The following is a 144,179-nucleotide window of genomic DNA, read 5'->3' on the forward strand; positions in this document are numbered from 1 at the left end:
TATTATTGGACTGCAAATCCCTTTGACTTCAATCTACTCCTATGAAGATCTGGATTACCTTTTCATCTTCATTTGATGTGTTGGTTTTATTCTTCAACACCTATGGTTGTCTTTCAATCACACACTTAGACCAGTGGCAAAATGCTCCCATTACAATAACCTTCAACATACAAATCATCCTTGTTTTATTTTCAATCTTCCTATCACTTCAAACATGGTAGAAAATATTCATCTTTAAAATGGTGATCTTCTCATCTCATTGACCTTCCTTCTTACTAGCTGGATCTCCTTGGATCTTTCCACATCTTCAATAATTTAACCTAGATAATTTATAGAACATGGCTTTGATACCAAATTAAGAAAATAAAAAATAGACACAAATTGAATTACTTAAAAAAGAAGATAAAACTTTATATTCATTCAAAACTCAATAAAAAAACTTCTTGATCACTCGATCAAGTATCAATGATCAAATGATCCAAGACAAAGATTTCATTACAAATTACCTTTTTATATTGAGGTCTTTGGAACATGAATGCTAGATAAAAATAAAAAAGCCAACGTGCAATTAGCTTTTTATAAAAATTATATTTTTAGATAAATATACCCTTAACTACAATTAACAATTTGGTGCAAATTAACTGATCACATCTATGTGGATAAATTAGAATGCCAATAGATATTCAAGATTCAAAACTTACATGTACCTCTAAATAAGTTGAATCCATCGTAGAAATTTGGTTTGTATGTTGATGTTGAGAAAAGGATGGCAAAGTGGATATTGTCTTACTCTACACCTTAGAAAGAACATGTAAATACTTTGTCCATCATATACAATACTATTTGGAGTCAAGAAATGACAGAAGGTATAAATCAATAGCTACAAAAAATAGAAACAAATACAATTTATTTCAGGAGCAATTTTAGAACTAGTTTTGTTAAGAAAAATATACTTTCATTGTTTAGATTATTATCCAATTCTTTTCTGAAATGATTGAGATGCATTAGTGAAGAATACTGATGAATAGTAAATTATGATGGAAAACTAAAGAAAGAGTCATAACAAGCATAAGTCATATACGTTAAGAAGATAGCACCATAACAAATGGTATGCCTCTTAAAAATAAAAGAATGAGTACATGCCCATCATGCTAATAATAATTAGAGTTGGCTTAATAATAAAGGTGAAGATTCTTTTTGAGGATGGATAGTCCATAGAGATAGTGAAAGAGTCATGGTAAAATTATGGATAGTCAACCAAAAGCATAGGCGACTCTCTATGACGGTGAGTCGGGGTTGAATTTCTATTTTCATCCTTATTTCTTGGATCTTATATTAAAAAAATATAGTAAAGACATGTAAGCATCCCAAAACTATCTATAACATCCTAAGCTATTGATGGATCATAAAAATCGATCCTCTTCACCACACTACTCGGCTCTGAAGGATCCTGCACAAGAAAAAACAAACCACGATTAAGATTAGTTATATTATATAACTCACATTTCAAAAGTTAACATAAAAAGGAACTATAATTGAACTATTATTGTTTACCACATGTCCATGTTTTCTCTTCAGCTTTGGAGGACTCTTGATGTATGTCTTCTATAGAGGAGGTATGTTTTCAATATTTTCATACACAACCTACATATGTTCACAAACATGACATTGATAGAAGTTAGCATATAATTGTCACTGATAATAACGAATTATATCTACTAAACACAAAATAAAATAAAATAAACACACATGTACTTGAGGCATCTCTTCTTCTTCTGCTTCTTCTTCATCTTTAGGTATAGTGGGTGTAGTCAACAAGGGTATGAAGCCAAGAATTTTATGTACATATACACAAGTATATGAAACTATCAATCTGTGTCTAGACGTGTATAATCATTATAAGTTATTTAAACTATTGATTCAATCATATTTGCATTCAATTATTGCTTGTCTCCAACTCCACTACCAGATCCTGAATCACATAGCACGACACTCGTGCTACTTGTGCCCTACAATAGTAAAATAAGATATACATGCAAGTTACTACATAATCTAATTAATACCAATATAAATGATGAGCATGCATGTACAATAAAATACAAATGACTAGGTGCAATCATATATGTACTGTAAAGCTATCAAGGCTAAATGAAATGGCCATCAAGGTGCCCTCCTGGATCCGTGTCAACTCCTCTTTCATCAACTGTTAAATAGACCATGTAAATAAAAATTAGTATTTAATATTATCTAGATTATAAATATTCATTTAAAATATAGAATGAACTATGAAAATATAAATCTTGCCTCTACATCATCAATGTATGATGAAGGTGCCTCCTCACCTCTACCATGCGAGGAATCTCTAGGGTATCCTCCAGTCTCTGTCATAACATTTGGTGCATTATACATCTCATGCACCTCATAATTTGGAGTGTGTGTAGGAGCATCAACAAGTTGTCCAATTGGACCCAAGCATACATGCCCACACATGACACAACTATGGGGCACAAAAATGTGTAGAGCTGAGGAGGATGTGTCAGTGGCCCTAGATGCACCACTACCATCAAAAGTAGGCTAAGGCCCCATCCTGAGAAACCAAAAGGCTACTCAAAGAGTGAATAACCTATATGGTCCATGATGTCACCTCACAGATGATATTTGGATGCTGCACTGGAGGTGGGGGATCAAGAGGAGGAGGGGGGACATATGGGCCCTGGACTACTCTGGCTGCTCCAGATCTATTTTGGGGAATACCTAAACCCACACCCTCGAAAGGTTGGATGTCAAAGGAGTTCACACATTTTCCTAAAACAAACTCAGGATACAATTTTTTTATGAAGTGGAGGGGGACATCAAGATTGTTGTTGGGTGGTTTATCGAAAACTATCCACCAATTATCCCAAAAAATTTTCACAATACCATCATTTGTGCACCATTTAATAGAAAGTTTTTTTATTTTGGTCTATGGGTTGACCAATGTGGGGATTCACAAACAATGTGTGTTGGCAATATTGCATTATAACAGACAATGAAAGATTGTTGGCATTTCATAAGGATATTGAGAAGATTGTTGATGATTATGGATATAACTGATTAAGGATGTTTATTGTCTTGATATTATTATTTTGTCATTGATGTCAAGAAATTGATTTTCTAATTCAGTATGATGTTGGCATATCTTGAGAAGTATGATTTAAAGAATATAAAGATGTTGGTAAAAGACACAAGAAAGATTATGATGAATAAGGGGATGAATTAAGGTATTCAATGGGCAACTATTACTGAGTCAGACAATGATGAGATCATGATGTTTAGATTGTTTTAACATCATACATATGTTGTAAATTGTAAGGATAATACTATACTATGTTACCAAGCAAAGAACCTAGTTGGTAAACCCTAAGGAACCTAGTCGGTAAACCCTAAGGTTATCACTATTGGTTAATGAAGGTGGAATGTCTACCGAGTGAAGTTTAGTATTTACCAAGTTGTTACCGAGTTGTAACAGAATGCATTAAATGTTTGCATGCATTATTTAATGAAGGAAGCTGATGAGCTAGAACTGATTGAATGATTGGTATGCCGTTAATATAGTTTGTTAATGAATCTATGGTAAAGGAAAGTCGGCATGAAGATCTACAGCATAGATTGAACCACAATACCTTGGCACAAGTTCCAAGAAATGTATGCAAGTTCCAAGACATGGTAAAATGTTTTTAGATCGAAAGATGCATTGAACCTGGACAAGATTGAAGATTTGATGGCTATGATTGATAATGGGAAATGTGATCAAGGAGATTAAGGGGTTACCTAATTGTTTATAAATAGGAAACTATTGATAAAGAATGTATGCGGGCAAGTGTATGCATAGGGATGCTACATAGTGATTACCGAGCACAGAAGATTGAAGACATATTTGAATAACAGAGTATAGAAGCCCAACAAATAGACAAGATTAGTTCTATGTCTAGATTGTATTGAACAAATAGGAATCTGCTTTAGCATTTTAGATGTGAAGTTGCAGATATATTTTTATTACTGTTATTTTGTGAAAGTGACAGAAAATCTTTTAACTGAGTGGACTTAACAGTCTTATTTGTAAAACCCTCTAGCAAGGTGACATTCTGATTGAGTGTTTGAAATCCTTTAACAAGGTCACTTCTAACAAGGTGAAGATCCTAACAGATCTAAGGGAAATCCCTTAACCGGGTCACATCTAGCAATGTGTTTGTAATCTTTAACAAGATTTTCTTTTAACCGAGCATACTCTAGAAGAGTATATTTCTTAGTGGGCCCAAAATCCCATAGTGGTTTTTCCCTATTTGGGTTTCCACGTTAAATCTAGTGTTATGAGGTTCATGATGTTTATATGCTTTTGAGTTTGCATGTTTAATAGTTGTGGCTATATTACTGATATATATGTTACCGAGGTTGAATATGATGTTTTAATGGAAGATTAAGTTTGTATGATTCACCCCCCCCTCTCATCTTGTTGGCTATTGGATCTGTACTTATATTAAGCATCAGAACTATCAATTGGTACCAGAGCTTTGGACTCTGGAAGAAAAGTTTAAAGGCACTTGAGTTAAAGATCCAAAGATGTATAAGAGGGATGCATCGAAGCTGAACAAGTCAAGTTTCTCTACATGACAGAAAAGGATGAAGTTGTATCTATCAGGAGTTGGAGAATATACTGTATACTATCTGGAGAATGATTTTGTTACACCGAGCACCTATCCATTGACTATGGAAGAGATAAAGGCAAAGCAAGAACATATTCAAGCAATGATTGAAATAACATCTGCATTGACCGATTCAGAGTTTAATGATCTAGAAGGCTGCAATGATGCAAAGGCTATGTGGGATAAGCTCATATCAGTGTATGGAAGTGATGAACATGTTCAAAGAGCAAAAGTAGATAGTCCAAGAGGACAACTTGAATCTACAAGGATGCATGAAGGTGAGAACATAACTCAGTACAGTACAAGACTAAAGGAGATTGTCAATCAAATCAAAGGAGCAGGTGGAACTATTGAAGAAAAGGATATAACAAGTAAGTTTTTAAGAACCCTTCTACCAGCTTATGCAATCCAAGTCTCTGCAATCAATGAATTGAGGTCTATACCTAATATGCCAGTTTCTTTAGATGCTACTATTGGTAAGCTACATGCATTTGAGTTAAGTAATTTTGATATCAGTGGTTCTTCGGTAAATAAAGTTGAATCTGCATTTAGTTCTTTTCATCTTGATGAATCTAATGATTACAATGAAAGAAAGTATAAGTACTCTGAAGGAGATCACAGTGGAGCAAGTGAAAGATTTTGTAAGAACATGGAAGAAGTACACAAACTGTATGAGGAAATCAGAAAGCAAGAAGAGTTTGAAGCAATATTAGCCAAAAGGTTATCGAGAGGCAAAGGTAAGTATAAAGGAAAACTACCTTTGAAATGTTTCAATTGTGATAAAATAGGACATATGGCTTCTAACTGTCCTGACAAAGATTTTACTAAAAAGAGAGATTACTGAGATGACAGACAGAAAGATAATCATTACAGAGGACATCGAGACTTCAGAAGAAGAGATAGAAAGACATTCTTAATAGCTGAAGAGGAATCTAATGATGATAAATCAGATGAGACTGATTCAGAGGAAGTAGTTTATGTGGCTATCAAAGATGGATCAGATGAAGAAAGGTATGAAGAAAAAGCCCTAATATCTTACATAAACACTAATGATTCTTGGATCATAGATAGTGGATGCTCACATCATATGACAGGAGATAAACACAAGTTTGTTATATTAAAAGATTATGATGGAGGCTATGTTAGATTTGGTAATGATGCACCACATCCAGTGAAAGGTAAAGGATCTATAACACTTCTTGACAATGCAAGATGCAATGATGTTTATTAGGTTGAAGGTTTGAAATACAATTTGTTGAGTGTAGCACAACTAAACAACACAGGTTACCGAATAGAATTTCAGAAAGGAACAAATAGTAGATATCTTCACCAAGCCACTACCAAGGGACATTTTTGAATATCTCAGAAGTAAGTTAGGGGTCCTACCCCTATCTTCTACTCACTGACTGAGTTCAGTGAAAGCATCAATCCGATGACTCTATCACATATCTTTTAGGAGTTGATGCTGCATTACACACTTTAGGATGTTTTCTAAAGGTGTACAAGAATTATCACAGGACATTATATAGGGAATAGGAATTAAAGACAAAATGCTCTGACCGAGACTTAGTTGATACACAACAACAAGAAATCACTTCGTACAGAAAGAAATTATGTTTTAGTTCTTTACTTTTTGGCATTGTTGTCAAAGGGGGAGAAGACTAACATCAGGGGAGAAGACTAAAAGAAAATTGAGTAGACTACAGATTGGAAAGAAGATTGAAGAAAAGAGTGAAGTCTAATGTATGGGGGAGAGCATTTCAGCATTTCAGAATCATAGCAATCTGAATCTTTTAAGGTCAAATCAATTGGTTTTTCCATCAATGCCAAAGGGGGAGATTGTTGGCAATATTGCATTATAATAGACAATGAAAGATTGTTGGCATTTCATAAGGATATTGAGAAGATTGTTGATGATTATGGATATAACTGATTAAGGATGTTTACTATCTTGATATTATTATTTTGTCATTGATGTCAAGAAATTGATTTTCTAATTCAATATGATGTTGCCATATCTTGAGAAGTATGATTTAAAGAATATAAAGATGTTGGTAAAAGACACAGGAAAGCTTATGATGAATAAGGGGATGAATTAAGGTATTCAATGGGCAACTATTACCAAGTCAGACAATGATGAGATCATGATGTTTAGATTGTTTTAACATCATACATATGTTGTAAATTGTAAGGATAATACTATACTATGTTACCAAGCAAAGAACCTAGTCGGTAAACCCTAAGGAACCTAGTCGGTAAACCCTAAGGTTATCGCTATCGGTTAATGAAGGCAAAATGTCTACCGAGTGAAGTTTAGTATTTACCGAGTTGTTACCGAGCTATAACAGAATGCATTAAATGTTTGCATGCATTATTTAATGAAGGAAGCTGATGAGCTGGAATTGATTGAATGATTGGTATGCCGTTAATATAGTTTGTTAATGAATCTATGGCAAAGGAAAATCGGCATGAAGATCTATAGTGCAGATTGAACTGCAATACCTTGGCACAAGTTCCAAGAAATGTATGCAAGTTCCAAGGTAGGGTAAAATGTTTTCAGATCGAAAGATGCATTGAACCTGGACAAGATTGAAGATCTGATGGCTATGATTGATAATGGGAAATGTGATCAAGGAGATTAAGCAGTTACCTAATTGTTTATAAATAGGAAACTATTGATAAACAATGTATGCGGGCAAGTGTATGCACAAGGATGCTACATAGTGATTATCGAGCATAGAAGCTTGAAGACTTGTTTGAATAACAAAGTATAGAAGCCTAGCAGATAGACAAGATTAGTTCTATGTCTAGATTGTATTGAACAAATAGGAATCTGCTTTAGCATTTTAGATGTGAAGTTGCAGATAGATTTTTATTACTGTTATTTTGTGAAAGTGACATAAAATCTCTTAACCGAGTGGAATTAACAGTCTTATTTGTAAAACCCTCTAGCAAGGTGACATTCTGATTGAGTGTTTGAAGTCCTTTAACAAGGTCTAATAAGGTGAAGATCCTAATAGATATGAGGGAAATCCCTTAACTAGGTCACATCTAGCAATGTGTTTGTAATCTTTAACAGGATTTGCTTTTAACCGAGCATACTCTAGAAGAGTATATTTCTTAGTGGGTCTGAAATCCCATAGTGGTTTTTCCCTATTTAGGTTTCCACGTTAAATCTGGTGTTATGAGGTTTATGATGTTTATATGCTTTTGAGTTTGTATGTTTAACAATTGTGGTTATATTACTGATACATATGTTACCGAGATTGAATCTGATGTTTTAATGGAAGATTAAGTTTGTATGATTCACCCCCCTGTCTCATCTTGTTGGCTATTGGATCTATACTTATTTTAAGTATCAGAACTATCAATGTGGTGATAGAGGACAAGTCATCCACATATTTTTCCCTCGTAGAGTCTCGCCATAAAAGAGAAACATTGTTCTCCTTAGTGATGGTTTCTATACTCTTTATGATCGACATGAGGGGATCAAACATTGGGTTTAGACGAGGGATTCTATGATAGACAAATGCAATCCCCCTCAATTAGTTCAAGTTTTGTGCAATTAAATCTTGAATTGAGGGGGGGTTTAGAAAAGGAGGGTTTTGTGCAGGAGGGTTTGGTTGTTGCAGTTGTGGTTGATCAATGTTTTCACTGTTATCCCCCATTTTTAACCTAATTGAATGCAAACAATTGAATTTAGTTTTAACAAATTTGAAATTTTTTGTATTTGATTTAGAAAAACCCACTTTTCATGATTTTTTTTTTTTTTGAATGAAAAAACAAATAAACATTAAAAAAATACAAAAAATAATAAAAATCCTACCTTTTAATGGTTTTTTTTGCAAATTTGGGTCACAAAATTGGATATCGACTCCAACCGGATATCGGATTTTAAAAAATCGCGCAGCTCGTGGGTGAAAAATAACTCATGGGCTATCAAAGTCGACTTGTATTGTCTCATAAAATCAAATATCAAATTTTGATAGTTAAATTATTTTAAAATAACATTATATTATATAATATAATAGTATATTATATATTATATTATATAATACGTATTATATAATATATAATATATAATATTATATTATATATTATATAATATTAAATATATAATATATTATGTATTATATATTTAATATAATATATAATCTAATATAATAATATATTATATATTATATAATATAATATAATATAATATATTATGTATTATATAAAATATATAATATTTTAATATATTATATATTTAATATTATATAATATATAATATAATATAATAATATATTATATACTACGTATTATATGTTATATAATATATAATGTAATATAATAATATATTATATATTTTATATTATATAATATATAATTTATTTTTTAATTTAAAATTACCTATAAAAATCAGATATCCGATTTTCTTAGGTGTTTACCATGCCAAGGTGTCCTGACACCCAGGCCAAGCAAAAAGTGAGCACGAATTTTTTCGCATTTTTAGGTGAGTGGAAAAGGCTATTTTTTTCACATCACTACTTTTTGGCCCCCCATGATCCTGCACTAACCCACATATAGAACATACAAACTAAATGCACATCCTTTGTTATTTCTATGAAATTATACAATTTCAAGAACTCTTTTGTACAAAGTGTAAACATAAATGTCATCAATCTATTTCTTTGAGAATTTCTCCACAGTCTTCCCTTGTAAGAGTCTCCGCTATTATTTAATTACCAAGAAGTATATATAAGTGAGGCTAGTAACCACTTAAGGTAACTACCTTAACCACTTTTATAACTACTTAGAATAACTAACTCTTTAAGTGCACTAACTTGAAACAACTAACTTTCTTTTTACAAAAATAGTTACTTAAAGTAACTACTCAACTTTGGCACTTAAAATAACTACCTGGAAACTATTTAGTCTAATCACTTAGGATAACTACCTGGAAACTATTTAGTCTAATCACTTAGGATAACTACCTAAATAAACACTCAGAATAACTACCCTTTACAAAGATAAGATGGGATTAACCTAACTTTCACAAAAGAAAAGTCCAAATTCCAACTTTAATTACATGAGTGAGATAAGTCACTTTAACATAAAGGTAAGTGGAACACTTGTTGAAAGAAAGTGAAGGTCGTCAATTTCATCAAAGTGAGCACCATGTCACCTTGCAATCACATTTTTCTTGCATCCTCATGAGGGCATTTCTAACTAAAAAATCTGACAAAAATTTCCTCTCTCCAAAGCTTGAATGGATGTTATGACACTGTTTCAAAGCTTCCATGACCTCTTTGAATCTTTCTAAAAAACAATTTTGGTGTATTTGTGTACACAAATGAGGAATCGGACAAAGGATGAAGAGAGAAAGTTCAAGTTATCGAGAATCTCTGTAAAAAATTCATGTGTATTGACAATAAATTGATATTTTGCGAGCATTTCCTTACAATGAAAAGAATTTGGTTGTACGCATTCGAACTGCATATTCTTGAAAGTATGAAAAGCCTTGTCAACAAATCGATTTTTTGCATGTTGTGCAATCATGACATACCATGAGATGACATTGCTTTGAACCATTTTGGAAAACCGTTTGTATATGTTTGCCTCTTCCCTTCCATAAGCCGCACATAGAAAAGGTGGAACTTCGCTTTACATCAACCCGTGCAATCTCTCGAAGGTTTTCCAAACTTTTTCAATATATTTATTATGTATATATGTTGCAATTATAACATTTCACAAAATGCCTCTATACTTGATACTTTGATGGATATCCATAACCTTGCTACCATTACATTCACCAAGGCAACATCTCCTTAACGACAACCTGTGAAACAATATGGGTATGTTCTCTATGAAAAAGATGAGGCAAAACATTGATCTTAACACCATAGAGATTCATAACGATATCGATTTAGCTATGATAACTAACTTTTTCTCAAATGCATTGGTACTTTCACAAACTTTGCCAACTTTTTTAAATCACTTATGCATGGATTATTCCATAAGAATATATCGACTCTTTTAAACTTTACCAAGTTGGTCAATTTGATGATGATGTTAACTGATGTAGCCTTACGGTAAATTTTATGCATTGAATAACTTACCGATGAGTTAATGCATGAAGCTCTTTATAAACTAGAATAATTGTCGACCTCTTTCAAAAGTAAACCAACTTATGGATGGTGATTTTTGAGTGTTGATGACAATAATAACTCACACTAAAAACTCTTCCTCCTTCAACAAGTTTCACAAGTTCAACAACTTGTGGTACCATACAAACTTGTCGATGAAGCCCTCCTCTTGCTAGTGTCAACTGTTCGAGTAATTGGGTCTTTACTTGATTAATTAAACAATATTTGTTTAATTCTTTAAGTTCCCTATTATCCTTTTACAGTTAAGCTAACATTAGGTGCATAATAATTAATTCTTTTATTAATTATTATGTGCAATCCTAAAGTTTTCCCTTTTAGGGTTTCTTGACCTATTAAAGGTTAATTTTCTTTTCTTTGTATCATTATATCATTACACTTTTGGTGAATATTGAGCTCTCTTTTGAGCATATTTTCCTATGTTTTTGTTCTTAAGATTATTTTGCTTCCTTGCTTCTCCTTGTAAAAGATTGTTTTTAGCTTGCAGAAGATCTTTAGGCTCCTATGGTGTTGTATTTCTCAAATCTCACATGGTATCAGAGCTTTAGATCTGCAGCTATCTGTTCTTGTTTTGAGAATTTTTGCATTGGAAGCAGATCTGGGGTTTTAGGAAGTTTTTTTTTTGTACTTAGGGATAGGCCTCTTTTTTTGAGAACTTTGGGCCTAAACAGACATCATCATCAGGCTCAGAAGGCCCAAAAACCCCTATAGTCATATAAAACTTTCCTAGTTTTGACTCTTGAGCATCTGGGGGTGATTTTTTCTCGAACACTAGGCTGTACAGCTTTGGCACACAAATTGAGAAAAAAATTTCGATTTTTTTTTTTTTCCTTTTACGGCATGCACTCTAGATTTTGATTTTTTTTTTTAAATCTTCAAAAAAAAAAAAAAATCAACAAAAGGGCACTAAAAAAAATAATTTTTTTTTGCAATTTTTGGGGTTGCGTTTTTCCACGGGGTACTACAGCACTAACAGTCTGACCGACATACGACGACCAGACCTATCACTCTAGCCCCCTGCCAGCCCCGACCCTTGCTGGCCCTGCCTTTTGGCTCCTGCCGGCACTCTGGCCTCTCGCCGACCGTCTTTTGCCCAGCCAGCAGCGCCGCCAGCCGTCGCACCACCCCACCAAGCCAGTAGCGCAACCAATAGTCGGACTACCCTGCCCCCGCCAGTAGTGTCGTCGCTGCCACCACCCCTGCCAGACCTCCTCCTCCACTGCCCACTGCTCTACCGCTCCTCCTCAGAGCACTGCTGGAGCACCACCGGAGTGCCGCTTGTGCACCACCTCCTCTTGGCTCCTCCACTAGACCACAACCCTCTAGCCTTTTTGAGGGGGGGTTCATTTTTTGGTCATATCTTGGGCATCTGGAGTCATTTTTTGGAAAATGAATAGGCGTCAGAAAGAGTATTCCGATTCAGACCTCATGGTGTTGGATTTTTTTGCTCAATCTTCTGTTTGACTATACTTTTCCAGTCAAAGTCGGGTCTCATTTCTGTACTTCCGAGGCCGTAGAATGGGCAAACAGACTCTATTTTTTGAAAATGAATAGGCGCTCAAAAGATCTCAGCATGCTTTATTCAGATTTGTGATATTTTTTTATCAAAATTTTCATCAAGTACATGAGATATTAGTTTGAAGTTTGTTTGCTTATGCACTACTTCCTTCTCATTAGTATGTACTAGGGTTTGGGTTTATCTATTATGGGGGGTATTTTTTCTCACTTTCTGTTGTTTATATCAAAAATCAAGATCACCAAAACTCTCAAAACAAACAAACCCTTATGCATCTTTTGTCTATTATGAAAGATCACATAATTAAAAAAACCAACAAGCAGGTGTAGGTGTAGAGTTTTGTTCTCATGGAAGATCCTTCAATTGAGTTGTTGACTTCACACAACTATCACACCTAGAAGCCCCGCATCATGAGGATTCTCCAGGAATGAGGGTTGTGGTCTTGTTCGGATGAGGTTCATCCTGTATTGCAATGTCCTTATGAGGTTCTTCAGCATAGGAAGGAGATGGATGAGGCCATGGGTTTTCTCTCCTTGCATTTCTCTGATAGTCTTCTATTTCACCTTGATGAGTTTCTTACTCCTCGGGCTATGTGGTTGAAGTTTGAGACTCTCTTCGGGAGGGTTAATGAGATTCAGACATTACAGATTGAGGAAGAGTTGGTTTCTTTGTCACCTAATTCCTTTTCCACCATTGAGAATTTTTTGAACAAGTTCAAGACTACCAAATCTGTTCTTCAGGGATGTGGTAAGATCAAGACAGACATAGAGTGCATTCACTTGATTCTTTTGAAGCTTCAAGGTCATTTTCTAGTTTTTTACCTCTGCTTTCTACTCCACCATGGATGGCTTGGATGCTCATTTCAACATGTCTACCTTTTTTTATGTCTTTTGTGAGCATTTGTATCATAAGTAGTCTCATCTTTCTTAGCTGGATAAGCTCTCAGGGTCTAAGAATAAAGCATTGGTTGCTTAGTCCTCTAAGGAGAAGCAAAAGCAGAAATCGAAGCCCAAGAAGAATTCTGCCGGCAGTGAGTCTTCCTCCAAGCCACCCTCGAGTCTAATTCTAAACCTCCATTTCTTCCAAAACAAGGGAAATCTTCGTAGTTTGGTGAGTCTTCCTCCAGACTAAGAAGAAATCAGGAGACACTTGCAGTTTTTGTGGCAAGGAAGGACATCTCATTTCCAGGTGTTGGAAATGTTTAGAGGCTTTAGAGGAAGCCATGCAACAACATCACATCTCCTCACCTCAGTCATCTTATCCTTCCATAGGGAAAGGTCATGCTCTCACTTCTCTAGCTTTGACCTATGGTTCCACATGGATACTAGATTTTGGTGCTTCTCACCATATGACACACACTCAATAGTTGGTTACTTCTCTTTCCTCTTGTGGTATTTCACAAATTGTAGTGGGTGACTCAGTTCAGCTTTCAGTCTTGGGTTCAGGTTCTGTCTCTTTGGATGGGGGTACTCTACAGGATGTTCTGGTTGTCCCTGACATCTCGACGAACCTCTTGTCTATTTATCAGATTTGCCACTCTAGCTTTGGTAAGATAGTTGAGTTCTTACCACATGATGTGGTTATTCGGGACCTCCATGACCCTGATTTAGTTGTGGCTACTGGGAGTGTTGATACTGCATCTCATCTCTACAAATTTGATGAATTTGAGCCCCCCTTCGGGTACAGGTTCATCTCTTATAGCACATGCAGATTCAGTGAGTCAGCTTTGGTATGAGCGCTTGGGCCATGTGAATTACAGATATCTTCAGCAAATGAGTACATAGGCACTTGTTCTTGGGATCCCATAGATCTACCATACTGATGGTGTTTTTCATGGTTGTGTGCTTGGAAAGCATCACAAAGATCCCTTTCCGAATGGATGATCCTCTCGTGCTTTATCACCCTTGGAGTTGATTCACAGTGATCTCATGTCATTTCCCACTCCTTTTTTGGGGGCCAAGTATGTACTCACTTTTATTGATAACTTCTCCAGACGCACATGGGTGTACTTTCTTAAGTACAAGTCTGATGTCTTTGATTCATTTCAAATCTTTAAGACATTTGTAGAGAAATAGTCCGACTGTTCTATTCAGCGGATACATACAGATAATGGGGGGGAGTATGTGAATCAGGATTTCAGAGATTTTTACACCGAACATGGTTTGCAGCATCAGTTTACTGTTCATGGCAAATTGTATGATTCAGTCCAGGTCTATGGATATGTCTTTTTGGGTTGAGGCTATCAATTGTGCCAACTATATTCAGAATCAGATGCCTCACAAGGCGATTCAACATATGACTTCTAAGGAGGCTTGGTCTTAGGACAAGCCCGATGTTTCTTTTTTCTGAGTGTTTAGCAGTCAGGCATGGGCTTTTATTCTTGATGCTCACAAGAAATCCATGGAGTGGAAGAGCCAACCACTCATTTTTGTTGGCTACTATGAGGATGTTAAGGCGTATAGGTTATTTGATCATAAGTCTAGAGAGGTCTTGTTTGGACAGGATGTTCAGTTTGATGAGCGCCTTCCAATAGTGGATACCTCGACTCGAGTGTCTATTCCTCTGCCTACTCCTTCTACTGCATCTCTTTAGGATCTTTTTGAGGATGATTCTGATGATGGTGTTGATGATCCACCATCCCCACCTCCAACAGGAGATGGCAAATTATATGGTTCAGTCTAGGTCCATGGATTCATCGTTTTGGGCTAAGGCTGTCAATTGTGCCAACTATATTCAGAATCGGATGCCTCACAAGGCGATTCAACATATGACTCCTGAGGAGACTTGGTCTTATGACAAGCCCGATGTTTCTTTTTTCTGAGTGTTTGGCAGTTAGGCATGGGCTTTTATTCCTGATGCTCACAAGAAATCCGTGGAGTGGAAGAGCCAACCACTCATTTTTGTTGGCTACTGTGAGGATGTTAAGGCATATAGGATGTTTGATCCTAATTCCAGAGAGGTCCTGTTTTGACAGGATGTTTAGTTTGATGAGAGCCTTCCCATAGTGGATACCCCGACTCCAGTGTCTACTCCTCTGCCTACTCCTTCTATTGCATCTCTTCAAGATATTTTTGAGGATGATTCTGATGATGGTGTTGATGATCCACCATCCCCACCTCCAACTGCTCCACCTCAGATGCCCAAGTGGGCTCGCCTTACTTTTGAGGTGGCAGGTCCTATGGCTGGTGATTCTTCCAATACTCATCACACCCGTTCGCCTACTGTTGGTTCTAGTCTTTTGAGGCATGCTATTTCAAATGATCCTCAGAAGTTTTCAGAGGCTACATGACACCCTGAGTGGGAGTGTGCTATGGAGGAGGAGTATTTTTCTTTGATGAGGAATCATACTTGGGATCTCTATCCTCTTCCTAAGGGAAGAAAGATGGTTAGATGTCGCTGGTTGTATCACACTAAGTATGTTGCTGATGGTTCCATTGATAAGTACAAGGCACATCTTGTTGCGAAGGGTTTCTCATAGGTTGAGGTTATTGATTACTCTGAGACTTTTTCCCCTGTCGCCAAGATGAACTCTATTCACTATGTACTATCTCTTGCTGCTTCTAGGGGATGACCCATTTTTTAGATGGATGTGAAGAGCACCTTCTTGCATGGGGACCTACAAGAGGAAATCTACATGGAGTAGAATCAGGGATTTGTGCAGGATAGTTCTTTGGTTTGTAGACTTCGGCATTCATTGTATGGTCTCAAACAGGCCCCTCGGGCTTGGTATGAGAAGATGGATTCTTTCTTGCTCTCCATTGGGTTCACCCACAGTCATTCTGATCACACAGTGTACATTCAGCTTCTTGAGGGTGCGATCCTGATTCTTGTGCTATATGTTTATGATCTCCTCATCACAAGTAGCTCATCTTCTATGGTTCAACAAATTTAGCAAGCCTTGATGGACCAGTTTGAGATGACAGATCTTGGTCTTCTGCACTATTTCCTTGGTCTTTAGGTGATTCAGTCTTCTAATGGGCTCTCCATTTAGCAATAGAAGTATGCTCTTGACTTGCTTCAGAGCTTTGGCATGCTTGATTGCAAGCCTACTCCCACTCCTTTTCAGTCAGGGGTTGTTTTGATTACTGCTTGTCCCACTCCTTTAGTAGATTCTACACTTTACAAGCAATTGATTGAGAGTTTGTTCTACCTGACTCACACCTGTCCTGATATTTCCTTTGTGGTTGGCCTTGTCTCTTGATTCTCCCATGATCCTCATGAGAGTCATTAGCAAGCTGCCAAACATATTTTGAGGTATATTCAGGGCTCTAGCTCTCATGGTATTTACTACACATCAGGGGAACCTCATATTGTTGGCTACACTGACTCAGATTGGGCTTCTGATGTCATTGATCGGAGGTCTACTTCTGGCTTTGTTTTTTGTCTTGACTTTGGTCCTATTACATTTTCTTGCAAGAAGCAGACTGCTCATGCATTATCATCTACAGAGGCTGCGTATCATGCTACTGTGCTCGCTAGTCAGGTTATCTTATGGCTACGATAGTTGTTGACTGAGTTTGGTTTTCCTCCTGATAGTCCCACTTTTCTTTGGTGTGACAATCAGAGTGATATTCATATTTCCCGCAACTCGGTAGAGCATCAGCAGATGAAGCACATTGAGCTTCACATGCATTTCATCCGCCAGTTGATTCAAGATGGTGTTCTCATTCTGGAGTACTTTCCCACTTCTGAGCAGGTTGTAGATATCTTCACGAAATCTTTTGCATCACTGCGCTATCTTCAGTTGATCTCTATGCTTGGGGTGAAGGAAGTTGTCCTTGGGGGGTCTTTATGAGGCCTTCCTTCCTTCTTCTTCTTCTTTTAGCATGTTCTTTTATCTCTTTTTGGAGAGGAGTTTTTTCCCACTGGGTTTTGTACTGTCTCTGTCTCATAGAGATTTCATTGTATTTGGGTACCTGATCAGGCCTTGTTGCCGGGACCCATCTTTCTTGCTTTCAATAGTTGTTCTAGGTTTAAGCTTCTCCCTAAGTCTAGCTTAAGAGGGGGTGTTAGAGTAATTGGGTCTTTAATTGATTAATTAAACAATATTTGTTTAATTCTTTAAGTTCCCTATTATCTTTTTACACTCAAGCTAACATTAGGTGCATAATAATTAATTTTTTTATTAATTATTATGTGCAAGCCTAGGGTTTTCCCTTTTAGGGTTTCTTGACCTATTAAAGGTTAATTTTCTTTTCTTTGTATTGTTATCGCATTACACTTTTGGTGAATATTGAGCTCTCCTCTTTTGAGCATATTTTCTCGTGTTTTTGTTCTTCAGATTATTTTGTTTCCTTGCTTCTCCTTGTAACAAATTATTTTTAGCTTGCAGAAGATCTTTAGGCTCCTATGTTGTTGTGTTTCTCAACTCTTACAGCTATAAAATGTTTGGATAATCATTTCCTTTTCAGTAAGTTGTGAGTCTCGGGATGGTGATTTTTGAGTGTTGATGACAATAATAACTTACACTAAAAACTCCTCCTCCTTCAGCGAGTTTCACAAGTTTGCCAACTTGTGGTACCACACAAACTTGCCGATGAAGCCCTCCTCTTGCTAGTGTCAACAACTACAAAATGTTTGGATCATCATTTCCTTTTTGGTAAGTTGTGAGTCTCGGGAAAGACACCAATTTATTTCACTTCAAAACCCTTTTCTCATTGTTCTCCTTGTCGGCAATTTGTAATATTTAGGCAACTTGTACAATTTATGCAACAACTCGATCCAATAATGTCTTCACCAACTTTTTTGAATGGTTCTCTCTTCATTGGTGATTTTAATGGCTTTGAAATCTATGTGAAAATTAGGTCAATGTATTTTTATCAACATTAAAAGAAAATTCTCCAACCATTTCGACACATTGGACTACTTTAGTGGTCATGTGGTGTGGCTAATCAATGCACTTTCATCAACGTTTGAAAAGCTTCATAACTCCACACTAAAATGGCAACCTTACCTTGAACACAAAGTTTATGATAGAGTTTTATTCACAGAGAGATTACATAATTGGAAATGTCTAACATGGATACACTTCAATATGACCAACAAGACATGCACCCTTTCGTGTCCTCCTATGAGTGTATTATGAATCTTGAACTTTCCTTGATCAAGTTCACACCTCTTCGTTCAATCTCTGACTTTATTTTTCTTGGTTCCTTAACAAATAAGGGAAATTTGAATTTGGACCTCCTTAATTAAATTTTGTGTCAAAATGATGAAAACATGTCTTCTATGTTGCTTTTATACAAAGGTATCTGAGATAGTACAAATCTGACTTGTTATAAGGTTATAATGTCTGACAACACTCATTGTTTTGATACTAAAAATTTAAATTTTGTTGTGTCAAAACTAGGCTAACAAGTTGATAACATGCATGTGGGGAAATTAAATTGTCAACATTCTCCCCCTTAATTTTAACCGCTAATCTATTTAACACAAAGAACAAATGTATCTTCATCTAGCTTCAACAGGCTCAACTCCTACTATGATCCATCATGTGTAGATCTCTAGTTAGACTGCATATTGTTGACTTTTATCTTATTGCATATCAGCGGCTTTTAAAACAACTTCTCTAGTTTTCACAAAACTTGGGATCTTCTCTCCTCTCACAGAAGGCTTCTCTCCTTTTCTTGAGAAAAAACACTATGGCTTGTTCAAAGACCATGATTGGGCTTCCTCATAAATTGAAGGCTTCACCATTCATAGGTGATTTCAAACTTTACTATGTGCACTAGATCTTCTCAGACATGAGGTTATTCAAAATCGTGCTTCTTTCTATTGTTGGACTGCAAATCCCCTTGACTTTGATCTCCTCCTATGAAGATTTGGATTACCTTTTCATCTTCATTTTATGTGTTGGTTTCATGCTTCAACACCTATGGTTGTCTTCAAATTGCACACTTAGACTGGTGGTCAAAGAATCCCATTACAATAACCTTCAATAGACAAATCATCATTGTTTGATTTGCGATCTTCCTACGACTTCAAACGTGGCATAAATGCTTCATCTTGAAAATAGAAATCTTCTCATCTCATTGAATTTCCTTCTTACTAGTTGGATCTCCTTGGATATTTCCACATCTTCAACAATTTAACCTAGATAATTTCTAGAACATGGCTCTTATACCAAATGAAAAAAAAAAAATAGACACAAATTGAATTGCTTCAAAAAGAAGATAGAAATTTATATTCATTCAAAACTCAATAAAAAACACTTCTTGATCACTTGATCAAGTATCAATTATCGAATGATCAAAGGAAAAGATTCCATTATAATTTACCTCTTTATATAGAGGTCTTTGGAACATGAATGCTATATGAAAATAAAAAGCCAAATTTGTAGTTAGCTTTTTATACAAATTATGTTTTTAGAAAAACATATCCTTAACTGCAATTAACGATTTGATGCAAATTTAATTTTTAGAGCTCTTATTTTAGCTTATTATCCAATTCTTTTGTGAAATTACTGAGATGCATTAGTGAAGAATACTGAAGAATACTGAAGAATAGTGAATTATGATGGAAAACTAAACAAAAGAGTCATAACAAGCACAAGTCGTATACCTTAAGAAGATAGTGCCATAATGAATGGCAAGCCTCTTAAAAATAAAGGAATCAGTGCATGCCCTCATACTAATAATAATTAGAGTTGGCTTAATAATAAAGGTGAATATTCTTGTTGAGGATGGATAGTCCATAGAGATGGTAGTAAAATTATGGATACTCAACAAGAAGCATAGGTGACTCTCTATGACGGCGAGTCGGGTTTTTTTTTTTCAAGAAGAAATATGACATAGTAGTAAACAAATATAGTAAACACTTTGACACTATTTGAATGTTGATATATGCATATCAAATTCATAGAAGACAATCTTGTATCAAACCACAATTTAGACAATCATATAATAGAATGAAAGGGTCTCGATAAAGCAGACAGTTAAGGATAGATTTAGATCTTACAAAAAGGATAGAAATCCTATAAATAAGCACACATAGTAGACTTTAAAGATTTGTGAAAAAGTGATATTAAAAGTGATATTAAGAGTGAAGATGTTAGAATACGCTTAAAATACAAGCATAAAGGTGGTCTTAATGATGATGAGATGTGTCATTTCCTAACATAGAACTTCTCATACGCCTTCTATGATATTTTTTTTTTATCTTCAAGCCTTCTTGAAATGTCGTATAAGCATATAACTAAGGTTATGTAGAGATATTTGGAGGAGTAATTGAAATTTATGAGCAAGAGAGAATTTTAGAATTGTTATGAGAAGTTTTAGAAGTCGGCAAGTATATAGGGGATGGAAATTATGATTTGAGTAGATATAGGAGCCAAGAAATAGGGATGAAAATAGAAATTCAGAACCCATTACCTCCAATGCCATTAGGAGATCTTCCAACATTCAAGCAAGCACAAACCTTATTCTAAAGTTAAAGAGGTGGTTGACGAGTTCACATGCTATTACACTTGTCTTTTACCACTATTTCCATGTTGTAAAGTTCTAGGAAGTCTATGCTATGCTTAAATCAATTCCTAGCTATAATTATTCACTACATCTTTCCAATTTGAAAAAACAATAGCTTTGTGGAGAACTCTTTGAGAAAACATTGTTTGTAAATCAAAATTAATCGCTTGTCTTGAATCAATTGTTTCTCATGCCAAGCCATTAGCACCCTGAGTCCCATTAAAGTTGAGCTTCTAGTGACTTAGTATTTGCCAAAATTTATGGTGAAGTTGTGTCCCAAGTGCTCAAGCTTCCTAAATGGGAGCAAAATTTGTGATTATGTCCATTGAATTTGAGTGGGATTATTTTTGTGACCAAAGAGAGTGGTGCTTGAGTCAAATTGCAAGTAGCTAGCTGAAATTTAAGAGGAAAGCCAAGTCTAGACTCCCTTCACTTCTCAAAAGGGACCATTTCAAAAATGAAATTGTTTATGCAATTACCCTTTTGCACTATGTTGTTGGAAGTGTCTAATTGAAATAATTTGCAATCTTGATTTTTCAATTCGTGATATTTATCTATGGTGATTATGAATACATTGACTAGGCGAGGCTAATAAGATAGCATTTATATGAACATATAGCTAGTTATAGTTGGAGTGTGTCTTTCCATATGTGCTCATTATTGATATATATCTTTTCTAGCAGAGAAATATCCTAAACCAACTTACAAACCCTAGAGTCTCTAATGGTAGATGCACCTATGTATGAATACTTCCTATAGTTATAGAAAAGGGCAGGGATGAAAGATTATCTTTGTGTAAATGATACAAGTTTCTGGATAGTAATTAAGAGAATTGAAGGGTTGCCAGAAAATAGGTTTTCTATATAAGTTGTAGCCTTAGTGACTAAGTATAATAATTATTCATTCAATTGGATATTTTTGCCTACTTGATAATTGGGGATTTTGAAGATGCCCCTGGTAAATTCCTTAAATATGTTTCTAATTATTTTGTGTTGATGGAACTATGCCACTAGATGGTGAGGGTAAATGTGAAATATAAAGATCATATGAAGAAAAAGGGTATTCATTTACCATTTCCTTGATAGATGTTTTCTTTCAAGAGCAATGAGGCTGCCAACACGTCGAGGAATTTTTTTTATTGAAATTCAATTTTTCAATTTCTATCATAGAGGCCTTACTATGAGAGTAAGGACTATATTTGAGCTTATTTTCATGGAGGGAAGTCTTACTTGCATCATCCATGATTATAATACTACTAAGAAGATTTCCTAGATACCGGGGAGGTATAAAAAAGAGACTATATATGGTTGACACTAGATCAAGTCAGGGCCTGTGAGTTACATCTTTCTATTCCTAAAAATCAGGTTGATGAAATCGCTTAGAATATTGGTCTTGGGCTCTCATTGCTAGACTTCACTATTGGATTTTTGTAGGTTAATCAAAATATAAAGCTGGATTTTCTCTATTTTTTGTTCATGGTCTGTACGAGACTACAATGATCTTTACAAACATCTATGTGTCGCGCTGATGTCCTTGACTGAGATTATTAGATTTAGATCAAATACTCTCTATCATCTGATTTTACCATTTCTCTAATTAGATATATTTACCAGTTCCACTAGTTGCGTATATCTAGATGTATGTTGGGAAATTAGCTCTCCAGGGAACATAGTTCTTCCCTTTGCAAGGCCACTTTTGCACCCTTACATTTTGGTGAATCTAATGTGAATTCTTCTTTTGTATTAGTTTGTAAAGAATTCTTTATCATTCCTTTAGTCATTCAATACCCCCCTTAAAAAAATGACAATTTATAATATTCCCTTTCTTCCAAAAAACAATTTGAGGTGCTGCCCCGAATCCCATTCCATGTCATCAAATTTTAAATGATATGTTGGCCTTCCGCTGACTCATTTATGCATTTCTTATTTAAATCAATTAACTATTTTTAAAATACATTTATTATCTTCTTTCATTAGTTCTATTTCTAATTTTATTCAAAGTACTAATAATGTTCATTTTCATGCATCTAATGGTGACTTGGATTTGCCTATGTCACTCTATGTCTTTGATCCCTCTTGTAACATTTTTTTCTATCTCAGAGGATATTTTGTTGCTAAAGTATGAAATCATTGATAAATTTTGTAATTTTACTCTACCTTCTCTTCATTCCAGTGCACTCTCTTCTAGAAATGATGCATTAGTGGATGATGAATCTCATCTCACATTTGATCTCCCATAGGTCGATGTTAAGAAAGTTCCTTCAACTAATTATTCCACAAGTTTTATTGAGTCTATAAATGTTAAATTATTGTCTTTGTTGCTCCTAGTACACCCAAGAGACCAATCATTTGTGTGACTACAACTAGTCCTTCTCCAAAGAAGGTAATTTCTATTCGTGGTGTTTTTTTTTTACAACTAGTCCTTCTCCAAAGAAGGTAATTTCTATTCATGGTGTGTTTTTTTAAAGTGAAGCACCAAATATTTTAATGAGATACACATAGTGATGCAGAGAGTCTTGGAGCCTTGTTTGTTTCACCTTCTTGAGTGACTTGTCCTACTCAACCTTACAACTACTCAAGTCCTTCCTATGGAACTTGGCAGGGGTTATGTTCATGAGACCTCCAAGGTCTGAACCTTCTTGACTTTCCTCCTAGGTATAGCCAATGGTTTTTGAACAATCAACTCCACCACTTGAGGTTGCCACCTCAGTTACTCACACACTCCTCTCCTGGGCTCCAACCACTCCTGCAAAACTCTTAACACAATCTCTTCCTATGGTTTCCCAATGTTTCAATAAGGTGTCTTCAATATGTTTTTAAGTTTAAGACTCACCAAATCCATCACCTTGGCTACTTAAGCCTTCTAGGTCTCTACCAATAACTAAATAGGCCTAATTGCATTAGCCCTCCCTAAGAGGTTTTTGGGGTTTAATTTACAAAAGTCCCAAGCAAGCCTAGAAATAAATCATAGATTTGAGTACCCTTTTGGAATTTATAGACAATACTAGACAAGTGCATTTGGCTTATCCGTACAAAGGTTTCTAATGCTGCACTATTTTGGGGGGTTTTAGGCCTAACCGGTGAATTGACAAAATCAGTCTATAACACTTCACCATGTTGGGACTCATTAAATCTGAGTAATTTGAGAGGCCCATTTCAAATTTTGCGTCTGCACTTTCAATTGAGCACCTAATCTCATTTAGATAGGCCTACTTTGTAGGGCATGTAAAATGGAGTCAATTAATCATCAAGAGGTAAAGCTTTGAAATGTGTCCCACACCTTTCATTTATCTTATGAAGTGTGTTACAGATTTTAGAATTCAGTTTGAATCAATTTATCTAGTACCCATTTCAAGGGGTGAGTTGAAAGTCCATGTTAGGTACAAATGCAGATTTTATTAAGCAACCTACTTTGAGCGCCTATAACTTTTGACTGGTTGATTGTCATTGTGAAATTCAAGGTGTGTTGAATTGTATGCATAAATGTGAGTCAACATGCAAAATTTCAAGTCCCTGTGAATCCATTTACTCAGTTTGGTAAGCTCAATCCATTTGCAGTTTGTATTGTTTGCATAAGTCCATGTTTCAAGAGGTAGTTAGAGCCTCGCTTTGCACATTTGTAAAAGATGCCCCCGTGAATTTCATGTCAGAACGTTTTTTCTGGGCTATTGCTGGTATAAAAGGCAAGCTAAGTTTCAAATTTCAGGCTCCTACCAATCCATTTGATCAATTTTCAAAAGGGTTTCTTGAGCCACCTTATTCAGTGTTCCGTATTTTCATTGCTACATCAGTTAAAGTGGCTATTTTCATGAGCGCACTATTTGTAACCTATCATCTTTTCAGTCAAACTAAGCATTCTAAGTTTTGATCTGTACCTCAAGGTACCTATGCCTCTGATTTGAGGGTCAACAAAGATCATTTGATATTTTTAAGAAAGGCATCATGAGTTCCCTGTGCATTGACTTTATCAGGTTCGTAGTGCTGACAAAGCCAGTTGGTCATCTTTGATCATTAATATTTCTTCACTCAGGATTCATCCTAAGAAACGGCTTGGCAGAGTTTATGTGTGTATATCAGAGTACACACCTATCAGTTTGCAAAGTCAAGAAAGGTGTTTTGACCACTTTGAAAATTACATATTTGTAATTAAATGCGAAAATGTGGTGCAGGCACTGAAAAGTCGCAAAACTCTGTTTAATGGTCAAAAAATGGTGCCAATGGATTCCAGAGGAATGTTCAAGGTTCCTGAGGTGTTTTCAAAGGTCAGTTGCATGAAAACAATTTTTTTTTTTAGTCGAGCCCACTTTGGGGCCCAATCTGGCTTATATCGGTGTATTAATTTTATGGTGAAATGGTCTTAATTCATGGTAATGCATATCAATACTAGTAATTGCCAGTGGTGGGTTTAAAGCCCAATTTCCATAGCCTTTATCAGTCCCCTACACAAAACATGGTGGTGAAGGCAATTTAAAACGTTTTCAAACAATTCAATTGGCAGGTGTAATGCCAAATCCCCTGCTGGAATTTCAACGCCATAGTAATTTGCAGGCAAATTCAAATGGTAAGTGCATTGCCCTCCTTTGTGTGGTAGATGGAAAAGGTAATAAAATTTTAAGTCAATGCAAACTGGCAGCCTCCTCCCTACGTGGACTTTGAATTGGGGCTACGTGGAGTGAAGTTTGGGAAAAACTTCAAGCAAGTAAATTTGTCATGGTGTAATCCAAAGCCCAGGTTCCCCTTTGCGTGGTGTTTGGAGGGGCATTTAGAAACTGTTTCAAGCAAATGTAATGATGGTAGGATTAAAACTTATTTTCCCCCCTCTCCACATGAAAAATGTTGAAAAAGGTTTTGAAGCTTTAAAGAAAATGCAATGATGGCAGGTTTAAAACTGACTTCCCCCCCTAACGTAGCTACAAATGTAAAAGGCATAGAAGGTATAAAAACAAATGCAATCTGAAGGTCAAAGTCCTCTGCATGGTGTTTGGGAGGCAATAGAAACTTTCAATGCAAATGCAAGTAGCAGGTAGAAAAAACATCCTCTCCTCCTGCATGGAATGACAAGGATTAAAATGAAGTTCCAAACCAATGCAATTTGCAGGTGTAGCATGGAATGGGTAGAGAAGGCCACGTAAAACCTCAAACAAAATGTAATAAAGATTTGTAATGTTGGTAAAGGTTTAAAAACTTTCAAGTAAATGATTTCCCTGCCATGGGTTCTGGTGTAGCAGATAAAAGACATCAAAATTTTCAAACCAAGGCAATTGATAGGTGCAGACCCAAATCCACGACCATAACCAACATCCTCCCTTGTGTGGAAATAGAGGAAGGCACATTCATTTTTCAGCAGATGCATTTGGCAGCCATTAAAGGTCTTAGGAAAACTCATAAAATGCATTCCCAGGCATAAAGAATTATCCCATATTGGTTGGGCATGGGAAAATTTATGTATTTCAAACCAAAGGCCCACATAACCATAGTGTCAAAGCCTTGAAGACTTTTGACACAAGTGTAAGCTTGACGCCCATTAGATCCCACACATGCGTGCATGAACCTTGAGGTGGCAATGAGCTAGTTGGCGACCAGGTGGACCCCATGTGTGCACAATTCCCGAGGCAAATTTTGTAGTGGAAGGGCAACTTAACTAGTGAGCAAGTTCAGAGATGATCGGTGATGGTGACTGGCACTGTTTCACGAAGCAAAGATGCACACCAGTTACCCCAGTGGACCCCACGCTTGTGTGCATGAACCTCAAGGTGGCAATGAGCTAGTTGGTGACCAGGTGGACCCCATGTGTGCATGGTTTCCGAGGCAAATTTTGCAGTGAAAGGGTGACTTAACTAGTGAGCAAGTTCAGAGATGATCGACGACTGGCACCGTTTCGCAAAGTGAAGATGCACACCAGTTACCTCAGTGGACCCCACGCATGTGTTGATGAACCTCAAGGTGGCAATGAGATAGCTGGTGACCAGGTGGACCCCATGTGTGCACTGTTCCTGAGGAAAATTTTGCAGTGATTAGGCACCTTAACTGGTGAGCAAGTTCAGAGATGATCGAAGACTGGTGTTGTTTCATGAAGCAAAGATGCACACCAGTTACCCTTCGGGAAATGGTGACAGATTAATGAGTGAGGAAGTTCGATGGTGATCTACGACTGGTGTTGTTTCGTGAAGCGAAGATGAACACTAGTTACCCTTAACGAAATGGTGAAGCAAAAGATGATGTGACATGTCTGAATGGCAGTCCAGCTGGCGGGTCTGAGTGAAGTGGTAGGTAGGTGGAGGTCCACGAGGTGGTAACATGTTAGACAAGTGGCAGATCAGTGAGGTTTCATCCCAATAGACCCCATGAGTGAATCGTAGGTTGCCACGTGGCAGGGCGCAGGCCAAAAATCATGCAAAAAATTAAAATTAAATGTAAAGTTTGAACTATAGTGTAAAATCAAAAATTTAAGTGATGGTGGCCTGTATAAAAGATTAATTCGCTCAGGGGTTTTTTTTTTCCTGAAATGCCAAGTATTATATACCATTGGAAATCCCTCGGAATGGGGAATTCAGTTCTGCAATCAATTTCAACATATCTTAGACATTTTGTGAGGATTTTCTATGGGAAGAAAATGAAATATTTTCAATTAGGGAAGAAGGGACACATGGCAATTTCTAATATAATCTCATCTTTTCCTCTTTCCTTCATATTCCCATTTCTTCTTAATTGTAAGGGTTCCCAGTTTTTGGAATTTTTCTCCAAGGGAGAAATCCAAAATTGTAGGTTCTAGTGATGGCATTTTTCATTTTTTGCAAATGATAACGTGTTAATTTGGGTTTCTAGTTTTTTCTTTGTTGTAGGATTTATTTTAGTTTTCAAGTTTACACATATGCAAGGCATGTGTGAGTTTCCACAAAATTGTCTCGAAGATATCATTTGAATTTATACAATTTCATTTTATTAAGGGTAATTTAGATTTGTCTCTTTCAGTCTTCTCTGAGAGTGTAATGTTTGTCTTTTGGGTATTCTTCTAGGAAAGATTTAAATCTTGAAACCCAACATTAATGATTTTGAGTCTGTATACTGGATATATATATGAGTATGATTTTGTGATAGAGCAGAGGATTGTTTTAATGTAAGGCATTAATACATGAGAATTTAATGTGGAAAGTAACTTGTAATTGGGATCTCTCTTCCAATTTTTATGCATGACTCTGTGGCAGTATTAGGCATTGGTCTTTTACAATGTTGAAGGATTGTCAGAACAACAAAAAGTCCAAAATCAAAATATCTTTTGTTTTATGTTCTATGGTTGTGTCCATCCATCTCATGATTCAAACATTGTTGAGTTGTAAGTGTAGATCTAGCCCATGTACATACCCTCCTTGGTTTTGAACCTTTTTGAGATCCATCCGCTTTTGTTGATGATGTCTTGTGTGTAATGGGTCTAATTCAATGCATCATAGGTAAACTTGCCTAAGCCTTGCATAGCCTGAAGAGAAGAAGGATTAAATATCCTTGTTAAGTTGGTCCAGTTAGTCCTTTGAAATCATAGTTGAGGTTGGCTACCTTTCAAAATTTGGTTATAGATTATACTAGTTGTTGATTTTTTTGTTCAGCATAAAAAGGAGTTAGCAAAATGGCGACTTTGTTGGGGAAGTGTTGTAATAACTCATGTTGAATCGAATCTTAGAGTTGTGCCTATTTAATTTGAGGAAAGAGTCATAAAAGTCTTGTAAATCTTAAAGTATTTTCATATCTGTTGTTATCAGCTTGGTAGTGCTGTGTAAAAATCATGATTTTCTTCTTTTTGTCATAAGAGTCAATTCCCATCCAAGTGTTGAAAGTCTGTTATCCTTTTATCTTTGTATAAGTTCAGATCTATTCATGTTCTATGAATGATTTTAGAAATTCTCACAGCAGTGAGTGGCGACTCTGAAAGATCTCTGCACCAGTGTGCATTATTGTAAAACTTTTAAAGGATTTGGTGAGCTTGCAACAAAGAGGTAACATAGGCTTGGACTTTTGAGATTGAATACCTCTCAGTCAAGGACAAATAAGAAGTGAACATCAGTAGCATTGATTTTACCAAGTATTCCTCAAAGTATCTATGAAATTATATGTTCCTTATAAGGTGAAACAATCACCATTGAAAGGAAAAGAAATCTGCCCTTTACATACTTCATGCTTTGAAAAAATTTCAGTCATAAGTTATGGGAGAAGTGTGTATGATTCTTAAAATTAATGACTACACGTATCTTGAAAGGAGTTTATAAAGCAGTAGGATGCATTGTCCAAATAATGGTTCGGTAGATGCTATAAACCCGATGGATCTAGATGTAGTTCCTAGATCTGAAAATCCCTTGTCAAATCTAAAAGAAATTGATAAAGAGATTGCAATATGTCTTCAAGAGATCCAAGATAAAAATTTTTGGTTTTTAAGAAGGAACGTAGGAAAAAGAAAAGAAGAGTCGTCATATGTTATCTATGAAAGATTTATAGCTGCATTGAATGAGCTTTCAGTTGATGCTAGACCCCATGAGTCTGTTTGGATTGAGTTATTTTAGAGCTTGATGAGCTTGACTCAATTAATTGGTCTACAACCTTGAGAGAAGAAAGTGTTGCATGTATCAAAGAATGGATAGATGAGATTGAGCTAAATAAATCTGAAAATTCACATAATATTGAGTATACTAATGCTGACAGCGAAATTGGTGAATACCAAAGTAATGGAGATGAATCTATGAGTAGGGATATCTCCTGTGGTTTTTAAAATGATTCTTATGATCAGCATGATAGTACAAAATTTTGTTCTCAGTATGAGGAGGATGAAAATATAAATTGTTGTTCTAGTGTGTATGATTGTAACTCTTTAGAATTTTCAGATTTGAATAGTATGAATGACAGTATTGTTAAGTTCAGTCCACAAAATGTTTGCAATTAGAGTTATGAAACTATGTTGCAACATATAGTAGCACTTTATGACCAACATGATAAAGGTTATGATGCGGATGCAAGTTGTTGTAATGATGAGATAAATGTGTATAAAGACATGAGCACTGCTGATTTAATACCTTTATCAGATTGGGACAATGTTTACAACACAGAGGATGAAGCCAAGGAAAATGAAAATGAAGAAGAAGGTTCACTAAGTAGTGAATGAATCTCAGAGCTCTTAGCTGCTGATCTTCTAAGGTATTCATCCAAAAATGTGCCCATTCTCTTATAACCAACCAGTACCTGTTTAGATACTGATAATGTTTTATAGGGTGTGAAATATGATACATATGTTGTTGATTCTCTCCCTATTTTTTATTTGAATGACGGACAAGATGAAAATGCATATATGGTTGATAGGTGTGAAGATGTAGATTCATATGTTGATATGAAATCATGATTTAATATGCATTGTGTGGATCTTGCTTTTAAAAGGCATGACAAATTTGAAGTAGTTTTCCCAAATTTGCAAGTGGGAAACGAACCATTGACAAGTGATGATTATGTGTTTTTACTTATGCAAAGTGCTGATAAAAATTGTGATCAACAAGATGAGGTGTAGTCATTTTATGAGGAAGTTTTCCTCTCTAGTTTGCAAGACAGTATTAAGGATGAGTTTTTCTCATTTGAGAAAACTAGCAATAAAGATGTGCCTGATGTTCTCAACTTTCAAAATGAGCAGGGTTACTTCTCTCTTCAGCTGGGAAGTAATGGTAAAGAGTATGGCACTCTTATGTCACCTAGTGACCAACACTTTCAACATTTGTTTGGTTTTCCAAGATTGTATGATTATTAACATGTTGATGATTATGTTTTATGTGATCAGCTGATTAGAAATGGAAGTGTGATTGATCAGGCGAATAACAATGAAACTCCCAACTTACCTCCAGTTTATGGAAATGAAAATCATGTGTTTGATAGAGGTAAGAATTGTTTCCATTTTTGATGGCCCGAGGCCATTTATAAGTTGTATATTTTGTGTAGTTGTTTTGCTTCAGTTGTGTGGTTTTCAATAAAGTACCCTACTCTTTGGGTAGAATAAGGAACTCTTTGCTTTTGAGAAGAGAAGAGAAGAGAAGTATTCCATTTTTGGGTGGTCTACTCTACCATAGATTCTGAATTCTTGTGTTGATCTTGCAATCAACCATCGATAGTTAGAGCCACTATTGGGACTCATTAAATTTGAGTAATTTGAGAGGCCCATTTCAAAATTTTGCATCTACACTTTCAATTGACCACGTAATCTCATTTAGATAGGCCTACTTTGTAGGGCATGTAAAATGGAGCCAATTAATCATCAAGAGGTAAAGCTTTGAAATGTGTCCCACACCTTTCATTTAGGTTATGCAGTGTGTTACAACTTTCATAATTTAGTTTGGATCAATTTATCTATTACCCATTTCAAGGGGTGAGCTGAAAGTCCATGTTAGGTACAAATGCAAATTTTATTAAGTAGCCTACTTTGAGGGCCTATAACTTTTTCTGGTTGATTGTCATGGTCAAATTCAAGGTGTATTGAATTGTATGCATAAATGTGAGTCAACATGCAAAATTTCAAGTCCTTGTGAATCTATTTGCTCAATTTGGTAAGCTCAATTTGTTTACAGTTTGTGCTGTTTGCATAAGTCCCTGTTTCAGGAGGTAGTCAGAGGCTTGCTTTGTACATTTGTAAAAGATGCCCCAGTGAATGTCATGTTAGAATTTTTTTTCTCAGCTATTGCTGGTATAAAATAAAAGCTATGTTTCAAATTTCAAGCCTCTGCCAATCGGTTTGATCAGTTTTCAAAAGGGTTTCTTGAGCCACCTTATTCAGTGTTCCGTATTTTCATTGCTACATCAGTTAAAGTGGTTATTTTCATGAGTGTACTATTTGTACCCTATCATCTTTTCGGTCAAACTGAGCATTCTAAGTTTGGATCTGTACCTCAAGGTACCTATGCCTCTAATTTGAGGGTCAACGAAGATCATTTGATATTTTTAAGAAAGCCATCATGAGTTGCTTGTGAATTGACTTTATCAGGTTCGCAGTGCTGACAAAGCCAGTTGGTCATCTCTGACCATTAATATTTCTTCACTCGGGATTCATCCTGAGAAATGACTTGGCAAAATTTATGTTTGTATGTCAGAGTACACACCTATCAGTTTGCAAAGTCAAGAAAGGTGTTTTGACCACTTTGAAAATTACATCTTTGCGATTAAATGCAAAAATGTGACACAAGCACTTGAAAGTTGAAAAACTCTGTTTAATGGTAAAAAAATGGTGTCGATCGATTCCAGAGGCATGCTTAAGGTTCCTAAGGTGTTTTCAAAGGCCAATTGCATTAAAACAATTTTTTTTTAGTCGAGCCCACTTTGGGGCTCGATTTGGCTTATACCGGTGTATTAATTTTATGGTGAAATGGTCTTAATTCATGGCGATGCATATCAATACCAGTGATTTCTAGTGGTGGGTGTAAAGCCCAATTTCAACAGCCTTGATCAGTTCCCTACACAAAACATGGTGGTGAAGGCAATTTAAAAGGTTTTCAAACAATTCAATTGGCAGGTGTAATGTCGAATCCCCTATTGGAATTTCAACGCCATAGTAATTTGCAAGCAAATTCAATTGGTAAGTGTATTGCCCTCCTTTGTGTGGCAGATGGAGAAGGTAATAAACTTTTAAGTCAATGCAAACTAGCAGCCTCCTCCCTCTGTGGACTTTGAATTGGGGCTATGTGGAGAGAAGTTTGGGAAAAACTTTAAGCAAGTAAATCTACCATGGTGTAATCCAAAGCCCAGGTTCCCCTCTGCGTGGTGCTTGGAGGGGCATTTAGAAACTGTTTCAAGAAAATGCAATGATGGCAGGATTAAAACTAATTTTCCCCACTCTCCACATGAAAAATGTTGAAAAAGGTTTTGAAGCTTTAAAGCAAATGCAATGATGGCAGGTTTAAAACTGACTTCCCCCCTAGCACAACTGCAAATGTAAAAGGCATAGAAGGTTTCAAACAAATGCAATCTATAGATTAAAGTCCTCTGCATGGTGTTTGGGAGGCAGTAGAAAATTTCAATGCAGATTCAAGTAGCAGGTGGAAAAAACATCCTCTCCGCCTGCGTGGAATGGCAAGGATTAAAATGAAGTTCCAAACCAATGCAATCTGTAGGTGTAGCATGGAATGGGTGGAGCAGGCCACGTAAAACCTCAAGAAAAATGTAATAAATATGTTTAACGTTAGTGAAGGTTTAAAAAATTTCAAGTAAATGATTTCCCTGCTATGGGTTCTAGTGTAGCGGATAAAAGACATCAAAATTTTTAATCCAAGGCAATTGATAGGTGCAGACCCAAATCCACCACCATAACCAACATCCTCCCTTGCATGGAAATAGAGGAAGGCACATTCAATTTTCAGCAGATGCATTTGGTAGCCATTAAAGGTCTCAAGAACACTCAAAAAATGCTTTCCGAGGCATAAACCATTATCCCATATTGGCTGGGCATGGGAAAATTGAATTACTTAAAACCAAAGGCCCACATAACCATAGTGTCGAAGCCTTGAAGGTTGTCACAAGTGCAAGCTTGATGCCTAGTGGACCCCACACGTGTGTGGATGAACCTCGAGGTGGTAATGAGCTAGTTATTGACTAGGTGGACCCCATGTGTACACAGTTCCCAAGGCAAATTTTGTAGTGAAAGGGCGACTTAACTAGTGAGCAAGTTTAGAGATGATCGATGACTGGCGTTGTTTTGTGAAGAAAAGATGCACACTAGTTACCCTACTAGACCCCACGCATGCATGCATGAACCTCGAGGTGGCAATGATCTAGTTGGCGACCAGGTGGACCCCATGTGTGCACGGTTCCCAAGGCTAATTTTGTAGTGAAACGGTGACTTAACAGGTGAGCAAGTTAAGAGATGATCAACGACTGGCGTTGTTTTGTGAAGTGAAGATGCACACCAGTTACCCTAGTGGACCCGATGAGTACATGCACAAACCTTGAGGTGGCAATGAGTTGGCTAGGGACCAGGTGGACCCCATGTGTGCACGGTTCTTGAGGCAAATTTTGCAATGAAAAGGCGACTAAACTAGTGAGCAAGTTCACAGATGATCGATGACTGGTGTCGTTTCACAAAGCAAAGATTTACACCAGTTACCCCATTGGACCCCAAGTGTGCATGCACGAACCTCGAGGTGGCAATGAGCTAGCTGTGGCAAATTTTGCAGTGAAAGGGCAACTTAACTAGTGAGCAAGTTCAGAGATGATCGTTGACTTGCATTGTTTCACAAATCGAAGAAGTACACTAGTTACCCTTCGCAAAATGGCAAAAAATTAAGGAGTGAGCAAGTTCCATGGTGATCTACGATTGGCATTGTTTCGCAAAGCGATGATGAACGCTAGTTACCGTTCACAAAATGGTGAAAGACTTCACGAAATGGCGAAGTGAAAGATGATGTGGTAGGTACGAGTGGTAGTCCAATGGGCAGGTTTGAGTGAAGTGGTAGGCAAGTGGCAGTCCATGAGGTGGTGATGTGGCGGATCAGTGAGGTGTCATACTAGTAGACCCCATGAGCGAATGTTAAGTTTGAACTATAGTGTAAAATAAAAAATTTAAATGATGGTGTCCTGCATAAAAGATTAATTCGCTCAGGGGTTGTTTTTTTTTTCAAAATGGCAAGTATTATATACCTTTGGAAAGCCCTCAGAATGGGGAATTCAGTTCTACAATTAGTTTCTACAAATCTTAGATATTTTGAGAGAATTTTCTACTGGAAGAAAATGAAATATTTTTCAATTAGGGAAGAAGGGACACATGGCAATTTCTGATACAATTTGGTCTTTTCCCCCTTCTTCATATTCCCTTTTCTTCTCAATTGTAAGGGTTCCTAGTTTTTGGAATTTTTCTCCAAGGGAGAAATCCAAAATTGCAGGTTCCAGTGATGACATTTTTCATTTTTTTGCAAATGGCAGTGTGTTATTTTGGGTTTCCAGTTTTGACTTTGTTGTAGGATTTGTTTCAGTTTGCAAGTTTACACATATGCAAGGCATGTGTGAGTTTCCACAAAATTGTCTACAACATATCATTTGAATTTATACAATTTAATTTTATCAAGGGTAATTTGGATTTGTCTCTTTTAGTCTTCTCTGAGAGTGTAATGTTTGTCTTTTGTGTATTCTTCTAGGAAAGATTTAAATCCTGAAACCTAGCATTAATGATTTTGAGTGTGTATATTGGATATATATATGAGTATGATTTTGTGATAGAGAAGAGGATTGTATTAATGTAAGGCATTAATACATGAGAATTTAATGTGGAAAGTAACTTGTAATTGGGATCTCTCTTCCAGTTTTTATGCATGACTATGTGGCCAGGATTAGGAACTGGTCTTTTACAATATTGAAGGATTGTCATAACAACAAAAAATACAAAATCAAAATACCTTTTCTTTTATGTTCTATGGTTGTGTCCATCCATCTCATGATTCAAACATTGTTGAGTCGTAAGTGTAGATTTAGCCCATCTACAGTACCCTCCTTGTTTTTGAACTTTTTTGAGATCCATCTGCTTTTGTTGATGTTGTCTTGTGTGTAATGGGTTTGATTCAATGCATCACAGGTAAACTCGCCTAGGCCTTGCAGAGCCTGAAGAGAAGAAGGATTAAATATCCTTGTTAAGTTGGTCCAATTAGCCCTTTGAAATCATATTTGAGGTTGGATACCTTTCAAAATTTGGTTATAGGTTATACTGGTTGTTGATTTTGTTGTTCGACATATAAAAGAGCCAACACACCAGTCAAATTTCCTGCTCTAAACACCTTGGGAACTTTCAAGGTCACTCGAAGGGCTTTCCATTCATATGTCACTTGGGCCTACACCAATCTCCATGTGCTCACAAATCACACTTTACTTGTTGTCCTAACTCACCTACTCCTAGCAGTGAGCCTAGGGCTTCATTGTTTCCCCTCCTCCTGGACCTGGAACATCACACACCCTATTCCAAAGCTATGTACAAAACCTAACCTATCATTCTTAGTTATTTCAATAGGTTCCATCAAAGAATGCCTAGGCTAGAACCATTTCTTGCTCTTAAACCGTACTTGCAAGGGTTTTGCTCCTAGTTGCAAAGAATGAGGGAAATCTCTACAACCTGGAACAATCAAACCGAAAAACCAACCTTATTGAAATAAAATACAATGAACATACAAAGATGGAAATAATTTTACACCATCTAGTCCGTATTGGACCGTACAAGCAAAGGAAAACAAGACAAAACTGTCAAAAACCAGTGGAAACAAGATTGCTTCAAAAACCAAAAACTTGCTCTTGCATTTCCAATCCTCCAACCCATACAATGAAGTGAAATTTGGCTTATATCCACTTGTTTCAATTGGTTCAACCAAATTCCTAATGCCTATAACGAAAAATGCAACTTTTGCAAGAAATTACAAAACTTTGCTCAGCAACCTTTGACAAGTTTTGCTCCAGGATACAATTTTGCATTCTAAGACTCTTCAAGGTCCTCAAACACCCTAGAATGCCAAAACACAACTCAATTTACTCCTAATAAATGAATACATTCATCTGGAGTATTTATCCTGTGAACTACCTAAGCATCTCACTTCTCAGGCTAACAACATCCTGAGCATAATTGACTCAACCCAAAATTTGGACAATACAACCATGGCTCTACTGAGTCCTCAATGGTTGGTCCATTATTACATCACAAATTAACACACAAACTAAAAATAAATAAAATCTTTCATTCTTGGAGTGCTAGGTGCCCTGCACCATACTCCCTTGGGTCAAAAAACTCAAGTCCCTTGAGTTATAAGATCTGAAATCTCCACTCCATGCTGAAGTATATCTACCTCTGACATCCACATGGCATCTAAATCAGGTAACCCTTTCCACTTAACCAGATAGTTCTTGTAGACTCCTTTCCTTGTCTTTTTTAGTATCTTGGTATCCAAGATACTCTCCAACTCAACCAGTTGAGTAGGTGGCAAATCCATTACCCAATCTTCATGAACCGATGATGGCATGTCTATCTAATTTATTGGTGACTCTCCCTTGTATGGATAGAGATCATATATATTAAAGATAGGAGATATCTCCAAGGTAGGTGGAAGTTCAACCTCATAGGCATTCTACCCATACTTGTGCACCACCTTGAGAGGATTCCCTTTTGGAAGTCTCTCCTTCCTAAGGTATGCCAACACTAAGTGTTCTACCTAAAAGTGTACCTTCCTCATTTTATAAGCTTGAACCTTATACTACTCGGACTTTTGTTGTAAGGACTGCCTTACCTTATCATGCACCTCTTTAATGCCTTCTACAAAGTTATCCCCTTGTGCACTCTTGGGTGCCATTGAACTAAGATCTATGAGCTATAATATGACCCTAGGATGGAACCCATACACTATCTCAAAAGGACTTTTAGCGGTTCTATGGTTCATTGAGTCATTATATGCATATTCTGCATGTCCACGTACTAGATTCCAAGTTTGCCCGTGTTGCTTGGTAAGACATCTTAGCAAGTTGCCCAATGACCGGTTGAATACTTCTGTCTAACCATTTGATTGAGGATGATAGGTAGATGAGAAAGAAAATTTAGTGCCCAACTTCCTCCAAGGTGTCCTCCAAAAGTGGCTCAAAAACTTCACATCTCTGTCACTAACAATGCTAATTGGAAGACCATGAATTCTAACCATTTCCTTGAAGAAGAGGCCTACAATATAGGTGGCATCATTGGTACTCTTGCAAGGTATGAAATGAGCCATTTTTCTGAACCTATCTACTACCACATACACACTATCAAATCCTCTTGGTGTCCTAGGCAAGCCTAACACAAAATCCATGCTCAAACATTCCCAAGGCCTTTGAGGTATGACCAAGGACTGATATAGACCTGCATTACTTGAGGTTCCTTTTTCTCTTTGGTAGATGGTACATTTCTCTACAAACCTTCTCACTTCTGATTGCAACTTGTTCCAATAATAAAACCTACCAACCTGCTCCAAAGTTGTATCAATGCTAAAATGACCTCCTAGACCTCCTTGATGCTTCTCTTGAATAATATTTTGTCTCATAGAACATTGAGGTATGCAAAGAAGATGACCTTTGAACACCAAACCCTCTTGTATCATGTATTCTGAATAAGAGACATGTGAGGTATTAGAAAAATCAGAAGAAACATTATATATCTCTGCAAAATCCTTATCATCCTTGTAGAGGTCTTTTAACTCACTCAAACCCACACTTTGCAATTGAATCTCCTGCATGGTCACGATTCTCCTACTTAGTGCATCAACAACTTTGTTGCCTATCCCTTTCTTGTGTTTAATAGTGAAGGTATAAGATTGTAGGTACTCAACCCACTTTAGGTGCCTTTGGTTTAACTTATCTTTCCCATTGAGAAAACTAAGTGCATGGTTGTCAGTGAAGACTACAAATTCTTTGGGCAGTAGGTAGTGACACCATTTTTTCCAACTCCAAGTCATATGTGGAGTACCTTTTCTTAGATTCATTTAACTTTTCTAAGAATAAAGATATAGGATGTCCCTCTTGGCTTAAAACTACCCCTATTTCCCTTTGGCATGCATCACATTATACTGCAAACAACTGATTGAAATCAGACAATCTAAGGGTTGGCAACTCTGCTATCTTGGTTTTCAACATCTCAAACCTCTTATTGAATTCCTCTGTCCACTTAAAGTGACATTTAATTCCTCGTTTAATAGTATTGAGAATAGGAGCACAAACATGGCTAAAGTTTCTCACAAATTTCCTATAAAAATATGTCATTCCATGAAAGCTTCTAACTTCACTTATACCCCTAGGGATAGGCCAATTGAGTATTGCTTCTACCTTACTTGGATCCATTTTTAAACATCCTTGAGAAATAACAAAATGAAGGTATACAAGCTATATTTTCAAAAACTCACATTTTTCAAGGTTAATCTTGAGTTGAGCCTCCTTCAACTTCTTCACAACCATATCCAAATGCTTCAGGTGTTTCTCCTTCAACCTGTCATAGATCAAAATTTCATCAAGATATACAATTACAAATCTACCAATAAACTCAACTAAGACTTTATTCATGAGCCTTTGGAATGTACTAGGTACATTGGTGAGGCCAAATGGCATCAAAAACCACTCATATAGGCTTGCATTGGTTCTAAAGGTTGTCTTCCATTCATCTCCACCTTTGTGAAGTAGCTTTCACCTCCAAGGTTGTCTAATAGGTCTTCAATCCTAGGCATGGGAAACCGGTACCTTATAGTAATCTTGTTGATTGCTCTAGAGTCTATGCACATTATCCATTTGCCTCCCTTTTCAGGTACTAACAAAGTAGGAACAAAACATGGAGTCAAACTCTTTTTGATAAACCCTTTGTCTAAGAGTTCTTGCACTTGTTTGGTGATTTCTTCATTTTAACTAGGTGGCATTTTGTAGTCAGATTTTTTTGGCAGATTGGCCCCTGGTATTAAGTTTATTTGATGATTTACATCTCTCATTGGAGGCAAAGAATTAGGTAAGTCATCCCCTATCAGTTTTGTAAATTATTTGAGTAGACCTTGCACCTCTTGAGGCACTTCACTCATTGGATCTGCCTTAGATTCTTCTCTAAGTTTCAACACTATAGCATGACGTTTCTGTCCTTCTTGCTTCAACACTTTGAGAAACTCTTTTCCTCTCATCAACATCACACTTGAGCCTATTTTATTTTCTTCCTTTGGTTTAGGTAGTGGATCCATTTGATACTTCTTCCCATTCTTGGTGATAAGATAGCTGTTCTTCTCCCCATCATGAGTAGCTCTCACATCATATTGCCATGGACAGCCCGACAACAAATGACAAGCATCCATAAGCAATCTGTCACATAATAATCTGTCCTTGTACTCACCAATTTCAAAAAATACCCATTCTTGTTCATCAACCAATACATGTTGTCCCCAGTTGAGCCATGTTCCCTTATAGGGAGTGAGTTGAGGCAATCTTTTCCATTTGAGTTTGTCAACCATTTCAACTGAGACAATGTTCTCAGTAGAACCTGAATCTACAATTAGTTTACAAATCTTCCCATGTGACCTACAAGTATTTCTAAACAATCTTTTCCTTTGTGGTGGCTCTTGAGCTTGGGGTATCTTGAGAATTGTTCTCCTCATCATCAAGTTTTCTCCATCTATCATTGGCCCTACCTTGCTGATTGAAGAAGTTACACTTTGAGTGTCCTCCTCTTGCAACAATGGATTTCTTCTTTCCCCAATGTATGAGCTTGAGGATTTTCCCAGACACTTACTCATGGTATGCCCAACTTGATTGCAATGATAACACCTACCATTGAAGAATGTATATCCTTTTCCTGAGTTCCCAAACCTGCCCCTAAAATTGCTCCTTCCTCTATAGAATCCTCTAAATGCTTCTCTCTGAGAGTCTCCACTACCTTCTTGGCCTTGCTGCTCTTCACTTCTTGGTGATTTCTGTCCTCTACCAAAGTTTCCTCTACCTCTGAAATTCTTACCTCCCCTATGTTTCTAATTTTTTTCACTCCTCCTTTTGTTCTTCTCTTCTACTCTTAGGGCCAACTAAAAACACTTATGGATGGTGTCTAGTGTGAGGATACGTATCTCATCTTGTATATTCTATCTAAGGCCATTCATCTACCAGGCCAACTTCTCAACCTCATTCTTATGCTTCCTAGCCCTCAAACTGAGCTTATGGAACTCTTCAATGTATGCATTGACATCTAACTCCCTTTGTTTCAAATTTTGCAGTCTCTCATGGATTTGAACTTCGTAATCTCCTAGAAGGAATTGTGCCCTAAGTCTGATCTTCATACATTCCCATGAAGTTATCTTCTTTTTGTGTTCTTGTATCCTTTCTTCTTGCATCATATTCCACCAAACCAATATTGATCCTCTCATTCTTGATTTGGCCACATTGACTCTTTTCTCTTTTTCTACCTCTTTGTAATCAAAGTTATTATTGAGAGCTTCTATCCAAAACAACAATTCTTCTCCATTGAAGTTTCCTCCATATGTGGGTAATCCATCCAAGTTGTCTTTAGAAATTGATTTGACTATATCTAAGAATAAATTTTGGTCTGGAGGCATAGCTACTATTGTTGGTTCTTCTCCATCTTCTACTTATTCATCAATCTCATCACCCCATTACATCTTAACCTTCCCCTTCTCCTTCTTTACCTCTCTGGTTCGTCTACTTCCTTCTGTATCCTTCAATCCTTCTATCATCTCTGCCACCATCTGACAGATGGCTTCTATAGTCATTGCCTTTGGAGGCATGGAAATTCCTTTTGAATCCTCACAATCTGACATACACCAATCTTTCAAAGATTGACTCTAGTACCACTTTGATGCAAAGAGTCTTAGATCCTTGTTTGTTTCACCTACTTGAGTGACTTGTCCTACTCAAGTCCTTCCTATGGCACTTGGTAGGGGTTATGTTCATGAGACCTCCAAGGTATGAACCTTATTGAATTGCCTCCTAGGTATAGCTAGTGGTTTTTGAACAATTAACTCCACCTCTTGAGGTTGCCACCTCAGTTACTCACACACTCCTCTCTTGGGCTCCAACCACTCCTGCAAGAATCTTAACACACAATCTCTTCCTATGGTTTTCGAATGTTTCAACAAGGTGTCTTCAATGAATTTTGAAGTTTAAGACTCACCAAATCTACCACCTTGGTTACTCAAGCTTTGTAGGTCTCTACCGGTACCTAAATAGGCCTAATTGCATCAGCCCTCCCTAAGCGGTTTTTGGGGTTAATTTTAAAAATTCCCAAACAAGCCTAGGAATAAATCATGGATTTGAGTACCCTTTTGGAAGTTATAGACAATACTAGACAAGTGCATCTGGGTTATCCATACAAGTGGGGTTTCCAATGTTGCACTATTTTGGGGGGTTTTAGGCCTAACTAGTGAATTGACAAAATTGGCCTAGAACTCTTCACCAGTCAAATATCCTTCCCTAAACACCTTGGGAACCTTCAAGGGCACTTGAAGGGATTTCCATTCATAGGCCACTTGGGCCTGCACCAATCTCCATGTGCTCGCAAATCGCACTTTACTTGTTGTCGTAACTCCTAGACCTCCAACATCACACACCCTATTCCAAAGTTATGTACAGAACCTAACCTAGCATTCTTAGTGATTTCAATAGGTGTGATCAAAGAATGCCTAGGCTAGATCCATTTCTTGCTCTTAAACCCTACTTGCAAGGGTTTTGCTCCTAGTTGCAAAGAATGAGAGAAATCTCTACAACCTAGAACAATCAAACCTGCAAACCAACCTTATTGAAAGAAAATACAATGAACATACAAAGATGGCAATAAGTGTATACCATCTAGTCTATACTGGATTGTACAAGCAAGGAAAACAAGACAAAACTTCAAAAACCAGTGGAAACAAGATTGCTTCAAAAACCAAAAACTTGCTCTTGCATTCCCAATCCTCCAACCCGTACAATGAAGTAAAATTTGGCTTATATCCACTTGTTTGAGTTGGTTCAACCAACTTCCTAATGCCTATAATGAAAAATGCAACTTTTGCAAGAAATTGCAAAATGTTGCTCAACAACTTTTGACAGCTTTTGCTCCAGGATGTAATTTTGTATTCTATTGCATTCTAAGACTCTTCAAGGTCCTCAAATACCCTAGAAGACCTAAACACAACTCAATTGACTCCTAATGCATGAATACATTCATCTGGAGTATTTTCCTGTGAACTACCAAACCATCTCACTTCTCAAGCTAACAACATCCTGATCATAATTGACTCAAACCAAAATTTGGACAATACAACCATGGCTCTATTGAGTCCTCAATGGTTGGTCCATTATTACACTACAAACTAACACACAAACTAAAAAGAAATCTTGGAGTGCTAGGTGCCCTGCACCACATAGTCTAAGACTCCTTCCTGTAAAATGGTAGCCCATACTTATAACACTCATAGAAATAAGAAAAATGTTGATAACTCAAATACTTATTTACCGTCTTCTCAACCAAATCTTCCTCAAGAAAAGCAACCTAGGGATTATGATCTTATTGAGCAACTTCATGCTACTTCTGCTAAGATTTAACTTTGGGATTTGCTTCAACTTACTTTATTTTATCAAGGTATGCTTCAGGAAGCTCTTCAAAACATCTCACTTCCATCTTCTAGTGTGCCTTCAAACGTAAATGTGTTGATGGACCATATTCATGTAAATTCGTCGAATATTATATTCTATCCACAAGAACTCCCACCTCTAGAAGTAAGAAATCAAGCAGATCCATTAGTGATAATTGTTTATGTTAATGGTGTTAGCATTAAATGGACCCTTATTTCTACACTTCACCTTTGGATTTTTTAGGCTAATCAAAACATAAAATTGGGTTTTCTCTATGTTTTGTCTGTGGTCCTTACGAGACTACAGTGAGTGTGAAAACATCTATGTGCCACATTGATGTCTTTGGGTAAGATGATTAGATTTAGATTGAAGACTCCCTATCATCTTCTTTTACCATTTCTCTAATTAGATATCTTCACCAATTTCACTTGCTAGAGGTATCTAAATGTATGTTGGAAAATTGGCTCTCAAGGGAACATAGTTTTTCCTTTTGTAGGGTCACTTTTGCACCTTTACATTTTGGTGAATCCAATGTGAACACTTCAAAAGCACCAATGAATAAAATAAAAACAGTAATGAGCTCATTCTTTTAAAAGGAAGGCAGCGTTAATATTAGAAAAAGCAAACCGCTCAACCAAGAAATGATTGTTTTCTTTTTTACTTAGCACAACTATGAAGCACTCAATGTTATATGACTTTGCTTGTAGGATTTTATTTAAAAGAATAAGAGAGTCTTACTTTTACATTTCCACTCAATGTTATATGACTCTGCTTGTTTATTAGTTAGAGCCCTCTTGGTGACACATTTTCAAGCATTGGTGTCTTTTGACACTGCATTCTCTATGAATCTACATTCTAAAGAAATACTATCTTTTCAAGATTATAATGCTATTATGAGTTGCATTGTCATGATGTCATGTGTGACTTTACAATGCACTCCTTGGCTGCTATTGATCTCAGATTCCACTGTGTTTTGATTGTGTATGACTTCCTTGTCACTTAAGTAACATGTTTGTTGTCAAGAGGAAGTGTGTGATCATGAAGATAGGTGTAGAACTCATCGTACCATAGGGATTTGGAACCAACAAGGTGGCATATCATCTCAGATTTAGAGATATCATAAGTGGGAATCCAAAGTTGTTCTACCAAGAACTCATAGCTTGTTGAATTCTATGAAATATCAAGGAGAGATACAATGGTAGCCATGGCGTCAGTAGCTCGATTCTGATCTCTGGGTATCTACTCAAAGGTGATATTAGTAAATGATGCTTTTAAAATTTCCACCATTTTTTTGTACAACATGAGTTTATCATCCTTGGTCTGATATTCATTTATGACTTGTTAGATGACCAGTTGGGAGTCACCATATATCTATAACTCTTTTAATTTCCATTCTATGGCTAGTCTGAGTCCTATGATCAAGGCCTCATATTTTGCTATGTTGTTTCTACATGGAAAATTTAGCTTTTAAGACTTCAGGATGTTGTCATCTTGGGGTGTGATAAACATAATGCCTGCCCTCGAGCCATGCTTAGTATATGAACCATCAAAGTATTGTTTCCATGGTTGTGCTACTGTGATCATGAATATCTCTTCATCTAGAAAATTGGAAATAAGAGGATGGTCACCTATGAGGGGTGCACCGACCAACTAATCTGCAATAACTTGGCCCTTGATAGCCTTATAGTCCACATACTCTATGTCAAATTCACTTAGAATCATCACCCATTTGGCGAAGTAGCCTATCAATGCTTCTTTGCTGAGTAAGTACTTTAGTGGATCGATGTTTGCAATGAGGTGTACTTTATGTTTTAACAAGTAGTGCCTTAGTTTAGTGGCTACCAAGATTACTGCTAGGCAAGCTTGCTCAATAAGTGTGCAATTAAGTTCATAGTCGACCAGTGTGCAAGAGATATAGTATACAACACACTCTTTCCCTTCTGCATTGTGTTGTGTCAGTAGTACTCCCAATGCTATATTAGTTGTGGAAATATAGAGAAATAGAGGTCTACTTGGATCTGGTGGGATTAGCAATGGTATACTCATAACATAGTCCTTAAGCATTTGGAATGCTTGCTGGAAGTTGGCATCCCATTGAAAGCGGATGTTTTTGTGTAACGGATGTGTAAAGCAATGACACTTATCTGCTAGTTGTGCAATGAATCTTCAAATGGATAGTAGCCGCCCTTGTAATGTCCTTAGCTAACTGATGTTATTTGGAGGTGGCATGTCCATGATTGCTTTGACCTTTGCAGGATCAACCTCAATGCCTTTGCTTGAGACAATGTATCCTAGAAGCTTCCCTGAGGTTACTCCAAAGACACATTTCTTTGGGTTGAGTCGAACATGATATTGTTTCGGTCTGTCAAAGATTTTCTCTAATATTTCTAGATGACCTTCTCTTGTTAATGACTTTGCCAGTAAGTCATCAACATAATCCTCCATTATGGTATGCATCATATCATGAAATATGGTTTTCATTGCTCTTTGATAGGTCACCCCTTCATTATTTAGACCAAAAGGCATTACATTCCAATAGTATGTTCCCCATGGACATGTGAAGGTTGTCTTATGTTGATCCTCTGGTGCAATCTTTATCTGGTTGTACCTTGAAAAGCCATCCATGAGAGTAAGCATGGCATATCCTACTGTTAGGTCCATGATCATGTCAATGTTTGGTAGGGGGAAGTCATCTTTAGGACATGCCTTATTTATATCTCTAAAGTCAGTACAGATATGGATTCCCCCATTTGGTTTGCTGATAGGCACAATGTTTGATATCCAATCTACATAATCAATTGGTCTAATAAAACCAACATCCACAAGTTTCTTAAGTTCTTCTTTGACTAGTACTGCAATCTGGGGGTGCATCTTGTGAATCTTTTGTTTCAAAGGCTTAGCTCCTTCGGCTACGGTGAGGTGATGCATGACCATATCAAGATTCTAGACTAGACATGTTTGCATATGACCGTGCAAAGTTGATCTGACACTTCTGGAAGAATTATACAAACTTAGGTTGTTCCTCTGGAGTTAAAAGAGATGCCAGATGTATGTGGTGAGGAGTTTAAGGAGTCCCCATTTTGAATTCTTTTGTTTCCTCGACAAGGATTGTTGATCATTTTTGATTCACACTAGAGGGGAGAATGTCAAACCTTTCATCCATAGGCACCTCAGAGAGGTTTTCACTATTGGATATGCTCATTCTTTTTACTTTTTTGAGATCAAATAGTGCCATGGTGTGGTTTGCACTGGAAGATCCATGTTTTATTGTAATATTTTTTCAGCTGAAAGGTTTGGCATCTGCCCTGAAGTATGCTGTGCTATTAAGTTCAATGACGAATCCAACTTTATGATCCCTGCTTGGTATGTTATCCCGTAGTTCCAAAAAGTCAATTATCACCTCATCATTTTGGAATTGGTCAAGGCATGGGGATTTGGTTGGTTCCATTCGATGAGTTTGGGATGGATAATGGGAATTATCTCATCAATCAGGTTAAGTTCATAAGATGTGTCACTGAGGGTTAATACGTTATGGTGTAGGTTGTTGATGGTACTCTCCATGTCTAAATCAGGCGTAGGATGTGACGTAGGGTCTATGGAAGGTGTTTCAAGTTTAGGAACCCAAGAGGTTTTAATCTATGCTTCTCTGTAAATAGGGATTTCTTTGTGAGGTGGAGGTGGTGATGCATCTTCCTCATCTAAAGTATTGAGATGTACTGAATCAAATTCCCACTCATGTGAGTCAGACTCTGAGTCACTTTCCAGTATCTGATTACTATACCATACCAGGATATCCTTTGAGTTAAATACCGTAGGTGTGATCGGTTGATGTACCTTTGGAGATGGAATGGTTAGTGCTGTAGGAAGGGTTATTGGGATTAGTGAATTTGATACTAGGAGTATCGGTGTTGTTGAATCTACTGCTTCTGATGGAATCATTGGTGTTGTCGATACTACTAGGGGTTTTGATACTACTAATGGTGCTATTGATGTAGTTGCTATTGTTGATGGGGTTGCTAGTTTGGTTGGTGGGATGATTGGTGTTGTGGATGGTATTGCTGGGATGCTCACCCACATTGGGGCAATTGGTGTGGCTTTTGGTGTTACTGATATAATCAAGGGTGGCCTCTTTAGAGTATTAGGCTGATATAGAGGTTTGTTGGGTTTCCCTTTGAATCTGAGCTTAGGGAGAATCACCTTTTGAAAGCCTAATCCAGTGTTATCTTTAGGCTTTAATTCTGGCTGCAGCGACTCATGTCATCCTTGCTTGCAAGGTCCCAAAGAACTCTGACCATCATAGCCCATTCTTTGCATAATGAGAAGGCCTTTTCCATATTGATCTGTGGGAAGCTTAGCTTGAGGGATTTTTCATGATGATTGGATCTTTATAGATCCATTCTCCTAATTCCTCATCTCTGGTCTCTTTTTCTTGACACTTTCCAAGGATAAAAGGCGCCACAGTGCATGCTAGCTTGAACAATGGTGCTTTAAGTAACCCTTGAGGCTTATCATGAGCTCTAGGAGAAATGACTAGTTCCCCAACACAAAAGAGTTGGCTTAGATTGTACTCCCCAAGACCTTCTTCTGCCATTTTCATTTTTAGCTTCTCTTGCTTGGGTATAGTGGTGTTTGAACTGGAAAGAGAGGATGGACTAGCATATGATGTGGATGGGATTGTTGAAATGTGGTGACTGATCAACAAAGTACTATACACTTAGCATGTATCCTCGCTGGGGTTCAGGGGTAGTAGCTCCCAAGAAAAGCGGGTGTTCGGGGGCGAGAGTTGTCAAGAAATTTTTTTTTTGGGGTATTTTTTTGATGAAAACTGACATTGTAATAAAACCCTAAAAAGGCCGACTTTGTTTGTTGCCCTAAAAACACATGTTATAAGCGGCTGGGATGCTTAAGGCATTGTAAGGTTGATGTATTATTTTTGCTGGATAATAAAAAAGATTGGACGACTGTGTATGGTGGACGTAACCCTTTCTGGGTGAACCACCTTAAATCTCTGTGTTATCTGTGTCCTGTTTTATTTCTTTACCTTTTGTATTTAAATCTGCATATAATTGTTAGTTCATATTTGCTTCGGATCTTCTTGAAACCCTAACAATTGGTATCAGAGCGAGGTTTTCTATAAATTGGTAGGACTTTCAGATTTGAGTGGGAGCAATGGAGGATTCCAAATTCAAGCTCGAAAAGTTTAACGGCCAAAATTATCAGTTATGGAAAATGCAGATGGAGGATTACCTGTATCAAAAGGATTTGTGGCGGCCATTGGAAGGAAAGGCAAAGAAAGCGACCATAATGTCAGATGAAGAGTGGGACATTTTAGATAGAAAGGCATTGGGATCCATTCGATTGTGCCTTGCGCCGTCTGTAGCATTCAATATAACAGAAGCAAAAACGGTTGTAGATTTGATGGCAACATTGGCTAAGTTGTATGAGAAACCCTTGGCTTCGAATAAGGTATTTCTTATGAAGCGTTTGTTTAATTTGAAAATGAGTGAGGGAGGATTTGTAGCAGAGCACTTAAATGAATTTAATACAATTATTAGTCAATTGTCTTCGGTAAAAATTACCTTTGCAAAAGAGGTTAGGGCTCTCTTGATTTTATGTTCTTTGCCAGAAAGCTGGAATAGCTTGGTTATGGCTGTAAGTAACTCTGTCTCTGGTAAAAATACTTTGGTATTTGATGATATTGTTGGTGTTATCCTAAGTGAGGAAATGTGAAGGAAAAGCACAGGTGAGACTCCAACATCATCAATTAGTGTTTTGAATGTGGAGAACAGAGGAAGATCAAAGGAAAGAGGAAAAGGCCCTGGGAATGAGAAGTTACGAGGGAAGTTAAAGAAAGGACACTCTCAATCTAGAGGAAAGAAAGATTGCTGGTACTACAGAAAGCCTGGTCATCTAAAGAAACACTGTTGGTCTCAGAAAAACAAAGAAGGAGACAAAAATGAAAATGACAGTAAGGAAGCTAATATTGCAAGTAATACTTTACAAGATGCTTTAATCTTATGTTTGGATAATGTTAATGATTCCTGGGTAATAGATTCTGGGGCTTCATTTCATGCTACATCCCATAGAAAATATTTTTTAGATTATGTTCAAGGTGATTTTGGATAGGTATATTTGGGTGATGATGAGCCTTGTCAAATTATTGGAAAAGGAAAGATAAAGATCAAGTTGTAGAATGGTAATGACTGGTTTCTGTAGGAGGTAAGACATGTTCCTAATTTAAGAAGAAATTTAATTTCTGCAGGGCAACTAGGTAGTGAAGGTTGCATAGTTACCTTCTCAGATAGTATGTGGAAGGTCACTAAAGGATCATTAGGAGTAGCTAAAGGTGCGAAGGTAGGCACATTATATCTGTGTACTGGTAACACTTACTCTACCTTAGCTTCTACAGATAAAGTTACTTCAGCGACAACAAAATAAATGTTGCAAGAACAGATTCGATAATGTGGCACCATAGGCTTGGGCACATGAGTGAGAAAGGGATGAAAACCCTTCACTCCAAAAATCTATTGCCAGGACTAAAGAAGATTGATTTAGAGTTCTGTGAAAACTGTGTTTATGGTAAACAGAAAAGAGTCAGATTTCTCAAGGTTGGGAAAGAGAAGAAGAGTGAGAAGTTAGAGCTTGTACATTCAGATGTATGGGGACCGGCTCAGGTATCATCTCTTGGTGGCTCTTTTTATTATGTTATTTTTATTGACGACTCAACCAGAAAAACATGGGTATATTTCCTAAAACAAAAATCAGATGTTTTTGAAACTTTTAAGAAAGGGAAAGCTTTGGTTGAGAATGAGACAGGAAAAAAGTTGAAGTGTCTCAGATCAGATAATGGAGGTGAGTATTGCAGAAAAGCATTTGAAGATTACTACTCCTTAAATGGGATTCGAAAGCAGAAGATAGTTCTAGGAACTCCACAAGAAAATGGTGTGTCAGAGAGAATGAATAGGACTATCATGGAACACGCGAGGAGCATGAGATTGCATGCTGGATTGCCCTTACATTTTTGGGCAGATGCTGTACATACTGCTGTCTATTTGATAAATAGAGGACCTTCAACCCCTTTGGATGGTGGTATTCCAGGGGAGGCATGGACTGGTAAAAAGGTAAATTATTCTTTTCTAAAAACTTTTGGTTGTGAAGCTTTTGTCCATGTTGATAAAGAAAACAGAACCAAGCTTGATGCTAAATCTCAGAAATGTACCTTCATTGGATATGGGATAGATGAATATGGCTATCGGTTATGGGATTTTGAAAATAAAAAAATAATTAGAAGTAGAGATGTTATATTCAATGAGAAGGTTATGTATAAAGAATAGATGCAAGAAAAGAAGCATGAATAGGACAAACAAGAATATGTGGTGTTGGATGAGATTCCTGAAAATGAAATGCCACAGGTACCTAATGCTCTGCAACAACAGATTGTCCCACAAACTCCTGCAAGTGTTAGACATTCTATGAGGACAAGTAGACCCCTGAAAGATTTTCTCCTTCTTTGTATTCTATTTTATTAATGGCTTCTGGTGAACCAGAAGAATATGAAGAAGCAATGCAGGTGGATGCCAAACAACAGTGGGAGCTAGGCATGAAAGAGGAGATGGACTCCTTGATGAAAAATAAGACTTGGGACTTAGTCCCTTTACTTGTAGAAAAAAGAGCCTTGCCTAACAAATGGGTTTATCGGCTGAAGGAGGAGGAAGGAGGTCAAAAAAGATATAAGGCCAGACTTGTGGTAAAAGGTTTTGCATAGAAAAAGGGTATAGATTATGATGAAATATTTTCTCCAGTTGTAAAAATGTCTTCAATTAGAACTGTACTTAGTCTTGTGGCTGCAGATGATTTACATCTTGAACAATTAGATGTCAAAATAGCTTTTCTCCATGGAGATTTGGAGGAGGAAATTTACATGTTGCAACCACAGGGATATGGGGTCAAAGATAAGGAGAACTTGGTGTGTAGGTTGAAGAAAAGTCTGTATGGCCTAAAGCAAGCACCTCGACAATGGTATTTAAAATTTGATAGTTTCATGGCTGAACACGGTTATTATAGATGTCATTCTGATCATTGTGTATATTTTAAGAGATTTGATAATGGCAGTTATATTATCCTGTTGCTTTATGTTGATGACATACTTGTTGCTGGGTCTAACATGCAACATATAAATGATCTTAAACAAAAATTAGCCAAGTCATTTTCTATGAAGAATTTGGGTGCAGCTAAGCAAATTCTTGGTATGAGGATTACATGGGATAGGAAAAATAGAACCTTGAATTTGTCCCAAAGTGAGTATATAAAGAAGGTGTTGAAAAGATTTAACATGCAGGATACAAAAGCAGTTAGTACACCTTTGGCTAGTCATTTCAAATTGACCAAGGAGATGTGCCCAAAGACACAGGAAGAGGTTAATAAAATGTCTAACATCCTGTATTCATTAGCTGTTGGTAGTCTGATGTATGCAATGGTATGCACAAGGCCAGATATTGCACATGCAGTGGGAGTTGTGAGTAGGTTTATAAGTAATCCGGGTATGGAACATTGGAATGCTGTGAAATGGATTCTTCGGTATTTGAAAGGAACTACTGCGAAGGTATTATGTTTCAAAGGATATAATGTTGCTCTAAGTGGATTTGTTGACTCTGATCTGGCAGGTGATATTGATTCATAGAGGAGTACTACAGGGCATGTTTTTACTATAGGGGAAATTGTAGTCAGTTGGATTTCTAGGCTGCAAAAGGTTGTTGCACTTTCAACCACTGAAGCTGAGTATGTTGCTGCTACAGAAGCCAGCAAGGAGATGATTTGGTTACAATGTTTTCTAGAGGAATTGGGTCAGACACAAGAGGATAGCCCATTGTATACTGATAGCTAGAGTGCCATTCATCTTGCAAAGAACTCTGCTTTTCATTCAAGGACAAAGCACATTCAGGTCAGGTACCACTTCATCCAGACTATTTTGGAGGAGGGTCAGTTATGGCTTGAGAAGATTCACACAAGTGAGAATCCTGCTGATATGTTCACAAAGATAGTTCCACAGGAGAAGCTAATTTCTTCATTAGTTTCTGTTGGTCTTCTTGATTGATAATTATGGAATTTATACCAGTCTCCAAGTGGGAGATTGTTCGGTGTGGAGCCTGATTAGTCTCCAAGTGGGAGATTGTTGAAATGTGGTGACTGATCAATAAAGTACTATACACTTAGCATGTATCCTTTCTGGGGTTTGGGGGTGGGAGCCCCTGAGAAAAAAAAAATTTGGGGTATTTTTTTGATGAAAACCGACATTGTAATAAAACCCTAAAAAGGCTAACTTTGTTTGTTGCCCTAAAAATGCATGTTATAAGTGGCTGGGATGCTTAAGGCATTGTAAGGTTGATGTACTATTTTTGCTAGATAATAAGAAAGATTGGATGACTGTGTATGGTGGACATAACCCTTTCTGGGTGAACCACGTTAAATCTCTGTGTTATCTGTGTCCTGTTTATTTCTTTTTCTTTTGTATTTAAATCTGCATATAATTGTTAGTTCATATTTACTTCAGATCTTCTTGAAACCCTAACAGGGATAGCTTCTTTGTTGTTGGGAATGGTAATCTCTTGTTGATGGTTGATATTGTTACAATATGCAAATGGATTTGCATCGCCCAGGATTGTAATTTGTACACCGTTATGAGGAAACTTGATACACTAGTGGTAGATGGATGGAACGGCTTGCATAGAGTGTATCCAAGGTCTTCCTAACAAAAAATTATATGATAGAGGAAGGTCCAATACTTGGCATATAATGTGTTTCATCACTGGGCCCACTCAGATTGGTAACACAACTGCTCCTTTTGAAGAATGCTCTACATCATCATAGGCTTTTATGGTTATCTTTTTGCGAGGGTCCACTGATTCAACTGCATATCCCAATGTTATGACCAATTGTAATGTACAGATATTAAGGCCTGCTCCATTGTGGATCAAGACTCGCTTGATCCTATGTTGGTTGATAAATCCTTCAATATGGAGCGAGGCGTTATGAGGTTGCTGGAAGGATGTATTGTCACTTTCAGAGAAAATGAGACATGGTGATGACCTCAGACTAACAACCATAGCTTGAAATTGATCTGTATTTAGATTGGCAAGGGCTGATGCCTCTTGGAGAGCTTGATCTAGGATTGTTTTATGAGATGGGGATAGGCACAAAATCTCTAAGATGGATATAAGTGCAGGCTTCTGATCTAACTATTCCACAAGGTTATACTGCTTTGGGATGGATGTTGTGCCTTGTGGATCTTCTTTAATGGTGATCTTGCTATAGTGTGTAACAACATTGCAGGTAGATCTTGGATCTTTGATGGTAATGGTTGCAATTTGTTTATTGGCATCATATAGGTGATTCATAGTGTAATTATAGGTGGCTCGTGTATAATCAGTTGTATCTGTGTTTCGTCTTGAAATGGAAGGACCCCTTTGATCTTGTGATGGAAGTGGATTCTTAAACATAAGATGATCATTATTTGTAGTTTTTGGGTCATGTCCTTCAATTTCAATCTCTCCTCGGTCAATAAGATCCTGAACAAGATCTTTCAATCTATGACAATTACTTGTTTTATGCCTTTTCCCTTGATGGAATTCGCAATGTTCATTATCCCTCCACCATGGAGGTTTGACCCGAGGTTCATAATTAGATGTCTTTGGTAAAGTCACCATATTTGAAGAAACCAATTGACATAACACTATTTCAATAGGTTCCCCTAAGGGAGTATATGTACGTTTTGGTTTATAATTTTGCTATCATTGCCTTGGTTCCTCTTGAGGTACATTGCGTCCTTGATTTGGTGGGGGAGCAATCGTGCTATTCTTAGGAGGGGGATTTTGCCCCAGAAATCAGACCATGGGTTGTGCACTCTTGATAGTCCTTGCATCTACAACCTCGTCATTGACAATTTTTTTGTTTTTATTCCAGAAGTTGAGTTTATCATTATTGAAGCGTGGGCAAGGGCCATGTTTTGGTTCATTGTATATCTTGATAAACCCATTTTTTATGAGGGTCCATTCACATTTTAAACCTTGGGTGATCATGTCATTAAAAGACTCTATGCCTTTCATGTCTAGATGGAATTACATTTCTTCATTCAAGTTGGATATAAATATTTCCACTAGTTCTCTTTCAGGTAATTGAAGAGAACAACTACTCGACAGTTGTCGCCATCATTGCAGGAAAGTTGAAAATAGCTCCCTTGGTTTTTTCTTAGTGTTACATAGATTTGCCATGGTGACATCACGTTCGATGTTGTGTGAATAATGTGCAATGAATTTCTAGACCAATTCTTCGAATGTACTAATGGCGCCTGTTAGTCGGGAAAACCATTGTGTGGTTGTCCCTCCCAAACTCTAAGGAAAGAGGCGCATTAGGTATGTGTCTTCATATGCCACTTCTAGGCAAGCTGAATGAAATTCCCTAACATGATCTCGAGGGTCTCATTTTCCTTGATACTTTTCAAACATAGGTGTTTCCAACCCTCATGGAAAAGGTGGCATATGTAGATTCCTATCGAGGGGATAGGGACAAATATCATTAAGTGAAAACTGGGTAGTTTTCACACCACTATGCAGTTATTGGGCTAGATTATCGACTTGTTCTCTCAACATATCAATGTCATTAGGAGGAGGAGGAGGTGGGGGATTTCCTTGATGAAGGTCATATCTTAAGTTATCTTGACCTCTTCCATGCTTATTATGACTATGGTGTTCTAATTCTTGTTGTAATTGTGTAGTATCAAAATCAGAGGGTAGTTTGGCTCCCTCTTGGGCAAGTCTTAAAATGTGAGCATCGACGTTGTTCTTGAGGATTTCATCAAAAAGTCAATTGAAGAGGGGGCTGTGTTGTTCCCTTTCTATTGCTTCAAGAGTGGGAGTACTAGGATTTTCATCATTTGCATTTCCTCCAAGGGCTTCTTGGAATTCACTGAGATTTTCCTCCTCTTCCTCTTTGATTTTGAGTTGTCTAGTCCTTGATCTAGTTTGAGCCATTTTGTTTAAAAGTTGTTGTTGAAGTTTGGTGAAAATGATTATGAGTTGGTGATGGAATGAGAGATAAATCTCTGGTGAGGTGTTTTGCATATGGATCTCTGGCACTAAAGGTTTGATGTAACCAAAGTGCTTTTGTGAATTGCTTGTTGTGTTTGTTGACATTGTTTGATATGATAAGGTATAGAGAGGCATGAGATGTGTTATAGACCAAGCTATCTAGTAATGAGAGGATGCACTCATAGACTAGTTTTAACCTGCGTAGAAATGCCTCTTAGGATAAGTTTCTCCTAGATGTAGAGACACTCTAAAAAGTGATGTGTTATTTTTTATTTAAGCAATATCAAAAAAGAACTTAGGACAAGACCTCTTTATGTTTCGAGAGTTGGAATGGATTGATGATGTATGAATGTGAGAATAGATGAAATGTTAACTTCAATAAAAACTTTGTGTTACAAATGGGTCAAATTCTTCCTCTTCTCTTTTGGGGGTTGGTGGTTCTTCCCTAGCTATGTTATATGTGATGCAAATTTCTGGAAATAAGGTAGGGTTGATTTTTCCTCCCTTACTTTTATGATAACTCAAAGCTCTATATTGAGTAAAAGCTCCATTGTTCAAATATTCTTGATCAAACTCATTGGATTTTCCTTGAAGATATAGACGCATATGACGTAAGAAGGCTCTATGTGAGACAAAGATTTGTCTATTAAGATAGAAAAATTTCCTTCTTTTGATGAAAGCCTTTGAGCTCAATGGTCTTTTCTTCAAATTGGTATGTTGATGAAGATTCTTCCTTCTCAAAATGTGAAGGATGGTCATATAGTTTGATACTTTGTTTTGATTTTTGCCAAATGTTGGTGTTGGATGAATAATTATTTTTGAATTGGTTTTGATTTTCTTTGACAAGAAAAAAAAGCAAGAACACAAACACAATAATGTTGCCTCAAAAAGGCACAAATAAGTGTGGGTCTAAATCAACCCAATCTTTGAACTTTTTGATCCTTTTTCCAAAATGTTTTTGAGTATGTTTTTTCAAAAAAAACATGAAATCGAATCAATTTATCAGTGTTCTTGATAAAAAATGAAGACACTTAAAACACACTTTATCCCTAAGGTCAAATGGCCAGTTGCGATAATTTTAGCCCACATCTTGATATTTCTTCAACTTTGGTACTACATACCTTATGAATTCCGTTGTGGTAGGTAAGGATGTGATATACTAAATCTTACACAAGAATAACAAATAGATGATCCCTATGATGGGGGAGTCACCACTTTTATCAAGCTACAAGTAGCCTTTCAAAAAGCTATGTTTCTACTCAAGGAAATATGTATGGTGAGTATCTTGGGAAAAAAACCATCTATGCTCTTGCACTGAATTTATCACAAATATTCTCAATCAATAGAATGGGTGGGTTTCTACATAAAAAGGTGTCTAGTAATTTTTGAGATTTTTGGACATAAGTTCATATTGCAATGACTCAATTAAGAGCCTTGTAACTTGTGGTGGGGCCCATTTGTCCTTTCCACAAGTTACACTGTAGGAGCAACTATATCCAAGGCTACAAATTTCGCTCATACCTGATTTCTATAGCAGCTCGAAAGATATACCAGGCGAGGTAATTCCTAGGAGTGATGTGTCTCTTGGCAGACCTCTCTTAAAAAGTTAAACTTTGAGTGTTACTAACACTTTTCTCTTGTGCCTAGGACCATAAAAGCCAAGGGAGAGGATAGTGTGTGCTAGAAGTAGGACCACTTGACAAACTTTGCACAAGTGTGCCAATCACCAAAACCACTTGTTCTTTTTAACTGATTTTAATTGGAATGTGACCTAACTATTTGGAGATGTTGCTCCAACAATCATGATGTTCTTTTTAAGTTTCAAAGGCAAAATGTTTTGTAAACTAGGAACTTGAAATCCTAGTCAACTAAATTGAAAACACGTCTTTCTTGAAGTAAAATCATTTTTGAACTTGAAGGAAAATGGCTTGTTCTTTTTAGTTTGCCCAAAATGAAGTGTTGACTGTGAATTTCTTTAAGTTGATGCAAGAAAATAAAATTTCCTTTGTTGATTTTTAAGCACCAAAAATGAAGTTTGAAGTTGATTTTAAGCACCAAAATGAAGTTTTTTTCCTAACTTGCAAGAAAAGCAAAGTTTGTCTTGTTTATTTTGAGCACCAAAAATGAAGTTTGAAGTTGATTTTAAGCACCAAAATGAAGTTTTGTTTTCCTAACTTGCAAGAAAAGAAAAGTTTGTCTTGTTGATTTTAAGCACCAACAATGAAGTTTGAAGTTTGATTTTAACTTTAAGAAAAGAAAGTGAATTTATTTATCCTAACTTAAAAGACAAAGTTAGCAACATAAATTAATTGACTTCCTAAGCTTAATTTTTAAAATCCTAAAAAAATGGGGATAGTCAAAACCTGCACAAAAGATAATAAGTTAGTAAAATCCGCATATTTGGTGGGCTTCTACAACCCTAATTTTTTTGGTTTTTTGGTTGCAAATTATTTTTTTACTCTCTGTTAAAATAGTGCTACTCTATGTGGAAACAAAAGCATATTTAACATGAAAGCGCTAAATAACACACGAAGGTGCTAAAAGAAACACAAACGCGCTAAAAGAAATGCAAACGTGCTAAAAGAAGAACCAATAACGCTAAAAGAACTCTGCTAGACAAAATTAATCCTGTCGAACAGAGAGCTGAAAGCGCTAAAATGAAGAATGATAGTGCTATTCAATGGTCAATAGCAGTAAAAGACTAACAATAGCGCCAGTTGAGAGACAATAGCACTATTATTAGGAACAATAGCACTAACGTACCAACTTTTGAAGGTGATTGAGTGTGAACGAAAGTGCTAAAGTGTGACCTGTGTGTCAATTCAAATCATGAAAAAGTTAGTGGTGCAGGAGCACCTAGTTTTGCTCATACTCTCCATTTTTTGAGTATTTTCTTTATTAAGTCCTGTAATAGGTTTATAATTTTATCTTACATTGTTATGAGTCTTTTCATGAGTGTTTTATCTCATTTTGTGCTTGAGAGATCAATTTTTGCTTTATAAGGTTTGAGTTGTCAGTTTTGTGCTCCTAGGCCCAATAAGGCTAAAAAGTGGAAATTTGCCTTATAAGCTTAGTTATGCTTTAGAAACTATTGAAACATGTTTAGGAAGTGTTATTTATCATTTATAAATGTCTTAGGGAGGTTGGATATGTTTGGTTGTTCACTTTTCTACTTGGAGCAACAAAAGTTGTCATGTTTGCTTGTGCAAAGTTGTCATTTTGGACATTTTCTTGTAAAAACAAGACAAACATGCTATGTGTACATACAGGACTTGGTAACTAATTAAAAATGATATTTAAATTCCTTCATCTTCATTGAAATTGTTGGCTTTTGTACTTTAAAAATAAATCAATTGAAAGAGCAATTTTTTTGGATTTTAATATGGGTTTTTCTCCTCAGGAATAACAATCCGTACAGAATCTTGCCATATCTATAATGTTCTTTTTGAATAGAGATATTATTTTATAGTTCATTCTCTCCATGTAATTGGTTTGACAATTTCACATTTGGGAGATGTTTGTAAATAATCTTTTTAGTTTTGTAAATTAGCTGCCCAGTCAAGGGTTTTGGGATCCAAACAATGCATACACTTGACTAGTTCTAGGTCTAGGCTCCCAAAATGGACTTAGTCAAGTTGATTTTCACATTAAATTTTTTTATATGTTCTACATTTTCTAGGGGTGTTGTTTGGAAGGTAGATGAAAGCTTTTACTAGGCAAGTTTACCTAACTTGGCTAGTATGCCCTTAAAGCTCATGGTTTGGACTCAAAACATAATTTGAGTAATGCAAACAAAGCAACGATGTTTTCTCACTTCCTTGTAATGGTTTTAAGATAATTGGTGTTCCAAAATAGTGACAAATTTCCTTAAGTAATCAATTTTTTTGTTCATGGCAGTGAGTACCCTATTTTTGGGATTTTTAATGGTTTTGAGGCAAAGTCACCTTGTGGTTGAGTTAATGTTCGATGGAACTGCCATAAGTGTTTGTTTTCTAGTATTGAAAATGTGTTTGGATGATTAGAAAACAAAGTTGAAAGTTGTTTTTGAAGTTCCAAACACTCCAAATACTGAATTCATAGTGCACTACTGTTACAAGGGTTTTGACAGTCATATTGTTGGTTTTTAGATTGTATGCCATCCGTTTGACATTATGCTTGCAGGGAAGGGTTGATGGACATGTTAAAATGATGTTAGAGAGGTTTGTATTGGGAAGGGAGACAAGGTTCAAGGCTATGGAGTGGTTTACCAAACTCTAAGTTCCCAAACCCTCACAAAACCTTTGTTTTGAGGCTACAAAATAGGACAATCATAAATTGACCTTCCCAAGACCTCTCTTAGCACCAATTCATGACTTTGGCCAAAAGGGTACTCAAAAAAATTGATCTTTTTCAGAGATTCCAAAATGGGAGTAAGTAATGAGCAAAATGGTGTTTCTGGAGGGCTAAAAGGGGCTCCTCCTTTGTAGCCCTGTTTTGGAAAAAACTAAGAACCTGATTGAAGTAAGGTTTGTTGATCTTGCAAAAAATTTTGAAATCAATCCAAAACAACTTTGGAAACCTTGTGAAGCCCTCAAAATTCTAGTTAAGACATTTGGGGGTTTGGACCTAGTATGGTGGATGTGAGCAACGTTGATAAGCTAACTCCAAACAAGGGGTTTTAACGAAGATAAAGGGGTAAACTTGCAATTCTTCCTTATAACATGTTTGAAAGCTTAAAAAATCCCAAAGAATAGTAAGTTGACATGCAAAGTGACCAGAAGTGAAAGATTGGGAAAATAATCTATTTGAGCAAGGTGGAAAATGCTTGAGTAAAGGAAGTGAACTAAAATGATAGGGTGATTGTTTGAGAATAGAAGTGAAGTGATGAATAACTAACAATAAAAGTTGATATAGAAAACACACATTGAACACAAAAACTAACCAATTGGTCGACTTTAGAAAGTTTTAGACTCACTGGCAACTTCTCACTCAATTTCCCTATCATAGTGGTATTAGAGCCCGAGTAAGATTCAGGTGAAAAGAGAAAAAAAATTGTCTTAGGATCAGTAGAATCCTTAGAAGAAAAAATGGTGACTAATGCTGAGTTAGCCAAGAAGGTTGAAGACAAAGAAGAAGAAAATAGAGCACTCAAAGAGAGGGTGGAGCAACTAGCAATGAAACTAGTTGAAGTGGAAGTCAAAATAGAAGAAGTCCATGATAAGGTTGGAGATAAGGGAAAAACGGTGAAAATAAAATATGACATTCCCATACCTAACCCTATTATTTAACAAGAACCATTCTCAAATTCTTTGAGAGCTAGGAGTTGTAAAACCTTAGAGGGAGTGGCTCTTTTTAGTGGAAAGATGGATCCAGATGCTCTTATAGAATGGATTCAAGGCCTAGAAAACCATTTTGAATGTGATGGAATAACTAAAGCACAAAAGGTTAAAGTAGAAAAATCAAGGTTGAGAGGGGCAGCCTTAACTTGGTGGAAGTTCATCCAAGAGGAAAGGGTGAAAGAAGGTAAGCAACCAATAGCCACCTGGAAAGCAATGGTATCCAAAATTCGATAAACCTATCTTCTTGAAGACTATGAGATCCAACTACATAGGAAAAGACAAAATTTGAGACAATAAGACTTAGATCCAGTAGCTACACTGAGGAGTTTCAAAAAATATGCATGAGATCCAAGGTAGTAGAGGATGAGCTTATAAAAGTTGCAAGGTATTTGAATGGATTGAGATGGAACATATAAGAAAAGATGAGTTTGTTATGTCCACAAACACTACACAAGTGTTATCAACTAGCACTTAAAGTGGAAGAGAAGATAAGGAAAAAGAAAGAACAAAGCAATAGAGGTAGAGGTAGGGGAAGAGAGGGTAGAGGCCATAGAGGTAATTTTTGGGGAAGAAGCATAGATCAACGGTCTCAAGGAGAGTCTAAACTTATAGAGCAAAGTGGGGATTCTTAGAGCAAACCCAACTATAGGGGTAGGGGATTAAGCAACCCAAGTAGGGGTAGATCTAATGGACCAGGGAGAGAGGGTCCTACTTCTCAACCATGAAGTGTTATAGTTGTCAAAAGTTGGGCCACCCTGCCTATAGATTCCCAGAGAAGCCTAGTTCATCCCATGGTGGTGAAAAGAGGGTAAACTATGTTTAGGAAGATGGAAGTAATACCAAAATGTTAGCATTGAACCTAGCTTCAGAAGATGGTGAGAGTTTGATGATGAAGAGAGTGTTAATGAAGAAGCCACACAGTAATGAGGTCTCACAGAGAAGAGCATTGTTCAGGATTAAGTGTAAAATCATGGGAAAGGTGTGTAAGGTGATCATAGATTCAGAATCCACATATAACATCATATCAGAGGAAGCATTAAGCAAATTGAAACTACCTAGGATACAACACAAGGAGCCATACAAAGTAACATGGTTGAACAAGGGTCAACATGTGTTAGTAAATAAGCAAGTCTAGGTAGATTTCAACATAGGTGAATACACGGATAGGAGTCTGTGTGATATCCTTCCTATGGATGCTTGCCATCTACTATTGGGTAGACCATGACAGTTTGACAGGAAAGCACAACATGATGGGGAAAGAAACTCCTACTCATTTCACAAAGATGGAGAAAATGATGAGATTCAATCTCTTAATGAAGAAGGAGAGAGTAGCGGCAACAAAGTGCCTAAAATCTTGTTAGTGGGTGAGAAAGAATTCATAAACACACTAGAAGAGAGTGAGGGAATTGGCTATGCACTCATAGTGACGCCAAGAGAGGAAAAGAAGGACAAACAAATTGAAATCCCACAAGAAGTGCATCAACTTCTTGACAATTTTATAGACATCATAAGTGATGGTACACCAGCAACTTTGCCACCTCGTAGAGCCATAAGTCATCAGATTGACTTCATACCAAGAGCTTCTTTGCCAAACAAAGTAGCCTATAAGATGACTCCTGAACAAAACAAAGAAGTAGCAAGACAAATTCAAGAATTGTTAGACCAAGGGTTGATAAGAAAGAGTATAAGTCATTCTAGTGTACCTACATTGTTAGCACCAAAGAAATGGGGTACATGGAGACTATGCACAGATTCCAGAGCTATAAACAAAATCACTATAAGATATAGGTTTCCCATTCCTAGAATAGAAGACTTGATGGATTGTTTAGGGGGTGCAAAGTATTTCACAAAAATAGACTTGAAGAGTGGTTACCATCAGATTAGAGTAAAGGAGGGTGATGAGTGGAAAACCGCCTTCAAGACGAATGAGGATCTCTATGGGTGGCTAGTTATGCCATTTGGTCTTTCTAATGCTCCAAGCAAATTCATGAGATTATTGAATGAATTCTTGCATGATTTTATTAGAAAGTTTGTTGTAGTCTACTTAGATGATATTCTCATTTTTAGTAGGACTAAAGAAGAGCACTTGAATCATTTAGCTATTGTATTGGAAAAGTTATCTGATGAACAACTAACCATAAATCTTGAAAAATGTGATTTTATGAAGCAAGAATTGGTCTATCTCGGTTTTGTTGTATCAGGTGGAGATCTGAAAATGGATCAATCTAAAGTTGCTGCCATAACAAGTTGGCCAACTCCATGATCAGCAAGTGATGTCAGATTTTTTCATGGCCTAGCACAATTTTATAGAAAGTTCATCAAGGGTGTTGGGACTCATTAAATTTGAGTCAAGATTAGAGGCCCATTTAAAATTTTTGCTTTGCATGTCAGAAAGACACCTAAATGAGTTAGTTTGAATGGCCTAGTTAGAGAGAGGGTAAAATGGAGCCGGTTGATTTTCAAAGGGTAAGGCTCAGGAAATATGTCCTACACCTTTCATTTGGCCTATTCAATGTTGTGCAATTTTCAAAATTCAGTTTGGATAAGTTTATGAGGTACCCATTCTGAGGGGTGAGCTAAAAGTGCATTTTAGGCACAAATGCAGATTTTATTGAGTAGCCTACTTTGAGCATTTATATATTTTTCCTTGTTGATCATCATGAAGAAATTGAAAATGGATTGAATTATAAGCACAAAAGTGTGCCTCCATGCAAAATTTCAAGTCTTCATGAATCCATTTGCTCAGTTTACCAAGCTTGAACTGTTTGTAGTTTGTGTGGTTTACACAAGTGTAAAAATGCCCTGGTGAATGTCATATCAAAATGTTTATTTCGGGCTATTGTTGTGTAAAGCGAAAAATCGATCAAACCCTAGTTGCTCTCCCCTCTTCCAACTCCAAGGAGAGAGAAGGGAGGTTGCTAGGGTTGATGGTTTTCACTTAAGGAGACTTTACATTCAAAAGAGGGGTTGAAACCCACAAGATCCAATCCCACACAATGCAAGATTGGATGCTAAATGAGTTTCAAGGGTTAAGACAGCAAGGCTACCCTCTTTTGTAAAGAATGTGGATAAGAGAATTAAGCTAGGAATGCATAGAAAGTGACAAAGATTCACTTATAAACTAAGATAGGGATATAGGATGAAGCTGCGGACCTGGAATTAGCAGTAAAATGTCGATACGGCGCTGTCCTGCAAATTTGAGCAAAAGTTGATGGGACGATGGCACCCGGTGTGCACACGGTCCTCCGAAAAATCCGCGAAATGAAGGGGGATCTGTTCGTTTCTACACAAGGATTCCAGATCTTCAATTTCAGCCGCGTACCTGCAACCTACACATAGAAAAGCGAAGACGATTGGGGGGTTAGGGATTAGGGGTTTGCCTTTAGGTCAAACCCCGGTTTTGGAATTAACCAAGAAATGAGAAATGCTGTAAATGTAAATGTCTATAATGTAAAACAAGTACTAATACCTTGTTGTAAGGATGTTTGTATCCTTATGTGCGAAGGTATAGATGTTGTTTGTTTGTTGTATTGTTGTATGTAGTAAGTGATCTCCTCTTCAATGGTTGAATCCTTGTCTTGAATGCAACACTTAGCCTTGAATGGAGACTTAGAATGATCAATTGCTTGAAAGAATGCTTGAATGCTTGAATGCTTGAGTATAGTTTCCACGCCTTTTTCCATCCATCTATCTTACCAAATGAGAGAGGAAAATGTAGTTTATATACTTGTTAATTAGGGCTGATAGATTGATTTTCCCGACCTTAGGCCGACCAGGAAATAATAATTTCCAATTTGCAAACAAAAGGACCTGAAGCCCCATAGGAGACCGGGCCCAAAATAGGGCCAGGGACCAGGGCGCTGGGCGCTCTGGTCCCACCTCCCGGGACAACAGGGTGCAAAGGAGGTTCAGGCCAGGGTGCTTGAAAAATGCAGTTTTTGGTGTCGTGGACAAGTTTCGGGGTCTCCATTCAGGTTCCGTGTTGCGTCGCCATCGTGAAGACCGAAATGCAGTCGAAATTGCAAGTGTCGCAATTTTAGGATGCTACATTTAGCCCCCACATTAGCGGGAGTATGTATGCTCATACTTCCGGTAAAGTACAAGGAAACAACATTGAAAGACTTTCACCACGTCAAGGAGGCAAGACACACCAAGCCCCTAGTGGACTAAGGATCTTACGACTTCGATTGACAAAGTAAAAGGGAAGATCATGAGGGAGAACCATGACTGTCAGTAGTAAGGTTCCCTCACTATGAGTCATGCAAGAAAAATGCCAAAAATTTTCAAGGCAAAGCTAAGTTCACCAAGAAATTTTCAAGTATCTTGAAAGGATAGACGGGGTGTATGCCCCCCTACGTTAAAGCGATCGCACACGCCTCAACGGGGGTGATTGTTTTAACGTAGTGATACACATAAGAAATGAGAAAGGAAAGGAGCACGTTATCACAAAGATTTAGCCCCCAAGTGTGAGATAAACCCAAGGATAATAGACACAAACACAAAGCACGAGGTGACTTCGCTTTCCTCGGGGTCAGTATGCTGTATGATAAGTCATGTATATATATCATATGTATGTATGCATAATTGTTCTTCATTCCCCAATCAAGGAAGGTCACCTAGAAGAAGGGAACACATGTGTCTTTTGAGTCAACATGAGAGAGACCAAAAGAGATCTCAATGCTTTGCATCGTCCTCAAGTAGACAACACTAAGGACAACAAATAGAAGAATGAGAATAACACATAGAAGAAGTAACAAAAGAGAGGAGGAGAGAATCTGCTATGCTAATGTAACTAGTCTAGCACGTCATCTACCCCCCGATCTTGCTGATCAATGTTTCGGGAAGGCAGGGAACACGCTAGAGGAGGAACATCCAACACAGCAGATGGAGCTATCACAAGATCCAAACAAGGGCTATGTTCATGTTCCACGCCACGTTGTTCTTGTCTAGGAGCTAGGATAAGTGCTTTAGAAAATTCGTTAGATAAATGGTTATCGATATCAACAAGTTCATATTCACTATCAGAAGCAAGAGGAGTAACATGTTCATCATGAATAACATTTTCATCTATATCATCATCAAGATTTATAAAAATAGGGTCTTTAACTCGCACAGGATCAAGACCATCATGCATCTTATGTTTAGGAGATTTTGGAGAAAATGGAATAATGCTTGTTGAAGGTGTTTTTGGAGACTGCGAAGTTTGAGAAGCAGCTGATTGAGCTCTAAGATGACGCTTTCATCGACGTTCACGTGCAAAACGATTTCGTCTAGTCTTAGTAGGAAGTGGAGAAGATTGAGGAGGAGGAATGTTCTCATCCTTATCACTTGGGTGTTTAGGTTGTGGTCTCTTAGGCTGGATAATAGGAGAAGAAGAAGGTCTCTTCTCTCTATAGAAGGAAGGAGGAGGAACTGCTCCATATAAAGGAGGAATTTTTGGTTTAGGAAGCAGACCAAGTCCATCATGACGAGGAGGTATAGGTCTACTTTTAGAAGGTTTATTAGGCATAGACATAGTCACATCCATAGGGATGGGTTGGGAATCTTCTTGAGGAAAGACATTAATTTTATCTTTCAAAGGAAGAACTTCCTTCTCAAGAACGATAGGAATGTCAAGTTTAGGTGTTCTAGGTTCACTTAAAGATAGGATCATATCTGTTTTCCACTTTTGATAAGATTTGAAAAGATGATCACTTCGCGGAGGAAGAGATTGGAATTGTTTAGGCCAAAAATAATCAATAGGAACACTAGAAGTTCTTTCAGCTGGTTTAAAGAGACTATGATTGATAGTAACAACTTCACCATTATGGGGAAATTTTAAACACTTATGAATAGGAGAAGCAATAGCTTTCATGGAAGATAGCCAAGGATAGCCAAGCTTCACACGAAATTGTTTGGATGAAGGAATAATAGAAAAGTTCACATCAAGGGATTTGTTATGGACCTCAATAGGTAATGTAATAGAACCAATTGCAGGACAAGAAAATGCATCAAATAATTTCACAACCACATCTGTTTTGTCATAGATCACTTGATTCAATTGCAAAGTAAAAAGAAATTCTTTAGTAATAACATTAACCATGCACGAAGGATCAATAAGCACTCCACGGCAAGGTGTATTCTTGACTTTTGCAACTATGTATAAAGGACCATCAGGTGCCCTAATGGTTTCACTAGAATCAAATGTGATGGAAGGTTCTTTAGGGTTTTCTTGCTGCTCTACAAAGTTAATCACATTCGGAGTCATAGACACAAGACCATCAGATGAGAAAGAGGAATCATTAGTCTCAATCGCATTAGAGGTATGGGAAGGTAATGGATCAGTAAAAATCTGAAGATTTTGGTTAGGAGGAGCTACAGATGTGTTGCCTTTATCATTCACTCTAGAAACAGAGATAGTATTATTATCAATCAAATCTTGAATTTTACCCTTTAAAGAAAAACATTTTTCAGTATCATGCCCAGGTTGACGATGGAATTGACAAAAAGATTTGTTATCAAAATAAGGTGAAGTAATCTTTGCAGGATCAATTTGCCTTATAGGAGGAAGAGTAAGCACATTTTGTTCCAATAACTTATTCATAATACTATGCAATGATTCATTCAAAGGAGTATACTTTCTTTCTTTCTTGAAAAATTTAGAAATAGGAGGCACACCTGATGCTGCATTCACATTGTTGTTGATGATGTTTTCATTGAATTTGATGGAATCTCTGTTCGGTTTAAACTTTCCAAATGGTTGTTGACTGCTATCACCCTTATCACTCGGAGCCATAGGATGTGATTGTTCCATTTGACTCACAGTCAGTTGATAATTGTGAAGAGTTGCACACAACTGTTGGAAAGAAGTAAACTCAGAAAACAGAAGTTTGTCTCGGATATCTTTTTGTAAATTAGAAATAAAGATTCTTTGAATATCATTGTCAAGCACTAGAAAAGAAATTTGAGCATACAAATGCTTATATCTACCAATGAAATCAGTCACTTTTTCTTTAACACCTTGTTTACAATGCATTAAATCAATCAAAGTAACCTTAGGACTTATATTGTTTTGAAATTGTTGAATGAAAGCATTTGCAAGTTGTTCGAAAGAAGTAATAGAATAAGAAGGCAATGAGCAATACCATTGTAGGGCTTTGTCTCTTAATGTTCTAGTAAACAGTTTTGCAAGCAACCTTTGGTCATAAGCAAAATTGGTACATATTGTTTGAAAAGTCTTAACATGTGTTACAGGATCACCTTTACCATTATAAAGCTCCAAATGCGGGATTTCAACATGTTTAGGAGGGATAGCTCGGACAATGTCAAGAGAAAGTGGGCTCGCAACATCAAATGTGGGCACACTAAACTTAGATTGATTCATAGAGGCAATTTGTTGCTGTAAAGAAGAGACAGTTTGTGCAAGATTGTTAATGGTCGCTTTAGTTGAAGAGTTCATATTAGATGTGTTAGATTGAGATGGAGGTGTTATGTTATTGAAAGAAGGTAAAGAGTAAGGTGGTGGGACACTATGATAGTTAGTCATAGGAGATGATTGGACAGGAGGAACACTACAAGGAGGAATGGAATGGTTAAATGAATTGCCCCCTTGCGTCATGTTCATTTGTGAAGATGTAATAGGAACACTCATTGAAGGAATGAATGAAGAAGTCAGATTAAATGAAGGAAGAGGGTTAATTGAAAAAGAAGGATTGCCGCCATGACTTGTGATCACAAGAGGAATGTCTTGTATAGAAGTGGTCATTATGTTTGATGTAAAGGTAGGTATGCTAGCAATAGAAGTTGTCGAGGGAATAGAATGATTGACTTGAGTAGGAGGTTGTGCATAACCTAAAGTTTCGGCACAACTCTTCATAGGCATCACATTCGAATCCACAATGTGTGCAATACCATGCAAGATATCAATTCCATTCTTATCACTTTGAAGCATATGTTTTAGACCCTCAATTAAAGGAAGAGCTTGACTATCGGGGTATTCTTGAGACATCCATTGTCGAAAATCGTCAAATTGATTATCCAATTTCGCAAGTTGTTCTACAGAAACCTCATGGAGAGCTTCTTCATCATTAGGAGGATTAGAGGAATTACCCATGTCCTCGTTAAAAAGGCTATTCAAATTAGGTTCCATCTCCTCGGTGGTTAAACCTCGGAAAGACTTAATTCTACGGCTTCGTCTAACGGGAATAGTGTAAGTCGGGCTTATTGTTGTAAAACTCATGCACTAGAGAGGGAGAGAAAATTTTGAATTTTAGAGGTAGCAATTTTCAGTGAAATCAGCCAATCTTCTAGATTTAAGCTGTTAAATACAATCAGGACAGTCTCCCGAAATTTCGGAAAAAATGTCAGGGACTGTGGCGCTCGGAGTGCACACGGTCCCGACAACTTTTTTCGAAATTTGCAGGGATGAAAGTTATGATGATTTTAAAGCTAATCTGAAAAAATTGAGTGATTTTACGATCTGTAGATAGGCCAAATTAAAGTTGCAATCTCAAAATTGAACCCTACCAAGATTGTCGAAAAATGCAAAATTTGAATTTTTAAAAAAGAGAGGGAAACTGAAATTTTGAATTTTATGATTTTAGAGGGAATACCAAAAGCAATGCAAATTTTGAAATTTAAAAATTGACTCAATTTCACGCAAAATTCAATTTTGAAAGCGGAAATTAAAGTTGTTGTAATTAAGCACTTAATTTCAAAAGTCACAAATTGCAAGAATTTGAATAGAGCACTGAAATTTTTAATGAATGCTAATACACTTTTCAGATTTAGGACAGTAAGAACACAATTTTGACACAAAATTTCAATTTCAATGATTTTTGAATGATTAGGAGCCCTAAACCAAGCAATCACAAGACCAACTTTGACTGTAATTTTGAAAGTGTTAGAATTGATAAAATCAGCCAAAATTCTGGATTTTAGCAGGAAAATACAGTAAGATCTTGCTCCCGAAATTTTGGAAAAAATGTCGGGGACGATGGCGCTCGGAGTGCACACGGTCCTCGCAACTTTTTTTCAAATTTTCAGGGATGAAAGATATTGTGATTTTATTGCGGAATCCAAAGTTACAGCTGATTTGGAGATGTTTTGATCAGTGAAATTGTCGGACAAAGGTTGAATCAAGAGGGTTTCAAAAATTAGGGTTTTAACACTTAACCACTTAATTTTCAAAATTAAAGCACAAATATGAATTGATAATTTGTAATAGAAGAGCAGATCTGAAATAAGCATTAACAGTTAAATATTTCACAAGCTCAATTACCAAAAAGAAAATTTAGGGTTTTTATGCAATTATCCTCTAAAATTTGCAAAAGATCAAACATGGAAATATAATTAAGGAAGCCAATTTTTAGATCTAATCATGAATAATCAGAAAGGATGTTCACGTCGGGTTCACCAAAATGTAAAGCAGAAAATCAATCGAACCCTAGTTGCTCTCCCCTCTTCCAACTCCAAGGAGAGAGAAGGGAGGTTGCTAGGGTTGATGGTTTTCACTTAAGGAGACTTTACATTCAAAAGAGGGGTTGAAACCCACAAGATCCAATCCCACACAATGCAAGATTGGATGCTAAATGAGTTTCAAGGGTTAAGACAGCAAGGCTACCCTCTTTTGTAAAGAATGTGGATAAGAGAATTAAGCTAGGAATGCATAGAAAGTGACAAAGATTCGCTTATAAACTGAGATAGGGATATAGGATGAAGCTGCGGACCTGGAATTAGCAGTAAAATGTCGATACGGCACTGTCCTGCAAATTTGAGCAAAAGTTGACAGGACGATGGTGCCCGGCGTGCACACGGTCCTCCGAAAAATCCGCGAAATGAAGGGGGATCTGTTCATCTCTGCACAAGGATTCCAGATCTTCAATTTTAGCCGCGTACCTGCAACCTACACACAGAAAAGCGAAGACGATTGGGGGGTTAGGGATTAGGGGTTTGCCTTTAGGTCAAACCCCGGTTTTGGAATTAACCAAGAAATGAGAAATGCTGTAAATGTAAATGTCTGTAATGTAAAACAAGTACTAATACCTTGTTGTAAGGATGTTTGTATCCTTATGTGCGAAGGTATAGATGTTGTTTGTTTGTTGTATTGTTGTATGTAGTAAGTGATCTCCTCTTCAATGGTTGAATCCTTGTCTTGAATGCAACACTTAGCCTTGAATGGAGACTTAGAATGATCAATTGCTTGAAAGAATGCTTGAATGCTTGAATGCTTGAGTATAGTTTCCACGCCTTTTTCCATCCATCTATCTTACCAAATGAGAGAGGAAAATGTAGTTTATATACTTGTCAATTAGGGCTGATAGACTGATTTTCCCGACCTTAGGCTGACAAGGAAATAATAATTTCCAATTTGCAAACAAAAGGACCCGAAGCCCCATAGGAGACCGGGCCCAAAATAGGGCCAGGGACCAGGGCGGTGGGCACCATGGTCCTGGGGGACCAAGGCGCTGGGCGCCCTGGTCTTGAAGGACCAGGGCGCTGGGTGCTTTGGTCCCACCTCCCGGGACAGCAGGGTGCAAAGGAGGTTCAGGCCAGGGTGCTTGAAAAATGCAGTTTTTGGTGTCGTGGACAAGTTTCGGGGTCTCCATTCAGGTTCCGTGTTGCGTCGCCATCATGAAGACCGAAATGCAGTCGAAATTACAAGTGTCGCAATTTTAGGACGCTACATGTTGATATAAAAATCAAGCTATGTTTCAAGTTTCAAGCCTTTGCCAATCCGTTTACTCAGTTTTCAAAAGGGTTCTTTGGGCATCTTTTTCAATCTTTCGTACTTTATTTGCTGTATTAGTTAAAGTAGCCATTTTCATGAGCGCGCCATTTGCACCCAGTCAGACTTTTGGTCGAATTGAGAATTCAAAGATTTAATATGTACTTCAAGGTACTTGTGTTTCAAATTTGAGGGTCTACGGAGGTCATTTGGTATTTTTGAGAAAGGCATCATGTGTTGCCAAAACATTGACTTCATCACGTCCGCAGTGTCGACAAAGCTAGTTGGGCATTTTTGAAAATTAATATCTCTTCACTCGGGACTTGTCTTGAAAAACCATTTGGTAGAGGTCATTCTTGTATATCAGAGTACAGGCCTGTCAGATGGTGAGGTCCAGAAAGGTGTTTTGACCACTTTTAAAATTACGTCTTCGTGATTAAATGCAAAAATGTTGCGTAAGTGCTTGAAAGTTGTAAAATTCAATTTTATGATCCGAAAACGGTGCCGATTGATTCCAGAGGTAAGTTTAATGTTCCTGAGATATTCCGAAGGTCAATTGCATGAAAATGAAATGTTTTTTAGTCGGACCCACTTTGGGGCCCGACCTGGCTCATGCTTGTGCATTATTTTATGCCGAAATGGTCTTAATTCATGGTGATGCATATCAATACTAGTAAGCGTATTTGGCAATTTGGTTTATTGAGAGCTCAATGGACTACTGTAGATTTGATCCTTGATCCTCGAGATGGAATATTGTAATGTAACTGGCTTGTGTAATGCATTTTTTTTTTACTTCAGCGACAAAGAAGAGCATTAAAAAATGTGAATGCACTTGGCAGCCATTGTGTGAGAAGACCATTTAAACTTTCAAATTAAACGTATTGGTATGTGAAAAGCCATTAAACCTTTCAACCAGATGTAATTTGGGAGGTTGAAAGCCAAATTCCACAACCTTCCCAGCATTCTCTTTGCTGTGTGTGATGGCTGGGAGGGCAATTTAAAACTCCCAAACAAATGCAATTAATAGCAAATGCAAACAACAAGTTTATTGCAGTCCTCTCCTTGTTTCACGTGACATGTTTGAAGCCACATCAATTTTAAAGAAATTCAATCAGCCAATGGATACCAGTGAGGGTAGTGTTGAAGTTTCCAGCAGACATAGACATTTCTTATCAAATGCAAATTGGGAGCTGTAAGGTGTAGTTGCCATGACCCTTGCCTAATTCCTCTGTGTGACATGGAGATAAGGGAGCAGCAAGTAAAACCATTCAAGCAAATACAAGCTGCAGTATTGTTTTCCCCCCTCTCACGTGCTGGAGCATAAACAAAAAAAATCCCAGCATGCTTACTATTTGTTGTAGTGTGGAACGTGGTTTTGGAAGAGGGTTTTGAGGAAAGCAAAACCAAGAAAATGCAATCTTTGGGTGTATTTCCAGAGTCAACGTAGCAGAGTGTGGAGAGGGTGTTGAAGGCTTTAGAACCCCCCATAGCCTATGCAAATAGCAGTCTGTCCATTTGTGTGGAGTTTTTGGTGGGCAACATTTAACCAAATCAAAGGCAATGACAACATTCTCCTTGTGTGCAAGCTTGAGGATAGAGTATGGTGTGGGAAAAGACAAATAAATCCCAAACAAATGTGTTGCCAGCCATTAAAACTCAGAAAAATGAAGTTCCAGGCAAAATGACATTATCCCACATTCACTGTGGAAAGGAACTTTTTGATATTTAAATGCAAATCTCCACCCATCTAATATGTCAAAGCCATCAATACTTTTGACAGACGGTGCCCATTAGGTGCCCAAGCGGACCCCACACACGTGGGCATGGATCCCAAGGCAATCAAAGGAGGTGATAGACGGCAGCAAGTGGACCCCACGTAGGCATGCTTCCCGAGACAAATGGGCGAATTTTGCAGAGAAGGGTTGGCTTAACCACGAATGTTAGAGGCCATGAAATGGCGGAAGGCGAAATCTGAAATGGCGAAAGCTAGGTGGCGATGACGTGGTAGGTACAGTCAGATGTCCAGCAGGTAGGTCCCGTTCAGGTGGCGATGATGTGGCACCTAGGTGGATAACAAACAAGAGGACATGTGGCAGGGTGATGAGATGTCATCCCAGGTGGTGCCTAGTAGACCCCATCGACCAATCAGAGGCTGCCACATGGCAAAGTGTCAGAGCACAACAAGAGCCAAAAATTTAAATGATATGCACACATAAATGATTAATTCACCCAGGGCTGTATTTTTGGCCAAAATATGAAGTATTATATGTTTCCGGAAAGCTCTCGGAATGAGAAATCCAATTATGGAGTTTGTTTCAACAAAGATAAGATTTTTCAAGAGTAGTTTCCATGGGAGTGAAATTCAGTTAGAGAGGAGACACTTGGCAATTTTAGTTGCAAATTTGATTTTCTTCCCTCTCCTTCTTATTCTAAATTCTTCTCATTTGTAAGGGTTCCAGAATTTTGAGAGAGTGGCTCCAGTTTTCATGGCTTCCAATTCTGAGTTCTTTTCAAAATTGCACAGGGCAATGTCCTTTTCCATAGAATAGAGTTTGTTTCATGCTATAGGTGTTATTTGTTGCAGGCTCTTGTGTATGTAAGGCATACATAAATTCACACAAGATTGTCTGTAGATTTGTATTTCCATTTTATCAAATCAGATCCTCAAGGAGGATGAAATTTGTTATCTCAAGGAGATAGTTGTGATTGTTTGCAGAGATTCTTCAAGGAAGGATTTAAATTCTGTAATAAATCATGAATAATGGAATATAGTTTCAAGATCTGATGATTTTGTGAATGATCTTAGTAATGCATTTATGCAAGGTATTAATGTATGAATATTTAATAATGAAGATGGATTTGCAATCGAAGCTTCCATTTATAGTTTGATGTATGACTTTGTTGCCCTTGGATAAGGCACTGATCTTGCAATTAAGGGGGTTCTCAAACTAATTTAAAATCCAATCAGAATATCTTTAGTGTATGTTATGTTTTGAAATGTTTCATCTATCTCATGCTCAAGCATAGTTGAGTTTTATGTGTAGATCTAGCCCATCTGCAATAAACTACTTGTTTTGGAGCCCTGGTGAGATCTATCTGTTTATGTTGATGCTGTCATAGGTCTGTAATAGGTTTAATTCTAAGCATCAAAGGTATACCTGCCTAGGTTTTGCAGAGCCTGAAGAGTAGAAGGATTCATATCCTTGTCATGTTGTTCAAGCCCTGAGGTTCTTCATAGATTGAATTGGCTACTTCATAGATCAATTGCAGGTGTTCTTGGGTTATCACTTTTGGTGAACAACAAATGGGTTCAGTGAGATTTGTGCTCCAATGTTGGATACCGTCAAAGGGGGTGTTAAGGTGAAATTTCAATGGACAGATGCAGCTCATAAGGGGTTTGAAATGTTGAAAACTAAGGTTGCTTCACAACCAGTACTCATACTTCCTAGTTTTGATAAGCTTTTTACTATTGAATGTGATGCTAGTAATATTGTTGTAGGTGCAGTTTTGAGTTAAGAAAATAGACCAGTTGCATTCTTTAGTGAAAAGTTAAATGATGCTAAGAAAAAGTACTCATCTTATGATTTGGAGCTTTATGAATTAGTACAGACACTTAGGAAATGGAGACACTATCTCCTTCCTAAATAATTTATTGTTTACACAGATAATCAGGCATTACGTTTCTTTAATTCATAGGATAAACTCAGTCATAGGCATGTTAAGTGGGTTGAATACTTACAGTATTGTACTTTTACTCTTAAGAATAAGAAATGACAATGTAACAAGGTAGAAAATTCTTTCAGTAAAAGGCTTCTCACAGTACAGGAGGTACAGGTACAAACTATTGGTATTGATTGCTTTAAGACTATGTATTCTGATGATGATGACTTTGCTGATATATATAAAGTTTGTTCAGATTTTGCAAACCATTTCCATCATGAGTATGCTGATTATACTTTGCAAAATGGTTTGTTGTTTAAAGGTGGACAGTTGTGTGTACCAAAGAGCTCCATGAGGGAGAATTTGATTCAAGAAAAACACAATGTACTCAAATATTTTGGTCTCAACAAGACCTTAGAGTTGGTGCAGTGTTTCTACTATTGGCCAAAAATGCAGAGTGATATCAAGAGGTATGTGGAGTAGTGTATGGTTTGTTAGAAAGCCAAAGGTACCTCTTCCAATGCTAGTTTATATCAGCCTCTTCCTATTCCTACTAGACCTTGGGATTGCATCAGTATGGATTTTGTAGTAGGATTGCCTAGAACTAAAGCAGTTTTTGATAGCATCTTTGTTATTGCTCATAGATTTAGTAAAATGGAAGACTTTGTTCCTTGTAAGACTACACATGATGCAATCCATATTGCTTATCTTTTCTTTAAGGAAGTAGTTAGAATCTGTGGTTTACCTACAAGCATTATTTCAGATAGGGATGTCAAATTTCTTGGTCATTTCTAGAAAACATTGTGGAAGAGATTGGGCACTAATATTTATTTTGGTTCAGCTTATCACCCTTAGACTGATGGCCGAACTAAGGTGGTTAATAGGACTCTTGGAAATATTTTAAGGTGCTTGACAAAGGAGTATGGACGGAGTTGAGATCAACTCATTCCACAGGCAACATTTTCTTACAATGATAGTGCGAACAGGTCAACTGGTAAGAGTCCTTTTCAGGTGGTTTATGGTATGCACCCAAGGGGTGTTATGGAGTTGAGAGATCTTGGTGATTTTTAGTAGAAGAGTAGAACAACAGATGACATGGCACAGTCCAAGAAGGAAGTTCATGACCAAGTAAGGAAGTCTCTTCAAGAAGCTACTCAGAAGGTTAAGGACCGAGTGGATGCAACGAAGAGGAACATTCAGTTTTCAGTTGGTGATTATGTCATGATTCATTTGAAAAAGTCCAGATTGCAAAAAGGAGTTCCCAACAAACTCCAAATGCAAAGGATAGGTCCTTGCAAAATATTGGCTAAGTATGGCTCTAATGCTTACAAATTGATTTACCTACTGATCTTTCTTTGTCTCCAATTTTTAATGTTTTAGATTTGGTAGCATTCAAGGGTCAACTTCCTCAAGAGAATGAAAGAGTTTCAGATTTGTACCAATCACTTTCAGACTTTCCTTTACCTCCTCCATCCATCCCTCAAGTAGAACAGGTGTTAGACTCCAGAGTTTACAAGAAGACTTGCCATCAAGTGTATATGGAACATCTCATCAAGTGGAGAGACAAACCACTTTCAAAAGCTACTCCGATACTTGAGTCTGAGTTTTCTAAAGTTGGAATTTCTTCTTCTTTGCTACCTCCAGGAGGCACTTGACTTCTTTGTCTTTGGGGGAGTATAATGCACGAGCACCTAGTTTTGCTCATACTCTCCATTTTTTGAATTTTTTCTTGATGAAGTCTTGTAATAGGTTTCTAATGTTGCCTTAGGTTGTTATGAGTCTTTTCATGAGTGTTTTATCTCATTTTGTGCTTGAGAGATCAAATTTTATTTTGTAAGGTTTGAGTTGTTAGTTTTGTGCTCCTAGGCCCAATAAGGCTAAAAAGTGGACATTTGCCTTATAAGGTTAGTTATGCTTTGGAAAGTATTGTAAAATTTTTAGGAAGTCTTTTTGATCATTTCTAAATTTCTTAGGGAGGTTGGATATGTTTTGTTGTTCACTTTTCTACTTGGAGCAACAAAAGTTGTCATGTTTGTTTGTGCAAAGTTGTCATTTTGGACATTTTCTTGTAAAAAAAAGACAAACATGTTATGCGTCTATACAAGAATTGGTAACTACTTCAAAATTATATTTAAATTCCTTCCTCTTCTTTGAAATGGTTGGGTTTTGTACTTCGAAAAAAAAAATCAATTGAAAGAGCAATTTTTCTGGTTTTTAATATGGTTTTTTCTCCTTGGGAATAACAGTCTGTACAGAATCTTGCCATTTCTGTATTGTTATTTTTGAATAGAGATCTTCTTGTATATTTCATTCTCTCCATGTAATCGGTTAGACAATTTGACATTTGGGAGTTGTTTGTAAATCATCTTTTCAGTTTTGTAAATTGGCTGCCCTGTCAAGGGTTTTGGGATCCAAAAAATGCATACACTTGACTAGTTCCAGGTCTGGGCTCACAAAATGGACTTATTCAAGTTTATTTGCACATGTAAAGTGTATATATATTCTACATTTTCCAGGGGTGTTGTTTGGAAGGTAGATGAAAGCTTTTACTAGGCAAGTTTTCCTAACTTGGCTAGTGTGCCCTTAAAGCTCGTGGTTTGGACTCAAAACACAATTTGAGTAATTCAAACAAAGAAAAAATGTTTGCACACTTCCTTTTAATGGTTTTAAGATAATTGGTGTTCAAAAACAGTGACAAAGTTCCTTAAGTAATCAATTTCTTGTTCATGGTAGCGAGTACCTTGTTTTTGGGATTTTTAATGGATGTGAGGCAAAGTCATCTTGTGGTTGAGTTAATGTTCGATGGAACTTCCACAAGTGTTTGTTTTCTATTATTGGCAATGTGTTTGGATAATTAGAAAACAAGGTTTGAAAGTTGTTTTTGAAGTTCCAAATACTCAAAATACTGAAATCACAGTGCATTGCTATTACAAGGGTTTTGATAGTCATATTGTTGGTTTTCCAGATTGTATGCCATTCGTTTGATATTATTCTTGCCGGGAAGGGTTGATGGACAGGTTAAAATGATGTTGCAAAGGTGTGTATTGGGCAGGGTGATAAGGTTCAAGGCTATGGATTGGTTTACCAAACTCTAAGTTCCCAAATCCTCACAAAACCCTTGTTTTGAGGCTACAAAATAGGATAGTCATAAATTGACCTTCCCAAGACCTCTCCTAGCACCAATTCATGACTTTGGCCAAAAGGGTACTGAAAAAAATTTACCTTTTTCAGAGATTCCAAAATGGGAGTAAGCAATGAGCAAAATGGTGTTTCAGGAGGGCTAAAAGGGGCTCCTCCCTTGTAGCTCTATTTTGGAAAAAACTAAGAAACCGATTGAAGTAAGGTTTGTTGATCTTGCAAAACCTTTTGAAATCAATCAAAAACAACTTTAGAAACCTTGTGAAGCCCTCAGATTTCTAGTTAAGACATTTGGGGGTTTGGACCTAGTATGGTGGATGTGAGCAATGTTGATAAGCTAACTCCAAACAAGGGGTTTTAACCAAGATAAAAGGGTAAACTTGCAATTCTTCCTCAAAACATGTTTGAAAGCTTAAAAAATCCCAAAGAACAGTAAATTCACATGCAAAATGAGCAAAAGTCAAAGATTGGGAAAAAAAATCTATTTGAGCAAGGTGGAAAATGCTTGAGTAAAGGAACTGAACTAAAACGATAAGTTGATTGCCTGAGAAGAGAAGTGAAGTGATGAATAGCTAACAATCAAAGTTGATATAGAAAACACACATTGAACACAAAAACTATCCAATTGGTTGATTTTAGCAAGTTTTAGACTCATTGGCAACTTCTCACTCAATCTCCCTATCAGTTTGTAGGTTTCAAAATGGTTGATCTTGGATTCACGTTGAGTTCACCAAATGATGCTCTATAAAAAGGATTAGAAAATCTGTTTGATAACAACACAAACAAGAACACAAGAAGTAAATGCTAGTGTTAGCAACCAAACATTATTCTAAATAGACATATCAAGAGAGATATTGAGCATGAAATAAAAAACATACAAACATAGAATAAATAACTATGTTCCTCCAAATGTTAACCAAGATGCTCATAGTTTCTCCTCCCTTGTTCCTCTCCTCTCCAAGTTCCACATGAGTGTAGCTCTTAGGTGTGCAGTGCTATGAAAGTCTTATGGAGATTCAAGATTGTGATATGGTTGTGAAAGTATGCAAACGTGAACAAGCTAGAAATGAAACTATAATCTAATCTAGTGTTGATTTTAGTCCAAAAGAGTAAATGTAAATGCTTATGCTAAATGCTCTCTAAATTTCACTATAGGTTAAGTGCATACAAGTTTTTCAGGATCTGGATTATGAAGAAATGATCTCTATTTATAGAGAAAATGAAGTAATGGAGGTTTGAGATTGAGTAATCTCAACAAGGGTAAGGATTGAAGGGCTTATTATCCATGTGAGGGCTATCAACCAAATCCCATGATGGAAAATGTAAACAAGAGATGGGTTGAGAGGAGAGGGAAGAAGCATTAAATGCTTGACATGACTTGAGGATTAACTTGGGAGGTAAGGTTAATGTTGAGTTGAGTGAATAAATTCATTATTCAAGGAATAATGCCTTTATCTAATGGATAAATTCTTGTGCAAGAGTTAGTGAGGATAACCATGGTCAAAGCAATAAATGCTTGAGGACACAGATGAGTTGCATGAGGGTTGAGTTAGAGGTAAAGTCTCTAACCATGTGAGCAAGTGGATTTAGCCATAAATGGTTATGTAAGAGCCATTAATGGTCATGTAAGAGCCATTAGTGGTTTGAAAGACTTTAGAGGTTAGCTTGTTGAACACATAAAGCATTAAATGTTTTTTAGAGACTTTGGAGTCTTTGAGAAGTGACTTCAAGTTGCTTAGGAATGTGACAATATTTAGGGGATGGATTAGGCTAATTAGGAATGATTAGAAAGTGGTTCGAAGGGTCTAGAAGGGGATTTAGGATTGCAAGTGGGTTTGGTGGGTGGGGGAAAATAGGATTTAAATTAAAATAAAATTAATTTATCTCAACTTGTGGTTGCAACTTGCATTTGTAGGAGAATGCAAGTGGGGGGATTTAATGATTTAAATAAATGTTTTATTTATTTATTTAAAAGAGGAAAGGGGGTTAAATTAAATAAATAGGATTTATTCATTTAATTGATTATGAATTTGATTTAATGAATTAATTAAAATAAATGGAAAAATTTATTTAATTAATAGGAGAATGATTTGAAGATGAAATAATTAAATGTTAATTTAATTAATTGATTGTGGATGGTTTTATTAATCAAATAAATAGTAAATATTCATTTAATTAAATGGACAGATTTATGTGACTATAATATCAATTAACCTATGCAAGCTAGAAGGACTTAGCAGTTTAGAAATTTGATCCTTAATAGCAATTTTTAGATTGGGATATAGTGCTTATTGCTTTCTATCTCTGGTAGGGTAAAAAATGCAAGAAAATAAAATGCACTCACATTTATGATTGTGGGTTTAGGTTGGGGTCCCATGGAGAGGGGCTTCCTAAAAAATAGAGTGGGTGTTGCTGAGATTTTTTAGGAATATTTTTTAAAGCGAGCGGTCAGCTGAAATGTGTAGCACAATTCTGCTTAGAAATTTAAGCCCCTAAATTGAAAGGAAGCTAGTGGTCCCATGAGCAATAGTGAAAAAGGAAATAATTTTTTTTTTCTATTTTCCCTCTAAAATGTTTGGTGAAACTCATCTCAACTCTTTTCTGATTTCCAAGTGGCAAATACAATTCCTAAGTTGGTGGGGTAATTTTTAGGCCAACCCCATTTTCACCCGCTTAAAAATGGAAGCTTAAAAAGTAGGAGCCTCTATATTTTAGGAGCAGATTCCAAATAATCTTGTAGCCCCCAAAAAAATCTCCATGGGACCGCCTCTTCCTTAAAAATAGAGATTAAGCCCCTCCCATGGGACCCCTGCCTTAGTCCACTAAAGAAAACATTTGTAAAGACCTAAAGTTTAGAATTTTGTTTGGATAAAAAACATGAATAAAATAACTTGATGATAAAGAGCCCTCTCTTATTGGTGATGCATTAGTTGCTTTGGTGTGTTATGTTTGGGCTTGGTCATTTGAACTCTTTCTTTAGTAAAGAGTTGGTTTCACTTAATCTTTAAGGGTGTGATCCCATAGTATTTTATTAATATTGTAGTAGAATATTTTTAATTAAAAATTTGTGTAGCCTTATTTATTAAAAAAATGAATAAAATGGATTGAGGTAAGAAAGTATATCCTAGTGATAACAAACCTTAAGTCTAATAATAAGAAAGAAAGATTTTAGATATACAATAATTATTAGGAGATGTGAAGCATTCATCAAAATATATAACAAGTTAAACTTTCATAGTCCATCAAATGATCTACATTTATGATAATAACTAGATTATTTGCTTCTCTAAAAGAAATATAAAAAGGCAAGATGATTTCTAGGATGTATTAGAAGGGTAAGATGGAATCATGTATGTTAGATTAGACATGAGACCATGAAGATGACTAGGAGATACTACTAAATAAAAAAATAACACATGCTACAAAAAATATAATACATGTTAAATTGAAGTCTAGGTAGAATGAGAAATAGTCATGAGAGATACAAAGTTCTCATGAATTTCAATATAAAATCTATCATGATTCTAATTATGAACACCTATATGCAAGATATGTTGGCATTATGTGAATCGGTATGAGGACATGATAACATTGTATATTGTCATTGATGACAATATGCTGCAGTTAAGAGAACCGGCATATTACCAAGAACCGGTATATGTGAGAATTGGTATAACATTGTGAACTTGCATGTGTGCCAAAATGAAGCAGTGTGTCAATTCAAGGTGAACCGACATGTTGATATGAGAACCGACACATGGAAGTTTTGTATGACTACCGGTTGGTAGTCTCAGGGTTTTCGGTTGATGAGTTTCAAGCCTGTGTAGCTCAACTGGTGACTTTGTGTGATGAGTTAGCATTGCAAAGAAGAACAAATTGTGTTGCCATGTTAGTCTTGTGCACGTGAAGAATCCTGCATGAAGGAGATTGCTCCTATCTACCTCAGGAATGTGTGAAGTCTGTAAATGGTGAAAATGCATGATGGGTTATCAGCCACCATGAAAGCGATGGAAAATGAATGATGGAGAATGTCTTGAGATCGGTTCAAGACTCTTGTATTTAATGCAATGCACTCAATGGTCAGGATTGAACCATCTGAATTCCTTAACCTAACAGGTTTAGGGTTTAGGGTTTATGCTATCGACTGGTCTATTTCCTAGAAGGTCGATGTTGATTTTCTTTCTGAAGTTGTTGGCAAAAGTTGTGTGTGTGTATCCAAGTGAAGGGATATGTGATTCTTGCCAGACCAAAGGAAAGAAGTGATACCTATAGAGTGTTAGTGCAGAAGGTGATGAAGAGCTAAAATGGATCTGCATTGGCATTGAGTGCGACTATCAGATCATTGTAATACCTGTTGATCTCTAACCACTTCAACAGTTAAGAAATCCCTTAATAGGGTAGCTTTAACTGGCTTTCAGTAAATCCTTTGATAGGGTGACTCAAAACCATTGAGTTCTTGAAATCCTCTAACAAGGTAACCTTTAACAGGGTTTAACCCTTAACCGGGTATTCTAGCCATCCCTTAATTGGGTGATCCCTAACAGGATCGGCTCTTAACAGAACCTATTGTATCAATCTTTAACTGGACAAGGCTCCTAATAGAGCAAACTTCTAAAGAGTTCAAAACAGCTCGTGGGTATTCATCCCCACCGTGGTTTTTCCCAGTTGGGTTTCCACGTGAAAAATCTATGTGTCATGTGTGGTGTTTTTCATGTGATGATTCATTGTCTTGTTTCTGATGGTAAAACATGTTGAACTAGCTGTTATTATGCTTTTGGTGATAGATTACATATTCATGCACTAGTGTGAAATGGAAATGAAGTATTAGAGTGTATGAAAAGATAAGTGTCAACCAGTTTATGCATGTCTCAGTTATTCTGGTTTTAGCCGGTTGTACTTTGTTTAAGACCAGTGTTATTGTTTGTTTCCAAAGCATAGTGTCTACTAACAAACCAGTTTTAGGAATGTGTTTTTGCTTGTACTAATTCACCCCCCCCTCTCAGTACCGGTTTGGTACTATCCATTCATCATTGAGTTATCAATTGGTATCAGAGAATTCCCTAGGTCCTCTATGTTATAAGCTTAATCGCTTGAGGAAAAGATCCAAGTCTAATGATGAAGAGGGAAGGTCCAAAGTTCAACAGAGATAATTTCAAAATATGGAAAGACATAATGAAGATATATATAAAAAGCATGGGTGCTCAACGCTGGAGCTATGTTGAGAATGTCTATGTTGCTCCTACCGGTACTCTCACCGATGATCAAAGGAGAGAAATACAAGAGAATGGGCAAGCCATGGAAGCCCTAATTAGTAGTTTATCTAACATTGAGTTTATTGATGTTCAAGATAAAGTAAATCCCAAAGAAGTATGGGATACTCTTGAAAATATCTATGGTGGTGATGAGCATGTAAAACAAGCTAAGGAAGAAAGCCTTAGAGGGAAGTTTGAAGACATGCGGATGGTTGAAAGTGAAACCATTCAATAGTATGGTATAAGAATAAAAACTATTGTCGGAGATATCAAAAGTGCAGGTGGTAAAATGGAAGATTCCACTGTGGTAAGAAAAGTTCTAAGATCCTTATTACTAGTCTATGCAATAAGGGTTGCTGCTATTCAGGAGTTGAGATCAATAGACAAGACTAAGGTATCCCTTGACTCCATCATTGCAAAGTTGATAGCCTATGAGCTAAATAGTTTTGATGGCAGTGTTCAAAAGACTGAATCGTCTTTTAAAGCCTCTACTATATCATCAAAAAAAGGAAAGGAAGCATGCACCAGTGGTGAACCAAGACAGAGCAGAGAAATGGATGATGAGGAGATCCTGATGGAATTTGAAGCTCTTCTTGCTAGGAAACTTCTAAAAGGAACCGGTAAATACAGAGGTAAGATCCTATTGAAATGCTTTTCTTGCAACCGGATAGGACATATTGCTATAAATTGTCCTAATGGTGACATCAAGGACAAACCAAAAAGGTTCAAGAAATTCAAAGAAGGAAACTGGAGAAACTGTTTTGTGGCAGTTGATGAAGGTGTCACAGATGAGGAATCTGAAGATGAAGAAAATGAAGATATTGTCTTTGTTGCTGTCAAGGAAGAAATGTCAGACAAGAAGGCTCTTATCTCCCGCTTTGATAATTCCAATGAGTGGATTATTGATAGTGGCTATTCTCACCATATGACCAGTGACCGGAGAAAGTTTATATCCTTGGAAGAGTATGATGGTGGTGTGGTTCTCTTTGGTAATGATGCACCATGTTTGGTCAAAGGCAGAGGGTCCATCTCTCTGGATGGAAAGAGTAGTGCTGACAATGTGTATTGGGTTGATGGTCTCAGACACAACCTTCTGAGTGTTGCCCAGCTAAATGATAGTGATCTCACTTTGGAATTCAAGAAAGGAGTGTGTAGAATCAAAGGAAAGAATGGTGAAATGGTGGCCACCAGCATGCAAACCAAAGGTAACCTATTTCAGTTGAATACAAATATCAGTACATGTCTCATGGCCAAGTTCGATGATAGTTGGATATGGCATAGGAGACTCTGCCATGTAAACTTTGATAACATTGTGAAGGTCAGTTAGATCAAACTAGTTAGAGGGTTGCCTGTGCTGAGCAAACTGAAAAATACCTTGTGCAGAGAGTGTCAATTGGGAAAAATGTCTTCCTCAACTTTTAAAGGTAAATCTTTCTCTGCAGACAATTTACTTGATCTTGTGCATACTGATTTGTGTGGTCCTATGAAAACTAAGAGTGTGCAGGGAGATACGTATTTCATGATTCTAACTAATGATTGCTCAAGAATGATGTGGGTCACATTCTTGAAAGATAAGTCTGAAGCTTTTGGAAAGTTCAAAGCTTTCAGAGCATTAGTGGAGAAGGAAAGCAGTAAAAGGATCAAGTGCCTTAGAACTGATCAAGGAGGGGAATTCACTTCCAATGAATTCAACAAGTACTGTGAGGAACATGGCATCAAGAGGCAGCTGTCTGCCCCTCGGACTCCACAGTAGAATGCCCTAGCAGAGAGGAATAACCGGACTGTGGTTGAAGTAGCAAGAACAATGCTGATCCAAGGAAAAGTAGCTCACACCTTTTGGAGAGAAGCGGTGAGCACTACAGTATACACAATGAACCGAGTACTTATTAAGAAAGGAAAGGATAAGACTCCTTATGAGTATTGGACCGGTAAGACACCTGTGGTAAGCTACTTTAGAATGTTTGGTAGCAAATGTTATATCAAGAGGAGTGAACATCATAGCAAGTTCGATGCAAAATGTGATGAAAGAATATTCCTAGGATATTCCACCAAGAGCAAAGCTCTCAAATGTTTCAACAATAGGACTCAGAGAATTGTGGAAAGCATCAATGTTAAAGTTGATGAAAAATCTGGAAAACTTGAGGAAACCGACAATAAGCAAGTAAGAGATGAACCAATAGTAACCTTCTGGGAACCAGTTGCTCATCAGCCAAGTACCAGTAACAGTGTTCCTTCACCGGTGAATGCTAATGAAGTTGAAGATGAGGATGAAGAAGAAAAGCATGAGGAATTAGTCAAGGCCATTCCTTGGTATGTCAAGCTGAATCACGATCCTAAGCAGATCATAGGAGATAAGGATGCAGGAATCCTTACAAGAAGAAAGGTTAGAGAAAATTCTTGTATGATCTCTAAATTTGAGCCTAAATCATTCAAAGAGGCACATAAAGATGAGGACTGGATCAAGGCAATGGAGGAGGAACTTGACCAGATAGAGAAGAATGGTACATGGTCTTTGGCACCTAGACCGAAGCATAAAAATGTCATTAGAACCAAATAGGTTTTCAAAAATAAGCTAAATGAGGATAGCACAGTGGGAAGGAACAAATCCAGATTGGTGTGTAAAGGATATGCCCAAGAAGAAGGAGAAGACTATGGTGAAACCTTCGCTCCTGTAGCCAGATTGGAAGGAGTTCGTATGCTTCTTGCATATGCAGCTTTTAAAGGATTCAAAGTATATCAAATGGATGTAAAATTTGCATTCCTAAATGGTGTACTTGAAGAGGAGGTGTATATAGAGGAACCAGATGGGTTTTCCCTATCTGAAGACAATGACATGGTGTGTAGGCTACATAAAGCCTTGTATGGTCTAAAGCAGGCACCCAGAGCATGGTATGAACGTCTGCACTCCCATCTACTGAAGATTGGATTTGAAAGAACAAGCGAAGATAGCAATATCTACTTGAAATATGAAGGAGATCAGATCCTGATCTGTGAGGTATTTGTTGATGACATTATCTTTGGTGGGGATGACAAGATGAGTCATGAGTTTGCTGATGATATGAAGAAAGAGTTTGAGATGTCACTCATAGGGGAAATTAAGTTCTTCATTGGACTGCAGATTCAACAGATGAGAGATGGAATCTCTATCACTCAGTCCAAATATGTCAAAGAGGTGTTGAAGACCTTTGGCATGGAAGATAGCAAACCGGTTGGTACACTGATGGTGACCGGTTGTAAACTATCCAAAGAGGATGACTCAGCATTGGTTGATGAGAAGGAATACCGATCAATGATTGGTAAGTTGCATTATGTAGTGCATAGCATACCAGATATTGCACATGCAGTTGGCATCACTGCAAGGTTTCAAAAAAGTCCAAGAGAATCCCACTTGGTTGTAGTCAAGCGGATTCTTAGGTATCTGAAGGGAACTATTGATTATGGATTGTGGTATCCATATGGCAAGGACTTCAACTTGAAAGTATTCACAGATGCTGATTGGGAAGGTAATGTGGATGACTAGAAGAGCACAACCGGTGGTGCATTCTTTCTTGGTGGTAGACTGGTCTCATGGATGAGTAAGAAGCAAAGTTGTATCTCTCAGTCTACAATAGAAGCAGAGTATGTTGCAGCTTTCATGAACTGCACTCAGACAATTTGGATGAAGCATGTATTAAATGGCTTCAAAGTTCCTGTATCTGAACCGGTAAGTATATTTTGTGACAATACTAGTGCAATTAACATCTCCAAGAATCCGGTTTTACATTCTAGAACCAAGCACTTTGAGCTTAAGTATCATTTCTTGAGAGAAAAGGTTCAGAACAAAGAGATTGCACTAGAACATGTTTCCAGTAAGGAGTAGTTAGCAAACATATTCACCAAGCCTCTCCCAAAGGTTGAATCTATGTACTTAAGAGGTGAGCTAGGGGTGCTGCCCCTTAAGGAGGTAAACTAAAGGTATATACTCCACATCAGTCAAGTATTGCATAGTCAAATTCTCTTTAGATTGATGTGTTGATAGATGCTACTCCTCAGGGGGAGCAACATAATGGAATAGGAAAACCTGTGCCTCCACTTTGGCATTGTTGTCAAAGGGGGAGAAGAAGTGAAACAGAGAAGATATCTGCAGAATTGGGGGGAGAAGATGTGAAGTGGTGAGATATCTTTGTATATTACCATCAATGCCAAAGGGGGAGATTGTTGGAATTATGTGAACCAGTATGAGGACATGATAACATTGTATGTTGTCATTGATGACAATATGTTGTGCAATTAAGAGAGCTGACATGTTACCAAGAATCAGTATATGTGAGAACCGGTATGTGTGCCAAAATGAAGCAGTGTGTCTGTTCAATGTGAACCGACATGTTGATATGAGAACCGGCACATGGAAGTTTTGTATGACTACCGATTGGTAGTCTCAGGGTTTCCAGTTGATGAGTTTCAAGCCTGTGTAGCTCAGTCGGTGACTTTGTGTGATGAGTTAGCATTGCAACGAAGAACAGACTGTGTTGCCACGTCAGCCTTGTGCACGTAAAGAATCCTGCATGAAGGAGATTGTTCCTATCTACCTCGGGAATGTGCGAAGTCTATAAACGGTGAAAATGCATGATGGGTTATCAGCCACCATGAAAGCGGTGGAAAATGAACAATGGAGAATGTCTTGGGATTGCTTCAAGACTATTGCATTTAATGCAATGCACTCAACAGTTAGGATCGAACCGTTTGAATTGCTTAACCTAACAGGTTTAGGGTTTAGGGTTTATGCTATCGACAGATTTGTTTCCTATAAGGTCGATGTTGAGTTTCTTTCTGAAGTTGTTGGCAAAAGTTTTTTGTGTGTATCCAAGTGAAGGGATACGTGATTCTTGCCAGACCAAAGGAAAGAAGTGATACATGCAGAGTGTTAGTGCAGAAGGTGATGAGGAGCTAAAATGGATCTGCATTGGCATTGAGTGCTACTATCAGATTATTTTAATACCTGTTGATCTCTAACCACTTCAACAGTTAAGAAATCCCTTAGTAGGGTAGCTTTAACCGGCTTTCAGTAAATCTTTGACAGGGTGACTCAAAACCATTGAGTTCTTGAAATCCTCTAACAAGGTAACCTTTAATAGGGTTTAACCCTTAACTGGGTATTCTAGCCATCCCTTAACCGGGTGATCCCTAACAAGATCAGTTCTTAACAGAACCTATTGTATCAGTCTTTAACCGGACAAGGCTCCTAATAGTGCGGATTTCTAAAGAGTTCAAAATAGCTTGCGGTTATTCATCCCCATCATGGTTTTTCCCAGTTGGGTTTCCACGTGAAAAATCTGTGTGTCATGTGTGGTGTTTTTCATGTGATGATTCATTGTCTTATGTCTGAAGGTAAAACATGTTGAACTAGCTGTTATTATGCTTTTGGTGATAGATTACCTGTTCATGCACTAGTGTGAAAAGGAAATGAAGTATTAGAGTGTATGAAAAGATAAGTGTCAACCAGTTTATGCATGTCTTAGTTATTCTGGTTTTATTATGCTTTTGGTGATAGATTACCTGTTCATGCACTAGTGTGAAATGGAAATGAAGTATTAGAGTGTATGAAAAGATAAGTGTCAACCGGTTTATGCATGTCTCAGTTATTCTGGTTTTAGCCGGTTGTACTCTGTTTAAGACCAATGTTATTGTTTGTTTGCCAAAGCGCAATGTCTGCTGACAAACCGGTTTTAGGAATGTGTTTTCTCCTGTACTGATTCACGCCCCCCCTCTCAGCACCGGTTTGGTACTATCCATTCATCATTGAGTTATCAAGATATATGTAATTAAATTTAAAATGTCTACACAAATAACATAATAACAAAAGCTTGATAGTTTTTGTTTTTTAATGTTAACTCATTTGATGTTATCTCAAATGAATGGTTGGACACCATAACAATGCTCTTTAAGTAATAGAAGTTTGGACACCCCAACAAAAGTGTATTCCACATTTCATGTTTTTGTAGGTTTGTGATAAAATTACATTGTAAACACAAAGTCGTAGGTTAAATTACATATTTTATCTTTTAAACATGCACAAGCTTAGGTCATGGTTTGTAAGATGTGTTTATTTTTTCTACCTTTGATGTTATACAAAATGAATGATTTATATAATATAATGTTCCTCTTTAGGTAATAGAGGCATTTATACATGGGATTGTTTGGTATAGTCCTTGCATGCTTATCACATGTTTATATAATAAAATGTTCCTCTTTAGGTAATAGAGGCATTTGCACATGAGATTGCTAGGTAATTATACCTGCCTACTTATCACATGTTAGTACACATGAGATTGTCTAGTACAATCCATGGCAAAATCATGGAGTATACATTGTTTACATTAGGGAAAATAAAATGCAATAAAGTTCTAGATTTATGGTTGAAGGAGTCATTTTAATTTATCTTAAATATTTTTTATTGGTGGTGGTGGAATGGAGTGGGTATATATAGGATTCATGTATTCCACCAAAATCTTCTAGCAATTAAAAGTCTTCAATTTTTTTTTCCAAAAAACTAAATGATAGATTTCATTATATATAGTTTTTAATATGAAAACCTTGTTCTATTTAAGAGATAAATATTAAAATTCTAAAGCAAATGTAACAAGTAAATAACTTAAATGTATTAACAAAAAGATGCATACAAGAAAATTGATTTTAAAATATTTAAATGTTTAATATTATAGAGGTATGATTATATTTTGGCTCAAAAAATCAAAATATCTTCATCTCCTAACCTAACCGTCTTTCCAATCCCATGTTTGATCGAGATCCAACCATACAATGTTATCCCATTCATGTTCACTTTCCTTATAATCATAATATCCTCCAATCATCCTAGCTCCATCTACTATCTAACCCTATTACTTGCCCATAACATTTACCCTCTTTTTAGACTACCTTTTACCAAATCATACCCCTTTCACATGCAACTTATTTTCCAAATTGATTTACTCAAATATCTTACAGAAATGACTTCCCAACAAGATGCATGGTCAAATAGTTCAAGATATTTAGTGATTTTAGCATTGAGTTTGTGGACTGCAAAGAAATTGAATAATAGATTTTAGTTTTCATCCCCCCACAATAAAGACAATGCTCACACAAAATAAATTACAACTTACATTACTAGTTTTCCTTGCCAATAGCATATATCTAATTAAGGGCCGACTAAAATATAGTTCAAAAGAAATAATTCCAAATTAGTTGTAAATACAAAAAAGGTTGACTATATGATAGGTCTTAAGGTAGTGATTACCAAACCTTACCTTCATGTATTGATTGATGAAGAGAGGCATCTCTTACCTAATCAAGGGTTGTTAAGCACTCTGTTGAGATATGTTATTTTTGACTTACCTTCGTGTTATGCATGAATTCTTCTTTCTCATGTTGAGTTCATCACAAATTAGATGTGGGATATATTGTAGTCTTTAAACATTGTAGGTTATTGACAAGATGTCATATAGCATGAACCTAACCACAAGATAACATTGTAGATTATTGACCAGATTTCATATAACGCAAAAGTCATTACAAGATAACATGATAGATTATTGAATTTATTTCATATAACATGAAGGTTTCGTGCATGATAACATGATAGATTTTTGAGAAGATTTCATAATACACAAACATTATTAGGAGATAATATGACCGGGTTTTGTCAAAGTCAATAACACAATGTTTATAACCACTTTTACCCCCACCGAGACATGGATAAAATGACTCCAAAAAGTAGGTATAAAACTTGTGTTATTGACTTTCGATTTAAAAAAAAAAAATTAAAGCCCCAGCTAGTTCTGATGATCAGATCAATGATCTATAATTTATTTGACATGTTATATTGGGAAACCCTACTTCTCTATTTAGTCAAATAGTGTTTTTCGTAAAACCCTTCTTTCTATTGGTTGATTTAGATTTTTTTCTCTATTTAGTCAAATAGTGTTTTTTTGTAAAACTCTTCTTTCTATTGGTTGATTTAGATTTTTTGCTTTGTGGTTAATAGGATTTTCTCTCTTTTTAAACGACTTGTCAGTTCTCGATTAAGGTTGAAAAGGAAGCTGAAAAAAGTTTTATGATAGATTGTGCTCTATTGGTTCCCAAATCAGCATGCTCCTAAATCATGTTATTGACTTGACTCATCAAGTTGTTAAACATGGAAGATTATTGACCATATTGGTATTAAACGTGGCAGATTATTGACCATATTCGTATTAAAATGGCAAATTATTGACCACATTAGTATTAAAATGGCAGATTATTGACCACATTAGTATTAAAATGGCAGATTATTGACCATGTTGGTATTAAACATGGCAGATTATTGACAATATTAGTATTAAAGATGACAGATTATTGACCATATTGGTATTAAAGATGGCAGATTATTGAAAATAGTCATGTTAAACATGGTAGATTATTGATTATATTCGTATTAAACAAAGGAAACAGAGGAAATTTCTTATCCCGCGCCGATCTGAAAACTGTAGTAAGGGATTGCAGGATAAGAAAGATATAAGGATGACCAGCCAGGAATGTTTATCCCGCATGGTAAAAAACACCCTAAGGCGAGAACCCATGACATGACCATTAACCCCTCAGAATTCCAACCTTGCCCCACAAGTGCAAATTGGGTATGATCTATGTGAGCGGGATAAGCAGGTTGGGCGAGACAAAGGAGAGAAGAAGTGTTATCCCGTCGCATCTGAAGGGCATCAAAGAAGCAGCACAGGATAAGGAAGCAATCAAGAAACAAAGGGAGTTGCTTATTCCACACAAGTTTTTAAGCTACAAACATAGAACGTGGGATAAGTAAGGTAAAACGTTTATATCCTTATATGTCAAATATAACAAATAAGTACACAAACTTTATTTAATGTTTAATATGTTTTATTTAATATATTTTAATTATATTTTTAGTATAATATTTAATATATTTTATTTATATTATATTTATTGTATTTTTAATATATTTTATTTATATAATATTTTTTACATTTTAATATGTTTTATTTATATTATATATTTTCATTATTTAATATATTTTATTTTAAAATTATTTTTTTTAACTTTCAATACTATTAATTTTTAGTATAAGTTTAATATATTTAATATTTTATTTATTATTATTTTTATTTATTTTATATTTTAATTAAATTGATATGACTTTAAATTTTGGTATTAAGTTAATATGAATTTAATTGGTTTAACTTAATTGATATGAAGTTAATATCAATTAACCTAAATGATATTAAGTTAGTATCAATTAAGTAAATATCAATTAGGTTAAATCAATTAGGTTAATATTAACTAGGTTAAATAAATTAGATTAATATCAATCAAGTTTAATATATAAGTTTGATCTAAAGATTAATAAAATATTATTCAAATTGATATCAATTATTTCGTTCATTAGCTATTTGGTAATCGATTGGATGCAAAATAATTATTGTGGAAACTTAATGTATATGATCAATTATTAAGTTAATATCAATTAGGTTAAATCAATCATAATATAACCTTATTGACTTAACCTAGTTGATATTATCCTAATTGATTTAACCTAATTGATATTAACCTTATTGATTTAATAATGTATTTTATTTATTTTATTAAATATTACATTAATTTTAATAAATTTAATTGTGATGGATCTAAAACGGTTTATGAATTTAATTTTGTATCGTATATTCATCTAGATACATCATTTGAATAATCACTGAATATGTAAAATTTTGATTAAAGCATTTTATGATGAGAGGTAAATTATTACATTACCAACTGTTACATGATGTTCTATACTGCATGATGCATTGTAGCTTTAGCAAAGAACTCTAATCTAAATAGAAGGAAAAGCTCTGAAATCACTGTGTCTTCTTATCCTTGGTGTCGCTTTTCACCTTTGCTCATTGCTCCAAGATAACTTTTCATCGTTTCTCACTTTGCTTCTTATCTAGAGCCCCTCTTCTCTATCTTTCGCATCCTTCTCGGATAAGAATTACTTTAGAAATCACTGGTCATTTTATCCTGCAACATTTCTTTCATCTTTGTCACTTGCACTTATTGAGCACTACACCCTTTGTCCCTCGAGATAACTCTCACCTTGTCTTTCTTCATTATTCTACTGTGGAGCCTCAAATGATGCTCCTCTTAGCTGCCCAAGATAAGCTTTCCTTTGTATTTCCTTCGCTTCACTATCCCTAAACATTTGCTTTTAGTCTTCACGACCTTTTGGGATAAGGCTTTCTCTCTTTATTATTCCTTTTCCTTATCCCAGACGTCAGCATATTGAAGCTTACTCCGTGTATATTTTCTTCCTCAAGGATAATTCTCCACTTAGATTTCCTTTTTACCGTTATTGTGGGATCATTTAAAATACTTCGCTACCTGATCTACGATATTTTCCTCTGTGCCAATGGCTTCATATTTTTATCTCGGTCTCTTATTTCCCTTTTCTTTGAGTTGCATGCGATAACCCTTTCCTTTGTATTTTCTTATCCCAGAGCAGTCATTGACTTTGAAAATCCACCAAGAGCAAGGAAAGCATTCCTCATTCCTTTGTAAAATTATCTCGGGGCCTATGGGACTTGCTAGAGGCTTCCCCGTACAACTTTCCTTCTTCGTGATCCTTCAGTAAGATTTATCCCGGATGACCTTTGGATGTCATTCTTCACTCCTCGAGATAACTTTTCCTTCTCTGCTCTCAAGCAACATACTGGAGAACCTTATGGCACATTATGTTATTCACTCATCTTTTTATTGACATGTCATGTAATTATTGACCCTGTCATGTTATTGACACATCATATTATTGACCTGTCATGTTATTGTCTCATCATGTTATTGACTCATTGAGTTATTGACACGACATGTTATTGAACCATCATGTTATTGACTCATTGAGTTATTGGCACATCATGTTATTGAATCATCATGTTATTGACTCGTCTAATTATTGACCCATTGAGTTATTCACACGTCATGTTATTGACTCGTCATGTTATTGACATGTCATGTTATTGACCCGTCATGTTATTGGATCATCATGTTATTGACTCGTCATGTTATTGACTCATTGAGTTATTGACACGTCATGTTATTGACACCATTTGTTATGAATTGTCATGTTATTGACACCATTTGTTGTTGACTCGTCATGTATCATTATGATCCCCATGAGAAGATTATTCTCTTTTTTTTACTCTATTTCTTATCCTAGGCCCCATTTATTTAACCCTTCTAGTCCCCTGGGATAAGCAATGTGCTTCTGCTTATCTCATTTCTTGCCTCGGAGAGTCAAACTTCCTAAGAGTCAAGTCAATAAGTAAAAGTTTCCACGGGGAGATTTCAAGTTGGTCCCGAAAGACCCCGAAATAGTTATACAAAGAGATGTGGAGTGCTTTCCTTGCCGTGGGTGACTTTTCCTAATTTTTGATTGTGCCCCACGATAAGAAAATATAAAGGAAAAAGGTTATCCCGAAGGTTCCAGAGGAAAAGAAAGCGAGGCCTGGGGTAAAAAATGTAAAGCGAGAGACAAAGAATTTTATCCCAGAGTCGTTAGAAAAGAAGTTTTGGTGGACCCGGGATAATAATATAAAGGAAAACTAAGCAAAAGTTACCCCAGAGGGATAGAGAATACATGGAGCAAGACTTAGGATTTCAGTGAGAATATGTATATGGTAATTGGGGCTCGGGGATAAGAGAGTTAGTAAATAAGGAGTGAAATCTTTATCCCAAAGGGTAGTGTAGATCAAAGAAAGATGGCCCAGCATAAACAAGTGAAGAGAAATACAAAACAAGGCTTATCGTGGGGGTAGAGAAAGGCATCCTTAGAAGCTCTGAGATAAAAATAACAAACGAAGGTGAAGTGAAAAGTTATCCTGAGAGGCACAAGGTGTAGTGGCGACTGGATTTTGGGTTTTCGTGAGAATAAATAAAAGAAAGATAAAGCTCTGCTCCTGGATAAGAAAAGAATGAAACACAATATAAATTTTGTTTGACCATAAAAATATGACTATTGTTTCTTGCCTTCCAAGTTAATGTCTTGGCATGTTATTGACCACAACATATGAAGAGATATATTAAATGCATTGTTATTGACCTGACCTAAGTCTCTAAGTTGTTATCTCCAATTACCTACATGTTATATTACGATATTAGCCATAGAAGACAGTTGTCTCCCACTACTTTCCCGCCTGCCCAACAAAGCACTCTATGGTCCCCTATTGGTTTGACCGATTATGTGTTATACGCCCCTCCAAAGCTGGCAACATGACGCACTCTGTGGACATCCTTTCCGGCAAGTCCACATCATCACAGCGCCAGCCCACACGATGTCTCGCTATGTCCACATTGTCATAGCCCATGTGGGAGCCTACCTGCAAGTGGACATGAGTATGCATGTATATTATGCATGCAATAAGTACCATGCTAACATTTTAAAGCCACAATAGCTGCGTACGTGTTATCCTGAGATGGTTGTTGCCCCTTAGTTGTCCTTGGTGACAAAAAGGGTCCCATTATTGATATTGTTACACTCCTTTGATTGGATATGTGTCACATTGTATATAGCACATACTGCTAATATTATTGCCGACATCTAATAATATATTTACAAAGCACTTCTAATAGTGATGCCGACAATATGAGATGTGGGTCCCTTTACACCGATGACTTGGAGGTGAGTTGCCATATTGTAAGTGACTGTTTGGTTGGTTTTTTTCAATAATCACTTTGCGGACTTCAAATAAGGTTTTAATATCACAAAGTATTTTGTTTAAGGCAAAAGTAACACTCTTTCAAAAAAATTCTCATTTCAAGGTCGTTGAACCATAAACAACCGCTGCCATGGTAATTTTGCAAACAATTACAGTTGGCACTCTAGCTCATTTTGTTGACTTACTTTTCAGTATGATGGACTCCAGAGTACAGAGACTCTTCTGGCATTGTCTATGGCCGATTTTCATGGGATACATGCAGATTTTGTGCAGTATTGATAAAGGGTTTTTCAATATTCTTCTTTAGGTGATTTTGATTTACTTGGAACGGGTATGTGTCACTTTCGTTAAGATTTTATTTGATTCAATCCTTCAAAAGAGAAATATGGTTTATGTTTTTCTTGAAATAACTGAAGATTAAAAATGGTAGACAAGACATTAGGATTCAGATATTCTGTTCGTTTGTCATTCAAAGGATATACAGGATTAAATGAAAGTTTCAATTTATTTTCATGAAAGTTTAGTTAAATGAGTTTCAAGTTTTTCTCGTGCAATTGTTAAGTTTGGTTGATATTCAATGAAACAACATTCATTATGTATGACAAGAAGAAACAATTTCTTTAACATCTGTTTACCAAAGTGTTTACCTAACCCTAACTAGGGTTTGGTAGCCCTATACGAGGGTTACTCATGAAGATAGTTTTTCAAAATGTTCTTATGAACACATTGATGGACACAGATTTTTAACCTGGAGAGAAATAACGGAGAGATTTGAAAAGGAAAACAGACCATTATGTGTGATCTCAAAACAATATAAAAGAATATTGCCAGACATTTTTGAAAGTATAGGTTTCTGGATTATTACTCTGATTCTTTATAGAGTATGCGTTGTTACAAAGATTGAAATTATTTTTTGCTATCCGATTGAGTTTACTCTCTTTGATTGTGTTTAAGATTGTTTTTGAGAAAGAGAATTGCCATTCTCTATCTACTATACAAAGATATGAAGGATATGTTGCAATACTATTTGTAGTTGGAATCATTATATATACTGTTTCATTATACTCATTCCAACGAGTAATAATGTAATTACAAGGTTATTAGCGATAACCAGTGATATGATAATCTTGTAACTGCAAAACATAGTTTAATGACAAGATTACCAACTTGATTGTAACTTGAGTTTTTTTTTTGGTTTTTTTTGACATTGTAAGAAGCAGAGGGGTTGGTGTTCTTTGAAGTATTGAGACTTCTAAATACATGTGTACTGAGTTGAAGCTCTTTGAATTAATGAGGATCATGTTGTCAAGTGATTTGTCTACCCCAAGAGGGTTTTCCACTCGTGAAATATTTGTGTCTTGTATCAACTTGTCTTCATGTGTTTCATTAGATATTTTTTTACTCTGATAAATTTCATTATCTTATATCTTTCATATGTCTGTCAATTATATCCGTCAATTATACTTCAGTCTTGGTAGTTAGATCTGCATTGAGTTCATAAGGTCAATCTGAAAATTTTAGTCAACTACATTACATTTTGTCTTGTCAAGTCAAGAGTTTTGCATATTAGATTACTCATTTAGTTCATGTTGGTTAATCTGAAATAAGGGCTTTCATAAGATTCAGTAAATCATATATCTTTTGGAGTTTTGTTGTAATGTATATATGAAGGTTATTCAAAAGTATCAAATTTGTAAAGAGAGCCAAAGTTTTTTGTGACTCTGATTCACCCCCAAGAGTCATTCCACTTCCAACAATAGCACTGTAAATATCAATCTCATTTCTTGACCTCGATCGACATCAAACATGCCTTCGGCCATCTCCTTCATTAGTCTCACCAAAACCAAAAACTCGCGGCGAAATCCATTTGTTTGCTAAGACTTATCAGAGCTACATTAAAATAAAACTTATCGGCAAGATCACTTGACTTCGGCTGCTACTCCGAGAGTCTCACCGACCATCGATGTCACACTGATATATCCCTTTCTCTCCAAGGCAAAACCAAATTCACACCAATATGGAACTATCAGCGAGACAATATCACTTCAGCCACCTGCTTAATTTGTCTTGGTGACCTCTAGAGTTACATATAAATTGTCTGTATCGGCAAGAGTCATCAAAGTCACACCGATATGGAACTTATCAGTGTGACAATCTGACTTCAGCCATCCCTTGAATGAGTCTTGGCGAACAGTTATTGTAACGCCGAAAATCAATTGTTCATTGCCAAGACTTATCAATCATCTTATCGAAAACGACTTGTTGGTAAAACCTTATTTTGTCCTGGCCAACACTGATGTCTCACCGAAATACATTCTTTTGCTAAGACTCCTTAGAAGTCTTACCGAAAAGGTCCCTTTCGGCAAAACATTGACAAAGTCTCACCGAAACCAAAGGGATTGGTGAAACAACAATACGTCAGCTGGTTGCTTGGAAGGTCTTGCTGATCTCCTATGTCACGCCGAAATTCTTGACTTCAGTGAGACTCAACAATTGTCTGACCAAAATCGAATTGTGAGATTTTTCTTCTGTCTTCAAACTTGGATTCATTGCCTCATTCCTTATTGATTCCATTCATAGTGAGAACCTTATGGGGCACTCTTGAACTGATGAGGACTACAGAATACATCAAGGATCTGCCCCTCTTATGTTGAACAGTGATTGGGATGATAAGATCTATGTGCTATATCTGTCTCTTGATAGCTCTGGCCGCCATGAATAAGCTGAAGTGAATGAAAACTAGGGCTTTCTCAATCAGCACCCGAGCTCCTCTTTTGATCACGGGTTAAACTTGAGTTTGTGGTTTTGGAAATGACGATTAAATCTCCCTCCCAAGATGAATACCACGTAAGAACTTAAAAGATGGTGCTTTCTAGGAGACAAATAAGAAACTAAAATCTCCTTAAAAACCATGATGGTGAGTTATAAAAGAGAACATATTTCTTTTACTAAAAAATTATTATAAAATTTATTTGATAATTATTTGTGAATATTTTAATAAAATATTTTTTTAAAATATAGATACGCAAGTCATGCATTTATTTAATACTTTCATTCATGTTGATTATTTTATAATAAACTTATTAATAAATTTCTTTGTGATTTAAAATAAAAAATAAAAAATTGTGTAGTAAATAAAATAAGTTATGTAATAAACTTCTTTTAATTTATTTTGGCAATTCAAACAAATTAATTTATTGCTTACCTCATCATATGATTAATCTAAGAATTTAAATCATGATTAAGATATAGTAAAATGTAAAAATGTTAGTGAAAGATAATAGATTCTTGGTATTTTCCATTTTAACACTGTTTATAAACAAAAAATTGAAAATAAGAAAAACAAGTGCCAGGTAGTGGCGAGTACTTGCCTTATAATATTGATATAAGAATAATTGTGAATATAAATTTTATATATTAATCTAGTTAATTATTATAGAATTGATTTAATATTATGATATAACATTGAAATAATATGATAATTATTAACATTAATATTTAAAAATTAAAAAAATAATAATTTAGTATTAATAATAAAATAAATAAATCTAATTAATTATTCATTAATTTAATATTTAATAATTAAGAATATATCTCAATAATAAATAATAAATATAATTATATAATAAAATTATTAACAGATAATATATATTATATAAATAACAAATATGCCAATTTCAATTGATTATTAACAAATTAATATATAGATGAAATTATCAATTATAATTGCATAATATTAATAAGAAATATTTTTTAATATAAATATGATTTTTAGTTGAACAATTATTACAATATTTCCATCTTAGTATTTATAATTTAAATATTGATATTAATCTTATGATGATATTATTATAAAATAGAGGAGGGTATTTTTAATAATTAAATTAAAAAATATAGACTCTCTTAGTTATGGGTAAATCATTGAAGTATGTAGTTCTCAAATTAATTGTCACATAACAATGTACCTTTCTCCACAATGTTGTTTTAACATTGAAATTATTATTTGTATATTAAAAAATCAAATAAAATTTATAATTAAAAACTTAAACAACAATAAACCTTAATAATTAAAAAACTTAAACAACAATAAAGCTTAATAAAAGATTAGTGGCAACATAAAAAAATGCAAGTGTCCATGAAATTAGCAAGCCTCCAAAAAATAAAAAATAATATTGTCTAATGGTTGATAAGAAAAATAATTTTTCTAATTTGTAAACTTAAAAAATATGCATGTAGACTTTAAGAAAAGTAACAAAGTTTAAAAAAATAAAAAAATACTTGTTTACAATTGATCTAAGTTTTTTTTTTTAATAACCATTTAAGCATAGAAAAAAAAATTCATTACAATGGCAAGTACTAACAATAAAATAATACAAACAATGCCATAAATAACATATTATAATTAATATTAAATGAACTAACTTAAAATGTACAAAGATAACCAAATACATTCTTATAATTAATTAGGATTAGTGTTCAATTAGGGTTAGGACTATGATTATATTAGTCTTTAATTAATGTTAGGGTTAGGACTATGATTATATTAGTCTTTAATTAATGTTATTAAATATTTTTTTTGAGATAGGTTAAATTATGATTATAGTTCAAACATAATTAGAGTAAGGATTATGTATAAAGTTAAATTTGATTTAAGGTTAAGGATCAAATAGACTTCTAGTTTGATTATTAATCTTTTCTATTTAATAATTGTTTGAAAAAAAACATATTCAATTACTAATACAAATCTACACAACAAGTACTTGCCACTTGTTTAGTACTCTTATTTCAATAGCAAAATATTTACAAAAGATAATTTTACTTTCCATAATTTTATTTTTTGCCTAATATATTGTTAATAGCCCTCTTACATATCATCTTAAGAAACACCAAATTAAAATACATAGATATTCACCCTTGTTAATTTCAATCTTATTAATTTTAATTTATATTTTTTTTCCATGTGGGCTGCTCTTAGCCTAAAGTATTCCATCCTCAAACGCCCTATAAAAAAGGTGAAGATGATGCAACAAACCCCAAACCAAGGGTTCTAAGAATATAAGCCATTAGTCATTGGGAAGCTCAAGAACTCAAAGAAATGGAGAGAGATTCAAAAGAAATGGAGCAAGAATTTGTTAATCCAATTTTAATGGAGAGAGATTCAAAAGAAATGGAGCAAGAATTTGTTAATCCAATTTTAATGGAAAGAGATTCAAAAGAAATAGAGCAAGAATCTGTTACATCAATAGAAAGAAAGAGAGAATTGAAAGAAATAGAGCGGAAATCTGTTACAGCAATTGAAGGAAATGGAGAGGAGTGTGGTTTATCTAAGCTGCCCGGGGAAATGAAGGAGATGATATTTGCAAAGCTTTCATTTGAATCAATCTGCAGCTCTCTAACAGTCTGTAAGGAATGGAATTGTATTTTGTCCTCCCAGAGCTTTCTGTCTTCATTGCCAACGCAAAATCCATGGCTTCTTATGTGTGATAAAAAGGAAAACGGAAATTGGAACTGTGTGGCCTACTGCTTTACCACACGAAAATGCAGAGAACTCTCCCTCTCTTTTCTCCCAGATTTTAAGTTAGATTTATCAAGCACAAGGCAAGGGTTACTGCTATTTCGAGAAACTCCTATTCAACGATTAAATATTTGCAATCCCCTTCTGAGATCTTACGCAGAGATCGAAATGGATTTGACTAACAAATTTGTCAGTATTGTAGATGGAGGAAACAAAGAGCCCTATTTGATAGTTTTTTCTAAGGAAAAATTTTCTTTCGAAATCTACCACTATTTTCAAGATTCATGGAGGATGAAGTTTCAGTTTGCAGGAGAAAGTTGATCTGATAAATTTGGTAATGAAATTATTGAGTGCAATGGCGTTCTTTTCTGGATGGGATTAACGCCTGCGACAATAATCGGTTATAAAATTCAAGATGAGGGTTTCATTAGCCCTGTTACAGTAGCTCCATTGCCTCTCCAAATGGTTCATGATCTGCAACTGTATGATCCATCTATGTTTCATGTTTTTTCTATGGTTTCATATGGATCTTCCGTTCTTGTGGTGGCAACCTTTCTTGAGAGGCCGTCTGCAGTCAACATTCGTAGAGTTGGCCAAACTCAGAATCATCCGTTGGCAATGTCAATGTTTCATGATGAGTTGAAACAGAGGGGTATTGTTATCTGGGAGCTGTTTCCGGACCAGGAAGATAAGTTGGTTTGGAAGTGGAAAGAATACCTCCACACTCGCTCCCTCAACATTTTGATGAAATGTTCTATACATGGTTGAATTGTATTTGTGTGGAGGATTACCTGTGCTTCAGAGGTGTATTCCCAGTTGGAAGTCCAATGGTATTTGCATTAAATTTAAGAGAAGGGTTTTGGCAAAGCCTTTCTCCCTCTTACATTGAACAGACGGTGACGTGGGCGAAGATGATGTCGTTCGAACCCAAGTTCAATTATCAGCTTTTAAAAAAATAAATATGTGCATGCACAAATTACATCTTTTGACGAATATGGCCCTTTTAGGTAATCTGAAAAATTAGACAAGAGTCCACACCTATGATTGCATGCACGGAGAAAAATATTGATCCTTTCTGACAATAGCTATAGTGTAATATCTGTATTGCAATCATGTCTGTCATAATCAACTACAGGCATTCGCCTTCAGATGCTTCTCATTGAATTCGAATTTATAATGTTTGTCATAAGCAACTACAGGCATTCGCCTTTAGATGCTTCTAATTGAATTCGAATTTATACGACTCTTTTTAAGCAGAAGTTGTAGGAGCAATAGTGAATATGCAATTTTCTTTAACTAAATGTTTTTGAGTATAAATTTTTGTTTTTTTATTGATAAAGGCAGAGTTGAGGTTTATATTAATTTGAATTAATGACAGTATCTTCATAGCTGAGAGGCATAGCATAAAAACCATTCTCAGTAATTTCAGCAAAAAAATGGCTTCCAAAACAGACAGGAAACCATTATCATTATGATTTATCCTCTTTTTTAAAAAACCCAACGAAATTATGCAGTCTTGAGATAATAGAACGAAAATGTTTATATGGCAGATTCCCAACTGCCTAGACAACAGAGAGTTTGAACATAATAAGAAGCCAAAATAAACTATATACCATTTTGGATTAAATTTCCAGAAAAAAAAATTCACAACATCGAAAAGAAAGCCTAGCTTGCACTGGAAGGATCAGGTTGGGGCAGATCAATTCCCGCTCTTCCTCTGCCTCTGCCTGCTGATGGCCACGATAACTGTTACTTCAGCTATTAACGAAATATATCATTCGAATAAGAGTCATACCAAAAAGAAGATTATGAACATACTTTTTGTTATTATTTACAACAGTGTTAAAATGAGATTTCTCAATGTTCTCGAGTACAATTTTTTAGCAACACCATTGTTTCTTATGCTACCATTAATAGAGGAATGCTGGCGCAATTTAGAGTACTTTAACATGCATTTTATGTTACCACTCTTAAAGATCATATATAGTCTTGAAGGACACCAAATTAAAATGCATATATCTCTATACATGTAATATGACTATGCTAATTTTTTTTTGATTGGTATGACTATGCTAATTTTTATCTTACTTATTTTTATTTGTATTTTGGCTCTTAGACCAATAACAAAATATTTGCAAAAAAAAATATTTTCTCTACATACATAATCTTTGTTTTTTGCTATTTATTGACTAGTACAGTTTGTAATATCTCTCTTGAAGAAGGATAGTTCCAAGTACCAAAAATTTAATAACATCACATATAGTTTTAAGAGGCACCAAATTAAATTGCATAGATCTTCACCCTTAATACATGTAACATAAATATGTTAATTTTTATCTCATTTATTTTAATTTATATTTTATATAGGTAGACTGCTCTCTTTGTTCAATAACAAAAATATATGAAAAAAAACTTCACTTTTCATATTTTTTCTTTTATTTATTGGCTTTTATATTGTTAATAGCCCTCTTAAATTAATACAATTGCTGTACGTAATTAAAAATTTAATAGGATCACATATAATATTGAGGGACACCAAATTAAAATACATAGATCTTAATCCTTATTATTTTTTATCTTATTTATTTTAATTAATGTTTTCTGCATGTCGGCTGCTCTTAGCCCAGATGTACTCCACCATTAAATGCCTATATAAAAAGATGAAGATGATGTAGCAAACAATGAAATAAAAGTATACTTTCGAAAATAAATGTTATAAGAATATAAGCCATTACTCATTCAGAAGTTCCAAAACTCAAAGAAATGGAGAGAGATTCAAATGAAACCCAGCGAGAATCTGTTACAGCAATTGAAATGAAGAAAGATTCAAAAGAAATAGAGCAAGAATCTGTTACATCAATTGAAGAAGAGAGAGAATAGAAAGAAACAAAGCAAAAATCTGTTGTAGCAATTGAAAGAGATGGAGAAGAACGTGGTATATCTAAGTTGCCTCCGCACATAAAGGAGATGATATTTGCAAAGCCTCCATATGAATCAATCTGTAGCTCTCTAGCAGTCTGTCAGGAATGGAATTGTATTTTGTCCTCCGAGGGTTTTCTATCTTCATTGCCGACCCAAAAACCATGGCTTCTCATCTGTGCTCAAGAAAATAACAGAAATTGGAACTGTGTGGCCTACTGGTTTTCCACACGAAAATGGAGAGAACTTTCTCTATCTTTTCTCCCAGGTTCTCAATTATTTGTTTGAAATCTCCACAACAGACAAGTGGAGGACTCTTTCCCCACCTTTTCTTCGAGAAATTTATCAAGCGCCTGCCATGGGTTACTCCTCTTTCGAGAAAACTCTATTCGACAATTAAATGTTTCCAATCCTCTTCTGAGATCTTACGTAGAGATAGAAATGGATTTGACTAACAAATTTGTCCATATTGTACAGGGAGGAAGCAAAGAGCCCAATTTGGTAATTTGTTCGAACTCTGAAATATTTTCCTTCGAAATCTACCACTATTTTCAAGATTCATGGAGGACTAAGTTTCAGTTTGCAAGAGAAAGACGATTTGATATATTTGGTCATGAAATTGTTGAAGCAATGATGTTCTTTTCTGGAGGGGAAGAACACCTGCGACTATAATCGGTTATAAAATCCGAGATGAGGGCTCATTAGCCCTGTTACAGTAGCCATATTGCCCCTCCAAATGGTTCATGATCTGCAACTGTATAATCCAATGTTTCAAAATGAGGATTTGCATGCTTTTTCTATGGTTTCATATGGATCGTCCGTTCTTGTGGTGGCAATCTTACAGGAGAAGCCGTTTCCAATCAACATCCATAGAGTTGCAGGGAATATTATGGTGATAAGTAGGGAGATTCCTCTAGTGTTACAGGGAATATTTTAGGATTTTTGTTTTTCTGGAAATTTTTGCTATAGTGTAATATTCCTATTTCAATCATGTCTGCCAAAACAAACCCCAGGCATGTGTCTTTAGATGTTTCTCATTGAATTCATAATGCAATTTAAGATTTCATTTCATCTTTATATATGAGTCTTTTAAGAAGAAGTTGTAGGAGCTCATGAGAGCTTGAATAAAAGACCTATATTTCATCCATACAGATCATGGGAAATTTCTTTAAGTAAATGCTTTTGCATATAATGTTACTTCAGCTATTAAAGAAACATATCATCTAAACCAAGTCATACCAAAAAGAAGATTGTGAACATTTTTTTTATTATTATTTATACCAGATGTTAAAATGAGATTCTGAGACTGCCACAATTCCCTCGTCTTGTGAAAGACCTTATTTCATTTTCTGTATTTTACCGTATATATTGTATACAATTTTTAGATTTATGAGCATTTATATATGAATATGAGGCCCCAATATTGAGAGAGTCATTGAAGGATGAAGTAGCAAGAGTAAGGTTACTTCCAATCTTGACCTGCCAAGTATCATCCTCTGCAAAGTTGATAATTGAATTCTCAATGTTCTATTGAGTACAATTTTTCAGCAATCCCATTATTATTTATGCTTCCATTAATAGAGGACTGCTGGTGCATTTTAGAGTCCTTTCACATGCTATCTCCACACATATTCCATGGAAAAGAGAAAGGAATTTGACTTTCGCTATAATGAATAAGTCCAGAATTATAGTTTCATTTATTACCCAAAAGTCATTTTTGAGCCAGAATTTACCACAGCAAATACTAGAATTATTTGTCATACATTACTTGTTGTGCATTTGAAGCTTACATTAAAATTATGGATAGTCAATAAGAAGCATAGGTGACTCTCTATGATGATGAGTCAAGTTGTTTGTTTTTGTTTTTTTCTTTTTGTTTTGTTTTCTTTTTCTTGCAAGAAGATATATGACATAGTAGTTAACAAATATAGTAAACAATTTGATCTTATTTGAACATTGAAATCTGCATATCCAATTCATAGAAAACAATCTTTTGTCAAATCAGAGTTTAGACAATCTTGAATCGGTAATAGTTTGGATGATAAAATGACGGTCAAGAGTCTTGTTGATGATGGATAGTCCATAGAGATAATCAAAGAGTCATGGTAAAATTATGGATAGTCAATAAGAAGCATAGGTGACTCTCTATGATGATGAGTCAAGTTTGTTTGTTTGTTTGTTTGTTTTTTCTTTCTTGCAAGAAGATATATGACATAGTAGTAAATAAATATAGTATACAATTTGACCTTATTTGAACATTGAAATCTGCATATCCAATTCATAGAAAACAATCTTTTGTCAAATCAGAGTTTAGACAATCTACAATCGGTAATAGTTTGGATGATAAAATGATTGTCCCCTAAGGCGTCTCCTTGATGTCAAGATGAGGTCATATAATGAAATGAAAGAGTTTCAACAAAGTAGACACCTAAAGATATATTTAGTCCATATAATTAAGAGGATTTTATGAATAAGCACACATAGTAGACTTGAGAATTTTCTACAAAGTGATATTGAGAGTGAAAGATGATGGGAATATAATTGAAATACAAGCATAAAGGTAGTCTTATTGATAGTGCTATGTGTCATTTCCTAGCATAGAACTTCTCTTATGCCTTCTTTGACATTTTAGTTATCTTCAAGCCTTCTTGCAATGCCCTCTAAGCATGAAGCTAAGGTTATGTACAACTAATTGCAAGAGTAATTGAAATTTATGAGCAAGTGGAAAGCATTTTACGATTGTTATGAGAAGTTTCAAAAGTTGGCAAGTATCCAGGGAAGTGGAAATTATGATTTGAGTAGATATAAGAGGAAAAAATAGGGATGGATTTAATTCAGCACCCATCACCTCCAATGCCACCTACGAGCTCTTTAAGCATTTGAGCAAGTACGAGCCTTTTCTAGTGCCAAAAAGGTGGTTTACTAGTTCATAGGCCAATACATATTTCTTTTGCCATTGCCTCTATTGGAATGTGAACTCAAAATAGGATTCTAATCTAGTAGTGGTTGAGTCATCTTGGATACTCATCTAGTGGTAGTTGAGTCATCATGGATTGTTTGGTAGTGCATCGCTAGCTATTCACCTTAAGGCAACACACCGTCAAGTGTCTTGCTAGAGACGCAAATGTTTTTTGAGACATACTATAAAGAGAGTTTTGTTAAGAGGATATAAATTTTATGAATAAGGACACATAGACGACTTGAGAGGTTTCTACAAAGTGATATTGAGAGTGAAAGATGATGTATATATAATTTAAATACAAACATAAAGGTGGTCTTAATGACAGTGACATGTGTCATTTCCTAGCATAGAACTTCTCTTATGTCTTCTATCACATTTTAGTTATCTTCAAGCCTTCTTGCAATTCCCTATAAGCATGCAACTAAGGTTATGTACAACTATTTGGAGGAGTAATTTAAATTTATGAGCAAGTGGAAATAATTTTATGATTGTTATGAAAGTGTCAAAAGTTGGCATGTATCCAGGAGAGTGGAAATTATGATTTGAGTAGATATAGGTTGAAAAAAAAATTGGGATGAAGAGAAATTTAGCACCCATCACCTCCAATTCCACCTCCGAAATCTTCAAACATTTAAGCAAGCACAAGCCTTTTCTAGTGCCAAAAAGGTGGTTTACTAGTTCACAGGTCATTACACTTGTCTTTTACCATTTTTTTTTGTTGGAATGTGAAGTCCAAATAGGATTCTGATCTAGCAATGGTTGAGTCATAATGGATTGTTCGGCAGTGTGCTGCTGGGTGCCCCCCTTAAGGAAACACGTCATCAGACAATCGATCGAAGGTGCAAATTTTTTTGAGACTTACTATAAATGACAAGTTTTTTAGGATAACTACTATAAATAGTAATTTTGACCTATATAATACATGTAGTTTTGCGAGTCATACTTACTATATTTAGTAAGTTGTATTCAATTAGGACTCTGCAACTCAGTTGTTTTATGCTGCTCAAAGTCATGTTTTGAAGTTCTATTTTTGGAGATTGTTGTAACTCTGTAATTCCTAAGAATCAATATGAAAGACAATTTGACTGTGGTTTCTTACTAGTACATTTTTACCAGGTTTTTCCATGTAAATCTGAGTGTTATGTTACTTTGATCATTAATGATATTATATTTCCACAATCTAGAAAGAGTGACACTATTTGACTTTGTTTATCTCTATAATTTTCTACATTGGTCTTATTTTCTTATAATTAGAATCAGAGTGAGATTGATTATGTAGAAGGTGTTTAGTCTGATAGGTGAGCAATGGTAGGAACTACTATTACCATATTTGAGGTGCATAAGTTTGATGGTTCAAATTTTCCTCTATGGAAGCTTAAGATTCAAGATTTGCTGGTGAAGGATGGATGTGATAGAGCTCTTAAAGGATTTGCATAAAAACCTACAAATATGAGCACATCAAATTGGAATACATGGATAGCATGGCTAGAGAAATAATCTAGTTATCTCTACTAGATTATATTCTATTTAATGTTGCTAAGGAGAAATTTTCTCATGACTTGTGGAATAAACTTGCAAATTTGTGTGAGACAAAGTCATTAGAAAATAAAATTCTACTACGAAGGCATTTGTGTAATTTGAGAATGTGTGACAATTCATTTATGACAGATCATCTGAACTATTTCAACATATTAACAAGCAAGTTGTCTTTAGTAGGTGTGAAAATTGATGAAGAAGATAAGGAAGCAATATTATTATGCTCGTTAGCGGATAGTTGGGATCAATTGGGTATGGCTCTCAATAATTATGCACTGAGTGGGAAGTCAATCTTTGAAGATGTGGTGGCTCCTTAAATCTTTGAAGATTCAAGGTGGAATACATCTCAAGGATCTTCTTCAAATGAAGCCCTTATTGCAAGAGGCGGAACTTGGGAAAGAACAAATACTGAGTGTGGACAAACTAGGTCCAAATCCAAGGGGCAAAAAAAGGTAAAGTGTTGGAACTGTGGGAAAAATGGGCATGTCAAGAAGGATTGTAGGTTTCCAAAAGTAACCAAGCATAATCCTAGTACACTTGCATCCAAGGCTAATATTGTAGAAGTTCAAACACCATTGGAAGATGGAGAGGTATTAGCTGCTAATCTGAGACGTGCTTTACGTCATGTTTGGATTCTTGATTTTGGTGCTTCCTTTCGTATGACACCACACACAGATTGGTTTTCTACTTGTCAGGCTTGTGATGGAGGTATGCTTTACTTGGGAAATGGCAACCCATGCTAAGCTATTGGTGAAGGAGAGGTAAGAATGAAGATATTTGATGGAGTAGTTAGAAATATCTAGCATGTTAGTCATGTACCTGGTTCAAAGAAAAAAATACTTTCACTTGGAGTGTTTGATGAACAAGGTTATGAATTCTGTGGTGAAAATAATTTTCTTGAGGTAATAGAGGGATTTTTGGTTGTGCTAAAGGGAGAGAAAGTTGACAATCTATATAGGTTGATTGGACAAACTAACAATGGTGACGTTGTGGTATCTGATGCAAAGATGGACTCATTATCAATTTGGCATCAAAGGCTAGGCCATATGAGTAAACCAGGTCTCAAGTTATTACTAGATAGAAATCTTCTCCCAGGTGCAAAATCTAAAGATTTAAGTTTTTGTGAACACTGTCTAGGAAACATAATTTACTATGTTTTTCTACAAATGTTACCAGAAGTCAAGATTTTTTAGATCTAATTCATTCAAATACTTGGGAAGCCCTTGTAACATCTATTGGAGGTTTATCATATTTTGTTTCATTTATAGATGATTATTCGTGTAAGGTGTGATTTATCTTCTCAAGAAGAAATCAGAAGTGTTTTCTTATTTCAAGAGGTTTAGGTATCTAATAGAGAATTAGAAAGGTAAGATAATAAAATATCTGAGAAATAACAATAGAGGTGAGTTTTATTTGGCAAAGTTTATCAAATTTTGTAGTGAGCATGGGATTGCAAAACAATTTATACTTGCTAGGACACCACAAAAAAATGGTGTTGCAGAATGCATGAATCGTACAATTATGGAATGAGCTAGTTGCATGTTGAGTATTGCTGGTTTGGAACAAAATTTTTGGGGTGAGATTGTAAGGACAGCTCGTTTCTTAATCAACAGATCTCCCACTAGTGGTCTTGATAAAAAAAATTCCGAAGTAATATGGAAAGGTAAATTGATAGATTATTCATTTCTTCATGTTTTTTGTTCTAATGCTTATGTACATATTCCTAAAGAGAATAGAAATAAGATGGACAAGAAGTCCACAAAATATATTTTTCTTGACTATGTAGATGGTACAAAGGGGTACAAATTGTGGGATACTTCTAGCCACAAGATTATTGTTAGTCAAGATGTTTATTTTAATGAAAAATCAATCCAAAGAGATGAAGAACAACAAGGTATGGAAGTTATTCTAGTAGAGGGGAAAAAACATGATGATCATCTAGATGTACTTGACGAAGAACAATTGGATGTGGACAAACTAGACGAAGATCAACCAAAAGAACAACAACTAGTTGAGCTATAGGGTGAATCATCACTTATTTTAAGGAGATCCAATAGAGTAATCAAGCTACCTATAAGGTACTCTCTTACTTGCAATCATGGTTATGCATTACTAATTGATGTTGGTGAACCTAGTTCATCTTAGGAAGCTCGTGAAGCTGAATATGCAAGCAAATAGAGATTTTCTATGGAAGAGGAGATGAAATCTCTCCATAAGAATAAGACATGGGAGCTTGTGACATTGTCTAAGGGGAGAAAAGCTATTGGGAATAAGTGGGTATTGAAATTGAATATGGATATAAATGACAATTTGGAGAGATATTAAGCTTGCTTGGTGGCCAACAGGTATGCACAGAAATCTGGTATTGATTTTGATGAGATTTTTTCACCTATTGTATGGTTTATAGTTAGATTTTTTAGCTCTCATTGTTAGTCTTGATTTTAAGTTAGAACAGTTAGATGTAAAGATGACGTTCCTACATGGTGATCTATCTGAGGATATTTATATGCACTAGCTAGAAGGTTTTGAGGAAAGAGGCAAAGTGAATTTAGTTTGTAGGTTAAAAAAAATGTTGTATGGTTTGAAATAGGCACCAAGGTGTTGGTACTAGTGGTTTGATTCCTTCGTGATTATTTTGGGTTGTAGTAGAAGTGAGGCTAATCATTGTGCCTATGTTCAAAGGTATGGTGATGGAAATTTAATTATTTCACTATTGTATGTTGATGATATGTTGGTTGTAGGTTCTAGCAAGTATGAAATTAGTACTCCATTTCTTGTTCATATTAAATTATCTTCAGCACAGTTCCATAGCACAAAAGAAGAGAAGACAAAGATGTCTCATGTATTGTACTCATCAGCAGTAGGAAGTCTTATGTTCATTGTGGTCTGAACCAAACCAGATATTGCACAAGTCATGGGAGTTGTTAGTAGATACATGGCAAATCCCGATACTGATCATTGGATAATTGTGAATTGGATTCTCAAATATTTGAGAGGCACTTGAGATGCTTCTATCTATTATAGTGGGAGTAGTCTTCAAGTTAATGGGTATGTGGATGTATATTTGAGATAGAGATAAGAGAAAGTCTACAACGGGCTATGTTTTCTCTTTAGCTAGAGGTTTTGTTAGTTGGGTGTCAAAATTGAAAATAGTGGTGGCATTGTCTACTACTGAAGAGAAATATATGGCGGTAACACATGCTAGCAAGGAAACAAGTTGGCTTCATAAAATTTTGGGTGAATTGCAAGTGAAGCAAGATAACATGGTGCTACATTATGATAGTCAAAATGCTTTACACTCAACATAGAACTCAGCTTACCATTCCAAAACAAAGCATATTGAAGATCAATATCACTTTGTTTGTGAAGTGGTGGAAGGAGGGCATATCTCTTTGGCCAAAATGCACATTGATGTAAGCCCTATAGATATTATGACAAAACCTATTAGTAGAGAGAACTTTATTTAGTACAAAACTTCTCTTGGTCTACAGATTTTGTGATGATAGGTAGTATTGGCAATGGTCTTTGAGTACAAGAATTATTCACGAGTTTGTAATTTGACTTCAAGTGGAAGAATGTTGGAATGTGAAATTCAAATAAGATTCTCATCTACTATAAATAGCAAGTTTTTTGAGGCTTACTATAAATAGCAAGTTTTATTAGGAGAACTACTATAAATAGTAATTTCAACATATGATGTACATGTAGTTGTGCAAGTCATACTTATTATATTTAGTAAATTGTTTTCAATTAGGACTTTGCAATTAGGTTGTTTTATGCTTCTCAGAGTCATGTTTTGAAGTTAAAGTTTTGGAGATTGTTGTAACTTTATAATTCTTGAGAATCAATATGAAAGATAATTTTCCCATTGTTTTTTATTGGTATAATTTTATTAGTTTTTCCATTTAAATCTGAGTGTTATGTGACTTTGTTCATCTCTCTAATTTTCTACATTGTTCTTATTTGCTTATAGCTTTCATGTTGTACAGTTGTCAAAAGTCTATGCTACACTTAAATCAATGTTTAGCTACAATTATTCACTAAGATAAATCAATGTTTAGCTACAATTATTCAGTAAGATATTTTAGTTTGAAAAAATTGTAGTGTTCTGGAGAGCTCTTTGAGAAAACATTGATTTGTAAATCAAAATTAGTCACTTGGGACTATAAATTTATTTATTTATTTTATTTCAAAGCAAAAACCGATACAAATTAAGATTAGTACTACTCTTTAATATCAACGATTTCAACATTTCACCTTCTTTATAAAGTGTTTTGTTATGTGTAATCAAATGGTTGATGCATTTTCTGAAATTTGTATGAAATCCTCCATTATATGTCTCATTTTTAATATCTACAAGTAGAAAGTTTTCCCTAGATTAAAGACTATGTACCAGTTTAAACAAGCATTGGATGTGAAAGACAACTCATTTTCCTTCCAAGTATTGTAAAAACATAAATCTCTCTATGAAATAATGATACATTAGTATTGAAGATTGTGATCTCAATAACCTAGCCATATGCACATAAATATTACCATCTACTTCTATCAACTTCATGTGCTTCGTATCCTCCAGTTTGCAGTCATATCTTTGAACATTAAAGATGAGCATTTAGAATAGATTTTTGCAAGATTTGATTGAATTCCTTAACTTATCCAACATCACATCAACCATTTTCACATGGTTTATAGGTAGTTTAGAAAATAATATTATATGTCATCCTCCTCCTCCTCTATAGGTGGTGAATTTTATTTATGGTATAGTTGCCATTTTGTATGCACTATTTGTAGAGCATAGATTGATGAATAATGATGAACAGTAAATACCCAACAGATACTGAGAGGGGGGGGCAGGGGGGGGGGTGAATCAGTATGGACAAAAACTTCTTCAACAACTTACACTGCAAAGACTGCACTAATTGGTAAACAATATCACCAATCTAAATCAAGGTACTACCGGTAAAACACAGTATGACTATAATAGACATAAACCAGTAACATTTAGATCTTCTCAAAACCTAATATCTCATCCCAACTTCACCCATATGCTTAAGAAAGTAATACATTATAAATACAATGACCATTGGATCAGCTTGCATTACCACTTAATAGAAAACACTAAAACATCACATGAAAAAGCATCACACATAACACACTGATTTTTCACATGGAAACCCAACTGGGAAAAACCACAGCGGGGATGAATACCCACAAGTTGTTCTTGAACTCTTCTGAAGTTTTCTTTGTTAGGAGCCTAGTCTGGTTAAAGACTTTACAACCAATTCTGCTAGGAACCGATCTTGCTAGGGATCACCTGGTTAAGGGATGGCTAAATACCTGGTTAGAGGTTAAAACCATGTTAAAGGTTACCTTGTAAGAGGATTTGAAGAACTCGATGATTTTGAGTCACCTTATTAAATGATTTACAAAAATCCTATTAAAGCTACCTAGTAAAGGCATTTTCCATCTACTGAAATGGTTAGAAGTCAATAGGTAATACACTGATCTGATAACAATACTTAATGCCAAGGCAGATCCACTTCAGTTTCTTTACATCTGCAATCACACTCTGCAAATCTCTGCTTACTCCTTTGGTCTGGCAAGAATCACCTCACATGCATTCATTTGCCAACAACTTCAAACAAAAATAATCATCGACCTTATAGACAACAATTAGGTCGGTGGCCAAAACCTAAAACCCTAAGCATCTAGGTTAACAATACAGTCGGTCCAATCTTGGCCATTTAAACACATTACATAGGGTAAAACAATCTTGAACAAATATCAAGATGTTCTCCATTGTTCGTTGTTCATCGCTTGTGGAAGCTGATAACCCATCACGTGCTCTCCACCATTTACTAAGATTTTGCACATTCCCGAGGTGGATAGAATCAATCTTCTTCATGCAAGATCCTCAAGGACATTCTTCACGTGCATAAGGCTGATGTGGCAACACAATCTAATCTTCATTTCAATGCTAACTCATCACAGGATGTCGTCGGTCGAATCACACAGACTTGGAATGCATCAACTGGAAACCCTAAAGCTGAGACTACCAACTGGTAGTCATACCAAATGAAACCCCGATACAAACTTTGCATATATCGGTTCACACTCCAACATATCGGGTCACTTTTTGCATATATCAGTTCACACCATCATACCGGTTCACTTGCCATTCACACCATCATACCGATTCACTTGCCAGTTTGCTTACTTCAATATATCGGTTCATACTTCAGCATATTGACATCAATGACAACATACACTCCCATCATGTCATCATACTCTACACATATGCCAACATAGATCACAGAGCTAAAGGAGTAGTATAATATAACTTGTGAGTTGTAAGAGGTTGTTAAAAGATGCAAAATATTTGGTGTAAGAGAAGAAGCTCATTCAATTGATGTCATATTTTACTTTGATCAGTATTAAACTTGTATGTTTGATTTCTATTTTTGTTCCCCCTAATTCCTACATTTGGTATTAGAGACAATGGTAACCTAAACAACCCAATTTGTAGAAGTTTAAAGAGAAGATAAAATTGATTGTGTTTCGTTAGAGTAGGGAGATCATGTCATAGTTGAAGAAAGTCATTTCTAGGAGAAAAATAAAGTTGTTCAAAATCTGTAGCTACTTGTTAATTGTTTGACGGTATGACAAAAAGAAGAAATCACCACTTGCTACTAGCTTTAGAGAAATGTGTCTGTTCAAAGGTCTCAAAGAAATGGTTAATTTTTTGAGGAGAGCCAAAGACATCACAAAAGTGGAGACCATAAAAAATAGAAAGAAGGTGTAGTCATAGTCAAAGTCCACTCGTTGGCTAAGAGGAAACTATCCTGTAAGCTATCAATCATGTTTGAAGAAATTTTTGCAGTAGTTGAAGAGGCCAATGTTGAATAAATTGGAGCAAGAGAATATGTGTTGTTCTCTAGTTCAATAATGAAATAGAAAGGTAGCAAAAAGGTAGCAGCCTTAAATGATGTCTTCTTAGCTTCGAGGATTTAAGTTGTAGCTACCAAATGAAGGTTGAAAGAAGATGACGTTCTTAAAGAAAAAAGACACATGAATAAGAGAGATGGCCATCGTTGTTTGAGGAAATTAAAGGTTAAAAGCCAAATTCTAATTAAGCCATTGTCAAAGAGTGTTGAGGATGTTTTATTTTAAAGGAAGATTATCTATGGTTATGGTGTATGTTGCCTTTATAGAGGAAGTCAATTTGAGGCACAAGTTGTAACTAAAATAAAAAAAAGTAGCTTGTTGAAGCAGACACCATAAAAAGAGATTGATGTTAGCTGAAGTTTGGGTAGAGACCACATATGAGAGAATTTGGAGAGTCCATATTTTTTTGCCAAAGAAGTTTTGATTGTTGAAGATGAAGTCAAAGATCTTGAAGATGAGGGAATGTCAAGCATGCAGTAGTAACCCATACAAAAGACAAAATAAGAAAGATGAGATTATTGTAGAAACAATGAAAAAGAGTAAAAACTATAGTCAGAGAAGTAATTGTAGAAAAAGTGTGAAGTTTTTACCTACCAGTTTAAAAGAAAAGTTATTACTATTTTTGTTTCTTGAAAAGGTTTTTATGCACATAAATAAAGTAAAACAAGGATACAAAAGTTGACATAGTTTAGAAGTCTGAAAAATGGTTTTGATCAAGGAGAAGTTTCTATATATAGCATTTAGAAGAAGACATAATATGTTTATTTTATGTGCTATCCATTTTGAAGTTGGGTTAGTTGATGGTAGAAAGTTGAGGAAGCTACATGAATAAGTGTCTAAGCTGAGAGGGAGTCAAAATTGTGTGGAAGAGAATTTTCAAATTAAGAAAGTGGAGTTGATAAAAGAGTTCAAAAAATCATAGGAGGATAAAATGTGTTTGTTATGAAAATATAAGTGTAAATTTATTTATAGATAAAGAAGAAACATAGTTGAATGTTGCAGCATTTTTGTTCAATGTAAGGAATGTTTGAGGTGACCAACATAGCCTACTAGGATCCCGGAGAACCAACAGTATGACTCTATAGGAGGTTTGATATCTATTATTTCAAGATTTTAGATGTCAAACCATCAGAGAATGAAATAAAAAAGAAATTAGAATTGGTTGTTGAGATTAAGGGGGAGTGTTGGAGATTATAATCCCAACAAACCAAACATATGCATATTACTATTGCCATTTGCTTCTATCAACTCCATGTACTTCATATCCTCCAGTTTTTAGGCATATCTCTAAACATTAAAAATGATCATTCCAAACAAATTTTCACAAGATCTGATTGAACACCTTAGCTTATCCAACATCAATCAACAAGTTTCATATGCTTTATAGGTAGTTTCAAAAATAATATTTTGTGTCATCCTCCTTCTCCTCTATAGGTGGTGAATTTTCTATATATAGTATGGTTTCCATTTTGTACCCATTCTTTTCAAAGTCCAACTCATATAGCTAAAGGACTAGTCTGTATGATGTAGCTTATGAGTTGTAAGAGGTTGTTAAAAGCAACACAATGTATTGTGTAAGAGAAGAATCTCACTCAATTGATGTTATATTTTACTTGGACTAATAAAAAACTTTTATTATTGCTTTCTATTTCTACTCCCCCTCGTTCCTATGTTTACTAGGTAAAATATTTGAGTTGTGCAAGAAATAGCTAGTTATCAAGAATAATTGTGAGGTCAAAAAAGAAATTTCATGCACCAATCACATTAGGAAATACTTTTATTTTCAACTTATCCTACTATTATTTTCTTTAGCAGTATGAGTAGTATATTTCTAGGTGAAAAGTACTAAGTGAACTAATTGCCTTTGGAAGTTAGTCTTAAAACATCAAAGCCCACAACTTGTGTGACCATCTCATGTTTCACTAGATAGTACACAATACTAATGATAGAAAATATATCTTGATTTTAAATTATTTTAGAGATTTCTTCTACATACCTTGGACTATTCTCTTATAATAGATCCAATTCTAATGAGGAGTATGTTAGGATTCCCAAAGATACTGAGAGGGGGGGGGGTGAATCAGTATCTGACCAGTTAAACAATTTTCTGAACTTATTATATGAAAAGCATTCCAAAAATATGTACCAGTAAACCAAAATTAATGCAGTAAATAAGAACAACAACCACAACATGAAGGACATGCCATAACACAATATTTTAATGAGGAAACTCAGTGTGGGAAAAACCTCAGTGGGATTTGTGACCCACAATATTTGCTTACTAGCCAATAAGAGAATATTACTATTACAATAGGGGCCTGCACATGCAGGAAGGCCAAGTGCCTAGAGCACACTGCTCAGTTACAAAAGAAGTCTCAGCGACTTACTAAAATGGATTATACAAATCCAATGTCATGTACTTCTTCAAATCAGCATTTCCTATGCTAGGTTTAGTACCGGTTTAAGCTCTGCAATAATCATAAACCCTTATCTAAAATCTACCTTACAATTTGCACATTAGGTCTACAATAATCTAACCATATCCACTTTCTAAATGATCTACAAGATCTCATACTTATATGAGTCTTATTACAATCCGCCATGTTGGCTTACAGAAAGATTTTACAATTAAATACAAAATATAATTAAGCAAAATTCATGTCGGCCAGGGTGGTGGTAATCAATCTTTTCGGTGCTGGTGAACTATATGCTAGTGTAGAGTCTGTCAATGCTGGAGCCTGCCAGTATCATATAATTGTAAGGTTGCCATCAATGAAAATACCTTCAATCACCTACAATTTCTCATTGGAGTGTGCATTTGCCAACAGTGTATGTGTTTGGATATAGATGAAATTTTTTTGGATGGACACAATAATTTGATATGATGGTAATAGATATTCAATAAGAGTCTCTAGACTAGGTTTGATTGGTGATGAAATACATGATAATCATCCATCTAATATTTCTTGATTATAGATTTGATTTGTATCAATAATTGGATTAGGTTGGATTTCATGATTATCCATTATCAATAGCTCTCATGCATAAGCATAAAAGGTGTTATTATTGGATGAGTTTTTTAATGATATGGTGTTATGCAATTTATTTTCTACATTTTATCGATTTTGATTATTTATTTGTTACTTTCAGGATTATTTTGTTGTTTATGTTTATTTTATATTATGTATTTTCTTTTAAGGCATTAACATTCCTTAACTTATTTTCTATGTGTACACTATTTAAGTTGTTATGTTGATTTGTTGATATGTTATAAGCATTATTTCTATGGCCTTTCTAATTTAGTGTCATAATATTTATTAATAATATTATCCAACATGATCATTGTAATTGAGACGGAGACAGTCTAGAACCAAGTGATTTCAGGGATTTTAGATAGAGAGATCAACCTAGGTATTATGCTCATCCAACTTTCAGTCCATGGTCAAAATCAAAATGGGTTTGGGAGGATTATAATAGGTTCTCCCCTCCCATGTTGTCATGGATGGATTGCATTGGTAGAAGTAGGGGCTTGGGAGGAACAAGAATAACAATGTGGGGGATTTCAATACACTCAATTTTGCCCCTCTTGGTTTGAAATCTCACTGGAAAAGGGTTCATGATATGGAATGACAACCAAACAAGATCCCAAGGTTGATGAAATGGATAAGGTAAAGAAGCCTCTATCGGAAGCTAAAAAACTCTCCTTTTGTATCGATAATAGAAGTTGGAATGATTCTATCTCTTTTTTGAGGGCAAGGGTATATTTAATGAAATGAGTTGGGGAGTGGCCTACTTATAGTTGAGTTAAGATGTGGTGTGCAGAGAAATGGTCATTTAAAGTGGATATTACGATAATGCCAAATGGTTTCTTCTTAGTGATCGTAGAGAATAGTGCAAGAAAGAACTGAGTTTTTAACAATGGACCCTTTTTTATGGGAGGCAAGGGTTTGTTTGTTTAATAAAGGAAACCCAAATTCAACCCTCTTAAAGTCCACATAGAAGATCTCCCAATCAAGTTGTGATTGTATAATATTTCATAGAGTAATGGAATGAAGAGAGCTGTACGACTATAAATAATAAATTGGGGTTCTATATCAAATCGAATGAAGCTATAGAAGTGAAGGAATTCAATATGTATGTGCACATCTATATTGGTTAGAAGCCGCTTTCTCTTTGCCTTATACTATTGAGATTAATACCAATGAAGTGTGTTTGATCCAACAAGTTGAAATTGAAGAGAAAATGGAACCATGCAAAATCTGTAATAAAGATGGGATTTCAAAGGAGGTGTGTCTTGTTGGTCCTAAAGGAAAATCAGTATAGACAAATATGGAAATTGGTGTGACGTAGTTTTTGTAAGAGGATAAGAGAGAGCAAGAGGAGAATACTTTGAGTAATGGGGTTTTACCCTTTACTAACCATTCTTAGAGTAATAAGGTCAATGGGGTGAAACAACTAGTTCTCAACATTGAGGGGTCTTAAAATCAAGGTTCTGACCAAATATTAGACAAGTAGAGGCATCACACTTTGTGGAAGAGGCTCTAGACAAATTGAATAAAGCTATAGAAGCCTTAGAAGTGGATAGGAGGTCCAACAAAGGGATCAGGACATGCAGAGAGAGAACAAGTTGAGAATGATAGGATTCCTAATAGAGTTAGAATTGCTATGGCGGGAAGTGCAAAGGGGAAAATTAAATTAACAGTATGGATGGGGGCTACCCTTTCTAAATAGAAATGAACCTTATAAGTTGGAATGTCAGGGGATGTAATACCTCTGATCAGAGGCATTTGATCAAGCATGGGCTGGATCAAATGAAACTTGATTTATTTTGGTTACAAGAAACCGAGACAAGTGTGGAGGAAGCAGTATGCCTATTGAGATCTAGGAGATTGGGATGGAGATTTTTTGAATGCGAATGGTTTGGTGGGTGGTGTTGGTATCCTTTGGAAACCAGTCTCCTTCAATGTGAGGAACTAGTAAACTCCCAATCTTGGAAACTTTGCAAGGTGCATTCTTTCAGATTAAATTACTTTTTTGTCTTAAATGTTATATGATCGTACTAAAGCTATATTGCAACCTAATTTTTGATAGAAGTTATCTCTTATCTTGCAAAACCTAATTGATGAGCTGGTTATTTTGGGTGGAGATTTCAATGCAACTTTTGAAATGGTAGATAAGAAAGGGGGGAGAGTGGGTTTTATAGGCTTGCAGGTAGGATTCAAGATTTTTGTTTCTGCTAATGGCTTGAGAGAGATTAAGACTAATAGTGGAGGTTTTACATGGACCAAAAGAAGCTGGGGTGTCGGGCACATTGTAGAAAAGTTGGACAAGTTTTTCTTTGGTGGAAAATGGGAAGATAAACCACTCTTGTATGAGGCTGTCATAAAGCCAATAGTTTCTTCAAATCACTTTCTATGAGAGTTACTTGTTGTACTTGATAGCGCTTTGGTTAGACGTTCCTTCAAGTTTGAAAAAATGTGGTTATAGGATGGTGGCCTTTGGGATTTAGTGAAATAGTGGTGGGTTTAGGCTCCAATTTTTTTGGCTCACATGCTTTCAAGTTCTTTAAAACGTTGTAGTTCTTAAGAGAAAAGTTGAAGGTCTAGAATAGAATAAGATTTGGAAATATATTTGTTGATGGATTAAAGCACAAAATTGTGTCATGTTTTAGGCCAACTTATTAGCACAAGTGAACTTAAGTAATTCTAAGTAAAAAGTAATTTTAGTCAAACATATGGTCTATAGAGATTCACTATAGCTATATTATATATGGGCCACAACTTTTCCAATTGGAATTGTCTTCTAAATTTATATTTTATACTACTTTGGATCTAATAACCCAAAAAAAAAAAAAATTGAAAAACTTGATGTTTCAGCAACTCCTACTCTTATAAATAGTATTTTTTTGAAATGTAAAAATACCCTTTTATAGATATATAAGTGAATTTTCGAAAATATATATCTTTAAATATTTTAATTATTTTTTATATTTTATTTTTTATTTTTATTGAATGTAGGTCATCGACACTAAAATATAAGGTTGATTATCTTGTAAAGGAAAAATACTAAAATTTAATTAAAAAATTTGAAAAATATTTGTAGTATAGAAAAGAGTTAATGTCAAGATGATATAATTATTTTCTAATTTGGATAAATAATTATGAAAAATGGTGACGTTGAATGGAAAGAGTTGCATTTTAGTACACACAACTTTTCAAATTTATTGAAATATATATATACATAAAAAATAGTTAAAATATATTTTTGCACTAAAGTTTCAAGTTATCAATATACATAAAAAAATTAAAGAAAATAAGGTAAAATTTACTATATAAAGTGTGACACTTTGTGTAACTTCAATTTCAACATTTTATCAGCAACTAAATTATAGTGTTTACTTTATAAGAAAGTATATTGAAATAATTTTAATTTAAAAAAAAAAATTACAAACATAAATTACTCAAAAAATGTACATTTATTAGTTTACATCATTTCAAAATTCAAAATGTATATTTCACTTTCTATTGATTCAATTCAAAAAGTTGAATCATCATTGGCCATTTCCTTTATAAAAGTGTGACACAACTTTGTGCTTTTACCCTGATAAAGTTGCCCTTGAATCAGAGATGAGTACAATTCAAGAGTCCATAATGAACTAAGGAATGATAGTTAACACCTTCAATAAAGAGGAGAATTTGAAAAGCAAATATAATAAAATCTTAGCTAGGGAGGAGGTGTATTGGAGGCAAAAGTATCGGGAATGTTGGTTGAAAGAAAGAGACTGGAATGCAATTTTTTTTCATAATTCAATTAAAGTGTGGAGATCCTAGAACAGGGTTACCACAATTAAGAGAAGAGATAATTTAACTTTGGACAATATGGAAGCCATTAATAAGGAGGTGGTAGACTTCTTTAGTGATTTACTAAAGCAAAATGAAGAATTAAATGGCATGCAACAAAATTTGTTGCTTGCTAACATCTCTAAGATCATTATTGGAAGTCAGAACCAGGTGAGCTTTGTAGACCAACCACATTGGAGGAGGTGAAAATAGTTATTTTTTTTATGTTAGAGGATAAGACCCTAGGGCTTGATTGATTTCCGACCTTCTTTTATCATCAATTTTGGGATGTTGTTGGGATTGATATATGGTCAGTTGTGGATGAGGCAGGGGAAATTTCTCACGTGGAAAAAAAACTAAATTACACATTTATTGCCTTAATCCCTAAAGTTGAGAAAGTTGAGACCTTTAGCAATTTTTGACCTATCTCCCCATGCAATACTTTGTATAAAGTGATATCCAAGGTCATAATGAATCGAATAAAACCACTCTTGAAGTTTATTATCTTGAAATAACAAAGTGGTTTTGTACCAGGAAGATCCATTAGGGAAGGTGTAATCATAGATCATGAAACTATCCATACAATGAGAAAAGCCAAGCTTGACCATATGTTAATGAAGCTAGATATCAAGAAAGAGTATGACATGGCAGATCGATCCTTTTTACTCCAGGTTTTGAAATATTTTAGGTTTGTTGAATATTGGTTGACCTGGGTGAAAGCTTGCATAGATGGTCCTTGGGTTTCAATATGTATAAATGGTTGTCCATAGGGATTCTTCAAGTCCTCAAGAGGTTTACATCAAGGGGATCCACCTTCCTCCTTCCTTTTCATTATATTAGTTGAGGCCTTGAGGAGGTATATTCAATCTTAGAAGAAATGGCAAGTGGAAAGGCATTAGTATAGCAGCTAGACTTGAACCTACATCACATCAGTAATTTTCTGATTATACGATACTTTTTGGGGAGGTCTCCCTTAGATAAGGTTGCATCATAAAGAATGACATTGTTTCCATTTGTGGAGCCTAAGGTCATCAAGTGAATTAGGCCAAATTTAATTTTTTTAAATACCCCTAAGGAGAAGTAGAGAGATATAGTTAGGATTCTTGGTGTTAAAGTAGGAGGCTTACTGGGAAGATTCTTAGGTACTCCTCTCTTTGGGGGAATCAACATAGTGGAGATATGGCATAAGTTGGTGGATAGTTGTGTTAATAAGTTGGAGGGATGGAAGAGGAAATGGCTTACTTCAGTTGGTATATTATTATTGTTGAGATTAGTACTATTTGTCATCCCAATTTACTCAATGAGGTGTTTGAAAATTCCTGAGAAAGTAGTAAAAGGTATAAATCAATGAATGGAAAAATTCTTCTGGAATGAGAAAAGTGAGTAAGATAAGATCCCACTTGTGGCTCAGGATAAATTATGTCAACCTAAAGAGTCTAGTGGTGTGGGTTTGAGAAATTAATGCTTTTTGAATGAGGCAATGAGAGCAAAATTTTCTAGGAGATGTATTTGAAGCTAGATCAAAAGTGGATTGAAATTTTAATGCACAAGTATTTGGACTCTTGCAAGAAAATTATTACAAACATCTTACCTGACAGCTAGGTAATTGGGATAAAGTTGACTTTTGGAAAGATTCATGGGAAGGAAGACCATCACATTCCTTGAGAGCTAAAGTGAAGGAAATCAAACAAGTGGTAGAGTTGCATTAGGGATCTAAGGTTATTGACTACATGGAGAAATTAAGAAGGAATGGAGTTGATGAGTGAAGATGGAAGGATATAAGGACACTTCCTATGTCCTCTCCCCACTTAGCTATTTTTGATGGCATTCTAAGTGAATACAAACTATATCTCTTACCCAAGGAGGGTAATTTGAGATGGTGTAGATCAAATAGAAGGATGCATTTGGTTAAGATGGGATATAAGATGGTCGAGGAGTCAGTGGTTATTGAGGAAATTGGTGGACCAAACTTTGTAGGAATTCTCAGTGTTTACTAAAGGCTGTGTTTTTGCTTGGTTTGTTATGAAGCAAAGAATCTTAATAAGAGATAGACTAAGTAGACTGGGGTTTAATGGCCCCTTCCAACGTGTAATGTGAAAATCTAATAATGAGTCATTGGATGATCTACTTTTAAACTATGACATGGCCCAGAGTATAGATAGAAATTTTTACTGCAAAAGTTGTCATGGGAGATTTTGTTACCATTGAAGGTGGTTGACCTTTTTAAGAGTTAGTTTGAGGAGCATAGGAAATCAGTTTACTCTTGTATCTGGTTTTTTTCTCCTTGAATTGTAGTGAGATATTTGGAAATAGAGAAACATATATATTTTTTCAGGATAAGGGAGAATCAAGTGAGATTTTATGTGATACAGTTGAAAGGGTTATATCGAAAGTAGTTTCTATCTCGATAATGAGTCACAATTTCTTAAAACATCCATTTAGCATGGACGACAAGCTTCTTCAGGCCAAATGGCCCCTGTTGAAATTCAGGCATGTTCATGGGCTTTCTAGGGTTAATCTTAATCTTAGTCATGAAGGGGACTCAAATAGTGTGTGGGTCAAGCTGAAGCAAGGATGGGTCAAAATAAATTTGGATGGGGCCTCAAGAGGTAACCCAAGACTCTCAAGGGTAGTATGTGTGGCATATGATGCATAAGGTGAGGTGTTATTTAAAGGAACCCAAAGGTTATAAGATTATACTAACAATGAGATAGAGGCACTTGTAGCTTTTTGTTTGGTTGAGTTGGCTAGTAATCTCAACATTTCAGAGGTACATTTGGAAGGAGATACTAAAATTGTTGTTGATATAATTTCAAAGGGTTCTTCTCCATGTTGGCATATAAACAAATTCATTTCAGTTATCTACTCAAAGTTATGTTCATTCCAATATTTTTGAATTTCACATATAAAAAGGGCAGGGAAGGAGGTAGTGGACCTATTGTCCAACGTGGCATGTGAGTTGGACAATTGGACAATTTTGTTACTAGATGGTGGGGTACTGATGATGAGGAAGTACTTTGGCTAGCCTAGTTTGAGGACTTCAGATTTGTACCTTTGGCAGGGGATGTTTATATGTTTTTTGGTTGGTACATGATATTAATGAGCTTGCATTAATTTATGCATTGGAAAGCTTGCAAATGTATGTCAACCTAACTTGAAAGGGTGGTGGATGGTGATGGGATGCTACATTTATCTGAAATGTTTGTTGATATTTGTGTTTAACTTCAAGAGCGGTTTCGTTAACTGCTTCATCTTAAAATTTCAATAGTCCTGAGTGGAGTTTTTCTTGATACAGGTGGATTGAAAGTGGTACTACTATGACATTATGTACAATGGAGGATAAATTCACCCTCAAAACTAAGAAAAAAAAGTGTTTATTTCTAGGGCTTATTTTGAAAAGAATGTTGAGGAGGATGTTCTTGTTTAATGATGAATGATTAATGAAGAGTGTATAATTTATTTTGGTTGAAAACCTAGGTTTTGTAAGGCACAAATATAGAACTAACATGGATTTTTACTCACTCATTTTGGTGTGGGGTTTGGACCTTGAAGTCTCTCTGGAATCGGTAAGAAGGGTGGTGGAAGCAATTATATTTCAATAATACCATCTGGGCATGGAGTCAATTATGGAATGGGCAGTTCTAGGCATTGGTTTTGATGTTTGTGAGGGTATTGAGAACTTCCATCAAGTGGCTAAATGGAATTACATTCATTTTTTGATATGGCACAAAAGAACGATATAGAAAGGAGGCAAGAAGGGGGTGGGAAACCCCGAAAGTGTTTGTACAATTGATGGAGGTTGAGGTATTGTTGCAATAAGCCATTGAAGAGGAGAGAGCGATGACATGCAGATGTCTAAGACCAAGGAAGTGAAAGGTAGGTGGAGAGCTATCCGTGATAGTTTCCCCAAGTAGCTCTTCCTGAATTGCTTTTAGTAATGGTGTTGTTTCCATTTGGGGTTTACTCCTTATTATGTTTTTTTTTGGTCCATGTCATATACATTTTGTGTAGTAATCTTGCTTAGTATCGACTTGTATTTTGTTGTGCTTTGAGATATTGTAAAAATTTTCTGAGTTGGTGGTTTGTAAAAATGGTTTGGGTGGGTGGTTTTGGATGTGTAGGATGGTTTTGTTGGGTGGTATTATGGTAGAAATTGAATCCCTTTTGTTTTGAGCATGCATCCTTTCCATTTTTATATTAATAAAAACTAATATTATTTATAAAAAAAAGAATATTATCAAACATTAACTATATTGTTAATACTACTTAATAATGTTAATAATGCATTACTAACTTTTGATGCTTAAAAATCTTGTTAATATTAAAGTTAATGCTTAATTCACTATTATTAACCTTATTAAGAATTATTTTACTATATTTATGATGCATTATTAACATTATTCAACCTCATTTATAATGCATATTATTTAGTTACATTTTTAATTAGCTTGTATAAATTTACCATTTTTGTTGTGTTATTTATATTTTTTATACATATTTAAGCTAAAAGAGGGATACAATTTTATTCAATCACAAAAAGAGATATGGACCAAGAAGGGCCAACCATCTAGAAGAGAAAATATTATTACACAACCCTATCAGTTTTCACTAATTGATCCAACATGTGAGACAATTTTGGAGATAATTATTCCCTATCTGCAATATTCCAACTTTGCATTTGATCAAAAGCCCATTTGGAAAAACAATTTGTAACTCTATTCCACTCACTAGGAATGACAAAAAGTCACAAATTCCAAGGAGCCACATAGATGATGAATCTATCTAATAACCGTAGCTAAGTGCCAAATGAAATAATCATGATGATGTTCATTCAACAAGGTCACCATCACCTCAGAATCAGATTCACAAAGATTTTTTTCCAACCAAGAAGACAACTACACTACACAAGATACAAAATAGCAATATCCTCCATAAAATTACTTGTATAGAGACCCTTCTAAATTGAAGAAATAAACTAAACATAACAAGAGATATATCATCTAACTCCATCAATGCCAACATGACTAGGATTCCTTCAAGATGAACCAACAATGTTAATTTTTAGTACTCCTTGAGGAGGAGGGATCTAATGACCCTCTCAATTTATCTTCCATAAATGATGTGTACACCTATTTCACATGAATTTCCCAACACATGTCACTCGCAAAAAAGAAACACATCCCTAAAGTGAAAAATTGAATTTGTTGTAGATATAAACATCTTTTAGGTCCACACCTTTAGCAAAGTTGTGCTTTTCCAAGACAATGTCATGAAGAGAATGAATAATTTTCCACCACAAAGTTTGAACAACCATCCTTGCATCATAAAAAATACTATGATTCCTCTCTAGCCAAATACACCAGATAATAAAAGTAGGCCGAAGAGGTCAAACAACCTAAATAAAATAAGTTTAAATAGGTGGCTTACCCTACTAAGCCCAAAAATTAGCTAGAGAGGAGACATACAAGTAGGACTGATGCCAAACACCCCAATGGAAGTGCCAAATATACCTAGAGAAGGAGCATTAGAATAAAAGATGATAAAAACACTCCTCACTATTACAACACTACACACACATAGATGGACCCTAGAAGCCCCGCTTGCATAAATTATCCCAAGTGAAAGATTCTAAACCACCAACCACATAAAGAAGTTGCATTAGGACAAAGAAAATTTGTTCCATGCTTATTTTCAGAAATATACCTCTATACCACAAAAAACATATCTAACAAGCTCCAAGTATCCTACAATAGTAGAGTACTTACTAGATGAATTCCCAAGGATAGAACATTATGCCCCACTAAGGAGTTTCACTCATGAGAAACAAGAATATGAGCCTCCTTATATCGTCCTAGCAACCTTTCATAGGAATCCTTCCATCTATAACCAATAGCTAGCTTAAAATTTTGAATAGTCTTATAATATTCCACCTTATCCTAACCCAATGCATATTACTTTAGTATAACATATTATTATTGGATATATTTTATTGCATATTTATTAGTCATTTTCTAACATCTTCTCAAAATTTAAACTTAATATCTTTGACATCTTACAATAATTAACTCATTATTCAATTTTAATCTAGTAAATATTTTGATTTTATGATTACTAATTGCATTAGTCCTCATTTATTTAGAGTTATTGTTGGCTTTCTCATCTTATTTTATTACCACATTTCTAGCACAAATTTATCCATTGTAACATTAAGCCATATATTTTACTCTTAATTTATCTATAAAATATTAGCCATTTTTGTTATCTTTTCTTACTCCTTGTCCACGTTCTTACGTCTTTCTATTTACCCAATCATTCAAATAAAACTTGGAACTATTCTAAGTCTTGAATTTACTATCTTTCATATCCTAACATTCTTTAACACATGCTAATTATGGATCACAATGTGTGATCCAAAACATTGATGATAAGAAAAAGTCACATAATCAAACCCAAGATATGATTTCTAGACATGGCTATAGTGGACAAGGTCTTGGAAAGTTAGAACATGAAATAAAGGTCTCCATATATCCTACATCCCAATGCACTAGAGTAGGCATAGGATACCCCCACTCATTAAATCAAACATCTATGGATGGCCATCCTAAAGCTCAGTTAATCTCCGTTTCTTTATGAAGAAGAAGAAAAAACCATAAACCAAATTAAAATAATAATCCTTATTTGTACATATCATCAAATCCATGACCATCTTACCAATGAATGTCCTAATTTCCAACATGAAATCCAAAAACTTATTGATAGTGGTACCATCAAAATAGTAGATGATTAGCACTCCATTCTCTTATTATGTTGCTCCTCACTATGTGACATTAGTATCTTTCCTTTTGGGAGCTCTTTGTGATTCACAATGGTAAAATTTCATGTGAAATAATACTTGGATAAAAACATAATAACTTTTCTTATTTTTGTCTCTATACTCTAGGGGAAAGGACAATGTTTCAATTTTCTCTCTTTTCAAGGACCCACTTTTTCTTTAGTGAGTAGTATTTTTTATAAAAATCACCTTTCTTGCATAGAATTGTTTTCCCTTTATATAGATTTTACCCTTTCATAGAGGTGTGTATCCTTGGTTTAGGACCTCTGGCTTTATTGAGAGTAATTTTATAAATGATCTTTCCTAGGTGTTGAAAGTGCATCCTTGTCTCCCTTTCTCCTCTACTTGGTCAAAAATGTTATTTTTATTGAAGATCTCTTGGAGATAGATGTATTTGAGTAAAGGTCTTGCCCTCCTTTCATTATGCATCACTAAAAAGGCTCCCTTTACATTTGTTGCAAGATATTGCTTTTAAAACTATCTCTTATTTGCTTAAAATAATTAGGCCTCTTTATCTTTGAGTGGTGTACATATTTTCTTAAAGCATATCTCCTTAGTGATAAAGGTATTTATCCTTGTTCTTTTCCTTAAGACATCAACATAGGACTAGTTTGACATCTTAATGGGGGTGTATGTGTGGCCAAATTGTTTCTGATTTATGGTTAAATATTGCAAGATTTTGTCATGAAGAATTGGTTTCATTTGGTCATAATTATCTCATGATGTAGGATTTTCTCATGAATGGATTTTGTTTGGTTATCATTTTTTAGTTCTTTAGACTTGTTCATTTTTTGTGGATTTCCTTACAAATAATGCTTTGTTTGGTTATCCTTATTGTGTTGTCCTAGTAACAACTTCTTTGTAGTTGTTTTCCTTGTAATAAGAAATATTTGGTCGATAAAATCCTTTATTTTTCAGGACGGGTTGACTGGTATAACACAACTTGATAGAAATCTTTTACTTTCCTTATTCAATTTGCATTCATCAATTGCCTTGTGAAAATAATTTTTTTCTTGGCAATCCTCTTTCTATGGCTAGTTGACTAGCATAATGTTGTTTTGACTCTCCTTTCCTCTATTTCATGTGGATCATACAACATAACACAACTTCTTCTCCTGTAGTACTCATTCTTTCATGGATCACCTATTATAACACAACTTGCTACCTCATAGAATTCATTCTATTTCCCTCTCTCTTTCATACATCACCTAGCATAACATAGCTTGCTATCACATGGAATCGATCTTCCTTATCTCCTTCATAAATCACCTGGCATAATAGAACATGTTATCTTGTGGAATCTATGTTTCATCTTTTTAGATCATGGTTTCTTCTCTCATCACTTGATGTATGCTCAGATTGCAATAATATCTTGAGAATGATATTAGTGGTTGAGAAATTTTGATCACCAAGATCTCTTCAACTAGTTGACGTCTAGGAGCCATTTCTTTAGTACTAAACCCTTTTTGTTTCTCTTTTGTTTTTTTTGTCTTTTTTGTCCTTTTTTTGTTTTTATATTTCTTTGTGTGTCCTTGCATGTGATTATATGAATAAGATCCTAATATTAGTGGCTTGTTCCCTCAAACTTAGTGATATCTTATCTCTTTGTAATCTTCCTCCTGATTGCTCTCTCTTTTAATTCTCCTTTACCATCAGTGTGAGTAGACTCGTTGTCCCATTAATCTGGGGGATAAATGTTGAGTTGTAAATTGTAACCCTTTATAATTTTATACTACTATTTGTGCCCTTTCCTAGGTTTTTTTTATCCTAGCTCTTATCCAAGCTTGTTTTTGACCTTTATGATAAAAAAATGATGTCATATGTTTACATGGTGATCTGAACCTCTAGCTTAGGACTGAGTGTAAGGAAAGCCATGCGTGGAAATGCTCTCCTATCATCAATTCAATAGGATCAAGCAAGAATACATTTTAAAATTCTTTTGCAACACATTGAGATGACACATATAGATGATTCAAATATCCAAACACACAAAGAAATAACACTAAGATTTATGTGGTAAAACCCTTACGGGGAAAAACCCAACACCCAACTAGAAGACTACTTTATTTATAATAAAAAGATTACAATAAAGATACAGTCTTAATAGAGAAGGTATTCATTGTCAGTCTACACAGTTCAAAATTCTTCTATAACATCATGTAGAACATTCAAGACTACAAACATGAAAGACTACAACAATGTACCCTCTCTGCATCCCTTCGTAGTCACTCTATTCTGCTCTGATCAACATAGACCTATCGCTTCACTCTTCTCTGCTCAACTATCATTCAACTTCAGCTCTACTTGACCACACTCTAAATTATACAACAACTCCCCACAGAATACAACAATGATCACTTTGATCCTCTGACTGCAAACATGCCATCTGTCGAATCGGATCATTACATTCTTGTCACTTAGAATAACAACTTCGGAGTGTAACCATCGAGTGATTCCCAGTCGATTCATGAACTCATCGAAACCAATTATCCCACATTCATTTGGAAGTTGGATTGGTTCATATTCAAGTACCTCGACAGAAACATTTTGATTGTCTGCCTACTTGTCTTTTGGACTTCGGTTCGGGTGGCCATCCGCAGTCGGATATTTTCCCATCGGCCATCAGAAAGACTCAAAATGAATTACTCCGATCTCCTAATGACCCAAAGATGATCCCATTGGGACATTAGAAAAACCTTTTTGATGTCTCCCCGATCCCTGATCACTCTGAGGATGTCTACACCAAACCATCGGGTCATCGGCCAAACTATGAGCAAGTAATCCCAATCCCCGATACAACAGTAGACGGATTCATCGGCTATTGGAACATGCCTTGAAAAGTTTCCCTGATGAGTGATGCACTCCAAGAATGAAGAGTGCAGACTCATTAGACTTTGGCGTACCTTCCATCTTGTCAACCCCATCGTTTATATCAACCCAATCGTCGAAGGTGACCACATCAGGTTTCAGCATAACATCAAAACTGTTTCTCCGATAAGGAGAGATACACTGATGATCCAAGATAGAACCATCGGGTGTTGGCACAAGAAGAAAATTAAACTCCTGATTGCTGATGACACCAAATGAAGATCCATCGGGCACCAACATGATCATAGAACTTCACTCCTGATATCCAATGGCATATCAACCACTTGAGATCGGAACCATCAAGCATTAGTTGGACTTCACCATGGCTTCTCCAATAGCTGATAGCACTCCAATGACCTAAGGTGGATCCATCGGTTATCGGTACAACTCCCATCCAGTCCTCCCGATAGCCAAAGTTACCCCAATGACTGAAGTCGACTTCATCAGGTCATTAGGATGACTTATAAACAGGTATTCCAATATGCGAAGCATTCCAATCGGAAGACAGCTAACACATCGAGACTTCGGTGTAGCAAATGACAACCACTCTAGGAAGTCGATTTCATTGGCCAAGGTTACTATGATAGTAAGAGTCCATCAGGCAAGCACAACCTGATACCTTCCCTTAAGCTATTCCATCGGGGTGAGTTACTCTGATTAACTCGAACACTGGCCAGGAGAAATCGAGGCATATTTCCAACAATCTCCCAGTTGCCAAGGAATTGACTGGACCTGTCTACCATGCCAAACACTTACAAACTCAACTGAGAACCATGGACTCAAAAGACCATCAACTTTGATATACCACTTGATCATAAACCATCAAAAAATACAGTTTAATTTATGCACCACTAAGACACATGTAGAGAAGTCTCATCTCATTCATGGATGCTCCCACCTTCTATCATGCCACTTCTACTAGACACACATAGAAGCTATCTAGAGAGATAAATATAACTCTGACTCCCAAAAACACAAGCCTCATGATCCCAAGGCTACTCAAATGTACCAATATTTGTTACAAACATAACTCGAATAGAACCCACAACATGTGCTAGTACATGCAACTATACATACCTTCATGGTATAACAAGATGAGTTTCAAATCATCAACATATACAACTTGTTACTCACAGTTGCAAACATCAAGAGCAATGACAGTCACATACACACCAAGAAGCTCCCACTACATAGGTAATGTTAGAATTGAAAAAGATCCTTTTTTCCAACATTACATAGAAGTAAATAAAACCTTTGTACCAAGAGCATTCACAATACTAACTGTTAATAGAACCTTCCAGCAAGTCTTCACAATACCCTATATCATACCCTTTCTTCACCTCTACATACTAACTATGTTATCACTAAAGAATGCCTTTCAATTGAACCTATTACTCATTCTAACTTAGCACCATCTACATTTCCATGTTTCCATGAGCACCTGTATCTGATCAACACATGCCAACCTCCAAATGCATAACCACATTATCATGAAGTATCAAACAATATGATCAATGTACTCAAAATATAGAAACAAAAACTAGATCATTGTCAAACTTCCAACTGCAGAATTAAGAATATAAACATGACAAACATGATCTAAAATATCTCTTCCAAAGAGATTACTCTGTATGAACATAATCATATTATGTCAAAAATCTAAATACATCTGAAGAGTGTACCGAGACATAATATAACACATCATAACTAAGGAAAACATATAAAAATATGACATAAACAACATCTCTACCAAGGACCCCTTTATGGATCGTCAAGATGTCAGCATCTTCAGTCACATGAAGAAAATTCACCATCAAATCATGAATTTGTATTACTGCCAAAGACCCATGGTACCTAGTCTCACATGGCCTCGTGATTGAACCAGACACCACCAGATGTGTTACTTGCCAAAGTAGCTCAAAAGGCATCTCCATCCTCATTCTGTGAGGACCTAGAATCTGAAGAACTCTTGTTTTCTTTCTTCTTCTTCACTTTGCAATCCTTCTGAATGTGACCAACCTACCCATAGTTCTAGCACTTCACTTTGGACTTCTCTCTAGGAGTAGAACTTTCCTCTGACTTGGATTTAGACTTCTTGTTCTTTGTCTTGCCACGAACAACAAGGGCCTCCTTGACCATCTCAAAAGATTTCCTTCATGTTTCTTCTGACAGCAATGAAGCAACCACATCTTCCATCTTGAAAGTGGTTGTTGTAATCCCAATGGCCATTACTAGATGATCCCATGTGTCAAGAAGAGAACATAACAAAAGCATACATCGATCCTCATCATCAATCTTGACTCCCACGGAAGTTAGCTGAGCAACCATCTATTGGTATTTTGGTATGGTTTTGTCATTGATGTCAACACCTACTAAAAGCACTTTAGAGATCCAACAAACATTCACCAGCAAGCAAGTAACTATTGCACAGTTACTGGTATATGGTACACCGGTAGGATATACTGATCACCGACACTTGATATGGCATGGAAGACATTTGGTAATGTTGAAGACATCGTGTGGACATCTTATTTTGGAGAATTAATCATTGGTATATTCACATTTGCATATTTTCTTTTACTGGCAAATAGGTCCAGGGTTATCCAGGGTTACACCGACAGGTTTATCTTTTCCAAATTAGCATGGCACGCTATGGAGATGATTAATTAATGCTGTAAATGCATTAAGTCGACATGTTCAATCAGTTATTGCATCAGGTATTATATTGTTTGTAAAATGTTTTATTGTAATATCTTGTAGAGCCAACCCACTAAAATTGGTCTTAGGTTATGGTATAAATGTAAGATCTTAATTGTAGGATCAAGTGTAGAATGTGAAGAAGATATATTGGGAAGGGATATGCGAGATAAAGCGGAGCTATACATGAAGACATCATTTGAAGGTGAAGTTAGGGTTTTGTGAAGGCATATCAACATTACATCAGTACTGAATCCAACATATGAAGATGCTATTTCAAGCAATACAATCTTATTGGATTTAAACATCCAAATTTTAGTCAGTGTGACTCCCATTTGTGTTTGAGCAGTGAGCTCTAGGCACTTGGCCTTTCTGCATGTGCAGACCCCATTTATGTACACTTACTATCTGTAGTAGTATCTTCTGATTATGGGTAAGGTTTCCCACCATGGTTTTTCCCCTTATAGGGTTTCCATGTACAAATATTGGTGTCATGTGTTGTGGATGATTTTTGATTTCATGCATTAATCTTTAACGGTATTGCATTTATCTGTTAAATCTATCGACAGGTATAACAGAATGTCTCACCGGTATTAAAGTAGTAATTGATTAAGTTGTTTTTGGTTTAAAGTTTTAGACAACTGATTCACTCGCCCCCCCTCTTAGTTGTCCCCGGGACCTAACAATTGGTATCAGAGCTAAGTCCTCTTTTGCAGAAGTTTAACAACTTGAAGAGATCCAATGTCTACTAATTATTTCAGGAAGGACAGTCCTAAACTTGATGTAACCAACTATGGGATATGGAAGATCAGAATGGAGACACATCTGAATTACATTGGAAAGGATATCTGGGATGTTACAAAGAATGGTTATACTGCTGCTACTCCAGGTCAGCCTGCTCTAGCTAACTTGACTAAATATGAAGAAAATGATTGCAAAGCAAGAGAAGCACTTTTGAGCGCATTATCAGATCAGCAGATCATGGGACTATCAGATAGGTCTACTGCTAAAGCTATTTGGGATCATTTGGAAACACTCAATGAAGGAGATTCTGTCTTCAAAATTGCAAAACTTGAAAGCTTCTGGGTCAAGTATGAAAATCTGAAAATGGAAGAAGATGAAAGAATCTCTGCTTTTATGGAAAGAGTAAATGAAATTGTTTTGGGTATAAAATGTTGTGGAGGAACTCTAAGTGAAGATGAAATTGTTTCAAAAGTTTTAAGAGGATTACCACCGGCATACAAAATGAAGGTTACTGCTATAAATGAATTAAGAACAATGCCTAATACATCAATAACTAGCGACACACTAATTGGAAAACTTTCAGCCTTTGAAATTGAGGAATTTGGTCCTGTTGCTACTATAAAGATAGATTTAGCCTTCAAAGCATCAACATCATCTACATCATCATTTGACAAATCTGATTGGAAAGCCTTTTATGCAAGAGAACTTGAAGAAAGCGGGAAATAACTTGAAGAACTTGAAGCACTATTCGCAAGAAAAATGCCTAAAGGTCCAGCTGGAAGTAAGTATGAAGGTAAAGCACCCTTTAAATGTTTTAACTACAATAAAATTGGTCAAATGGCTTCAAGATGCCCTGATAGACATGCTAGACTAAGAGAAGAAGCTAGAAGGACATACAAACCTAACCCTAAATATCAAAGATACAAATTCAAGAAAAATAAGGACAAATCTTGTTATGTAGCTGATGAAGGAGTGACTGATGATTCTGAAGAAGATCTGGTAGACAATGGATGGGTTTTTGTTGCTATAGCAGAAGATCAACCGACACCTGTAGTGCAACCAGTAGAACAAGCCTTGGCAGCTAAAATTGAGGTAAAAGATGAATGGATAATCGACTCTGGATGCTCACGTCATATGACAGGTGATAAAGCTAAATTCTTAAACTTTCAAGAATACAATGGCGGCTTAGTAAGATTTGGAGATGACAAAGCTTGTCAAATCAAAGGTAAGGGTTCAATATCTCTTGATGGTAAACATAACATTGACAATGTCTACTATGTTGAAGGTTTAAAGCATAATCTTTTGAGTGTTGGTCAATTAGTTGAGAAAGAATTTCAGTTACAATTTAATAATGGAAAATGCAAAATCATGAACAAAATTGGCTTAGAAATTGCAACCGGTAATTAGACTAGAGATAATATCTTTCATTTGGATAACAATGAAAAGACATGCTTGATTGCACATATAGATGAAAGTTGTTTATGGCATAAGAGACTCTATCATGTAAACTTTGATTGCATGGTAAAGATTAGTACTAATAAAGCAGTTAGAGACTTACCTAAGATTGTCAAACCTCAGAATACAATATGTAAGGAATGTCAATTTGGAAAACAAGTTAGAGCTAGCTTCAAAAGCATTCCTGAAAAATCAAATAATGCTCTTGATTTAATTCACACTGATTTATATGGTCTAGCTAGAACCAAAAGCTTACAAGGTGATAGATATTTCATGCTAATCATTGATGACTATTCTAGAATGTGTTGGGTTACTTTTCTCAGAGAAAAATCTGAAGCACTTGGAAAATTTAAACTGTTCAAAGCAATGGTTGAAAATGAAACTGGTAAGAAAATTAAGTGCTTAAGATCAGATCAAGGAGAAGAATTCACATCTAAAGAGTTTAATACATTCTGTGAAGTAAATGGAATCAAAAGATAGCTATCAGCACCCCAGACACCTCAACAAAATGGAGTTGTTGAAAGGAAAAACAAAACTATCTTGGATGCAGCAAGAAGTATGATATCAAAAGAAAATTTACCACATGTATTGGAGAGAAGTAGTCAGTACAATGGTCTATACATTCAACAAATTTCACATCAAAGGTGAAATCGGTAAGACCCCTCATGAACTATGGTTTGGTATTACTCCTACTCTTAAATATTTTAGAATATTTGGAAGCAAATGTTACATTAGAAGAGATGAGTATATTGGGAAATTTGATCCTAGAAGTGATGAAGGTATATTTCTTGGTTATTCATCTAAGAGTAAACCATATAGATGTTTTAACAAGAGATTACAGAAAATTGTTGAAAGTACAAATGTAAAGATTGATGAACAATTCAGAGGAACTTCAAGGTACATAGATTCTGAATGGGCAACAAAAACTGTAATAAATGAACCTACACTGAATCCACCAGTACAGAGTGAAGATCCAGGTAGACCGGTATCATTTGAAAATTCCATTGTAACTGAAGAACAACAACAAACAAAGACACCCTGATATATAAGGTTGAATCATTTTGAAGATCAGATAATTGGAAACAAATACAAAGGAGTTATGACAAGAGGAAGATTGGAAAATGAAGAGGTATATCTTATTTCTCAAATTGAACCATCATCAGTTAATGAGGCATGTGAAGATAAGTATTGGACTAAAGCTATGGAAGAAGAATTAGAACAAATTGAAAAAAACAATACTTGGACATTAGTTCCCCGGCCTAAAGATAAAAATGTAATTGGAACCAAATGGGTATTTAGAAACAAACTTAATGAAGATGGTAAAGTTATTAGAAATAAAGCAAGACTAGTGTGTAAGGGATATTCTCAGAAGGAAGGAATTGACTACAATTAAACCTTTGCACTGGTAGCTAGAATTGAGGCAGTTAGATTAGTTTTGGCTTTTGCAGTACATAAGAACTACAAAGTATATCAAATGGATATTAAATGTGCATTTCTGAATGGAAATCTTGAAGAGGAAGTCTATATTGAACAACTTGATGGATTTTATTTGACAGATAAGAAAGATATGGTTTGCAGGTTAAGGAAAGCTTTATATGGATTAAAGCAAGCTCCAAGAGCTTGGTATGGAAGATTGGATAAGTATCTTTTGAAAATTGGTTTTTCTAAAGGTAATGTTGACAGTAACTTATACTATAAAGTGACTAATGATGACATCTTGGCTATTGAATTATTTGTTGATGATATAGTTTTTGGAGGAGAAGATGGATTGTGTAAAGAATTTTCTATCAAAATGCACCGAGAATTTGAAATGTCTATGATTGGTGAAGTAAGATTCTTTTTAGGATTGCATATTTCAAACTGAAAAAGGTATATTCTTGAGTCAATCAAAATACTTAAAGGAGTTACTCAAGAAATTTGGGATGGAAAACTCTAAACTGGTAAGCACACCTATGACTACAAATGACAAACTATCTTTAAGAGATGAATCTACACCAATTAATCCAACAAGGTACAAATCTATGATAGGAGGTTTACTATATTTAACACAAACAAGACCTGATATCATGAATGTAGTATGTATTGTTTTCAAGATTTCAGAGTAATCCCAAAGAAAATCATGAATCAGCAGTAAAAAGGATTTTCTAGTACTTACAAGGCACCCCAAATCTTGGGTTATGGTATCCTAGAGATGAAAACTTTGAATTATGTGCATACACAGATGCAAATTGGGCAGGAGACATTGATGATAGAAAAAGCACCATCGGAGGAGCATTTTTTCTTGGAAATAGATTAGTTTCTTGGTTAAGTAAGAAACAGAGTTATACATCATTATCAACAGTAGAATCAGAATATGTTGCAACAACAACTAACTATACATAGTTAATTTGGCTTAAACAAATGTTGAAAGACCTGAAGGTAGAATGCAAAGAACCTATAACTATCTATTGTGATAACACAACAACAATTGATATATCTAAGCATCTGGTATTACATTCTAAAACAAAACATGTCTCTATCAAATTGAATTTTCTAAGGGAAAAAGTTGAAGAAAAAGAAATACAACTAGTTTATGTGAATACTAAAGAACAACTTGTAGATATTTTCACTAAACCTTTGCCTAAGGAGACCTTTGAATATCTTAGAGAATAGCTTGGGGTCATATCCCCACCAGTAGATGCTTAGAGAGTTGATGTCTGTCATCAACCGACATAATTAATAGAGATATATTCTTACTGCGGCTTTGATGAGGAGGCTACTTCTCAGGGGGAGTAGTTGGTATAGTAAAATTGGTTGGTATTTTGTATAAAACAATTGGTATGTTACAAATTTGGCATTTGATGTCAAAGGGGGAGAGATATCTATGGAAAAAAAAACACATTATCCTTTGAGGAAAGATTGGTATGGCAAAACTCTAGAAGTCACATGTTGCTCCCAGGGGGAGAAATTGTTATTTAGGAGAGATTTTTGATTTCTAGTTATGATATTTTTGGAGATTGTTTCTTTTTTTTTTGGTAATTGGCATTTTTGTTTTGGCACTCTGATGGTTTTTCCATCTTGTGTTGCCATCAATGCCAAAGGGGGAGATTGTTGGTATTTTGGTATGGTTTTGTCATTGATGTCAACACCTACTAAAAGCACTTTGGAGATCCAGCAAACATTCACTAGCAAGCAAGTAACTATTGCACAGTTACTGGTATATGGTACACTGACAAGATATAATGATCACCGACACTTTATATGGCATGGAAGACATTTGTTAATGTCGAAGACATCATGTGGACATCTTATTTTGGAGAATTAATCATTGGTATATTCACATTTGCATATTTGCTTTTACCGGCAAATAGGTCCAAGGTTATCCAGGGTTACACCGGGAGGTTTATCTTTTCCAGATCATCATGGAATGCTATGGAGATGATTAATTAATGTTGTAAATGCATTAAGCTGACATGTTCAATCAGTTATTGCATCAGATATTATATTGTTTGTAAAATGTTTTATTGTAATATCTTGTAGAGCCGATCTGCTAAAATTGGTCTTAGGTTATGGTATAAATGTAAGATCTTAATTGTAAGATCAAGTGTGGAATGCGAAGAAGATATATTGTGAAGGGATATGCAAGATAAAGTAGAGCTATACATGAAGAAATCATTTGAAGGTGAAGTTAGGGTTTTGTGAAGGCGTATCAGCATTACACCGGTATTGAATCCAACATATGAAGATGTTATTTCAAGTAGTACATTCTTATTGGATTTAACCATCCAAATTGTAGTCAGTGTGACTCCCATTTGTGTTTGAGCAATGAGCTCTAGTCACTTGGCCTTTTTGCATGTGCAGACCCCATTTATGTACACTTACTATCTACAGTAATATCATCTGATTGTGGGTAAGGTTTCCCACCATGGTTTTTCCCCTTACAAGGTTTCCACATACAAATATTGGTGTCATGTGTTGTGGATGATTTTTGATTGCATGCATTAATCTTTACTGGTATTGCATTTATCTATTAAATCTATCCACCGGTATAACAAACTGTCTCACTGGTATTAAAGCAGTAATTGATTAAGTTGTTTTTGGTTTAAAGTTTTAGACAACTGATTCACCCCCCCCTCTCAGTTGTCCCTGGGACTTAACACCATCATGTTGAAAACATTTAGATGATCTGCAATAGATGCACCCTCATCCATCTTTAAGGAATACAACTTCTTCCTTAGGAACAACTTGTTTACCAGAGACTTCCCCTGATAAACATCTCCAAGTTTCTCCCATAGAAAATGTGCAACCTTTTCCTCATGAATGTTTAATAGAATAGAGTCTGCCAAATAAAGTCTGATCAATCATCTAGCTTTTCTATATGCAAGATCCTAGTCTTCTTGCTTCATGCCTAAAGGTTTTTCTCTAGACATAGAAACCTACAGATCTCGATCAACTAGAAAATCTTCCATCTTGAGTTTCCACAACTCAAAGTTTGAACCATTAAACTTCTCAATCTCCACTCATCTAGAAGTGTGTGTCATATCAATCTACAAATAAGATACTCTACCAGACTCCCACTAAAAACATAATTGATACAAAGAACCAACCCTATCCAACAAGGATAGCACAACTAAATAGCTCTAATACCACTTGTAAGGAAAACCATGCACGAAAATGCTCTCCTATCATCAATTCAATAGGGGATCAAGCAAGAATGCCTTTTAAAATTATTTTGAAACACATTAAGATGACATAAACAGATGATTCAACTATCCAAACACACAAAGAAATAACACCAATATTTACCTCGAAAAACCCTTACGGGAAAAATCCGACCACCCAACTGAAAGACTACTTTATTTACTGTAAAAAGATTACAATAAAGATACAGTCTTAATAGAGAAGGTATTCATTCTCATTCTAGACAGTTTGGAACTCTACTATAACATCATATAGAACATTCAAGACTTCAAGACTACAAACATGCAATACTACAACAACATAGCCTCTCTACATCCCTTCATAGTCACTTCGTTCTGCACTGATCAACACTGACCTATTGCTTCACTTTTCTCTACTCAACTGTCATTCAACTTTTTTTCTACTTGACCACACTTTGATTTATACAACAACTCCCCACAGAATACAATAATGATCACTCTGATCCTCTGACTGCAAACATGCCATCTGTCAAATCAGATCATTACATTCTTGTCAGTTAGAATAACAACTTTGTAGTGTAACCATCAAGTGACTGCTAGTCAGTTCATGAACTCATGGAAACTAATTATCCCACATTCATTTGTAATTTGGATAAGTTTGTATTCAAGTACCCCAATAGAAACATTCTGAGTGTCCACCTACTTGTCTTTTGGACTTCAGTCCAAGCATCCATCCATAGTCGGATATTTCCCCATTGGCCATCAGAAAGATTTCAAATGAATTACTCTGATCTCCCGATGACCTAGAGTTGATCCCATCGGGACATTGGCAAAACCTTCTTGTTGTCTCCCTAGTCCCTGATCACTCTGAGGATATCTACACCAAACCATCGAGTCATCGGCCAAACTATGAACAAGTAATCCTGATCCCTGATACAATAGTACACGACTTCATTAGCTATCAGAACATGCCTTAAAAAGTTTCCCCGATGAGCAATGCACTCCAAGACCGAAGAGAGAAGACTCATCAAACTTTGGCGTAGCTTCCATCTTGTCAACCCAATCACCGATATCAACTCGATCACCGAAGGCGACCTCATTGGGTTTCAGCATAACATCAAAATTGTTACTCCGATAAGCAGAGATACATTGATGATCCAAGATGGAACCATCAAGTGTCAATACAAGAAGGAACTCAAACTCCCAATCACCGATTGCATTGAATGTTGAGCTAGCCTTGTCAAAAGCCCGTAGGATTTTGACACTTAATATGTATGCAAATTTATATTTGAATACTGAAATTATCCTCCATGCAGCCAATGTGGGATAAATGGTCTATGCCTGAGCCTTTCCATCAGGTCATCGGGACACCTCCAAACATGTTAGCCTAATGGCTGATGCTATCTTCCTCCACTTGTTCCTTGTCATTGGGATAACACAAAAGCATTCCTTTCGATGGTCGATGACTATCACCTCGGCTAGCACCTTCCTATCGGTATGTGGGATTACATGAAACCACTCCCCCCAATACCCTATAACTCCCATCAGTTCATCAGTGTAGCACGTGACTAGTCCTATCGATACCTGATGGCTCATCGGGTCATCGGTGTAGCATGAAAAAGCCTCTATCGATACCTGATGGCATTGGTGACCTTTGCCATTTGCATTTGTTTTAAATCTTTAGAGGGTTTATAACACGCCAAGATGGATGTGCAGATGTGAAACCATGAAAAAGGGCCTCTAAAAATCTCAAAATTTTTACAAGTCCCAACAACTTTATTTCAACATTGCCTAGCCATGTGACAAAATTTATTACAAACAAAACATCTACCATTAAATTTATAAGCATTGAACTGCCTTACCTGTGCCTTATAGTTTTGAGCTTCATTAGCAGTATAGAAAACTTTGTCCTTGCCCAAATCCAAGTCCACTGGAATCTCCATTCTGCCTTTGTCTCTTCAATAACTCATCTAGCTATGTTGAACTATTTTTGAATTTTTTTATATATTCACTTGCAGTAGTTAGATATTCTCTTAGAATTATCATTTGTCTCTCAAGCTCTTGTTCATTATTATGGGATTCTACAAAATTAGTTCTCACCATATCATTCTCATGAACCAACCTACCACATTCTTCAATTTTTTCCTTCAAAGATACAACAAGATTTTCTTCCTTTTTATTTCGGTCTTCAATCTCTTTAGACATTCTCATAGTTATATCTTGCATTTCATTTCTCATAACCATGTTATCCTGAGTCAATTTATCACACTGTTAGTTAAGTGCATCTTTCTCTTCATCATCATGATTTTGTAAAAGTTCCTTCCTCCTAGCTTGACTAGATGATGACCTCTCTTGTAAGACAAGAATGAATTCCTTAGCAAAATTCAATTTATCTTGTAGCTTTAAGTTCTTCAACCTTTCAACATCATAATCTTTAAGTGTCATC

The sequence above is a fragment of the Cryptomeria japonica genome, chromosome 4, assembly GCF_030272615.1.
Source record: "Cryptomeria japonica chromosome 4, Sugi_1.0, whole genome shotgun sequence".
Lineage (NCBI taxonomy): Eukaryota > Viridiplantae > Streptophyta > Pinopsida > Cupressales > Cupressaceae > Cryptomeria > Cryptomeria japonica.